General features: G+C 42.2%; 3 protein-coding genes and 1 long non-coding RNA gene across 5 annotated transcripts; 2 read left to right on the top strand and 2 right to left on the bottom strand.

Moving 5' to 3' along the window:
• Positions 1-33,883: 33,883 nt before the first annotated feature.
• Positions 33,884-67,460, bottom strand: KLF3 (Kruppel like factor 3). 2 transcript variants are annotated; one of them, XM_027598209.2, is made up of 6 exons: positions 66,913-67,460; positions 51,704-51,799; positions 43,751-44,237; positions 43,298-43,448; positions 38,221-38,381; positions 33,884-36,137 (listed from the first exon to the last, which is right to left on the bottom strand). In XM_027598209.2, the coding sequence occupies exons 2-6, from the start codon at positions 51,758-51,760 to the stop codon at positions 35,956-35,958; spliced, it is 1,038 nt and encodes a 345-aa protein (XP_027454010.1). In that variant the 5' UTR covers positions 51,761-51,799; positions 66,913-67,460; the 3' UTR covers positions 33,884-35,955. The 2 variants fall into 2 exon arrangements, with proteins under 2 accessions (XP_027454010.1, XP_027454011.1); XM_027598210.2 differs by lacking the exon at positions 66,913-67,460 and adding an exon at positions 57,137-57,252.
• LOC113925602 (atherin-like) lies at positions 65,752-66,918 on the bottom strand. Its single transcript, XM_035726072.1, has one exon. The coding sequence runs from the start codon at positions 66,809-66,811 to the stop codon at positions 66,080-66,082; it is 732 nt and encodes a 243-aa protein (XP_035581965.1). The 5' UTR covers positions 66,812-66,918; the 3' UTR covers positions 65,752-66,079.
• Positions 67,461-84,217: 16,757 nt separating the features above from the next.
• LOC113924066 (cytochrome c oxidase subunit 8A, mitochondrial-like) lies at positions 84,218-84,388 on the top strand. The gene has a single exon (XM_035726438.1). It carries the CDS (start codon positions 84,218-84,220, stop codon positions 84,386-84,388), a length of 171 nt encoding a protein of 56 aa, XP_035582331.1.
• A 21,800-nt stretch (positions 84,389-106,188) lies between these two features.
• On the top strand, positions 106,189-142,885 carry LOC113925292. The gene is made up of 4 exons (XR_003520972.1): positions 106,189-106,313; positions 107,282-107,364; positions 141,301-141,451; positions 142,234-142,885. It is a non-coding gene; the product is annotated as an uncharacterized LOC113925292 (long non-coding RNA).
• Positions 142,886-144,179: the final 1,294 nt, after the last annotated feature.

The raw sequence follows: 144,179 nt of genomic DNA, 5'->3' as shown, positions 1-144,179 counted from the left end.
AGTCTCTCTCTTCCTCTTCTTCTACCCCTCCCTCCATGCTCCCTCTCTCTAAAATAAAATGAATAAATTTTTTTTTAAAAATAAAATCTATTATACAGGGAACTCAATGAGTCCTCTCAATATGAAAACTCATGTACTTCATGTCTGAGAATTTTTTCTTAAATTACCTTTGAATATTTCAATCCCTCTATTTCCTCTGTTTTCTTGTTCTGCAACTTCTATTTTATTCAAACATTGTAAATTTTGGTCTGGTCTCCAAATTTTCTTCATTTTTTCCTCTTATATTTCCATCTCTGATATTTTTCTGCTTTCTGGCATATTTCTCAAAATTTATCTTCCAACCTTTCTATTGTATTTTGCATGTCTGCTGTCATAGTTAATTTCCAAGAGCTTTTATATAACCTTCTCATTTCCTTCTTTTTTTTCCCCCTGAGCATATTAATGACAGTATCCTGAGGTTTTCTTCTGCCCTTTGCATTATTTCTATTTCTACTGAGCTCTTCAAAAAAAAAAAAAAAATATTGTTTTGATCTCAGTTTTCCTATTAGAAAGTTTTCTCAGATGTTTGGTCATCCTTAGCTCCCATTTCATCTTTAAGAGTAAGGCACCAAAAAATGGATGGGAAGCTATGTGGGGGTGTGTGTGAGTGAGTGAGTGTGTGTGTGTGTGTGTGTGTGTGTGTGTGTGCGTGTCCATGTACATACATGTGGTGTTGGGAGCTATAGGGAGCTTGCCAATGGGCAGAATTTTCTTTAGGGTGATCTTGCTGGGCTGTCAGCAATCCAAGACTGGAGTGGTGGAAAGGCGGTAAGGGCCCACAGTTTAGGAAGTAAAATTCTACTTCATCCTCAATTTCTGTTTGGTGCCCTGCCCTGACGTCACTGAACCTGAGTCTCTCTGGCCTCCCTTCTTTAGAGAGTCAGGCTCTGGATTTCTGAGGGGGATGGTAAAGGGTTGACAGACCTCAGTGGGAGTGTCTGTGTACCTCTTCTACGAACTTGTACCTTCTGTTCTCAGCCTCACTTTCAGCCCAGAGCCACCAACTCCAGAGGCTTACCAAGGTTCTGTGACAAATCAGCTGCCTCCAGGCTGCCCCAATGTTAGCAGTTCAGCCTCCTTTGGTCAGCTGAGTCTGAAGCACAAGTTCATAAGCTTCCCAGCTTCCAAAATATTTATTTCCTTTTCCACTTTATTTTTCTTTTGTTCTTGTGAATATATATATATATGTATATATATATACATATATATATACATTCACTGTCATTTAGTGGAACTGGTGGTGGTGGGGCAGGTTTGGGGAGACACAAACCTGTAAATGATATTTTCAACTTGCCACAATTAGGATTTTTGAGTGATAGAATTCAGTATAATGGCAAAATATAAACTGAGCTGCATTAATTTATTAATGCATTAATTTATCAATTGATTCCTATTGGATTCAGTGTTTACTTTTAAAATTTCCTGGGAGTGGGAGAGCTGGTTGTTTTTATAGGGTTTTATAGTTCCATAGGACAGTGTCCTATTTGTGTTGCATGTTTAGATCAGGGGGAAAAAGCACTGGAAATCAATAAATCATCTCAAGCATTAGAAAAAGAATAGCAAATTATACTCAAAGAAGCAGATGGAAGGAAATCGCAAAGATAAAATCAAAATGGGGATGCCTAGGAGGCTCAGTTGTTTATGTATCTGACTCTTAGTTTCAGCTCAGGCCTTGATCTCAGGGTCATGAGTTCAAGCCCTGTGTTGGGCTCCACACTGGGTGTGGAGCCTACTTAAAAAAAAAAAAAATCAAAATGAACTGGGAAACAATGCACAATAGAGAAATTCAGCAAAGTCAGAAGTAAATCCTGGTGATACTGATCATAAACAAAAAAAGAGAAGACCTAAATTACCAATATTAGAAGTGAAAAAAAAAAGGACTTCACCTTAGAGACTAACAACATCATATCATGAACCATTACATATTCAAGAGTTTTATATAAATTTGACAAATTCTTAGAAAAATAACCTGCAAAATAGACTTTAGGTATCTGAATAGCTCTTTAAATTTTTTTAAAAAAATTGAATCTGTAATTTAATCATTCTCATAAAAAACAAACAAAACAAAACCCTCCAGGCTAAAATTTGGCCAGAGCTTTAAGAAATAAGACCAGTTTGACAAAAAGTCTGCTAGAGGACAGAAAAAGTGGAACAATTTGCAAGCTGTTTTAAGAGGCGAGCACACCCTTGGCACCGAAATCTGACAAGGACATTATAAGAAAAGAAAACTAGAGGCCAATTCCACACATACATGAAAAAAATCCAGAATAGAGTATTAGTAACCTGTACCCAGGCCAACTTCCTGCTGATAACATTTCAGCTGTTCAGAATGCCAGGTTCCGTTTGTTCCAGAGTTGAAGGTGGTGGCCATGTCTGACACACTGACCCAAAGAGGGGAGCATGGGAAGAATATACAGGAAAGCATGGAGAGCTGACCAGTCTTTCCTCCCCTCAGTCACACCTGTCATTTCAGAGAGATCAACCTCTTGTGATATGACCAGCTACCCATGATTATTTCTGAGACTCTTGGGTTATCCTTTTATTGTTTCACCTACTCATTGTTTTTCTTCTTCTTCTTTTTTTAACCATCCGAGGTCTTAACTCTCTTCTAGTGGTTAAGAGCACTGCTTCTGGAAACCGTTTTGGGTTCAGTACTAGCGATGAAACGAATTTGCGTCCATTTAATCAAGCACAACTCTTGGTTCCTTCTATTGTTGCAGCAGGTTTGAAGTAAGTGAGCAGGAGTGACTCCCTCCCTCACTACCTCGCTGACAGGTTATCATTCTGCCACATAGATATTTATTAAGCAAGTGTTTATTAACAAGCAGGTATTGAGCCATCTCTGTAAACTGTTCGTTAGGCTGAAGGAAGGCCCAGCTTTCTGTCCCTTCAGGTGCTTCGTCAACTGCCTGGCGTGATAAGGTCTTTCAAAACAAACTCACCAAATACACAGACACAGGGCTCTTTGCTTTAGAGCTGGCGTTGGCTGGAGAGTGAGCCAGTATCTTCCGATCCATGGCTGTATGCAGAACCAGCTGGGGGCTTAGCCTCGAGGTTTACCCTTGAGGGTGAAAACCGAAAGAATCAAGGGTCCACGTATTTCACCTGCGCAGTTGTGGGGAGTGCCTCTAAAATAGCTTAGCCGAGCCACATATGTTCAATACCTTTAATTGCACCACACAAACCCAGTTCTAAAATCCATCATGCTATTTAACCATCCACGATGATCACAAATGAAAACCCATTTCTGACATTCACCATACTGATTGGCAACGCATTAGGTGGGGACCAAGACACACACAAACTGAGCGTGCGCCGTAGCTGCCTCTCAAGCCCAGGCCCTGATTAGAATGTTCACTGACTACTGTTCATTAGAATAGACCACCCGAGCTGTTGCTCAGCCAAAGGAATACATATATCACACCGCATATATACAAGTATTTAAAAGTAAGCCACAGACATTGAAACAACATCCCTGCCACATCCTAATTAATGACCTGGACAAAGCATTCAACATTCCCATGCCTCAGTTGCCTCATTTGTCTGCACGCATGGACTGTTGGGTCAACAGAATGAAATAATATTTGCAAAGGACTTAACATTGTGCCTGGCATACAAAAAGCAACTAATAAATGTAAGCTACTATTATAAGCTGTCTGGTGTATGCCACTGTACATCTTCCATTTACTTCTCAGAAAGCCCTGGCTGCCAGTCCACACCGTGGTACAAATGGGAAAAATGAAACTGGGGTCCACTTACATATGCTGGATGTGACTACATCCCAGGGACTGGACTACCCTGTCCTCAGTTTACAAACCAGGAAATGATTTTTCCTCGGTATTTCCAGAGATGACTCATGATAACCAAGGTCATTAGAGATCGATGTATACATCAAAGTTTCAAGTTATAAATCATAATGAGAAATATAGAGACCAAGTACATTGGTTCTTTGAGTTCCTGGGAGTACGTGGTTGATATCTTTAGTGTGGGTTCATTTTATGCCATGGATGAATTACTGAAGACTTTGCATTATTCAAAACTCATGTAATTCAAAGCAAATGTTCCCATATTAATAAATTTAAAGTATGAAGGAGTATGTTCCCAGAGCACATAAATCTATACCCATTGGCGTGTAACTTCCTTTTAATGGTGCCTTTCATTTCTTCAGCATGATCTCTGGTATTTTGCAGAAATGAATCTGCTATATTGTAAGCATATCATATCATAATGGCTGTTAGGTCTTCTTCAGAGCCTTTTTATGATATCTAAAGTCTGTAATAAATGCATTGCTTTCAGTGCTTTTCTGTCCCACCACATTATAAGTGCTCTGATGACATGGTCATAGGATACAAAAAAGCATTTTAAATTATAATAACCTCACAACTGTCACTAAAATCACTTCAAGTTCTAAGCCATGTGAATAGCAGCATAGTTTAAAAGATACTAACGAAAGAGAGGATTTCTGTTTTAGAACCAAAGTGTTACAGTTTGCAATTCACTTGTCCTAGCAGGTTTGAAATTGAGCAATTCTTTGTTTCTTTTTTAATTTGGGGGGTTTGCATGATTTCTCATTTTGAGCACAAAATAAAACCTTGTGAATGTTTTGTATCATGCAGTTACATGTAACTCAAATTCACTTAAAATGTAACTGTGGTACTGACAAATTCTTGCTTTTGGGGTCTTTTCCCTTTCAAGGAGTGTATAGCAGAAAGACCTTGGCTTTGAAGCCACCAGGCAGATCTAGGTCTAATTTAGTTTTTTTGACTTATTAGCTGTGTGGGACTCAGTTTCCTTATGTATAAAATGGGAATTACAAATGCCTGTCATATAGGGTGATTCTGGAGATGAATATTAATACTTACCACTTATTAGAGGACTTACTATAGACCAATCGATTTATATATATTATTGGATTAATCTTACAGAAATTCCATGATGTAGAAATTACTATTCCATTGAGAAAAAAGGCTTGTGGAAGTTAACTAACATGACCAAGGCCACTTAATTAATAAGCAGCAGAACTGGAATTCAAACTCAGGTTTGAACTGACTTCACATCAAGAGATGCTACTCTTCCTTCCCAGAACTAAATGAGATAATATCTTTAAAATTACCAAGAACAGTATCTGACACAAAGCAGATGATTAATAAATGGCAATTATTATTATGATTTTTGTGGGGAACTCCTCCCTCATGTCTAACACACACACTCTCTCTCTCTCTCACACACACACACACAGACAATTACAAAGAATCTGTATACATTGCCTTAACCTTGTTCCTTACTGATTTTATCTCTCATGGTATATAAATAAATACTATGAAAGGAGAAATGGAACTCCTTAAGGTCTTTTCAGAGAGCTTACAATAACAGAAAAATATCCATTGCTTTTCTTCCTAGAAATAGATAACTCTGGCAAAGTCACCAAGTTATCTGCCAATAAACTGAGTGTGTGTATTTGTTTCCGAGGGCTGCTGGAACAAAGAGACACTGACTAGGTGACACAAACGACAGACGTTTCTTGCTTTGCAGTCTGCAAGTTTCCTTCTGTTGGCTGTGAGGGAGAATCTGTACTCTGCCTCTCTCTTCACTTCTGGTAGTTTGCTGTCGATCTTTGGTATTCTTTGGCCTCATGAGTATCACCCTGATCTCTGCCTTCTTCACATGGTGTCTTCCCTGTCTCTGTCTCTTCACAGTCTTCCCTTGTGCGTGTACGTCTTGGTGTCCAAACTTCCCCCTTTTAGGAGGAGACCGGTCATCACGGATTAGGGCCTACCCTAATGACTTCATTTTAACTTGATTACCTCTGTTAAAGACCCTCTTTCCAAATAAGGTCACACATTCTGAGCCACTGGCGGTTAGGACTTCAATTTTTCTCTTGGGGGAGGGTTACAGTTCAACCAATAACGGTGTGTAGCAGTGTGCGTGCGTGTAAGAGAATACGTGTGAGCAAGGCTAGCACTGGACAAAAAAGTGCGGGGAGAGGTAAGAATTGTTGAAGACCATCTACCGGCACATTGGATGTGTTAAGTCGTGACTCTTTGGGTTGCAAGTGACAGAGACTCAACTTGAAGTAGGTAAGCAAAGAGAGAATGTATTGGTTTATATAATCAAACTACAGAAATGGCAGGAAGGGAAGAGGCTTGAGGATCGAGAGACGTGAAAGCTGTCAAATCTCTTTCTCACCCTCTGCTCTTCTCGGGCATGCCGCCTTCCTTCTTCCAGCCATCCCACGAGGCGGCAGGCATGATGCTCGACCACTCCACACTTCCATCCATACCGCCTCATAACCAGAGAATTAAGAACTTTCTTAGTTGGTGAGGGAAGGATGCCAATAGGCTCTCCTTGGATCACCTGACCTTCCTGAAACCACCCCCTGATCCTGAGGGGACCAGGAAATATGATTGGGTCCACCCGGAGCACGTGCCCATCTCCAGTCATGGGTCCGGGGCGACTAGGAGTGGCAAGGTTGAAATTGGAGAGGAGTAGTTGCCCAGAGAGGAGGACCGAACAGTCAAGGTTCATCACAGAAGGGCTCTGGCACATTTGCAGCTTGAGGTGCAGCTAGAAGTTTGGCTCCCTGCAAGCTTGCCTGGGGGCTAATGTCCCCAGGGATGATCTGACCCATGCTTTTGCTCTGTCCCGGGATCTCACATTCCTGGTTGTTGGGCAAGGCTGTGGTGGGGGCTGCCTGGCTCTACAAAACTCATTTCCTTCTTTTTCTGGACACAGAGCTACACTCCATTTCCCAGCTGCTTTGCAGTTTCACTATTGCAAAGCACTGACCAAGTCACTGAGTTCTAGCCCAAGGCATGAGGCTGAAAGTGATGTGTGGTTCTCCCAAGTCTGACCCCTAAAACCTCCCCTTCTCCACGCTCCTTCCCCTGATGCCAGTTTGAAGCAGATGGGTACGGCAGCTTGAAGGCAGACTGAAGTCACATCTTGAAGTTGGTGGAACTGCCACAGGGAAGGAGCCGAGGCTCCTGAATCCCTGCTTGGAGGAGAGGAGCCCCATTTTAGACTGATTCGAGTGAGAAGCAAACTTCCATTATTGGAGCAATTACACATTTCAGAGCTTTGTACAGCCTCGAGTGCTGCCCTACCAACAAACTTTCTTCCCTCTCTTCACCTTTGGCTTCCTCATCCCTGGTTTCCCCAATAGCTGGAGGAGAATCCTGGAACCACAGAGTTACGCTGGAATCCCGACTCTGCTGCTTAGCAGTGGTGTGACGTCAGGCAGGTCACCCATCTTCTTGCGGTGTGGTTTTTTCTTCTCTTCTCTCTCTTTTTTTTTTTTTTTAAGATTTTATTTATTTATTTATTTATTTGATAGAGAGGGAGAGAGCACAAGCGGGTGGAGTGGCACGCAGGGGGAGAGAGAGAAGCAGGTTCCCTGCAGAGCAGGGGGATCCTGATGTGGGACTCGATCCCAGGACCCCAGGATCATGACCTGAGCCGAAGGCAGAGGTCTTAACCGACTGAGCCACCCAGGCGCGCGAGGTGTGGTTTTCTGATCTGTAGGAAAATCATGACTACTTCACAAGATTGAACCAGAAAGAGTATATGAAAATAGTCTAGTTGTGGATTCTAGGTGTTGACAGTGTGTCTGTGTGTGTGTATAGATATATATATATATTTAATGATTTATTTTATTTATTTGTGAGAGAGAGAGAGTGGAGGGGCAGAGGGAAAGAATTTTCAAGCAGACTCCCTGCTGAGTGTGGAGCTGATGTGGGGCTCGATCTCATGACCCTGAAATCATGACCTGAACCAGAACCAAGAGTCAGATGCTCAACCACCTGAGCCACCCAGGCACCCCTAGTATATATATATTTTTTAACTGCCACAGGGTGACTTCATCCCAAATGACTTCCCACCTGGTTCCGGCTGTGTTGGGTACTATATTGTCAGTAAGGAGATTCCTCAGTCTCAGAAAAAAGCCTTCTGACTTAGAAGACTAAATTATGTCCCTGGGCTATGGTAAACTGCTATTGTCACTGGTCCTCTTCCTACCAGGAGGCAGACTCCAGCACATATTAAATCCCAAGCTCTTGTCCTACGTCTCTGGAATGCATCACATAGGAGTACTTCTCAGTTCCAGGCTCGCAGCCCTCGGCTTCTCTTATTCATTCTTTCATTCGTTCGTTCATTCATTCATTCATACATGTGTCCATCTGTCTGCTTATTCATTCAAACCCGGAACAAAGATTTATTGCCTGCCAACTCTGTGCTGGAGATCCAGAAGTGAAAAGGAAAGGCATATCTTCACCCCCATGAAGCTCCCATTCAAATGAGAAGTCAGAGAAGAGAATGGTAAGTGCCTCGGCTGGTACAGGGTGCTGCAGAGGCCCAGAGGAGGCCCACGGTCCAGGCGCTGGGGTCAGGAAAGTCAGGAAAATCCACAAGTAGCGATGCCTAGCACAAGCTTTTCCAAGCAAAGGGATGGCAAAGCTCTTTCTACCACAATTACTAGCTACCCTTGAAATCAAGCTACTGGGGGATCTTCCACTTGTCAGCTGTATCATTTAGATACACCATCACCATCACTCACCACCACCTCCCTCTCCAAGCCCTGCCCTGCCCAACTTCCAAACTTTTTAAGAATACAGTGCCCTGGGGGCGCCTGGGTGGCTCAGTTGGTTGAACATCCAACTCTTGGTTTTGGCTCAGGTCATGATCTCAGGGTTGTGAGACTGAGCCCAGCATCAGCTCTGCTCTTGGCACAGAGTCTGCTTGGGATTCTCTCTCCCTCTCCCTCTACCCCTCCTGCTCATGCTCTCTCTCTAAAATAAAGAAACAAATCTTAAAAAAAAAAAAATAAAGAATACAGTGCCCTGTGTAGTCTTGTAGCTATCAAAAATTCTTTTATGCCTCATTCCCTCCCCATAACCACCAACATCCCACTCAAAGGGGCATAAATATCTTTAAGGCATTCTGTATATATTGTATGTATGTATATGTACATATGTACAGTCTTCAAAATGTTGGTTACATATGCAAATGCTTTAAAATGTAAAATATAAGTATACATGTTTGCATACATATACGTACACACAATGTATATTTATGTATATGCACCAATATACATATGTATAATCTCCAAATCTCTAAGGACACTAATTGTTCAGTTGGGGTTACTGTTGCTACCTCAGACACCAAACTTTATTAAATTTCTCCAGAAGCAATAATAAAAGGTGGCCTGGGCGCCTGGGTGGATCAGGTGGTTGAGCGACTGCCTTCGGCTCAGGTCATGATCCTGGAGTCCCGGGATCGAGTCCCACATTGGGCTCCCTGCTCAATGGGGAGTCTGCTTCTCCCTCTCCCGCTCCCCCCTCTTGTGCTCTCTCTCTCTCTCTCATTCTCTCTCTCAAATAAATAAATAAAATCTAAAATAAATAAATAAATAAATTTGTCTTAAAAATAATAATAAAAGGTGGCCTACAGCTTATTTTTCTAGCAATAAAAGCCAACAAACCCAACAAACTTGGCTGGCTGGCTGGAAGTGCTTGGCTGATATAAATTATTTTACCTTTTTCCTTTGAGAAAGCTTTATTGTTGGAATGGTGTTAATGATTTCTTCCCCTCCTTTGGTGTCTAGAGTAATGCGTGCTATGATGCATGCCAAGGTTTGGATGACTACCAGCTGCCGGGAATTGCATATTTACTGAGGGGTGGGACTGGAGATGTATTTTTTATATATATCATTATTATCTCTGCCATATTCCCTCTCTGAGCTGTCTCCCCATTATGGGACTCCCAGATTGTTGGAATTTTTGATGGCCATGACAGTGATCCTTAGGGTACAGAGAGGAAAGAAGCTTTCTATTAGGTTTTATTAATAATACTAATGAGAATAACGATGATAGCATTTATAATAGCAACAATCAATACATATATAATTAAGAATTGTGCTCATTTACACATATTCCCTCATTTATGTCTCAATTTCACATATGACTTCATTCATGTCTCATAACTGCTCTGTGAGGTGAGTTCTAGTATTAGAATCCTGATTATACAGATGAGGAAGATAAGGCACAGAGAGGTTTAGTGATCTGCCCAAAGTCACACAGCAGTGGCAGAGATAGGATTGGAACCCAGGCAGTCTAGCTCTAGGGTCCACCCTCCTTACCCCTAAGCCATGTTGCCTTTTCACTACTTGTATGCACTTTAGTCCTGGAAGGACAAGAAGGAGAAGAGCCAGGTATCTGAGGGGGAGCAGGAGGTACTTCAAATACCTCATAAGACCGCGGGCTCTGAACTCAGGGCCCCGAACTTCTGGGTCCCCCCCCTGTCCAGCAGGGGGCGCCCACAGTCCACATTTTCTGGGGTGTCCCCTTAAGGACAGAAGCCTCAGCTGTTGAGAACCAGAACTCCTGACCCTTATCAGGAAGAGCCCCCATTTTAAAACATTGTCTATCATTCTTGAAGTATTTATAGTCCACTAATCAAAGGAATGCTCCAGTGTGTGGAAAGAATCAAGGAAATAATACCCTACATTTCTTGGAGGACCTGCAATGGGCATGGATAACCACAAGCCCAATAAACCTGCATAATCTCCAAACTTACAGCAGCACTTCCTGGCTCCAGATAAACCACAAAGACATGAGAGGCAGGGATTTTTCTTGCCACGCTCAGAAAGCATGTGATTCACACGAACCCCTGCTTTCGGGGTGGCCACGAACATAACAGTCCTCCTCCCACCTGGTCTGTAAGGTCGGGGAGCCCGCGCCGGACGCGCTGCGCTGCCCTTTGGAACTTACGTTGAGGTGTCCTCTCTAGTGACCTTTGTTAGGTGCTTTGTAGAAACTAGATCAGAGGAGCAGTGGAGAAGGCCAGACTTAACCTGCGCATGAGAGAGAGGACGTGGACACAATTTGTAGTTTTCACAATAGCGGGAGGAAGGTGGCTCGGGGAGGGGTCTGCACCCCTTCTCGGGCACCGCCTCCACCCTGGGAATACTCTGCAATGAAGAGTGGGCGGAGCGGGGCTAACTTTTAGTGGGGGCCTCTCTGACCGGGAGCAGGAACCGAATGGATTGCCCTGAGGATCCCTAGCAGCCTGCAGGGCACCCTCCCCAGACCCTCCCAGTGACCCTTTCTCTGAATATCTTCTGGTGTAAGAAATCTGATTCAAATTAAATGAGAGGAAAAACACAGAGAGAAAGAAACTGATGCCGGCCTCCAGGGAGGGGCTAGAGATCTCCGGGGTTCAGATTCCGGTCCGGCCTCCTGTGGGCTGGGCAGCCCCCCGAAAGCTGATTTACCCTTTCCGCACCATGGCTTGGTCCCTTGAACGAGGAAGATGAGAAAATGCATCTCATAGGAGCACGTCCAGCGAATTAAGGCATGTTAAGAGGAAGCCCTGTGTTTGGCCTGTGGGAAGCGCCCGGTCAATATCAGCTGTCGTGAGCAAACCTATTCGCGCAGGCCAGCACTCCCCAGAGAAGGAACCTTGCTTTCTGCCACCACCGCGATCCACCAGGGTAGTTCTCTCTGTTCCGGGCCCCACTGGCACACTTCCTTTCTCCCCCTGCCCAGGAACATACCGCCCTCCTCACCACCTCTGATCTGCGACCTCCCTCCTTCAAGGTCATTGACTAGATGCCATGCCGGAAGTTTTCTCTCCTGGAATCGGGTCCCGGGCATTTACCCTCCTGACTAACTGGCTCGGGGTTGGGGTCAGTTGAAGTTCAAGAGGGCCAACATTCTGACTTCTACTGTTATTGATTTGTGGCGTTTCTAAGCCAAAGTGCACGGCCTCCAGGGCCAAGATTGCCGGCCCAACAATGCGTCCCTTCTCCCGTGGCCCTGTTTACCTTCTGGGAGCGGGCAGGGTGTGGCCAGAACTTGTGGGGTGGCAAGAGCACCAGGGTGTGGCGAGAACTCTGGGTGGGGCTGCCCAGGACAGGCCTTGGAGAAGGGAGCCCAGCCACCAGCCACAGGGGCCCGGGTCTAAAGGCTGAGGAGCCTCGGGCTCTCTGCTCCTCACACAACAACAACAACAACAGCAACACGAATAGCATTGCCTTTCCTGAGTCCTTATGAGCCACGTGTGGCCCTCCAAGCGCTCCCTTCATCGTTAGCACCAGGGGCTACATGTGGGTCCCAGAACCACCACTCATGAACTGCGTGACTTTGGGGACTTGACTTAGCCTCTCGATTCCTCGACATCTTCCTCTGTAAGAAGTGGGGTGGTTAAAGCACCTTTGCGGATGGCAGGGCTGGAGGCGCCCACCGGACCCCACGGCCACCATGCTGGAGCCCCGGAAGGGCAAGGCAGAATTAGACCAGGTGATGTCGGGGTGGGGGAATTTATCTTGGTGACTTTTGGATGCCGGGTGCATGTAGGTGTAAGTAGGCAAAGCTAAGAATCCAGAAAAGAATTGCCAGAGAAGGAATTAACCATCAGATTTTATATGAAAATACCCACCTTGATCCTGAGAGATAATAGACCACCCAGCAAGAGTAGCAATTGAACGGAGTCTTGAGCACAGAAAACCAAAATAGAACTCACTGAAGTCAGCGTGAACAAAACTGAGGTCAATTACTTAAAACATTTTATGTACCATAAGAAGGCTTTCAATCAAGGAAGTAAAGTGTGTGTAAGTTGTAAAAGAAGGAGAAGGGGAAGAGGAAGAAGAAAAAGCACCTTCCTTCTTGGGCTGTCGGAGGATGACGTGAGAAAGTCCTAGGATAGTTTCTGGCCCAAGGCAACGTTGGGTAAGTATTAGCAGTTGCTAATGTAAATTTCACATGCATGACTTCATGCCCGACTCACAACAATCCTGACACAAGTCCTCTACAGAGCAGAAGCTTAGGGCGCACTGAAAGAAGCAAGCAAAGCTGGGATTTGCTCCCAGGATTATCTGATTCTGAATCTCAAACTCTGGAACCAGAATCACTGTGTCTTACTGCCTTTCATTGACCAGCCTCAACCCAAGAAACCTTGATTGAGTGCCTTGCTATGAACCAAGCTGCTGTGACTTTATCTAGTTGAAACATTCCAATGTTCTCAGTTTTCATAAACACTTACAGAGTTCTTTTCACTGGGCACCGAGCTGGGTCCTGGATCCACCTCCACGAGGGAGTTGTTGGTCTTGCCCACAAGGAGCCCACCGGCCAATCTGCAAACAGAAAAACCCCTGTGTTGTGATCAAACCACTTGACAGGTCTAAAGATTGTCTCCCCTTGCAATTCCATTTGGACAGCTACTTGAACTTCCTTACCACCCCGACATCACCTGGTCTAATTCTGCCTTGCCCTTCCTGGGCTCCAGCATGGTGGCCGTGGGGTCTGGTGGGCGCCTCCAGCCCTGCCATCCACAAAGGTGCTTTAACCACCTTAACTAAAAACACCTATCCTGTTTTGCTTGAAATTCCCACCTCTAGATGGAGGTTTAAAGTAGACTGTTACATGGGGCACCTGGGTGGCTCAGTTGGTTTTAAGCGTCCAGTTCTTGATTTCAGCTCTGGTCATGATCTCAGGGTCATGGGATCAAGCCCCACGTTGGGTTCTGCGCTGGGCATGGAGCCTGCTTAAGATTCTCCCTCTCCCTCTGCACCCTGCCCCCCTACCCCCCCACCCCCATGCTTTCTCTCTCTCTCTCAAATAAATGAATAAATCTTTCAATGAAAAAAACTTTCTCTAAAAAAAAAAAAAGTACACTGTTACATAAGGTGAAAGAAAGGAATAAACTGGGGGAGACATTGACCATCCATTTATCAGTTATTGATTAATCCTTGAAAGACTAGAAAGATTTGGTAAGGGTTGGAGGAAAAGAAAGACACTCCCACTGGGCACAGGCCTCCTCTAAGTAGAGGATTTGAAAATTGCAACCAGATTCTGGAAGAGAGGTCGGGTAAACGTTACCACGGAGAAACTAGGGAGAAAGTAGTAGATGAGATTTGCTATCTGCAGGTGTAATTCACCCTCAAGGTGTGCTGTAGATGGCTGCCTAGGGAGACTCGAAACACCAAAATCAAATCCATGCATTTATGAAACAGACATGGGCGGAATACTCCATGGGCACTATGCACAACCGTGGGGATTTCACATGAAACTCACCCCAGTCCCTGCTGCCAGGTGCCTTAGAGTATAATCTTCGACTAAATGTCAACAAAGAAAAGTGTAATCCAATCAATTGAATTAATCTGAGTGTTTACAACCTTAAGTGTGTGGCCAGCATTGAGCGCTAGAAAGGGGGCCTTGGAGCCCACTCTCTTCATGTTTATCCAGCCGCCGGGAGGGCCCAAGTTACAATCAGGAGAGGTGTGAGCTAGTTGCCAGGGCCAGAGAAAGCCTTCTCAGGCTCTCCATCATGGGTAAATTTGTCACATTGGTACTTATGGAGGCTTCCACTGGGCCCAGGGCTGTTCTAAACACTTGACACCTGATGGTCCATTTAATCCTCACAATAAACCTATGGGGTACATGTACTGCGCCCCTCCAAAATGTGAGGGCTGGATCCAGAGGTGGAGTGATTTACTCCAGGTGTCTCATGCAGCTAGGTAGAGAGCAGGGAACGACAATCGGGCGCCGGGGCTAGAAGCAATTCTTCTGCAGGTACCAAATAGCCTCATCAGGTGGGGCTTGGGGTCCTTGGTCATTTGATTGTGCGTGGCTAGGACACAATACAGACATGCCTCTCATGGCAATTTCATTATAGGGCATCCGGCTTGTACCCCAGTCTCCTATAAATGTGGGCCCCGTGCCTCAGTTTCCCTGAGCCTGACTGCCTTAGGGTGCTCAGAAGAAAATCAAACCCCCCACTAGGAATGTGAAAGGATCGAACCCCAAAGCGAATGTATCAGAGCTCCACCAGAACACAGATGGCACAAGATCTTACAGCAGGAGCATTGGGACCAGAAGCCCGGGTTTGTTGGTTTTTTGTTTTTTTGGTTTTTGGCTTCCGTCATGGTACTTTATACTTGGAAAGAGAAAGGAAGGACTGAATACAGGAATGAAGTTCTGAGGACATGGAGCCCCACTTACAAACACATATGTAAGAAGTTATCCCACAGTTGAGGAGCTCAATGGGTACCATGGAGTGTGCTTTCTATCAACCGGCTTCACTCATAGAGCAGGGGCTCCCTCAAAGTGGGAACTTTGGGGAACCCCGGGAGATGGGGCCCAGAACTGGAGGGGGGGCAAGCCCAGTTTCAGAATCTCGAGGTAAGCGTTTGAGAGCAGGTAGACTTGAACCCACAGGGTTTGGGAGAGGTTGTGAAATGCGCTGAGTTAAACCGAAACTGGAGGCTCGCTAGGCTCTGAGAGTGGAAGTTCTGAAACTTGTTCTGTTAGAGCCTCAGGACTTTCGGTGGTTAGGAGAAGGCGGGCCCAGGGGTGTGGCCCAGGAGGATGGTGGGGGGATGGTAAGGCTCCCAACCCCTAGATGCTTTAGAGCAGGACCCAGGGGATGCAGTGCTGGTCAGAAAGGGCTTGGGTTTGACCTCACTGACAGAGTTTGCTCAGAGGAGGGCCTCCAGTGGAAAAAGGTGCCTGTGGAACCCAGGAAATCCACACTCGATCTTAGCCGAGAGGTCGAGAAGTGATGGAACTTGGGAAATCCAAAGGAGCCATAAAACTGGGGCGCCTGGGTGGCTTCTGCCTCCGGCTCAGATCATGATCCCAGGGTCTTGGGATCGAGCCCCGCATCAGGCTCCCTGCCCAGCGGGAAGTCTGCTTCTCCCTCTCCAACCCTCCCCCCCCCCCCCAGCCGCTTGTGTTCCCTCTCTCGCTCTCTCTGTCAAATAGATAACTAAAGGAAACATAAAGCTTTTACTGTTTCAGTTCACTCCAACTCAACTGAATTCAACGAATTCAGCTATTTACCGTGTACTGGCTGGAAGCTAGGAATACAACAGTGAACAAGATAGACAAACTCTTCCCCTGCCTGCAAGAAGTTTAGAGTCTGAAGGTTGACGCAGGTCAAAGCACAATGAAATCCACATTGGATTACAAATTGCAATGCAAGCCATGAGACCTAGCCGCCCAGCTGCTTTAGATAGAGAGGGTCCTCCAAGGAAGTGACTTTTCCTTCGCAGCTAGCAGGGTGAGGAGCCCCCCAGGGGAAGAGTGGCTGCCAGTCAGCAGCTTGCCTGCCTCCCCCCACTTCTCCCTCCTCCAGAATCAGCACTGCCTAATCCCCATGGCTTCAGCCAGCCCTCTGATGCTTCTGAAAGATTTTCTTCCTGCTGCATCTAGATTTTCCAGTTTTTTCTGGCAGAAGCTTTGGTGTGCTGTAGGCTACTTTATCCCCCATAGAAGTGGAATTCACAGCACTTATTTTCACACATTTCTTTCTTTTTCAACTACACACATAGTACACAAATGCAATATCCTTATACACATCAACTTAAAGTAATGAACAATACGACAGTAAATCATTGATGGTCCTCTTTGCTCCTCTCCGAGGCTTTCTGCCCATAGGTAACGGAGAAGGATGAAGACTTCTTACCCTCCTTGGTGTCTCCCCTCCGTGTGATGTTGTGACGCTCCTGTCCACTCTTCCTCTCGCTTTCTGGCATGCCTAGGGGAGGAAGAAGGTGGCGGCACTTAGTTGGTGAGTTTGGGAACCATACCAGAGGGGCTTAGCTCCGGTTTTGCCTCTCTTCCTCCTGGGAGTGAGCTGTCCGTAAGAAAGGCAAATTCTCCTCTGTCCTGAGTGTTACTGGTCATCACCGCCACGTCCCCTCCCCTGGGGCGGGAAGGCCACCAGTCCAGTCCTACACAGGCAGGTATGTTGGCCCTGTCCTAGGCTTCGATTAACAGACCATCTGGATCTCACATAAAGCATGCCCTCCAGCTTAGCCGTTTTCTGCAAAAAAAAGGGAGTATTTTGAACCACATCTGACATGCCTTTGGTGGGACCTAATTTTCATCCCCAATCTCAGCTTCAAGGCAGTTCAGGAAATGGCATGTTTAGTTTTCCAGGCTCTGCAGTCCCAGAAGGCGTGTTAGGAAAAGGTTGCATGAATGCAGAGGGCCAATGCACTGCATCCGTCCTGAGTGTGAGCGGTGTGCGTCACAGTGTATCTTGCATCTGTACCAGGGTGGCTTGTTAGTCCTGGAAGCGTCCTAATCTGACACCCGAGGGTCAGGTATGTGGTTCAGTATTAAGGTTGTATCATCTGCCTCTACTCACTGGAGTCAACTGATTTTACCAAGAGCACACCTGACGGATGTTCCCTAGTCATATTAGTATAGATCAGTTTGCAATGCATTCCTAGAAAATACTAAATTTTGATAAACACTATCAAGTTACTTTCTAAAGAAATCTGTAATCAATCCTCCCATTACCAGCAGTTGAGAATGTCCTTTTCCCATCATCTTAGAAGCTCTGGGGTCTCTTTCCCCTTTTTCTTGGCATGGCCTCCTTATTCATTCCGAGAGCACTAAATAGTAATGTAGTGAGGACAATAACTATGGTTTATGGAGCAAAACTCTACATTGCATGAAGTAAGGACTTCACAGACACGGTTTCATTCCATTCTGACAACCCCATCACATCGATATGAGCTGCCCCTGTGTTACAGACCAGGCAAGTGAAGTCCTGAGAGGTTAGAGAGATTGCTGGGCCTTCAGAATGGCCACGGACACCGCCGACACGTGAACAAAGGCGATCCCCTCTGAAGCCTGTGTGCTTAGGAGCAGAAGCATCAAAAAAAAAAAAAAAAAAAGACAGACTTAATGGCAAGGTTCTTACCATTTTCATAATAGTATTTGGTTGGTATTTGATTATTCAAATGATCTCTCAAGGTCAGAGTTGTGTCTACCTCCAGCAGTGCAGAAATAAAATCTTTTTTTGAAGAAGGAAGATCACCCTTAGGATGTAAGCAGCTTTCTATGAACTCTGGGGGGGTTCGTGTTGATTCCATTGCTCACCTGGGCTGTCTGTGCGGGAGATGAGCGCAAGTACGATGACCTCCATTTTAGAATACAGAAAGGAGACCAAAGCTTTCCGGTTTGCAAGTGGCCAGTCCAAGATTCCAATCGATAGATTCAGCCCCTGACTTCATGTTTGCCCTGTGTGTGTGCGCGCGTGCATGTGCGTGCATGTGCGTGCGTGCCTTATTTAAAAAGGGTCAGAATGGAAGTGCACGGGGAGAGGGAGGTTGTGTGTGTTTGTGGTGGAAGGGCAGTGCTAGCAATTTGGAGAAGCTGACTTTAGCCATCCCTTGGAATACCCGGAGACTTAAGCTGACGCGGAGGTCATAGGTTGGCAGGATGAGCCCAGGAGATAAAGATTTCTTCATTTATTTAAGATAAGATAAGGAGGTCTCCATAGGTCCCCTCTGTCCTCTACACCCTCCCACCTCCACACCCACCTTGCCCCACACCACTCAGCTCCAAAGCACCGCTTTAGGGAGTCCGAGTCTCCAGAGGGGGAGACCTTAGAGTGTGCATTCTCTGACAGGGTCGGCAGATGAGTTTATCTGCTGGGTTTGCAGCCCAATAGTGTCAGGTGTGGACTGACTCTGAAGCTAGTAAAGCTTCAAGGGATTCACGTGCATAATTCCTTCTAAATTCTGGGATGGTACCAGTGTCATGCTCTCTTGCCATTTGCTTTTATGAAATTTGCAAGAGTACAATATTTTAACTGCATCTGGCCAAGATTCCTGTTTGACTTCTGTTCGTGTCAATGGGACTGAAGCAGCTCCAGGAAAAGGGTATTATCTCAGGAATTTCATTTTGTTTGGAGTTCTTAGAAGGTATGCATGTGTTCATATTACTTCCATGCTGAGTTACTGTCAGCTCATTCCAGGGTGGGAAGGAATAATATCCAGGAATACTTTTATCACCCACGGGGCTAGCATGGACACCTGAAGCCGCAGGGTCCGAGGTCATATTGGAATAGGAATGTGTCCTGTGACATCTGGCCCAGATGTGCCAGTGGAAGAACAGGGTCAGAAGCGAATCCATAGAAAATTCTTCCAGTCATCAAGGTGCGTAAAATCATAAGCAGGGGACTCGTTCTCATCAATACCTGCTCCAAACAGAAGTTCTTTCCTATCAAGAATCTACTCTCTTTTTCTTTGTTTATTCATTTGTTTTGTTTCTTAAATTCCACATATAAGGGGTGCCTGGGTGGCTGTCAGTTAAGCGTCTGCCTTAGGCTCAGGTCATGATCCCAGGCTCCTGGGATCGAGTCCTGTGTCGGGCTCCTGGCTCAGCATGGAGTCTGTTCCTCCCTCCCCTCCCTGCCGCTCCCCCTGTTCATGCTTGCTGTCTCTCTCTCTCTCTCAAATAGATACATAAAATATTTAAAAATTTTTCACGTATAAGAGAAATCATATGGTATCGACAAACAAAACCAGACTGTTTAATACAGAGAACTGGAGGTTGCCAGAGGGGAGGTGGGTGGGGGGGAAATGGATGAAACAGGTGAAGGGGTTTAGGAGCACACTTATGATGAGCACTGAGTCATGTACAGAATTGTTGGATCATTAAATTGTACCTGAAACTAATAGAGTACTGTATGTTATTTATACTTCAATTAAAAAAAGGCATCTACTCAATAATGCTGCGAATTATAAATGAAGCGTATATATATATGTCTTTCCCTTTTGAAGGAATCACATGAAATAGATTTTTTTTTCAGAATTTCTGTATTTATAGGACACAAGCCTATAGCAATTCTACAAAGGTGAGTACATTGGTGTGTGAAGTCACATGTTTTATGCATCCAGTTATTAAGAGCAAATTTTAATCAACCTCAGGAGAGGAAAGATTGGCTTGTCTTTTTATTCTCTCAATAAAAAAAATTATGAAATTGTTGCCATAGAAAGAGGCTATTAAAGACTATGCATCTAAAAAGTGCAGAAAGTAAGTATTGTAAAGATGGCCAGGCAGTTTGCTAAGAGGTACTAAGATATTTTTATAGATTTTGTAATGTTTAACATATCTTTTGGCTTTTAAATTTTATAGTTTATTTGGATTTCTTTTCTCATTTGAAATAAATATTCACATATTCACATAATCATGGCTGATTTTGTATTTGTATTTGTTATATTCTTTTTTTATGAGTCCCGCCCCTTTCCAAATAGGTAAGCTTTGGGTCTCACAAAACCTGGATTTACTCCTGACCGAATTATACTGGTTTTTTTTGGGTTTTTTTTTTTTGATAGAGAGAGAGAGAGCGAGAGAGCGAGAGAGAGCACCAGCAGGTGGCCGGGGGGAGGAGGGGTTGGGCAGAGGGAGTGAGGAGAGAGAGAATCTTGAGCAGGTTTCATACCCAGCGTGGAGCCCACCACAGGGCTCGATCTCACAGCCCTGAGATCATGACCAGAGCCGAAATCGAGAATCAAAGGCTTAACCAACGGAGCCACCCAAGAGCCCCTACACTGCATTTCTGAGACTCACGTCCCACATGGCTGCCTGCCCATCCTTCTTGTCCTGCCCCGCCTTCCAATAAGATTGTATTTCTCCCTGATTTCTTTTGTCATTCTCACTTACCAAGACAATCTCCGATTTAATCGCAGCCAACTTGCCAGCCCATGTATTAAATTCTTGTAAAATCAGCAGCAGAGCTTTTTGCAATGTCTGGCAGGCAAAATACTTGTAGGCATATTAAATTTGGTCTAATTAAAAGCTCAAATGAAACCAATTGTTTCACTCCATTCTTTATGAGGGAAGAGAGGCCTTTAAATGAAATTAGCCAGATGACTCTTTTCATTTCAAACATTCAGGTCAGCCATTTTCTCACATTCTACTTTTAGTAAAAAGAAAGTTCTGATTAGTAAGGTTGAAAGCTTCTGTTTATTAAAAAAAGAAATAAGGTTGGGTTGCACAGTCTTACATGAGTTTTTAAGGCAGTCGTGGACTGACAAGTATACAGCTAGTATACAAGGGACTAGACTAATCTTCTTGGTTTCTGCATACTACTCATGCATAGACTCATGATGCCCTTAGGCTCTGAGCTGACATCTTTCTTTCTTCCTCTCTTTCTTTTCCCTTCTTCCTTAGTTCCTTCCTTATTTTCCTATCTCCATTGAAACACACATTAAGTTGTGACTTTAAATATGCAGGTATTCTTTTTTTTAAAAAGATTTTATTTATTTATATGTTTAGAGAGGGGAGGGGCAAAGGGAGAGGGAGAGAGAATCTCAAGCAGACTCCGCGCCAAATGCAGAGCCCAGGTGGCCTCAATCTCAGACCCTGAGATCCCGACCTGAGCCGAAATCAAGAGCGGATGCTTAACCGACTGAGCCACCCAGGCGCCCCAAATGTGCATGTACTCTTATAAAACATGTAGTTTATTTTGTGTATATATGTGTACCCAGTTTATATGAATGGGTGTGTGATATTGTTTCCTACTTTTCTCACTCTGCACTATTTTTTTTTTGAAAGATTTTATTTATTTATTTGACAGAAAGAGACACAGTGAGAGAGGGAACACAAAGCAGGGGGAGTGGGAGAGGGAGAAGCAGGCTTCTTGCCGAGCAGGGAGCCCGAAGCGGGGCTCGATCTCAGGAACCTGGGATCATGACCTGAGCTGAAGGCAGATGCTCAACGACTGAGCCACCCAGGCACCCCACTCCATACTATTTTTGAGAGACAGCAATATTGATTTACATGTGTTCTTTGTATGGTCCTTGTAAAGATTTTGAAAATACCTTCTTCCATTCTGCTAACTACTGCTGACTTCACTGAAAAAAATTTTTTTTTGGTACAATCCAATCCATCAAAACCTTGCCAGGGGGTTTATATATTTTCAGTCTTGTTGAAGAAATCTCTCCCTACTGGGAGCTCATAGTGATGGTCTCCTGCATTTCCTTCAGTTAGCTTTTAGTTTTTTTCTTTATACCAGGTATCTGTCTTTGTAAATGATATAAGGTAGTGATTCAGTTCTTCTCAAGCCATTTCCTAAGTGACTTTTCATTCATTAATGTGTGGTACCACCGTTCTTACATAACACAAGCCCATATGTGCCAGGATGCATTTCCAGCTTGTCTCTTCAGTTTCATTGGTCTGTTTTCTCCTTCTTTCTCAGGTGTATTGCTAAAACAAAATCACAGATACCTAGAAACTGAATAAAACACTACTACATAACTTTTCAGTTAAAACAAATAAGAATGATATGAATTTCCAGGGTGTGCAGGTGTGTGGGCCCAATGGCAAACTTTCACAGGAACCCAAAGCAGCCTTCATTAAAGAGGACTCCAGGAATCCTTCAGTAGTATTTGCTTTGTCTTCTCTTTAAAGAAGATTTTCCACCATGGAAAACGTAAGCCCGTGCCAAGAATTGTAAACGTAGATCTCCCGATTCTTTGTGTTTACACCTACTAGTCCCCAAGTGACCTTCCAGATTTTCTACAGGTTTCAAAGGAAGATATAATCATCAGTAACACTTCTTCCACTTTTGAAAATTAAAATTACTTGAGAGGAAGAATGTAGAAAAAAAAGGTAGGACTTTGGAATACGTGTGGCTTTATTTATATATATATAACAAAGATTGAGTTTTTAGGGACTGATAATCCTATATGTTTAGTTCTTCCTTAGTTCATTCATATGATGTTATTCATTGAGCCCTTCCCAAAAAGATCACTAGTGAATTTCAACTAATTTTCTTGGAAGCATTTTTGGGATCCTCCACTTTTTCCATAAATAATTGTAAATCCTTGCCCTTTTCAATTCTTCCTCATAAATAATTTATTAATAAATGAAAAAGTGACATTCAGAAAAAAAAAAGAAGACAAATAACAAAACCCTTGGGGATGAGCAAGCAACAGCCCCATCTCAGGATTCCCACCACCCTATGTGGCATCTCTGTTTGAATTAGAAAGAGGCATGTGTTTTGGGTGATCCCAACCCTGAGGGGGCTATGAGAAGTGAGCTAAAGGTCCCTTTGGGCAAAGAAACAACATTCCTTCCTTTCTGCCGGGACTCCACTCACCCCTTCCAGGCCTGATGGTGCACTGAGCAGAAGACATTACATACACTACGGGGCAACTCTGCCTGGATGCCAAAATTCAGGGGACCCGATTAAAGCAGAACTTAGAAAGAGATTTGTAACTTTAAACACAAGCAAACAAGGGAGATTGAAAAGAATTAGGCAATTTTCTCAAGCAGTTAAAAAATAGCAACAATGCAAACCCAGCACAAAGGGAGGAAATAATAAAGATAAAAGAATTAATGCAATCAGATACTAACAAAACTAACACAATGCACTCCAGAAGATTAATTAGCAAAACATATTTAGCAGTTTGAAAAAATTGGGATGATAGACTTCTGGCAAGACTGATCAAGAAAAGGAAAGAGAAGACAGAAATATGTAAAAGGTAGAATAAAAAGGAAAATAGCTTTTAGACATGGAGATTAAAAGAATTTTGAAATGCCATTATGACTAACAGTTTTCAAATATTGACTTAGAGAAACCAGATACATTTCTGGAAAAATGTGGAAGGTAAAAACTGGTGGAAGAAAGAAATAGAAAATTTAAATAGAGTAATGATTATTTAAAAACCTGATTATTTAATAGTTATTAAAAACAAAGACCTCCACTGTCCAAGATTTGGCCCAAGCTGTTATTCAGAGGAATTTTACCAAACTTTCAAGAATTTCTATCTTCTATAAGTTATTCCAGAAAATTGAAAAAGAAGGAAAGGGTGTTCAACTCCACTGAGAGACTGAATATACAAACAGATAATGGCCAGATCATTGGTAAAAATGGTACTCTGGCCCATAATATGCAATGAGCTGCCCAGGAAACTAATCCATCATTTATTGTACCAAGCCCATGAAGCCAAGGTGCTAGCTGCAAGTCAGATTTGTAGGGAGTCAGACCACTATCTCTAGTAAACAGTCAGGAAGCCAAACAATAATTCCTATCATGATTGGCCCCAAATAGCCAGGATTTGATTAATAATTGACAGCTTCCCCAATTTTTGCCACCATGTTCAACTTAGGGCCAACCAGAGAAAGCCAAATGTGTAGCCCTAACCAATCACACAGATACCCTGCTTATACTTGGCCCTCCTAATAGCTTCCCTGTGTCAACAACCTCCAATCAAGGCATACTTGAAGCCATTTTTCTTTTTTAATCCACCATAAAGTTTTCCCACTTTTCTGCCTGCTTTTGAGTCTCCGCCAAAACCCAAGTGATGTGGCTGACTCTCTTGCTATATTAAGCTCTAAATAGTAGGCTTTGCTTGTTCTCATCTAGTTGATCTTCATTTATTTCCACATAGTTTAGGAACCTAGTGAAACTATGATCAGGCAACTGTAAGTTTGTTTCACTTATTGTCGTAGATACAGAATCCTAAATAAAACATGAGCTACACAAGTTTTAAATTTTAATAAAATATGCATATTTATATATGCCATGTACAAGCAGGCTTTATATAAGAAATGCAAGATTGGTTTCACAATCTATCACTATAACTTACTATAACTTACCATATTAATGATCTAAGGAGAAAAACCACAGAGTATAAATAGATGAAGAACACTTGTTAAACTTTGTGACCAGATAAAAAATCCTATAACAGAAATCATGCTTATTGGAGACATTTTTGGATGCATTTCCATAAAGATTACAAGACAAGGATGCTACTAATGCTCAACACAGTGTTGCAGAAATAATCCAACACCATTAGACAGGAGCTATGAGGATTGAAGGGGAAAAGTGAATAGTTACTATTGCAGGTATTTTAATTATCCTCATAAAAAAAAAAATGACTCGATAAGCATCAGCAGGCTAAGTAATAGAGCTAGTAAGATAGTTCAGCCTGTTTGCCAGATACAAGATCATCTTCTAAAACCAGTAGTGTTCCTTTATAACAGAAACTAGAAAATATAACAGAAATAAAGAGGGATGAGCAGGCTCACTCCAAACATTTGTGGTACCTGGGGCAGGAATGCAAATGAAGACCACAACATGTATTTAATATCAAAAATTTAAAAATCAAAGCTATTTTAAATTAAGCTATAATATGGGAGTACATTTAACAATATCTATCAGCAAGCTCACCTTTTGCTTATCTCACCACACTACCATGTGAAAGAGGAGACAGAAGGCCAATATTTCTTTTTGCCACTAGGCCAGTTGGCACATGGCCAGGCCAGAATCCCCGGAAATACACTCCCAGACAGAGATTTGCATGCAGGTGGTTTAATGAGGAACGACGCCTATGATATAGAGTGTGCCTTGCATGAGCCTGAGGGAAACAGGATGAAGCAGGAGAAGCTGAGAAATTTTATTTTATTTTTGGAAAAGCTCATGAAATATTATAAATGTCTTTATAAAAATAAGACCATTAGAATGCTAGTGTTTCATATCCATCCAGTTGCCGCTGTGAAAATTCAATATCATGCTTCACGCATGTTATGTCTAATCCTACACTGTTTTGCTTTGTCTTTCATCTTCAGCAGTTTGATTATGATGGGCCTGGGGGATTTCTTTGTGTTTATCCCAAGACGTTGTTTTGGCATTGAGTCAGCTACTTGAATCTGATGGGTTTTTGCTGTGGTGGTTATTGTTTGTTTGTTTGTTTTGTCTTTCAAAAAACTGGGGGGGGTGGGGTTCAGACACTATTTTTTCAAATAGTTCTTCAGCCCTGCACTTTCTTCTCTCTAGTGGCACTCCAGGGATATGAATGTTAAATCTTTTGTAATTCTTGCGGGTCCCCAAGGTTGTGCTCATTTTTTTTTTCAATTTATTTTCTCTATGTTGTTCAGATAATTTGTATTGACAGGTCTTGAAGTCTACTGACTCTCTCTTCTGTGTTCTTTGCTATTGAGCTCATCTAATGCAAAATAATTTTTTTTTAAGTAGGCTCCATGCTGCGCATGGAGCCCAATGCGGGAATCGAACTCAAGACCCCAAGATCAACACCAGGGCTGAGATTAAGAGTCAGACGTTTAACTGACTTAGCCACCCAGGTACCACACCCAGTGAATATTTTTATTTTGGATGTTGTATTTTTCATTTTTAAATTTTCATTTGATTCTCTTTTTTAAATATCTTCTGTTTCTTTGCTGAGATTTTCTAGTTTTCCATTTGTTTCAAGAGTATTCATAATTGCTTTTGGAGAATTTTTATGATCGTTTAAAATCTTTGTGAGATAATCCCAACACTCTTTGGGCTTAAGTATCTGTTGATTTTTTTTTTTTCTCATGAAAGATGAGATTTTTCCTGATTCTTGCTATGCCAAGTAATGTTGGATTGTATCTTAGAAATTCTGTGTCTTATGTTTTGAGACTCTGGTTCCTCTTTAAGTCCTCTATTTTAGCAGGCAGTCAACACATTTAGATTTAGGACACACATCCTGGCCCACTTTTGTGGGCTGTGGTTTAAATGTGAATTTGCCCTTTGAACCTTTCCAATGCTATTCTGGTCTGCCCCACTGTGTACTGCCAAGAGGCCAGTCTGCAGGCTCGGGGGTATTCCACGTGGTAGTTAATTCTCAAAGCTTTTGCTGTGTTGATTATGGTCAGTGTAATGCTAGACTCATGCAGAGATAAGTCTCTTTTTTCTGCTCCCTTCTCTCCATAATCGTCTCCCAACTCTCTGGTTGGAAAGGGGAGGGGATGCTGCCTCTTTGCTGCCTAGTGCTGGGTGAGCACTGTGGACAGGGCTCCTCCCCACTATCTCTGCTGCCACTACACCAGTACCTGGGGGAAAGGGGAGCCACTTAGTGCAGAGTAAAGGATGGTGATTGGGCTCCGTCCCATAGACTCTGCAGCATGGGGGCGCAGTGGGGGAGTGTTGTGTCTTTTATGGTGTTTGCTTGCACTGGAACAGTTATGGTCATAAATGTTCCACCCTGTAGAGCCATCCTCTCCCTGGTTCTTTGTTGAAACAGAGTAGGTTTTCCTTGGGTCTTTCTTTTTTTTTTTCCTGTCTCTACCTGGTAGTGGTTCCAGGTTGTGGGCTGTTCTAGGTCCCAGACCAGTCTCTATGGCAGGAGAACAAACAGAAAACTACCTCGAGGAATTTGCTGCTGGGTTGTCCCTCAAGTCCTAAGTTCTCTAGCTAGTCTACCATCTTCTCTTCATCCTTCAGAGTCTACCAAGAGTTGCTTTACAATATCTTGTTTTAGAGTCTTCTGCTGTAATTAGCAGGAGGAATAGAGTGGAATGCACTTATTCATCCCTTAATTGGAACCAGAGATCCTTTTCTTAGGGGCGGATTAATTGTATTATGTCTTTGAATGTACTGACAATTCCACCACGTGAATCTCTTGTGTTGTGCCATTTGTAGGGACGGCTGACTCCTGCATCCGGTATATGTTTCCTCGTGTGTTTCGTTAGTTTGGTTTTGTAAATCAAAGTAAGGCTTTCTCTGTGTCATGGGTTAAAAGTATGTTCTTCCAAAAGTGTTTGGTATTTGCTCATATCCAGGGATTTATATAGGAAGTCTCAGTTTCAGCTACTGTAATCTAAATCATGTGGTTTTGGTGAAAGGATGGACATGTAGAATAGTGAAACACAAAGTCCAGAAACTGACCTATATGTATACGGTTAGATGATTTTTTGACAAAACTACAAAGTCAATTTGAAGAAAGAGTCGTCTTTTCAAAAGTGGTGCTGGATGGGGCACCTGGGTAAGCTCAGTCTGTTAAGTGCTCGACTCTTGATTTAGGCTCAGGTCATGATCTTGGGATCTCGAGATCAAGCCCTGAGATGGGCTCCTTGCTCAGTGGGGAGTCTGCTTGAGATTCTTTCTCTTTCCCTCTCCCTCTGCCCCTCCCCCTGCTCATGCATCCACTGTCTCTCTCTCTCTCAAATAAATAAATCTTTAAAAATAAAGTGGTGCTGGAGGGGAGCCTGGGTGGCTCAGTCTGTTAAGCCTCTGACTCTTGATTTTGGCTCAGGTCATGATCTCAGGGTTGTGGGATTGAGCCCCATGTCAGGCTCCGTGCTGGATGTGGAACCTGCTTAAGATTCTCTCTCACTCTCCCTCTGCCCCTCCACCCCACACCTTCTCGGGGGGGTGGGGGGAAAGTGGTGCGGGAACAATTGGACATTCATATTTAAAACAGTGGACCTTGACTCATACATTATATTAACCCCCAGTGGGTCAAAATGTAAAACCTAAAGCAACAAAAGCTCTAGAAGAAATAATAGAACATTTTTGTGACTTGGGGTTGGCAAAAGTTTCTTAGTTAGAACATAAAATATATGATCCATAAAAGAAAAAAAATGATAAATTAAACTTCATCAAAATTAAAAACATCTGCTTTTTAAAGATACTACTGAGAGAATGAAAAGACAAGTCACAGACTGGGAGAAAATACTAGCAAAATAGCACTTTCATAGAGACTTCTCAAAATTCAGTAATAAGAAAACAAGCAACCCAATAAAAAATGAGCAAAAGGGTCCTGGGATCGAGTACCGCATCGGGCTCCTTGCTCAGCCGGGAGCCTGCTTCTCCCTCTGCCTGCCACTCCCCCTGCTTGAGCTCGCTCTCTCTCTCTCTCTATCTCTGACAAATAAATAAATACAATCTTTTTTAAAAAAAATGAGCAAAAGAATAGACTCTCCACTAGTGAAGATACAGGTTTGTCAAAAAAGCAAGCACATGAAAAGATGCTCATGGTAAGTCAGGAGGGAAATACAAATTAAAAGAACAATGAGATACCATTCCACCATTAGGATGGAGAAAACAAAACAAAACATTTGACCGTACCAGGTGCTGGTGAGGTTGTGGAGTACATGTTGCTGGTTGAAATGTAAAGTGGTACAGTGACTCTGGAAAAGAGCTGAACAGTTTGTTAGAGAACTGAACGTTACTGGGGCACCTGGGTGGCTCAGTTGGTTAAGCATCAGACTCTTGATTTTGGCTCAGGTCGTGATCTCAGGATCCTGAGATTGAGCCCTAAGTTGGGTTCTGTGCTCAGTGGGGAGTCTACTTCTCTCCCTCTTTCTCTCTTTCTGCCCCTCCCGCTGCTTGTGCTCTCTCTCTAAAAGAAATAAATCTTTTTTTTTTTTAAAAAGAACTAAACATTAGCTACCACCCATTATAGCCATCCCACTCTTAAGCATTTGCCCAAGAGAAGTGAAAACTTATGTTAACACAAAAATCTTTACGCGAACATTTGTAGCAGTTTTATTTATAATTGCCTCAAACTGGAAATAATCCAAATATCCTTCAACTGGAGAATGTATAAGCATATTGTGGTACATCCATATTAAATAATGAAAAGGAGCAAACTACTGATACATGTAACAACATGGATGAATCTCACATACATGCTGCCAAGCAATGGAAGTCAAACTCAAAAGGCTGCAATCTATTATGAAAAAGGCGAAAGTACAGGGAAGCAAGATAGTCCTGGAGGTAAGGATTGACTGCAAAAGGGTATGGGAGACTATTAGGGAGGATGGAATTGTTTTTTTTTTTTTTTTTTTTAGTTAATTTAAGAGGCTCCTTGGTGGCTCAGTCTGTTGAGTGTCCAACTCTTGATCTCAGCTCAGGTCTAGATCCCAGGGTTGTGGGTTCAAGCCCTGTGTTGGGTTCCAGGCTGGGCGTGGAGTCTTCTTTAAAAAATTAATCTCAGTATAGCTGACCCACAGTGTTACATAAGTTTCATGAAAGAGAGGCTTGAGGATGATGTGGGAGAAGCTGGTTTGAATGTGTGGTGGGCTTTTATTTTATTATTTTTTTTTAAAGATTTTTATTTATTTATTGAGAGAGAGAGAGAGAATGGTAGAGAGAGAGCATGAGAGGGAGGAAGGTCAGAGGGAGAAGCAGACTCCCTGCTGAGCAGGGAGCTCAATGCAGGACTCGATCCAGGGACTCCAGGATCATCACCTGAGCCGAAGGCAGTCGCTTAACCAACTGAGCCACCCAGGCACCCGTGTGGTGGGATTTTGGTTTGTTGAGGGACTGTATGAGCACAGCCACAGAGACATGTCACTGACAGGGGAGCAGTTGGACTTTGCTGCGGGAGATGCAATCTGGAGTAGATGGGCAAGCCTTGAAGATCCTCAAAGGCCTTCTCTTTGAGTTCTTTAGAGAGGCTGAGTTCTGAGCCTGATGGATTTCCTGAGAGTAATGGTTCCTTGTATGTCAACTTGACTGGGCTGCAGAGTGCCCAGACTAAACATGATTTCTGGGTGTGTCTAGGAGAGTGTTTCTGGATGAGATTAACATTTTTGAACCTATGGACTCAGTCAAGTAGACTGACTCCCCGCATGTGGGTGGGCATCATCCAATCCACTGAGGGCCTGAATAGAACAAAAAGTTGGAGGAAGAATTTGCTCCTTTTGCTTTCTGCCTGCGTGCTTAAGCTGGGACACTGATCTTCTGCCCTTGGACTGGGGTTTATACCATTGGCTCCCCTGGTTTTCAAGCCTTTGGATTAGAATTACACCACTGGTTTTTCCACGTCTCCGGCTTGCAAATGGCAGATTATGGGACTTCCCAGCCTCCACAGTCATGTGAGCCATTTCCTCATAATAAATCTCTTCCTGTGTATATAATATTCTACCGGTTCCCTTTCTCTCTGGGGAACCCTGACTGATACACTGGGTCAAGAAGTGTGAGAGATATGGTCTAGGAACCTAAAGATCCAGCTTCTGTCTTCTATCCTTATCCCAGACCACTCAGGATGCCCATAGGGAATGCAAAACGAGGGACATAATGAGAAAAGCACTCAAAGCAATAAACATGTCTAGATTTAGTGAGAACTGCCACCTGCCGAAGTCATACATTTAATAAGAATTCTAATTTGTAGCATGCATCACTCTAATTTAGGGGTCACTGTGTATATACAGAACCATTACCAACCACGATTATGATTGGGTCAGAAATAGGAAAAGGTAACAGGTTCAGTTTACACATCTCAAAATGAATGTACCCTTGAAGAACAATTCATTGTTTTGTGCACACACAGGTCACTCTGGTCTCTTAACGTTTAACTTCTACATCTCTATGTGTTTTTACTACCATCTCAACTTGTTCTTCCCTGAACAGAGCCACTTCTTTCCTTTTAGGCACACTGGAATTGGTAACTTGCCCCCACTAAGGCTCCTAATCTCTTCTTCACCCTGACAGCACAACGAATGGATTTGTGCATGCATGTGTGTGCTGAACATCCTTCCTTCCCATTCCTCTAAGAATTTGGTTTCTCATAAAATTTGCATTTGTTACCATTCTGATCACTCACCCAGGCAGAATCCAGCTCTCATATACAAAATATAGTTGGAAGATTACAGCCAATCACCTAGACTAATCCAAGCCAGCATCCCACTGGGATTAACAGTCATCTGTATCTTTTGAGTTTACAGTCAACTATCTCAGTGTAAAAGCAGCGAAGGTTCCTGGAGAAACCTGGAGAATGCTTCAAAATTTGAGTTCAGCCTTCTCCCCAACCTCCTTCCCCTCTCCAAGCTGTGGAGGTATCATGTAGTAAGGGCCAGCCAGCATTTCATGTTATGCTAAGATGAAGTCCAGGCTCAAGGTAGCCGCTGTGAGATCTAACAAGTTAGTATCTTAGTTTCAATTACATTTAGGGGGAGGGTAGAGAGATGTTACATTTTGCTTTAAACAAGAACTCTTTAAGTCCCCATCAGAAACTATTTGTTGTTCCTAGGATACTGAGGACATAGCAGTGTCCATGGACATGGTTTACTGCAGGCTTCAAAGTTTATCCAGAATTATTTAATGCGGTTGCTGTCCTGTTTCTGATTCCCCACTCCCCAAGCTATGAATCCTAATCTCTTATTTAAAAACTTATATATTTATTAGACATTGTATCTTTTTATACAAGGCACTGAAAATCCTTTTTGGACAGAAGGTCTGTGTCCTAAAAAATATCCCAGGAACCCACTTAGGTTAAGTGTGTGGATTCAGGGTGGGTTGTCTACAAGTCTATGGTTTGTGGCTTAGAAGACTTGCGGCTGCTGTTGTCCAAAACCCAGGGACATAACTTCAAGGCTAAGTTAACTCATTTCCTGCATCTGCCAGTTTATTTTTCTTTCCTCCATCAACAAATGCCTATCAAACAGTGATTCACTTTGCAATTTCTAAGTACCGTCTCTTACATGTTACATTGCTAAGTTTTGCTTCTAGTGATCACTGCATATATAGTAATCACATGATCACACTTAATATTCTGATGGTTTTATTAACAAGTATATAATACATATATTGCATACTGTATATAGTATATGAGGACTGTACAGTACAAATTTATGTTCACAGTTTGACATGACAAAATGTCATTACTGAATTCCCATTGGACTACAGAGTAGAAACAGAGAAGGTACATTAAACATTCACATCTTTAGTAAGAAAGATTACCAAAATGTTTCATTATTTGCAAGTATACTAATGCATGCTAAAAACCTTTACCCATTCAGTCTTATTAGCTTATAAAATATATTACACTTTATTAAAAATTCTGCATAGTTTATACAAGTATTAAAGTACTGTAAATTGTAATAATCCTGCTATACTTGCAGGTATGGTTTAAGAGATGCTAAGCAGAAAGATTATTTTGACCCTCTAACACTAAGTACATAACAGCAAAAAAAAAAAAAGTGCTAGTATTTGTAAAACGTAATATTGTTGTAGCCCTCGTTTAATGCATGTAAAATGGCTTTGTAAATGTATTAAGTGAATTTGCGATCATTTAGAAATTGTTAACTTCGACCGAGAAGAGAATAAAGACAACTCTGAGCAACTTCATGTATAACAGCAATTCCTTCAAGATGACTGTATATTTTCAAACCAAATTATTTTAAAACCTTAGATCTTTGAGATTGTCTTTAAAACAATCTAATCAGGAATGACGTGCAGATATACAGTATCAGCAGTAAAGTCTTTCAAATTCCACATTAGTGCAACACTGATAGTGCAGATGGGTGTTTAATAAAATATACATCTATAGTTCCCCTATAAATCTGTTCCAAGGCTCTTCAAACTTCTGTGTAGTTAGCATTTCCTTGGTTGAACATAGCTATGCTGCTAACACGTTCTCTATACCAGATGATTTAGAGTGTTAATGCCCATTTATGATGTAGATTCACATTTTAGAACTCTAAAATATGATGCATTCAGCCTTAATTTTTGACTTCCCCAAGATGACACTTGGACAAAAATCAAAAGAAACTCTATAACAGAATTTATACAACACTAACTTCATGTTTACAAATCATTCCCATCAATGTAAAATATGACAATTTAAAACCACCATTGATAGTAACATGGCACATCATTAAAACCACATGTTCAAGGGCATCTATCTTGTATTTGAGGTCTTCCACAATAACAGCTAAAAATGTCTAAGAGACTAAATTTCTCAACTATCATAGTAAAATACAAATATATATAAAAAAGGAAAATTTGGTCAAAAGCCAATCGGTTAACTGAAGTATATAGGCCAGCAATGGGAACGGAGAAAGGCCTCTCTGGGTTGCCCTTCTTTCAGAGTTAAAATGGATCTTTGTTAATGAACGGTTAACATAACCTAGGCAAGCTGAATAGTAATGGAATACTCTTTGCAGGGTCTTGCTTGCTCTTTTGAACAAAATTTAAATATGCCGTAACAAACACATCAAATTTCATGAGAACCTACGAAGCTTTCTATCAACTGGACTCACACTCAAAGCTAATTATTCAAAGATGATCAATTCTACCCTTTCTTGCCTTTTTTCCCTACCTTCTCTATGGGTTGGAACACACACATACTGGTCATCTCCATTGAAACAAAAAAGTTCCTTGCATCCCAACTTGATTCTTCAGTGTGTTGCAAAAGAACCACTTCTAGAAATAAACACTTTGGCATGAATGTGACTAAGCATTTACAGTACAGACAATACCTACTTTCCCAAGAGCCATTTTTATCCCTCAATTCATGTCATAGTTGCAAAAACACAAACAAACAAAAAAAAAGCCCAATTAGGAGGTTTTAATATTCTAAACAAATTTCGCAGTGCTTACAAAAAAAAAGAAAGAAAGAAAATAAAAACCAAGTGCCAAGAAGGTAACAAATGACTTTGCATTTCTCAACTACATTTCCTTTCAGCTGGTTCAGAGGGCTGATGAGTGGGATATCTTAGGTGCACAGTCCCTACAACTAACTTTTATTAACATAGCGCCATCAAAGTAAGCTCCCCACACGATTTGCAGACCTCCACAATCACTCATTCACTGATGTTTTAAAAAACAATTGAACAGTGTATTCCTCCCAGTTTAGGTTGTGTTGGATCCTGAGTTGCGGCTGGGATGAATCTTCAGGATTCCATTCTTCTCTCTTCTCTTCCGTCCTTTATCGAGGGATGAAGGCGCATTTGGTTATATGCACCCACATTTGACCACCGTCACCCACTTTCTTCAAATTTAGAACCAATGACATTTCTACGCATGAATTATTTTTATTGGCATTTAGACTATGGTGCTCAAAAGCCAGCTTTTGAAAAACAAAAACAAAAACTAAACACAAAACTTCCCCCGAATAATGGCGCTATTTATCTTTAACATAAACACGAGTCATTTTCAGCTTCTTCTGAGGGGATACTTGATAGTGATCGATTTCCAGCTCTTTAGAACAGTAAATGTTGGGGAATTCTGGAGCTCTAAAGATATGAATCCCTGAACTGTGGTTTTCTGTTTTTTCGTTTTTGTTTTGTTTTGTTTTTCAGAAATCTGTCCCCCGAATGTATATGTGCTTCACAACTAGTTATATTTACAAATCTTGTTACTCAGGTCTTACATTGAATGCATCCACTAAAGCATTAGCAGATACTTACGGTATGCATCACAAACACAAATGACAGTCCACTTGGCACCCTATGGTTCACACAGAAGAGTTTCTGTATAAAAGCTGTATGAGTAATTTGATATGGGAATACAATTACCCCTCAACGTTTCCCTGTTTGCCAAAAAAAAAAAGCTGTAAGTAGGTTGGGTAAAAGGCCATCCATATTCTTACCCAAAAGATTTTTTTTTTTTTTTTTTTTTTACCATTACTGGGCAAAATATTTTTGTGGTGTCCCGACAATCAATGCTCGATGATCCATGTTAAGGACATCAGAGGAATGGTGACAGGGGCAGGGATAACTCTCTCCATTTTCGGCTTTGCTGTATGCTTCTGCACAGTTGAGCATAGAGACTGAAGCTCTGGGGATGCCTTGCGCAGTGAACCCTATGATGAAACCTCACCAGAGAGCCCTCGCCTAGAAGGAAGGCTTCCTCCCTCGCCCCCACCACTTCTCCCCTGCACCATGCCCCTTTGTTCTGACTCTCTGCTGGGCAAGGAGAGCATTCAGCCCTTCACTGACAGACATCACCCGCCTAAATCAGCAGCTCTGGCTCAGCTCCAGGGGTGGCAAAGACCTCCTTGTTAGCTGCAGGCACAAAGGAGTATCAAGGACTTAATTTAGAGGACATGATAAATCCAAGTTGACAAGCAGGATTCGTGAAGGGCAATGGAAGGGAAGAAGAGTGGATGGATGGTCCTACCTGAAATCTCGCTGCATGTCTACCTAGCCTGGGAGAGGGTCCACCCTTCTTGCTGGCGAGCACAAAATACGATCACAGGGCACAGAGGTATGAACGTCCCTGGCAAGGATTTGCAGGCTGGATACTGTATTTCTAATACATTTACTTTGACATTCTTTTGAGAAATACATGGAGAAACCGACAATTGGTTATTTTAAGTTTACATGTTCCCTTGTTCTCATTACATTAAACGTATCTGTAAGAAGGGTTTGCTTAGCATCCCCGGAAAAAAAAAAAAAAAAAAAAAAGTGTTCACATTCTTTAGGTCTGACCCGTGGTAAGGAGAGGAGAATTAGAGAACATCTACTACTGACCATATGGAAGTTTGAATGATATAAATTCAGAGATTCAGACCAGCTGAATCCAAATTAAAATGTACATGTAAAAAATGAGTTAGATCATGGGAAGGAGGACAGAGAGAGCCGGGAGAGTGGGGAGCCACGCTGAGGCGGGGGACGGAGCCATTCAAACTAGCATGTGGCGTTTCCTATGGAGGGCAAGGTGGTCAGAGCGGGAGAAGCTGCGGTCACAGTCTGGACACTGGAAAGGTTTAATTCCAGTATGTTTTCGGAAATGTCTTGTCAGTTCATCAGACCGAGCAAACTTCCATGTGCATCCTTCCCATGTACATTTGTAGGGTTTTTCTCCTGCAAAAAGGAAAAATGGAAGAGCTTATATTTTTCCTGAGAGCAAAAGGCTATTCATTAGTAAAAATAGTGCAGTTAAGATTTTTGAGTTACAACTCTGGGCAAATATTATTTCCAAGGTATGTTTATTAGTTTGTTCCCCCCAAAACCAAGAGTGCCATAGAAACCACGGAATGACAAAAAAGAGAACAAGTGGCTTAATTCTCTTAATATTTAACTGGCACTCTGCCACTCCGCCCCCCACCAACAGATTTTAAGAGTTCTTAAAGCATAAAGCCACTGAAATCCATTCTGAGGAGCTAGCAAATAATTTTGGTTTTGCCCTCAATAGTAGGGATGAATCACTTAAGAAACTTGTGATCTGTATTTATCTCCAAGTCTTTGAGCTACTTAGTTATATGCAGTGCTTTTCACTTAAAGAGGAGTCCAAATTGAAAAGTTTGCGGGATTTCCTTATTATTTTAACGGTTTCCTAAAAATAAGAAGTGTGACAGACACTGGCAGGGATTTCAGCATCTTATCTTTTGTTTTAGTCAACAGCAATTATGCCTAAGTATAATGCTCTAATTGAGACATACTAAAAATACAGTAATTCCTCCCCAGCCTGTCAGAAGCCAGGTCTCCTCAACCCCCTGCTGTGGGATAATGGTAGCTGGCAGGTGGGGAATAGGAGACCCTTGGGGGGAAATCATAGGGAGAGCCAGCATGAAGGCCCTTACAAATAAAAAGGCTGTTAGTGGTAATCTTACATGTTTATATGAGTCATTGTGGGCAAATGGGCCTCACAAATCAATTCCCACTTACTATCCCTTGTTCTCTAGAAATTTTAAGGATTGACATTTCGAGGAGCTCTTCAGAACTGTCTTATCTGCTCTGCTTCAGAGAATATAAATGCTGAGGTATTTTTCCTACATCCAAATTGTTATTCAAATAGTCAATGTCCTTGTAATCTTGGGCTGGAAGTTGGTAACATCACCTCTCAGGTCGCATTAATGCCCTGGGGATGCTTTTACTGGTTTCCTTGGCATCTCAGACTGGACATTCCTCTAAACACAAGGTGCTTCTCCTCAGTCCTTGGTCAAGAACACTGTGACCAAGCCCAAGAACTCAGCTGTCCGCAAGCTGACTTTCCCTCTCCCTAAGTCACTGAGAAACTTGACACTCCACACCATCACTTTCCTTCCCTTTTCTCTTCCAAATCCCAGATTTTCCTTGTTGTAAACATTCCTGTTACGAATGACTCATAAGGCTCAAAAACAAACAAACAAACAAACGACATTCTGACTGAAGGAAGATGGGCCCAGGGAACGACTGCTGTTATACTAGAATTTCACATCGAAGGGTTTGAGGTTAGGTCAGATGAGGCCTGCTGTCAACAAGGATCACCCACGCTGACTGATGAATCAGGCTGTGGACAACATTTCTATACAGGGTCCTGAAGCTATCTTGCTCATGAAATGTTCGAAGGCCAATGGAACCCAGTTTTATGTTTTCTTCACCCATATCATCATTTTTGGAAGATCTGGCTGCATGTTCTGTATTCAATCCCGGGCAGAATAAATAATACCCCAGAACAAACAGGACAGGCAAGAGCAGAGAAGTTTCCTCCATTTTAGAACACACGAATCACCCAAAAATCTTTACTTTTCTGTATTTGTTCTGCGTGAAGAGCTGTGGGTTTTTTTTTTTTTTTTGCCATTGTGAATTTGATAATGTACCACATTTACTAAATGACGGTCCACACGAAGGCCGCCTCCCTGATGAGACGGGCCCATGGCTAAGAGCACTTTTCCAACGTTCCAGCAGCCTTTCCAACCCTGCCTCTCCCCCGCCTCGCAACACAGAGTACAGAATTCCACGTAACTGGTGGGGGGGACCTTGAATCCATTCTCACTCATTACAAAAATAAATCTTGACCCAAAAAAGGGCATTTTTCACAACTGGCAGACAGATCTGTAGACAGCTCTGCTCCCTTTCAAGGCGCCTGGACCGCGTCCTTATAATCACCTTTGAGAGCTCGACTGTTTGTCCCTAACATTCCATCTCCCCCGTTTCTTACGAGAAGACTGTGCGCGCCTGATACCTGTGTGTGTCCTTCTGTGCGCTTTCAAGTGAGAGCTCTTCGTGTACACCTTGTTGCATCCGTCATAGTCACATCTGTGGATCCTGCGCTTCCTTTGGGTGTCCGGAGATTCCACAGGTAAAGGTCTCTTTCCTGGTTGCACTATGACCGACGGGTGATTCCTAGGAAAGCCAACGCAAAATGTAAAATATTGGGGGAGAGGCTCTTTCCTTTCCTTCAGTCTACCAAAGGCATTAACAACACTAGGCAAAACCAAACAAAACCAAAAAAACCCAACAAAATAAACAAAAAGAAATTAGCTGATCAACCCAAGAAGCACTGCTATATTCATTCAACAAACATGGAGCGAGCACCTACCATGAGCCAGGCACTGTGCTTGGCACCGGGACACAAAGATGAATAAAAACAGGGTTCCTGCCCTCGAGGAGCTCACACTCTAGGGGGAGACAGACATGTAGATAAGTAATGACAGTAAGAAGGGTTAGGTGCTATGCTAGAGGGAGATGCAGGTGCTAGGAGAGGCTCTTGCCCTCGGTTAAAATTTGCCTACTTATAAAATCTCGTGGGTGGTACGAGAGCGATGCTCAATATGGTTACAATGTCTTCCCACAGCTTGCCCTGATGATCATTTATTGCTCTGTAGGGAAGAACGCAAAAGGTCAAATTCCTAAAGCTCAGGCAACCCCACTCGTTATCTACATTTTATCCTTTACATAACTGGCAATGAGCTTCTCTTAAGCTCACCAATTCACATTTGAGCTTCAAATTCTGGCTCTTCCAAAATAAATACATAAACAAACAAATAATGGCACTGCTGTTTTCAAACCTCAAACCTTTGCGGTTGCTGTTATTCCTGTGTGAGGGAGAATTCTGGTGCAGTGCCGGCTCTCGGGGGCACCTGGCGTCTCCCTGCCTTCCTGCCCGCTCACCCAGACCCGTTCCTGCGTCGGCACACCTTTCCAGGGTGGCTCTGAAATCCAATCATGTCAAACACCGTTGCTCTAAACTTTCTCATTTTCAGGAGAGAAGAGGCAGGTGGGGGAAGAGTTGGGGAAAGTCTGTAAAGCTTTCTCGGGCTTCCTCCGCTGATTAATGTCAGTAATTAAAAAACTCTGATCTGTTCATTTGCTTTCCTAACGACTAATTACTTGATACATCACAAGCTTATGGAACTGGCCTCTGACGGTAATGAAAGACTTCTTTGTCTTTTAAATTGGAATCTAAAGTTCTTACAATGTTCGAAATAATATACGAATTTTTCTGTACAAGTATGGATGAGGAGAAAGGGAATCTGATGAAGGCAAACATTCAAGCTTAGGAGATTAAAAAAGGATAATAAAATTTCACCATAAAAATCAAAAGGGGGCCCCTGAAATGAAACTTGTTTTGATCTTGGTAAAAATCTCAATACATGTCCCCCATCAGGAACTCTTCCAGGCACGCTAACTAACTAGGAAAAGAATAAAAGGTGCATTGATTTTAAGTGACTGTACTTATTTCTCACTTCTATTATCAGCAAAGGAAAATGGCAGTTTTGAGTCTCACTTTACCTTCTTACTTTAATGTTGAGTGGGGGCAATACAGAAGAAAAAAGTAGCCAAGTTTAGATGGAAAAGTGAACACGGAAGGGTGGGAACAAGGACTTCAATTATATATATGTACAAACGGAGAGAAAATAGAAAAGTGACAATCGGTGGACACATACAGTTTTTAGAGAGCTCAATTATTAATTTAAAAGTCCTTCCACAGAAAGGAAAGAGTTCTCAGTTTATTTTTAACTTTCAACCTTAATGCCATTGATTGAAATGTTTCATCCTTATTAAGAGAACTTCAGGAAATAAAATGCTGAGGGGAAAAAAACCGAATGGTTTAAATACATCTCCTCTGCCTCTGGGATACTGGGGGAGTATCCCAGGTGATTTTAGGAATCTCTCCCAATTATTAGACTTCATGGGTTGGGAATCTAATAAGTTTCCATGCAGTAGTTATGACTGCTTTTCCCACCCCTTTTGCATATAAAGGTACGTTAAAAGGCTCTGTGCTCCAAAGTCAAATCCCAGCTCTGTCACTCGCAGTCCCTGGGACCCTGGGCAAGGGATTTATCCTCTCTGTGCCTCCATTTCCTCTGTACAATGGGGATGATGGTAATAATATGACCTCAGGAGGTTGTGAGTAATGTACACAGAGCACTGCAGTATAACATCTGTTTCAGATGTCAATCTACTAAATGGTAGCTGTCAGTATTTTGAGGTTCAGAAGCCCATTTGCAAACTTTGCCCCTACAGCTGTTTAATTTCATGAGCAGCTTTTTGGGGGGTGTCCCAACACCAGGAAAAGAAATCACTGCTCAAGCCAATGTCTACCTTGAAAGGTAGCATCATTCTGAGAGTGGTTGGCGGCCCCATCTCTAAAGAGCCAGATGCTGGCACAGGCAGCAGCTGGATGGCGGGGTCCCAAGATCTCCCCCTTTCTGGACTCTCCACTGCTCATTTTCAGAGAGGCTGTTTGGGATCATTACAAGCAAGAAGTTAGAACAGCTATTAAATATCAGATACCTGGTCATTGTTTTGAGTTAAGCCAGCCCCTCGTTAAGTTTACTATAATTCACAGACACAATTAAATGGGGAGAGCTGATTCTCAAGCTTTTTGCTCTAAATACATTTCACATGTGTAAATACAAAAAAAAGGAGGAGGAATCTGATAGACATCTGAGTGCCTTTAAAAATAATCCTAAAGCTGTAACTCTTATGTTCAAGCAAATGGATTTCAAAGCTGTATTTTAAAGTCCGCCTTTGGAAAGGAAGGGTTTCCGGAAGGCGAATATCAGGACTGCCTCACTGCAATGGTACTAGGTGCTTGGTTTCAATCGAAATTTTCTTTCCTGGCTAGCTGGTTTCCTATGTGGGCTGCTACTGGGCACATTCCAAGACATTACTTAATCACATCTGGGAGAGAATTACTTAAGAGAGTACATGTCCCAGTTGTGGCTAATCTGTTGAATTTTTTGAGAAGCAAAATGCACTCCTAGGTCAGCATTAAAATAAGCCTATTATTCATTAATCATTAAAAGCCACTGAGCTTGAGATTACCAAAAGAACATCACTTAAGGTAAGCAAAAAGCATTTTCTTTTCGGCAGCATTTAGGACACAGCATATTGTTTTCAAATATCCTTCTTCTATCGTGGTTTACATTGTAATTCATAATAACCTCGACTTTGGAATAACCCTTTTTCAGTCCAGGGATCATCCCTCTCTCTGCGGGCACTTGGCTTTATTTAGCTGCACAGCATCTCATCCATCAGCTGAGCAGGAACAATGACAAGTGCAAGTCATGTTGCCAGTCACCTTGCCAGAGACACCCGGCATCATAAAAAAAAAAAAAAAAAAGGGGAACTCAGCCTACAAGATGTGTCTATTTTGGCTGGTCTTTCTGCATCTCCTTTCACCCGAGAGAGGAGTGGGAGGCACTGGTCAGACAGGGATGTGGCAGGAAGAGCCCTCATCGGGTGGCAGGGGATCAAGCCTGCACCCCGCTGCTAGGCGAGTTATCTAATGTCTTGGCTCACCCGCCTCCATTTGCTCCGACTCCCACATGCTTGTTGTGGGGGAATGAAATAATTCCTTTGAAAACATGTGAGAAAGTCTCATTGGGGGTTGGGGGGGCACATTATGCAACTGTGAAAGGTAATAATGTATGAGTTCATCTGACACTCTCTCCCTGCTGATGTGGCTGCTCGTAGGATTCTTTCTCTTCTTCACCTCTCAGGGAGCAAAGACAACTCCTCCTCCCAAACACCTGACTTGGACTTGATGCAATGGGCACTTAACATGACCTACTATGAAGGCACCCACTTGGGTTGAATGGGGATAGAACTAGAATGTATTTTAAGTTCCAGAAAATAGTGGTTCGAAAGCCAGAGAATGCACACTCTGTTGCAGAATGACTTGGGTAAGGGAGGGGGGAAAAGATGAAGCAGAAAAGTGGGCAGAACTCTGTTTCAAGTTGGAAGAAAGTGCTATGGGAGAAAGATGATGGAAGAGACCTGGAGGGGACAGTAACTATTACCTTATACCAGGAAGCTGGCCAACGCAGCCAACCTTGAAAGTGCCACAACACAAGACCATTACAAGAAAAATAATGACAACCGATAATGAAAATAAAGAGGACACAGAGGCAGCAAGATTGACTAGACCAAGGTCATACTTAGGGTGGAGAGCAGAGCTGGGATCCAAGATGTCTGACCCAAAGGTCACCTTCTGAGCTCCTCCAAACACAGCCTCCAGCAGAAAGCAAGGCTATCTATTGTAGCAAATCCCATCAGTGATGCTATTTAACTTGTGTATGACACCTGTCACATTATGGCAAGTCAGACCTAAAACAAACCACTGTCCAGTGTTTGGATGTAGATCAATACAGAAACCTTCCTCCTGGATGGCAGTTCTAAAGGGAACTGAATATTCTAAGGGCAGATGTAATGAAAGAGACCAGAGAATAATGGGTTATTCCAACACTGAACTTCTCTGAGCTACATGGACCACTTTCTGTTGCCCACCACTATTTTCAGGTCTTTCCTGGACTGACTTCCTTGGGCTTGTGGTTGGCCTGAAAATTCTGATTCAAGACATTCCCCATCACAGAAACAGTATTAGAGGTGACAACTGGAAGGACAAGGCGTGTCTTACAAAGTTTTAAGGAACCAAGCTTACGCAGAATATCTAGAATACCAAATTCAATCCATATTGGGATTAAGATTATGGGAAAACTATGTATAGTCTGGAAGGATAAAACAAACAAGAACACCCAAAAAAAACACTGAGATAAAAACAATTTATGTGATAAGTGGCAAATCCCGAGTGATCAATTTGCTGCCAACTTGACAGAGATGTCATAATGCAGTTGATACAGCAGAACACATTGCCTTTGGAGAGATTTCCCCATCTTTCCCAGGGGCTGCCACCTACTGCAAGGTGTTCCTGGCAATCCACACCACACCATGAGTTGGAAGTGTGTGCTTCCAATCCAGGTCCCAAGATCCACGCTGCTACGCAAATGTCAGATAGATCTGAACATACTTACTCTTGCAACAGTGCTTGCGGGGGGGACACTGAGTTCATTAAAGGGGGTGACATTTCTTCAGGATAATAATCTGTCCTCTGTGGTTCAATCCCAGGTTCTATTTTAATTTTTTTCTGTAATATAGGCTTCTCATATGATTCAATTACAGGTACTAAAAAAATAAAAATAGAAAAGTCACTCCATGTACAATTTACCAATTTCAGCTTTTACAAAAGTTTATGGCACAGCTTCTATCTACAACACTGATGTGTGGAGTATTTGTTTGCCTTTGGCAAAATTATAGCAGAAAGCAAATCTGGGGGGAGGAGGGGGCGCTCTCGTTTCCCCCGACCACTACTCTGCCAGAAAGCAGCATGCATACGAAGCTGGCCCGGAGCGCTAAGCACCGCCCGCTGGTGCAGACCCCAAGCGCCGCCGCACCCCAACAGCCGCGCTGTCGGCCGTGGCGTTTACCTTGCATGCTGCTATTTGAGTTCTCAATCTCCTCCGACAAGGAGACCATGAGCGGCTGCTGGAGGTGGCTGGTGTACATGAAGGGGACCGGCTGCACCACGACGGGCTGGATGACGGGCAGTATCCCGGGGCTGCGGATGCCGTGGCGGGACAGGGCGGCGGCCATCACCGGGGGCATGGACAGCGGCACGCCGAAGGGCTGCACGCCCGGGGGAGGCGGCGAGTACTTCTTCATGGGCGGGCTGGAAGAGGGCATGCTCAGGCCGGGCGAGGCTCTCCGGTGCGAGGGCTGGAACTTCAGCGAGGAAGGAGAACTGCCCGCAGAGGGCGGGGAACTGCGCTTGTTCACGGTCAGGTCCACCGGCTCCATCTGCATCCCGTGCGACAGGCCCTCCGGGGTCTGGAAGAACTTATCCGGTAACGGTGTGGAGTAGATGACGCCGTACTTGTTGGACTTCATTGACTCCATGTAATTGGATGGGTATGACTATCGGGAAGGAAAAATAGAAAGGTCCAAGCCGTGATACAGGTGCATTCCCTTGGGAAACGTGAATGAAAATGAAAATGTACTACAAGGCCCTCTCAATTAGGTGGGCTCAATAAGTGGCTTACATTTAGATGTCTACTGACCCTAAAAAAAATGCTACGAGGGGGCTGGTCTAATAAACGTTAGGGTTAATGGGATAACTGTGTCCCATGAAAAATCTCAAATTGAATTCTAAGATGATTCCTATGTCAAACGTTAAGGTTGACGTTGATACCGGGCAAAAATTCTAAATAAAACAGGTCATAAACAGAAGACTTAGTATGGGCCTTGATTGGTAGGAGTCAGTGTCGCGGTTCACCAACAGCCAGCCAAGCCAATGAACCCTGATGCTTTGTGGATGGGGCTTCTCATCCAGCAGGAAATCTTTCCCCTCAGCAGCAGGATGTGTGCAGTTCTCACCATACGCTTGTGTAGAATATGGAGAAATGGAGCTGCGCAGCAGTACACTGCGGGGGGGGGGGGGGGGGGGGGGGGGCGGCGGCTTCAGCTGCTGACCAATCCGTGCCTAGGGTGACCTGACCACCAGTCCTGGTTTGCCCCAGACGGCCTGGTTTTAGTACTAAAAGCCTCACATCCCAGGATGCCTCAGTCTTAAGACAACCAGGACGGTCAGTCATCCTGCTCACCTATACACAGAAGGCCACCCACTATAGCACAATTATGTCCCTGACCCCAGCTTGTTCAATGGTCTTGGTCACAGTTTGAATGAAACTGTAGGTGGTGACTTGATGTCCAAATTTGTGCATGACACAGAACTGTAAGAGACAGCGAAGAGGACTTAAATAAGGACACAGGGTGCTTGAAGCGACTTGCACACAAACTGGGGCCCGGTGTTTCCTCCAAACCTAAGATCTGACAATTGACCTAATTTCTTTAAATACGTTCCTCCTGGGAGCCTGGGTGGCTCAGTTCGTCAAGCGACTGCCTTCGGCTCAGGTCATGATCCTGGAGTCCCGGGATCGAGTCCTGCATCGGGCTCCCTGCTCAGCGGGGAGTCTGCTCCTCCCTCTGACTCCCCCCTCTAGTGCTCTCTCTATCTCATTCTCTCTCTCAAATAAATAAAATCTTTTAAAAAAATACTTTCCTCTTTTGTAGTATCAGAATAATGGACTACTACCAGCTTTAAATACAAAAGTCATAATCACTGCACACTATGGGTGCGGGTCTTGGCTATGGAACTCACTAGAATGACTTCTATTCCTTAACTAAAATTGGAAAAAAAAAAAACTTTGTTGTAGGATGCTTTTTAAAAAAATAAACCCAACATAAGCTATTTTCTTTACTCGTAGGTATTTTAGGGAAACAACTTTTAGTGGTAACATGTCAAGTCCATCTGCAGAATACTACTTGTATTTGAATACCTTATATTGAAAGTGATAAGCAACATACTATGCCTCTCTTCCAGCACTCAAATCCGACGCAGTTCTCATTCTGAGGCAATACTAGCTCATGATACAACCAAGAAAACCCACCAATGGGGCCTTATCATTAAAGAGCTTAAATGCATGATAAATTTCTGAGCCGCCCCAGTCCCCCAAGTGGCCACTAATGTGAGTTATAAATGCCTGTGGGACAACGGTAGTTTTTACTGGGATTACTATGGAGATCATACCCTTCCTTCTCTGGGCCTCCACTAGGTGAAATCTCCACCTGGCTATGCATCTCCTGTGTTGTTTTGAAAACTCCCTTCTCTGGGCATACCAGGCATAAGTATCAGGGAATATGGGGGGTATGGGACCAGGCAGTATTTATCTTTATCTGCTTTTGAAGTCCGTTTCTCATCGTTAAGATTGTGTGTTTTGTTCTTTTCTCCTTTCTTTATCCCTGTCAACGCAATCTCTATAATCTCCTAGAATAGTGACTCCTGCAGTAGGGGGCACCGAAGATACTTCTAGATAGTACACAAAGAATACACAGTGCTTTAAAATAGTTATGTGTTTATTTAAATGCGTAAAACTTTTTTTAACAGTAGTGATACAAATGTCCTTTTCAAAATAAATTTATTATGTTAATAAAAGCAATTCTACAAAAGAGGGCAGGAAAAATTATTCACTAAGTATTAGAAGTGCAGGTGTCAAGAAGATAGGGCAAAATTTGTCAAGGTGATATTGAAAACCCACATTCGAGGAGGCTGTGAAGTTAAAATAAAATTGAATTCAGTAAGATAAGCTATGTAATGAGCTTAACATACACTGTGGTGCTAGAAGTCCCTTCTTTTTCTAGACAAGTAGCAGCACTGTAATGGGTTTGATCCAATCAGGGCTTCTCAAACTTCACTGTGCACGAATGCACCTGACCCATCTTGTCAAAATGCAGATTCTGAGTTTCTGGGGAACAGCCCTACGTGCACAGACCCCTTTTGAACAGCACGGCTCTAAATGACAAAGAGATATAGAATAGGATAAAAATACTAATTTTTAAGTATTAAAATTTGGTAAACCATTCAAAAACAATTTAAAGGTGGGGGAAGAAGTTTTCACTAATAATACTGCTTAAAAACAAGGACGTGAAGGATATAAAATCAGGAAATGCAAAATTATATAAATTGTGGTTTGTAAAAGATTTATTTAAAGAGAGAGAGCCCATGTGTGCACATGAGCGGGGCTGGAGTGGGAGAAGGGGAGGGAGAGGGAGACAATCCCTAGGAGACTCCATGCTGAGCGTGGAGCCTGACGTGGGGCTCGATCCTGTGACCCTGAGATCATGACCTGGGCCAAAACCAAGAGTCGGATGCTTAACCGAGTAAGCCACTCAGGCGCCCCTATAAATTGTTTCTGAAAACAGCTTTGAGTTTTGTATAAAGAATCAAAGGAGGAAAAGATTAATATTACCTTTCTTTAGAACCAGGAACATATAAGTATACCACAGGGTGAGAGGCCCAAAACATATAGCCATATTAATATTAAATATATTTACATTTAAAAATTAAAATAGGTAATGTTAAGAGGCAGTGGATTTGCTAATCAAAAAAAAAAATTCTAATATATACAACAAAAGGAGTCATTAAATACAGGGGGAGAAAGATTACTCCTAGTTCTAAAGGTTAACTCACTTTTATACGATTCTCAAAAGGGCAAAAGTTCTGGTACTAGAAACAAAAAGGAAATGGGAGGCAGCATTAATTGTTTCTACTCATCAAAATGTAGCTTCTCCCTTATTTTCAGCCCTATTCTTCAAAGACCTCCCTATGACCTAGATTTTAATGCCAAGTTATTGGCAGCTAAATAGAAAGCAAAACGAGGACACAATTTTATTGCCGTCATTGCTGGATTTTTCTAACTGTGGGGTGAGTTTAAGGAAAGTAGGAATTTAGAACCTGGGAGATTTGCAAGTTTAATAATATTCTTAGGTTTCTCAAGCCATCAAGGAAGAGAAAGCCACACATCAGGCCAAGTTTTATAAACATCATGCACATTCCTGCTGACTCTGCTCCCCAGTGGATGCCCCCCATCCCCCCTGCACCGATGTGCAGTGTTTGTAAGGCTACGGGGCTAAAAGTCGGGAGACGCATTTGGATACACAACAGAGTACACAATTAACTATTTCCAGTCTGACTGCCTTGTGTAAAATGGTGAAGAAATGTGGTTCCTCACGCCATCTCACTAGAAAATTCCATAGCAATGTTTACCAGGCCCTTCTGTAAGATGTGTTTGCTTTCATTATTTGGGTGGAGCACCCAAGCTACTACAAGCAGCTTCCAACAATCCGGTTGTCCACAGCCTAAGGACAGATAAAGGATTCCTCTGGGTATGTGCCTTAGCTGAGTATACCCTGGTAATAACTGCCGGCTCCCTGTTCAACCTTTCCTATCTTCTAGCAAAGCAGTGCAAAAAAGTGCTGTAGTAGCCCCAAATCCAAATCAGAGGCAAGTGTTGAGGAGGCAGCCAAAGGTCCTCTAGCCACGGATAACTATCCACTCCCCCTGTGCACATCGCTTACCCAGGGAGGCCTTATATCCTGGAACAGAGCAGCCTGAAGACAAGACTCCAGCAAGGGTCCCTCCGATCTTCCGGCCCTCAGTAGGGGTGGTAAAGGGCTCTAACTTTTCAAAAAGTTCTCTCCTGTTGTGCCACACATTCATGTGTTCACCCTGTGTAATTTATTTGCTGACTGCTTCCTCTTACTAGAATGGGAAATGTGGGTCTGGCATTCATCGACAAACACGTGATGAATGAATGAAGTGAATCAATGTACACTCTGTGCAGGTTTTTACTACTGTCAAGACTAAGGATAGTACCAATTCTTTTGATCCTCGAAAACAAGGATTTCAATTGTGACAGGGAAGAAGGTACGGGGCTTTGGATGATTTTCCAAAGCTACCACTTTGTACTGAAGTGAGCATTTCAATCATTTCTTGTTTTATTGGGAATAGTTTGAGTTTTCCATCCCAAGACAGTTGAACCGGATGGAGTGACTGCACGAAACATGGGTAGTAGAGTCTCTGTTTCACTGCTCTTTAATATGAAAACAGAGTGAACATCCATGACAGGGCAAAGGCAAGTCAAAGGAAGCTTCATACCAAGGGTGGGGTTCCCAGTGCAGGAAGGCATGGTGCGTTTATAAACACACACTCTGGAAACAGCAAATGTCATACCCTTCTGAGCAAACAAAAGTAGAAAGCTCTCCTTCTACCAGGCTCAGAAAAGTCATGGAAGTTTCTGTGAGAACAGAACAGAGGTACTACTGATTTTAAGTACTTCTCAACCTGTAAGGAGTCTGTTAGGATAATTTTCATTACAAGAAAGGAAGGGGGAAAAATACACTTTTTTCAAAAGTAATCTTCCTCTAGGAATAAAATAAGAAAGAATACTTTTCAAAACTTTGTTTTATTTCTCACTTCCTGAATTAAATTCTTTAATTTCCAACTGTCTTTGACAATATATTGGTAAAAGCAACTCTTTTACATGTGCATTTTGTATTCACATGCTGTCTCACATTGTACATATTATCTCTAATTTTACAGAAAGAAAAAAAGAGGCTCAGGGAGCCGCTGGGGGTTTGCCAGCATCACACTGATAGGAAGGAGAGACCTACAGTGCAGGAAGGGGATGGTCTCTGCTCCACATTCTTGCAAATGTTCATAGGACAAGCCAAAGCCTTCCTGTTTGCCTCAAAGCACAAGGTTTAGCAGAGGAGGGTACTGAGGCTTACATTTCACTAAGAAAGAAATGACACTTCCTTATTTTCTCTAAACTGTAGCAAAATACCAAACAGGTAATCAACCTTCAGGTCAAGGGTGGAATTAAAAAAAAAAAAAAGGTGGCATAAAGGAAAAATAAATTAGACTTAGCACACTCCACTTACAGAGGCAGGAAAGAAAATTTGAAGGTTCAAGAGCGGAAACAAAACTTTTTGAGTTTTGTTAAGTAAAATAATCACAACACCCCACACTCCCCAGATGTTTCAGTTAACTGAGGTTTTGCTGAATTGAGAAAAAGAAATTTCATTGTAAGGACTGATACTAACTTTTGGTGAAATGATCTAATTAAATTCTCTGTTAGCTGGAAGTTGAAAACTAGAGTGGGAAGGAGAAAAAGACCATTAATTGCAAAAATACTTCTATATATTTTAACTTCATGCATTTATATAAGTTACAGCATTGTAAGTATGTTACTTCAAATTCCTTTTACTTCAATTTTTTTTTCAGTCAAGTGCATTCGCTTGCACTTAATTATATCATACTAACTTAGCAATGAGGATCTTCATTTGAGCTTTAAATTGGCTCTTCAGCCATATTTTCATGCTTGATTAAAAGCACTGGAAGTATGCTGAATATTAAAATGCATCAAGGATGGTTCTGCATCATTTATAAAATTAATCATATTCTCTAGTACTAAAAACCTATTCATATTTCAAGGATATAATTAATAGGGAAATTTTATACCTCAATTTTCCTCAGTGCTCATGTAACAGTTTGGGGTAAGGGGCTGATGAATATGGTGACAGCACCGAATAACATTAGAAGTCGATTTAGTTTTTTGATTAATGAAGTTCTTATTGCTCAGTTATTACTGTATTCAGACACTTGGTTATCCAGTTATCACGCTGGAATGTAAATGTTATTTCCTTAAAGCCACTTGGACCTCACTTTTCATTGTACACAGCAGTAAACACTTCATTGGCTCAGTCATACCCATGGCAACTCAGCTCCAAGGGCCTCTGAGTGACCCCTGTGTCTTGTATAAACATTTTTGGCAGGAGCCTCAGCGGCCGATGCATAAGGATGATCTAATTTTGCAAGCGTGTCATTACCAACCTTCAGATACACAACTCCCGGCCAAGTTTTTCCCCTTGTGACTATTTTCCAAGCCCGTGGAAGAAAAGAGCAAGAGAGTGGGAGCCTTGCCTTGTTATTTCCTATTGGCCCAACCAGATGGCCATGAGTCCAAACCACTCCCTGCCTGGAAGTCCCTGGACCCTTTCTGTTACCACCCCGTCCCACTTCCACAGCACCAATGCTGGACCTTGATAAGCCCCTGGACTCACTCCTAGCCGCCTGGGGCCCAGAAGCATCCCGAGGGGCCGGGCTCACGGAGGGGCTGGCTTCGCACAAAGGTTTTGAAGACGACAAGGTTCCCTTCCAGCCACAGACTCCTCCAAGTGGAAAGGAATCCCAACCTCACGGCCACGTTCTCTTTCGCTAGCTTCTCCTCAACCATCTCACCCAGGCACAGCTCAGTGTAGCTGCTGTCAGTGGGTTTTAAGCAAATCATTTTATTCTGAATGCGTTTTTAGATGCAGGACTGAGGGGTTTTGTTTTGTTTTGTTTTGTTTTTTTTTAAATCAGCTCCATGAAGGACATGCTGAACACTACAGGAGACAAAACGAGATATTTTTTCTTCCAGTATTAAAAAGAAAAAGACAGTCACAACATTTTTAAGAAACTCTTCTATATGATCGTGGTGGTGATCTTGAGTAAAAAACACGTCACAGGATCATACTCCTGGATGCAGATTTCTTGTGAAAGTACATCTGAAAATTGCTTCCTAACCATGATAAACATTGAGTACAGGACTTTTTTTTTTTTAATGTCCCCAGATGCACACATTAATTTTTAAGTCAGCCTGGCCAGACTTTTTTTTGGCCAAAACCAATAATCCTGAGAGCCCAAACTAAAATGCTGGTCACTGAGTTTTTGCAAAGCCTCCTTCTGTCATGACTAGATTCACCTGTGACCCAAGTTCTGTGCTGATCACATCTTGGGGGGCATGGGGCCTGAGGAAACGTGGACCCCATTTTTAAAGGATGCAGGTGCTAGAAGGGTGTTTACCCCACTTACTGACCGACTCTGTGAGAAAAGTCTGTTTGCCAAATGCCTGTCAAGTGATGAGTAACTTTAAGGAGCAACACAACACACAGTCATGTTACTGGCACTGGGAAGAGGTGCTCCATTTTGGAAAACTTACCACTGACACGGGGTCCATGGCCTCTTGCTTGACAGGGACTGGATCAAACATGAGCATTCTTTTAGTTCGGCTTTCTAGGGTGCTCTGGTGTTTGGCCTAGAAAACAAAACAGGGGGTCCAAATGAATCCCAAGGTTACTTTAAATATAAACTAGTAAAAAATAAAACATAATATTCCTCAAATCCCTCCCCTGCTCCTTCCTCTCCCCTGGCCCCGGAATGGCTGGAATTTATTTTCCTTACCTATGAAAGATGCCATTTGATAGAATTAAAACCAGATGCCATGGTCCTAAGTCGATGAGAGCCAACTGGCATTTCTAACTCAAATACATAAACCCCTGACATTTCTGGAACAATACGTACGGTCCCTTCTGAGCAGCCAAGCTTGCTTAAGAGTGCTGTGCAATTCACCAAAAGTTCACATGATATATGAGCGTTAAACATTTTTCCTTATGTTCATTACAGAAAAAAATCAAGGAAAAAACAAGACAGGCAAAAAGAAAAACTAGAACCAACCACCATTCACATCTTTGTTTTTATCCTTCCAAACTCTGTTTTAAAATGGATTATAGCACACATACTATTTAGTACCCATAATTTCACTTGACAATTGACTGTGAAAATGTTTCTTTTTTCAGCAAGTATGGTTCCATACCATCGAATTCAGTGTGCCACTGTGTGGAACGGATCAGTTTATTTAAAGTATCGCTTTTTACTGGGCACTGAGGTTGCTTCTAAATTTTCACCATTATGGATGGCAGTGAGCATCTTTGGACTTAGGTCCTCCTGCACATCCTTAATTCATTTTTAGGGTCAATCTTACATAGGGGAATCCGTGGGTGAGAAGCATGTATGTTTTCCAAAGCAGCTGATGGATCATCCAGCAAAAATGCTCTATTTTTAGAGCATTCTATTATTTCCATGAATAAAATAAGAACCCATTTCTCAACACGTCCACCTGCAATGTGTATTACCACTTAAAAAAAAAAAACTGCTAGTTTCAAAATGGCGAACTATTTTTATTCTAAATTGATTTAATTATTAAAGTCAATTTTTTTCCATCTTTATTTACCATTTGCATGTCTCCTCTAGAGAAATGCCTATATTAGGGCCTTGCAACCCCTCCCCAGAGGCTGCCCATTGTTTTCTAAGCACTTTTTATACATGAAGACTATTAGTTTGTATTCACTTCAATTCTTCATTAGGAAATAAGCAAATCTGCAGCCTAAGGTAAAGGAAATGTCCATCTCAATCCTGTTTGGCCTCTCTCTTCTGTTGTGACACTAGTGTTACCCTTCCCTTTCCTTCAGTGCTCTGGACTAGTTCACGTCCGGCACTTGACATCAAGCCAACTGCTTCCCCACAAGACAAAATATTCAGTCTGCTCAACATTCAGCTGCATTTCATAGGCTTTGGAATCACTGCCCAGCTAGTACCCAGATCTTCAACAACCTGCTTCAGGCACCTACTATCCAAATTTGGCTTAAGGGTTCACAGAGCTTTGGTTGGAGGCAAGGTCTTTTCTGGACCACTCTGTTTTGGGTGGGAAAGTGAACAAGTTCCAGACTGCATTCTACCCAAAAAAGCTGAAGTCTCTGGTTCCAGGTTCCCTCCTGTGTTTCAGTATGACAACTCCCCAGCCCCAGCCCCAGCTCCACCACCACAGTCCTGCAGTTTGCCGTACCCATGCTCTGTGGGTTATACTAGGAAAGCTTCCCATACAATTATAAAAACAATACTGTGTCGTTCTTGTGCCCCCTTGCTCCGTTGAAGAAAGACTGTTCTGGGTCTCGTGACAACACGTGAGTATCGTCATTAACCCAACATAAGGCTCTGACTTCAAATTTTATTTTTCCTACATCACAGTATGTATTATAATCTGTGAACACAATTTAATACCAGGCTGCTCAAATCAATGGTGCTAATACCCTCTTATGCATGCCAGCAAAAACAAACCCCAACAGCCAGTGAAAAATGGATGATTTCATAATGAAGGATGAAAACCCCTTTTGTGTCTTAGGATCTATTATTAACCAGTTCCCAGCCTAGCAGCTGCAGAGATGGATATGGTTCTTAAGAATTGCTGCCCGCTGCCTCCTAGCCGACTGTAAACAAGATGTGAGGCCTCCTGCTTACATCAATGAGCTCAGGTAATTCAGTAGCCCTCACCCTTGGCTGGCCACCCCTCCCCCAAGCCTTTTAAATTGAATTTAATGGCCACCCTCCCCCAAGCCTTTTAAATTGAATTTACTCTTACAGATTCATCCACTCTACTGGAGTGTATCTTGATGCAAATTCTCCTAAATGAAAGCAGTCCTATTATCAGGTGCATAATGAAAGGGTCCAGGTCTGGAGACTCAAGCAGGAGATCTGCATCCTCGCTATGAAATTTAAAGCAAAGCAACACTCTTTGCCACAAATACGTATACAATTTTTGGATATTCATACTGTATTCACATAACTTTGTTGGTTCCAACTTCTGGAGCAACGTCAAGTATTTGCCTCTTTGCTAGGATACCTAGCCTTAGAGGTCAGTCCCCTCTGCCCTTTTAAAAAACTCAGACCCGGGGCGTCTGGGTGGCTCAGCTGGTTAAGCGTCTGCCTTTGGCTCAGGTCATGATCCCAGGGTGCTGGGATCGAGCCCCGCATTGGGCTCCCTGCTCAGCAGGGAGCTTGCTTCTCCCTCTGCCTGCCGCTCCCCCTGCTTGTGCTCTCTCTCTGACAAATAAATAAAATCTTAAAAAAAAAACCCAAAAAACCCTCAGACCGAATTGTTTAAAAGTGACTAGCAGCCTACATCCTGCCTGAGACCTCACCTAGAGCCTCGTCACTTCCCAACTGCACCACTGCACTAGCTTCCCAGCATGTGTATGCCTCACTGTACCTCACACCCCTCACTACCAGTAAGAGTGCACAGTGGAATTAGGATGGGCTCTGGTTCAAACTCTAACTCCACCATTTAGCTCATAAAGCCTTTAATGACTTTTCCTAATACCCACAGCAGTGACTACTAAATGCATTTAGAAATGAATGACACGTTAACCTACTACATCTCTTCTCATTTTAAGACATTATTTAAATCTCTTGCATTCTTTAATGTTTATGTTTTATCTAAATTTAAGGAACTTAATGCTTCATAAGACTTGAAATCGTAAGAGAAAAAAGGAAAGTCTAATATGGAGCATCTGCCCTAATAAAACTTGATTTATTTGTATTAAAAAAATAATTGTAAAGGTTATGTTTATGTGTTCAGAATGGTACCTCAAGAGTAAACCAATCACTGGTGAAGGGGTATTTCTCATCATAGAAGGATTTCAGCTAGTGAGTGAAAAAGGAGTGGTAGAATTAGACTATCTCATTTCAAAACTCCTAAACAAGGCATCACTGGACAATCAAAGACTGCGCAAAAGTCGAATATCACTACGAACAGAACCAAACTCACTCACTGTCCATTCGCATGTCAAACAGTACTCTGTTCCCAATTTGGTCGCTTCTAAAATGACTGATCATACTTTCAGTGTCATCACGGATATGGAACAAGAGAAGGTGAAGGACATGCAAAGAAAACTGTACGCTCTCAGCTGTTAATAAGATGAGGTGGGTCAGCTTTACACACATCTGTGTGCCAATTTTTAAAAGTTATTAACTATAATTGTAACGTTCAATAACAAGGGAGAGAAGCTAAGCTAGAAAGAAACCAAATTTAGGAGGAGAATAGAACACATTAACACAGATCAGGCATTTGTTTGTTTATTTGCAGAAAAAATCTATACTCTGTAACTACTGTGCCTCTCTCTGAAGAGACCACTTGCGCTACTGGTATTGACTTTGTCTTTAGGTTTTGGTCTAGAGTCCTAACAGTGACTGCAAATCTCCAAGGTGCCTTCCGTAAAACTTATGTACTGAAAGAATGAGAACTTAGTGGCTTTTGTTACACATGGGCCACTCATGCTCTGGGGATACTGCCATCCTTTGAAAAGAATGCTCAATAAAATACGAAGGCTGAGGAAATCTAGTACACAACACTGACCGCAGTCTTAAGTAGAACCAGTAGGTGGCGCACTACAACAGGTATTAGAGGCTAAGGACAGAGGCAGTAAATTGAGTTTGCCAACCTCAGGGTCTTCAAACCTAGTGGGTTTTAAGCAGGCCCAGGAATTCTGTTAACCATTTTGTGTGGGTATCACAGAGATGAGGAGGCCCCAAATGTGGGTCTGTTTTTTCCAAACAACTATTTTCCAATCATTAATACATTTACATCTTAGTTGTACTGAACTTGCCAGAATTATTTTCCATAACCGGAACAAATGTCATCTTCTCTGTGTTATTTTGCTGGGAAGGGTGAGACGACTGAATTCTTCCTCCAAAGGGAAGAAACGTATTTCCTTCACTCTCTCTACTTACCCTTCTGACTTTTCAGAAGTCAAAGTACGGGTCAGATTTTTTTTTTTACCAAAATGCAAAAAAAGTGTGATTTATGTATTTAAAGCTTTGGTGAATCATTTACATAAAGTTTAAGAAGCAATATAGTTGCATCTCACAATCATATCCAGTCCACCCTGAGACCTACTCAACAGTCACTTTATGAGGGTACAAATGAGCCGCAGAGCTCAGAAATAAACACAGCCCTTAATGTAAGAGGCTATGATGTCACCAAACCTCCTTTGAAAGTAGCTTGACTTGAAGCGACAGCAAGTTTTATTATAGAAACAATCTTATAAATGATTGTCCCTTCCTCAGAAACATGACAGGCACACACAGAGAATGTGTGTGTCTGAAGCAACGTTTCTTGTGATACAGCAGGATTTGCTTCTGAGGTTCTCCCTTCTTGGGCACTTTCCATCCCTTTCTCTCCTCAGATCCTCAAAGGGTCCCTGCATTATCCCCCCCAACCCAGCCTGAGCCTCCAAACTGCCTGCCACCCTCGGAGCAATCTTTGTCTCCCAGCTGACCTCTGCAAGGTGTAAGGAGAAAAACAGTATGACCAAAGCAAGACACCATCTGCAAGTGCCCTTAATTTTCCCAAGGGTTTGGATGTTAAAAGAGGAAGTGCACTGCCTTCCCCACCCCCAGAAAACAAGAAAAAAAAATTTAAAAATTGTGTGTGTGTGTGTGTGTGTGTGTGTGTGTGTGTGTGTTATGTGTGAAATTCTTGTGTCAGGGGAAGGACCCGGACAGGCAAGCAGGCCACATCCCTGCAGCTAAACTTTCTTTCAAAAGAAACACTTCTTCACTTCTGTACCCAAACTCTTCAAGAGCTCCCGATGAGTCAAATATTTCATGGCAGCTGGCCTGGCCAGAAATACAGGGGGGCCAGGCAACAGATGTGGGAAAAGGAATGTTTAGGTTGGGGGCTCCTTTCAGAAGAGCCAGATGCTGGCCCCTACCTGGAAATGTGCCCCAGTTTTCCCATCACAGGATGATTTTCACCTACCTTTGTCTCCTAGTGTTGGTTTGAGAGGAAAACACTCCACGGAGTAGTTCTAAATCTTTGCCCCTCACAAATTAGATTAGCCATTTTGCATCAAAATGTTTTGTAAATGGGAAAGAAGTTAATTATTTAGTTTTAGATTAAATATAATGATCCGACGAGCAAACAATCCGCCCTCTCTCCTCTCTCTGCTAACAAGCCACCCAATTTTACTTTCTGCCTCCACCCATCGGCTCCACCCTGTGGAGAGTTGCCAAGGCGAGTCCAACTTGTCCAAACAGGACATGGCTTCAGATAAGATTCTGCCCACACCCTGTACTTCGGAAAAGACCAAGTGAAGCAATTGATTTTGCATGTAAATAGGGACAGGTGCAAAGGTAACAACCGAGCAAAATCCCTACACAGTTGCAGACCGAGAGGGGCCCCGCTCAGCAGGGGTGGGGGTGGGGAAACCTGAACCCATACCCTTCAGGTAAACTCTCAAGTTCAATGCCACCTGGCTAGTAGCATTCCACACCTTTCTTAAAGAAATTTTTCGCAAATGCAAATCACTTCGCCTCCTAAGGTTACACACTTGTTTTCCTTCTTCATGCTGACAATTTGTGGTGTTTTAGTTTTAAGGGCCAGCAACCCAAGATCAACTGAAAAAAAAAAAACAAACAAAAAAAACACCGCCATACTGTGTAATAATCCTGCTGTGTACATATCCTACAAGGCCGGTCACAGCCTCACAATTCTCTTCTGCGAAGCGTTATATAATCAAATCCAGAAGGGCTGCGTGAGGCCACAGTGCCTCGCCTCTGCCTCAGTGCTGGTGCCCTATCACTGGAGACCCACCCCGCTCTACCCCAAGGGGCCTCCACCCATGGGGCCCCACCCTGGAGGGAGTGGGAGGCGGGGAGGGACCGACCAACTGGCTCCGGTCAGCAGCCAGTTCCTGGAAATTCCGGCCTGAGCAGGGATGGCTGGAACCTTAAAAATAACCAGAAAGAGGGGCGCCTGGGTGGCTCAGATGGTTAAGCGTCTGCCTTCGGCTCAGGTCATGATCCCAGGGTCCTGGGCTCGGGGCCCCACATTGGGCTCCTGGCTCAGCGGGGAGTCTGCTTCTCCCTCTCCCTGTCTCTCCCCCTGCTCATGCTCTCTCTCTGTATCTCTGTCTCAAATGAATAAAATAACCAGAAAGAATCGTTAGGGTGGTAGTAATGCCCTTGGCTCCCGAGGGTTCTCCATGAAAAGTTTACCTCACAGAGCCACCGGACCTCTGGATATGAAACCATGAGCTAATACTGCCCCCTCCTTCAAAAGTACACAAAAGGGAAAAGAGGAGAGCATTTTGAGCCCCTGCTACGTGAGAGAATTAATTCAACATGTCCCCAACCCAACTCCTCCTTCTCCTTGCTCCTGCCTCAAAAAGCCCGCCTGCCTGCCGGCCCCCACCTCCCCATTTGCCTTATTTTCTGGTCGTTCACCATGGAAACCTAGAGGTCAACTTGCAAGTCTTCATCAGCGACTTTTCTCTCCATTCCCGCTGTGTGACTGGGTTTCTCCCTCTGCTGGTCTCCCACCATGTCCCTTGGTCCCGCCAATTCGTCCTGACCCCCTGGCCACCAACATTTCTCAAAGCCCTCTTCTTAGTGTTGCCCAAGCTCACACCTTCCTCCGGAGGGATCCCCAGGGCTTGCAGGGTGGGTTCAAGCGCCCATGCTCCGCACCCCAGTTTCTAACCGGCTGCCCCCTGCTCCAAGGGCCCTTCAGGCTGGCTGCCCTGTTCCCCCCACCCCCATGCCTTTGTTCATTTTTGGCCCTGATGCTGGGCAACCAGCGTGGAATGCCCCATCCCCTTCCGGCTTATCTAAATCCTCCTAATTCTTCAAAGACCAGCTCAAGGCCCTCTCCACCCTGTGCAGCCAGCTGATCGCGCCCCAGTTGATCTGAGGCCACCCCTTCTTACCTAGATGGGTGGGGCCTTTTAGATGGTTTGTCTCAGACCACCACCTGGGCTGGGAGCACCTGAAGGACAGGGGCACCTTACACTACCTTAGGGGAGCAGAGAGGGCCCCCTCCCGACTCCCCAAAGGTCAGCCTCGCTCACTAGATGCCGTTTTCCAGCAGACAGGAGGAGGGGCTCGAAGAGCACTCAGCCCACCCTAGGACTTCCACAGCCTCTCATTTTCCTTTGGCCTTTGAAGACACCTGAAATCTCCCCTAAATAAGTAATAGGGGTGAGGGGGCCTAACCTTAAAGGAAACTTTTTAAACCAAACTTCCTTAAAAAGTTATTGCTCCTAACCTTAACCTTCTTGCCTGTTATGGGTCCTCCAGAGACCTTATTAGCATCATCCTCCAAGAATTTTTTTTTAGCTCCCCAGAGAGATCTTCTAAACAAATCTAGTGTCAAGGTCTCTTACCCTCTGCTTTAAAACCTGCAATAGAAGGGGGGGAAAAAAGGAGGAGGGGAAAAAAAAAAAAGCGAGAGAAGAGGCAATTTTGCATGAGGAGAGAGAGTGTGTGTGTTTGCAGGTATTCTTTTTTTTTTAAAGATTTTATTTATTTGAGAGAGATAGAATGAGAGTTAGAGAGCACAAGAGGGAAGAGGGTCAGAGGGAGAAGCAGACTCCCCGCCGAGCAGGGAGCCCGATGTGGGACTCGATCCCGGGACTCCAGGATCATGACCTGAGCCGAAGGCAGTTGCCTAACCAACTGAGCCACCCAGGCGCCCTGTTTGCAGGTATTCTTTAAGGATACTTCTATGGACCAAGGAAAGCAAGGGGCTAGGTGATGTCACAGGTTTCCTGCTAATCATGACACCTTCATGACCAAGGTGCTGTTCTTCACATGGACTGCGTCACTGAATCGGGTGGGTGGGTACTACTTTCCTATTACTTTGAGAACGATGGCACAGAGAGGTAAAGCAATCTGCCCAAGATCACACAGCTGCTAAGTTGTAAAGCTGGGTTTTTGAACCCAAAGTAGTTGGACTTTGAAACTAGTGGACCTGGCACCCTCCTCTGCTCCCTTCCCAGGCAGAGAACAACATGACACCACCAACGGCGATAGGGGGCTAGCGCTTCTGCAGACGCAATCTGTCCACAGGGGACGTGGAAGGCAGGCACAGAGTATTTACAATTTCACCTCCTCCCAACTGGCTCCTGCCGCCTGCCCGGTCTCAGAGTGTGCGTGCTGGACGCAAGATCAGAAAGACACACTCTGAAGGCCCCAAATTAGGCTATTATTCTTCCTAGCCAGTGCACCTGCAATTGGTCCATAAAACTGCTCAGAAAAAAAAAAAAACAAAAAACTGGCAGCTCTACCCGAGTAAATACGGAAATCCTCATAATACTGTACAAAGGTGGAAGGGTCAGGTCCTCATCCCCATTTTAGAAGTGAGGAAATGGAGGACCAGAGGTGAAATGACTCGCCCAAATTCAGAGAGCGGGCTGGAGCCACGGTCAAGAACAGAAGTCTGCCGGCAGATCTGTTCTGCTTCGGAGTCTGTGCCGTGGCCAAGTCCTCTCAAACTGGGACCACTCCCCGGGTACAAAAGGGATGGGACGTGCACGGTACCAGGCGGCCCGTATGAGGCAGTGCCCTGGGGAGGTTCCAGAAGGTAATTAAGATTTCAGGTGAGATCACTCGGGCCCTACTCCATCCTGTGGCATAACTAATAATAAGGACTGCACATAATTTGAGATTAGCTCTAATGAGTAAGTGCTCAATAAATACTTGGGAGATGAATAAATGAATGGATGTCAAACTACCCTTCTTAACACGTGAGGATACAAAGAAGGGCAAGGGCCTCACAATGATTGTGCAGCAGGCGTCACTCAAGGATACCTTGCCCAGGGGCCAGTGAAGCTAGCCTGAGAATCATCTAAAATCTAAAACACAAAGTAAACACAAATACTTTGGGAGGCTCGGAAGAGAAAAACTCCCTTGTTTGGAGAATGGGAGCGGAATGGAGCGGAACAGGAACTTGAACTTGCTAAGGAAAGTAGTTTTGGGGTGCAAAGCTTTGGAAGGTATCAGGGTATAAAAGTGCAAGAACAGACAGAGGAGTGGATTTCAGTGATTGGACTCAAGCACAGTAGTTAGTAGACAGAAGGTGTACGGGCCAGAGGAGAAAAAACTCCGCAGTTCATTCACAGGTCGCTCTCCAGGGTAGAATGCGCTGACCTCAATGTCCACTTGGTCTCTTATGTCTAGATTTGGCGAAACTCCACTGATCCGGATTGAGACTAGCCCCAGGTCATCCCTGGAGATCCCCAGGCCTGCCAGAGATTGGTAACCACCTTAAGCAGGTCCCAGGCTAAGCTGGGCTCTCTTCAGTGTCCTCTGGTCAGGGGGTTGCCTCAGGAAGCACCCCCTTCCTAAAAGTCAGGGTAGGGGCTAGACCCAGGTTTGTTCAGAATGCATGGGATGAAGGGCCACTTAACTTGCTACATTTTGTCTCCAGCTCCCCTTAATAATTGGATGGAGGAAATGATAATGTATTCAGCCTGCCAACACAATAGAGTGAGTTTCAAAAAGCTCCAGGAACCTGTTTTGCTAGAAAATGAACTTGACTACTAAAAACCCTGACAAGGGATACAAAATATACTGATTTTAATTTTTTTTTTAATGTTTCATTGAACTATGGTGACATTCCAGAAAAAGCACAGATCTAATTAAAAGGGTATTTTTGCTTTGGGAGAAAACAGTTCTCGTTCTGGTGAACTGTGTCTATAGCACTGTCTCTTTTTCATTACGACCAAATTTCAAGGAAGGAGAGTTGAGGGGGAGAAAAAGCAGGGTTACCTCCTTTAGACAATACTCTCCCTTATCAGGGCAGACTGCTGTCTGGCTTCCTGTCTCAAGCTCTGGCATTACTGCTTCAGATGAGAACCAGGGTCTAAGAAAGGGACAGATCAGGCTTAAAAACGAGAATACTATAAAAACCACCACAATCCTCTTGCAACTCACTCCTAGATGAATTTTGACTAGAACATTACACATTAGCAAACCAGGTATCAATTGCTTTATGAATCTAGGGATTTTTTTTAAAGCTAGAACCAATGAATATGAAGCGTTTCAGAGAGAAACCCAAATTCCAGAATAATGCAATTCCTAGTCTTTAAAGGATGAGGTTGCTTGTTGTTGTTTTTTTCTTTAAAACACAACTGGTGTGAAAAAACAGAGTAAGAAATACCACCTAAGAAAGCTGTTCATTATAGCAAGAATGTTGACTTGGAAATATTAAGACAAGTATGTAAACGGGGGGGGGGGGGGGTAGAAATAAAATGGGATTAAATTAGGAATAATGACTTGCATGGTCAAGAGATAAACTATTATTCCCATTTTTTTTCCTTTTTGTAATTTTAGTAACTATCAGACTGGTATAATTTTCCCAAATTGTTCAGCTTAGCTTTTAAAGGTTTGAAAAGCTTTTTTTCCTGATAAAATACATTAGACCTTAATCATGTCTATTAGCCAACCACATCCCTCTCCCCCAAAATGGGGAAGAAAGAATAACTTGGAGTAAGCTAAACAAAGATCTGTCTACAAAATCTAGTTGGACTGTTAACAGCTTTGGAACTAAAACTGAAAAAGTTGCTTGATTTGGGTTACTTACGAATTTTAGTTTGAAGGTCCCTTGCGCTCTGAATCAGCTTAGTATTTCAAGTTTTCTTCTCCCAAAGTTTTCTTATTGAAAGCTTGCAAAGCATCCATCTTTTTTCAAGGAAGGTTATCAGTAACCTATTTGATTCTAGTAGTTTTCTTAATATCATACCATATATTTCCCTTTATCCATAAAGAAAGAATGTGGTAGAATGTGAAGTTAAAAACCAAAGTACTAGTATCATCAATTTTGGGGAGGATAGGATCTGATTTGCTGCCTCGGCAACTCTGAATCAATTCCATTAGAGAACACTGTAGATATTTCCTTTGGATTTTAAAGAAAATCCAAAAATAAGTTTAAAAAGAAACTTGCCAGGAGTTTTCTTATCCAACTTATATCTTTAAAACTTAGTTTCTGAAGAACCAAGAGAAAAAGTTAGTAGGTTTTAAATAGTTAACCTAGAAATGTTAGCCCACAACTGACAGAATATACCAACAAAAAAAAAAAAGAGGGGGATTATGAAAAAGTTGGTGTTGTAAGACAATAAAAACAAGAGAAGTCTCCTTCTGTTTTCAAAATATAAGATTAAAATTTTCCAGACTGTCAGGAATATGAATTTCTCATTTCCAGTTCTCCTTTTCTCGGAGCTTTTTATTCTTAAAACAGGTCGGAAATCAAATGTAGAATACATCTTGGTCCTTGGGAAAATTATCCTAGCACTTACATCTTTCTTTGTCTTTTTAAAAGAGATGACCCTGGGATTGATTCCCTCAATATATCTTACGTTTTGGCTTCAATACTTTTCCTAAAGATTTCATCCTTAAAACCTAAGCAAGATTCTTCCAATCAGCCCCGTCCGCCAGGGGGGCCTCCTGCTTGGAGGGCCAATGCTACCTGGGAACAAGGGTGGGCCACAGCCTGCAGATAATGCTAGGTCTTCTAAAACTGTAAGGTGGCAATCCCCCTTCCAACATTGACAGCTTCAGGGCCAAAGGCCTATCTCTAAGCAAACACCCTGCCCACCTCAAAACAAGCCTGGAAAACAGACAAATTCAACTCCTTTAGACGTCTAGCCAACCTGCACACACATTTCTGAGAGTCACCCTTTGGCAATGGTGAATTTAAAAAGACACAGTATTTATTCCCTCACAGAAAACACACCGGAGCAAAGGGTGTATGTAAAAAAGGTTAACCGACTCCTCGTTATGACCTAACACTGGCCTCTTAGGCAATTGCCAAGTGTGTAGAGACATGATAACTCCCTGGGTGGGGATCGGGAGTTTAGGGGCAGGGACCACGGCCTGGTCTGGGCTACTGATCTACCAGAAAACAGCCCGAAACAGGAAAGAGCACACATATGCCACTTGGAATGTATGACGCAAACCCCAGCCTTGAAACAAAGAACAGGAAACAGCTCTGCTGGCCGTGCTGGAGAGCGAGCTCAGAGAAACATTTAGCCGGCCCTCCCTGACCCTATATTCATGAGCAGCTGGAGTTTTTTCAGACAACAACAGGGGGGTGGAGGTGTTTGTTCTATGGGTGTGAATAATAACACCAGCTTTATACAGGGGACCTGCCCTATTTACAAATAGGAGCTTCCACATACAGTAAACATCATAAGGGAACATGTGATTTTATCATATGCGGGCAGCAGAGATCTTCCTAATTAACACCAGCCTCCTTTCCAATTTCTTTTGTCTCTTTCTCCCCCATCCCAGTGACTGGTTTCTAGCCATGATCAAATTCGGGGTTAGGGCAATGACTATTGTTCAGCCTCAGCATCATGAGGAAAATGCAAAGAAAGCACTGGTAACAATTCAGAGGACAACTGGACCAGTTCTAAGTGTCCCTCAGCTATACAGAACTACGTTCCTAGACACTGATGTGGGCTACCTAGAGTCACCCCCTCCCCAAATTTCACCATCTTTTTCAACTGCATAGTCAGAAACCTATCCACATACAGCTGCACATCTGTTCTCCATGTACACACATCTAAAGAAATTCACTCCTTTTGAGAATGAGATTCTGTTCCTGACATTTCATTTAACCCAAAAGTGTTATAGCCTGGAGACCAGAGTATCAATTTTTATAAGATATCCGAAAATGTCTATTTTCCCTTAGGTATATTTAAGGTAGTAAAACCCATTCAGTCTTCCCCCCCCCCACCCCCCGGGGTTATGTCTCTTTATTTTGTTAGCCAGGACTGTTCAACTCAGGTTTCCATGATCAGAGATTGAATAATCTGTGTGTAGACAAAACTACAGGTAAAAAAAAAAAAAAAAAAAAAGGCATCACTGTGCCCATAGCAACCAGAAGATTGGGTTTTAATTTAGAAACTTTGCAGTGAAAAAACAATAGCATGTTTTATATCTGACAAGATTTTGTGGTCTTAGCAACTACTTTTCTTTGTTATTCTCACACTAAGATTTTTAGACTTGCATTCTCTTTCATGAAAGCCAAATGTTCCTTAAAGTGTATCTTTACGGCACTTAACAGTGCATTAGGCTTTTTTCTTCTAATATTTCTCCTGCAAACCCCACTGACTGTGGAACTGGGGACAGTTTCTCTAGAGTTGAAATTCATCAAAACATCTCATTTCAGGTTTCTGGTAAGAGGCTAAGGTCAACATACTCCATGCTTTGAGCCGCAAGAAACTCATTTGTCCATTCTTTCCTTAAAAAAAAAAACAAAAAAAAAAACCTAACTCCTGAAATTTTGGAGATGTTATCAGAATGCCTTTTCCCGAAAACCAAGTCTTTCCTCCGGTTAGGCAGATCATCATCCAGATGGATTTCTTATAAAAATGCTGCTCAAATTCACACAGAAAGCACTTAAAAAAAAAAAAAGTACAAAACTGCTCACTGGACAAATCTATAATGAACAACTGCCCTAGTCTCCTACTCGATTTTGCTAATAATTAAATACTAAATGTAAATGAAGTCAGAATACCACTACATACTTCTCCCCAAATCCCAGACTCTTGTGAGAATACAACCAAAATATTTTAAGTATCTTGGGTGATATTAGTGGAAAAATACATTCTGAGCTAGTAAAAAATTCAGTGCAAAATGTTTATTTTAGTGCAATACAAGAAGGTGAGCAATTTCCAGTTTCCGTTTAACCTGACTTATTAAAAATAAGTCCAGTTCACACAGGTTCTCCATCTATTATTATTGTATATTGCTGTAAAATGTAAAGCAGAAGATTCTCCCTGATATCTGCCAAAGAAGTGGATATGACAATTCCAAGTATTATCTGCCATCTCCAAGAACGGCACTCTGAAATGTTAGGTAAGTCCCAAGGGTCCAGGTCCAGGGGATCAGTCCCTCAGTCCCCACACGGCTCGAGTCCCTAACGCCGCAGGCAGTTGCCTAAGGCGCTCTCCGCCTCCAGCCTCGCTGCAATCCTTGCTCCAGGCACTGCGGCAGGTTCTCTCTGTGCCCCCGAGGAGGACTCTCCAAACCCGGCCAGCTCTTTTCTCCTGCCCCCGAGGATCCAGACGCCCTGGCAGCTCCTGGGCTCCAGGACTGGGAATGGGATGCTGCCTTCAGTCCCAACGGCCCCAAGTTTCTTCCCAGAGGGCCCCGGAGGCTGCTCCAAGTTTGCTCCGGCGGGCGAGCGGTCGCGCGCCCGGTCCGAAGAGGGGGGCGGCGGGGGGCGGGGAGGGGAGGGCGCGGGAGCGGGGGGTGGGGGACCCGGAGGGGGAGGAGCAGGAGCAGGAGTGCGCGGCCTCCTCACTACCTTTCTCCAAACAACGTTGCCACACGCGGAGAGCACCGAGATTTCTGGGGCTTTGGAGGGAATCGCGAGCGAGGGAGCGAGCGGGCGGGCGGGCGGCAGCCGGGGGACCACACAGGTGAGCCCCCGCCCGCGCCCTCGCTGGGACCGCGGCGGGCGCCGCCGGTATCGGTCCCCCACACCGCGGGATCCGCACGGTGGCTCCCCCGAATCCCACACTTTCAACCGCTGAACCCGGGGTTCCCCCCTCCCCCCCCTTCCGCCCCCACCCCCGGCTTCCAGGAGCTGTTGCACTTTCCCAAGCCCACAGGCACCCCCACCCCCGCGCTGCACCCCCCAGCCCATTCACTGCGCGCCCCCCAGGGGAAAAAAAAATGAGACCGGACGAGCCAGAAAGGGCGACAGCAGGAGTCGGGCCGAGGGAAGGTGAGGGAGAGGGGACTTACTTTTCGAGGCGCGGTTCTGAGCGCTGCAGACGAGAAATAAAGGCCCAGATCCGAGCCGCCTTGAACCCCGCGAATGCAGTAATGTCAGCGCGCCAGCCCGGGTGGCGGTGGCGGCCGCAGGGCACGGGGACAGGAACGGGGACGGGCGCGCGTGCGGCGGGCGCTCGCGCTGCGCTCCGGCTCGGGCCCCGGCTCCGCGCGGCTCCGCTCCTGGCTCCCCTCTGGCTCCTGGCACCAACTCCGGGCAGTCACATGACGCCGGCGCCGCTCGCTCTGCGAGCCTCCCGGGGCTGGCGGGGTAAGTAGAGGCTGGGACCCAGGGTGGGAGGGTCAGGGAGGGGAGAGGGAGCCGCCGCGGCCGCCCGGGCTGGGCGGGTCCCCACCCACTTGGGTGGAGGCAGCCGCCGGAGGGGTCGGCCGAGTCACTCGCGCAAACACGCACCCCGCCCTGCGCCCTTCCCCCGCCACCCCCGCCTCCCGCGCCGCCTCCGCCCCGCCCCGCCCAGTCACCCGGGGACGGCCTGACAGACACTCATTATTCCCCGGAGCCGGGCGCCGCCCCGCCGGCCCAACCTGTCCGGCGAGGCGCGGCGCGGCCGAGGGGCTGGGCGTGCGAGGCGCGGCCCCCGCCCTTGAGCCTCCGCCCTCCGCCCTCCGCCCTCCGCCCCCCCCGGCCCGGCCCGGCCCGGCCCGGCCCGGCCCCGCGCCCCTGCCCCCGCCCCGGAGTCCCCGCCCGCGCCCCCTCCCTGCGCCCTCCGCCTCCCGTCCCCCGCCCGCTCGGGACCCGCCGCCGCGCCGCCGCCCCAGCCCGGGGGGAAGGAAGGGCGGCGCTGCCCGCTCCGGGCGTCACAGGGCTGCAGCCCGCTGCGCCGCTTCCAAAACACACAGCCGGGCGCGCGGGCCAGCCGAGGCGGGGGACCCGGGCGGCCCGGCCATCAATCAGCCGGCTCCGGCGGGAAGGGCGGCCCCGGGCGCGGCGGGAAGGGCTGGGCCCCGCGGCCAGCGCGGCTCCTCCTGGGCCGAGTGCGTGCAACTCTCTTAAAGAAAAAGCAGAAAAAGGCAGGGGTGCTGAAGGAGCGGGAGGAGCGGGGCAGATTAGGGGGCAGAGGAGCGGCGGGAAAGGGGAGGGCAGTGGGGATTGACTTAAACCCTAAAATGGTCCCGAGTTTCCAAGGTCATTCGACACACTGTTAGAGCGCTCTTTGTGCCCGGGGCGCCGGGTCCCCTCGTCGCCCGCCCCGCGGAGGGGCGGCCCGGGGGTGGGTGGGGGCGCGTTCCCGCCCCCACCCCAGGGCTTCTTTGAAGGTCCGGGGACCCCCGGAGGCAAACTTCCCACGGGCCGGGCCTGCCACTGGAGCGAAAAGGCAACCGGTAGCAGCGGCATTTGCTCAGCCGGGCCTGCCCGAAAACTTGGCAAACTTCGGTCGGGTTCCTCCTGCCCGGAGGGAGAACTCCGGGCCAGCAGAGGGCTCGGCCCGGCGACCTTTCATTTTTTTTGTCGCTTCCCTGGGACCGAGCGCGAGCGTGCTCGGTGCGGGGCGGCGGAAACGCGCTTGCTGTCCCAGCCAGGCCCCCCGGGAGGACTTGGTATAGCTTAGCCCCCGAGTTTAATGCTTTTTAAATTTCTTTTAAACAGTATTAATGTAATAAAGAATGCAATAAAAAGAACAAAGGACAAATTGGTTCAATTGTTTTAGTCCTGTGTAATGTTTAAAAAAAACGCCCTGCTTCAGTGTATGGCTTGTTATTGCTTCAAGATGTTTTAAAGGCCCTTTAAGTTCGCCATTCTCACTTTGATGCTTCGTCCAGGCATGGTACTGCTTAAAACGTAGAGATACAGTATATGCCGAGCCCCATCATGTAGCTACGCAGTAGCTACTAAAATTAGTACCGGGTAACCTCAAGTAGTGAAATTGCACGTTATAAAAAAATGCACATAACATAAAAGACCACATGGAGAACACCCAGATCTGACACTGGTTCCTGTCCCATAAGATTAATCTTTAAAAGGGATGAGGAGTTTCTTTTAACGAGTAAAGGACAGATGCAGGAAAATAAGTTGGATTCGTGTCATTTACTAATTGTGGTTCATTGATCACTGACATCAAGCGTCTGATTGGATGGCTTAGATTTGTATTAGCTGGAAGACCCTATTAGTGATGACTGATGAAATCGTTTTGCACTTCCGTGTCTGGCTCCGTAGTAGGGGCCCCAAAACTATAGGCTTTGCTCAGAGGACACTAGAGGTGAAAACCTAAAGCACATAAACCGTGTTCTTTACATTGCTCATGTGGGTGTGGACCCAAAGGAGAAATGTGAAATAGGTCTGAGAAAAGTGTGATCCAAGATAAGTAGGGAGTGGCTTCGATATGGAAGGTGGGGGAAGGAGGAGAAAAGTCATAAAAAAGTTTAATTAATGAACACACTGTGTTCAGTGCCCTGTGGGAGAGAGCTGAAACACAACTTGTACAATGATGAAGGGTCCATTGAAGGAGACCACCATCTGTCCAGGTACCCAAACCAGAAATGTCTGAAGTCATCCTTGACTCCTCCCTTCCCCTAGCTGGTCAGAGCCCTGTCATTCACTGAATCTTGGACCTCCTCAATCCCTACCCATTCCTTGACCACTCTCCTGGTCCAGCCCATTGCCACAGTGTCTTGTTGGTCATCCTGTTTGGAGTGGGAGCTGAAGTGTGGGAAAGGGATTGGAGCAAAGGAATAATAAGAATACTTTTTCTAAAATGGAAACCTAAACGTGTCAATGTCTTTGTTACATTCCCATCGGGTAAAGTCCAAGAGTTTACTACCTGTGCTGACCTGGCCTCCATCTATCTTTATAGACTCATCTCTTCCTATTATGCCCCACCCTATTCTTCCCTCCAGCAACACTCAACTTCCCCCCCCCCATCCCCCCAACTCACTCTCCCCACCTCTGGCCCTTTGCACATGCTAATTTTTCTAGGTGGATTAGCCTCCTTGCCTTCTCTCCCAACTCCTGACCTCTACTCTCATTTCTGTATGTTCCAACCATCCTATAATTATTGACTTAAATGACATTTTCAACAAAATGTATCTTGTCTTACCACCATCCCTCACCCCACCTTTGGATGAGTGGAGGTGCTCCTTCTTGGTGCTCTGATAGCACTCATGCTTCGCCTCTTGTAACTCTTTCTTATAATTGGTTATTTAACTCTCTTAATGTGGCACTGAAATAAGAAACTCTGTGAGGGCACGGACATTGTCTTTTTAGCAAAATTGTATCCTCATGGCCCAGATGTTCAATGAATATTTGTAAAATGAATAAATGTCAGCTATGAATTGGGAAGAAGTCATTCAGAGCTAAAGAGATGAGAGAATAATTGGCGAGCTTCAAGGTGGCAGTGGCCATGAACTGTATATACCTTTGAGATAGTGAAAAGGAGGGAGGAGGGAGTTCTCTCTCCCTGACTGTCTTTGAGCAGTAAAGTGATATGGTCAAAGTGGTGCCTAGGTCTTCTTTTTATCCTTAACATTAGCACAGTGCCCGCACATGCTCAGTTGTTCAAGACATCTCGTATAAACAAAATAACTCAAGCTTGGTCCTTGTGGTAGCTGCTTTACTCTTGTTCTTTGAGGACAGTAGGCCAGTCTGGTTTAGGTTTGGGGCAGCACATACTGGGGGAAGGATACTCCTCCCTTGCCCCAGCCTTGTTGCTCCCAACCAGTCATGGCAGCCCTGGTCTCTTTTGCCAGTGACTGGCTGGAGAGTAGATATATGACCGAGTTCTGGCCAGTAGGACATGAGGGGAAGTGTGCCGGGGCTTGTTTTTCATCCTAAGTAAAGGAAACTCTTGCAAGGATAAACCCCCAGACCTGCTTTGGAAGTTATGTGAGGATGTGATTCTTGACGCTGTGGCAGCCATCTTGTAATCATGAGAAGAAAGCAAGGTTTCAGATTTCCATACGGATAAATAGCTCTTTTTTCATCATTAGTTGTCAGCTCAAATATGACATCTTCAGAGATGACTCCTCTGACCACATAATCTAAAATATCCCTTCCCTAGTCTCTGTCTAGTTGTTCTTGTTCATTTTTTAGATACCTTTCTCCCCACTGGAACCTGGGCCCTGTGAGAGCAGGGACATTCTATTCTTCACTCCTATTTCCCAAGCTCCTACAACAGGGTCTGGTAAATAGAAAGTGTTCCAAAAATAATTGTTGATTAATGGCTGACAACTAATAGTAACTGTGTTGAAACTGATTCAGAGATGCACGGACACAAGCCACCGCACACCTCCATTTTCTTTTCCGTGGCTTGTATCGTAGTTAGCTCCATTTCAGCAGGTCTCTTTCTGCTACACAAAGACATATTCTTGAGATTCCTTCTTCTTCTCCCACTCTCTTTCAGAGCTTTTCCATTCCTTGCCATAGGAAAGTTTCTCCTTTTCATTTGACGATGCACAACGTTATGAAGGTAGAAAAGTGTCATGTGCTTAAGAAATTATGAGCAACACAGATAACATCTACCTTAAAGGATAACAAAGCCATATGTTTTTTTTCTTTTTTTTTTCCTGCTAGCTTTATTGAGGTATTATTGGCCTATAACATATGTAAGTTTAAGGTGTACGACATGATGGTTAGAGACACCTATAGATTGCAAATGATTGCCATAATAAGGTTAGGTAACATTTCCATCCCCTCACATAATTAGTATTTTTTGTGTATGTATGTATGTGTGTGTGGTGATAACATATAAAAGTACCCTGTTAACAACTTTCAAGTATATAATACAATATTGTTAATTATATTCACTATGCTGTACATTAGATCCCTAGACCTTATTCATTTTGTAGCTGCAAGTTTGTGCCCTTTGACTGACATCTCCCCATTTCCCCACTAGGCACTGGAAACCACCATTCTACTGCCTGTTTCATGAGGTTTTGGCTTTTTTAGATTCCACGTATAAGTGAGATCACACAGTATTTGTCTTTCTCTGTCTGACTTATTTCACTTAGCATGATGTCCTCAAGGTCCATCTATGTTGTTGCAAAAGGTAGGATTTCCTTCTTTTTTAATGTGTGTGTGTGTGTGTGTGTGTGTGTGTGTGTGTGTGTGTGTGAATGGCAAGAGAGTGAGAATGAGAGAGAGAGACATTTTCTTATCCGTTCATCCATCAGTACTTGTTGTTTCAATATATTGGCTATTGTAAATTATGCTGCAATGAACATGGGAATGCAGAGATCTCTTTGAGATAGTGTTTCATTTCCTTCGGATATATACCTAGAAGTGGAATTGCTGGATCATATGTATCCAATATATATATATATATATATATGGTAGTCCTACTGTAAACTTTTTGAGGAACTGCCATACTGTTTTCCACAGTGGTTATACCAATGTACCTTACAATTTACATTCCCATCAACAATGCGGAAGGGTTCCCTTTTCTTCACACCCTCACCAATACTTGTCTCTCATCTTTTTTATAATAGCCATTCTAACAGGTGTGGGTGATAACTTATTGTGGTTTTTATTTGCATTTCCCTGATGATGCGTGCTGTTGAGTACCTTTTCACATACCTCTTGGCCATTTGGATGTCTTCTTTGGAAAAATGTTTATTCAAGTCAAGTCTTTTGTTCATTTTTTAATCAGATGGTTTGTTTGTTTTGTTATTGAGTTATATGAGTTCCTAATACATTTTGGATATCAAGCTCTCATTAGTAGGTAGTTTGCAAATATTTTCTCCCATCGTGTAGATTGCCCTTTCATTTTGCTGATTGTTTCTTTTGCTGTGAAGAAACTTTCTAGTTTGCTGTAGTCCCATTTGTTGATTTTTGCTTTAGTTGCTTGTGCTTTTGGTGTCATATCCAAAAAACTGTTGCCAAGACCAAGGTCAAGGAGCTTTTCTCACATGTTTTCTTCTAGTCATTTAATAGTTTCTGGTCTTACATTTAAGTTTTTAATCCATTTTGAGTTAATTTTTGTGAGTGGTGTTAAGATATGGGGTCCAATTTCATTCTTTTGCATGTGAATATCCAGTTTTCCTAATATTGTTTTTATTAAAGAGGCTATCCTTTCCCCACTGAGTATTCTTGGCTCTTTTGTCAAATATTAGTTGACTGTATGTGTGTGGGTTTATTTCTGGGCTTTCAATTCTGTTCTATTGCTCTATGTGTCTGTTTTTATGCCAGAACCGTACTGTTTTGATTGCCATAACTTTGTAATATAGTTTGAAATCAGGAATTCTGATGCCTCCAACTTTGTTCTTTCTCAGAATTGCAAAACCATATGTTTTGAAATAAAATTAGAAATGCTAGACTAGAGGTCATCTGTCTCAAAAGCATTACAAAGGGCCCAGAGATTCTCTTTGGTTTCTCTGCAAATTCCACCAATATTATCCATCGATCCATCAATCCATCCATTCATTCAATTTCGGTTTGTCAGGAAGTATTGAGGTAGAGTAAGGTGACCAAGAGTTATAATAAATATGAAACTGGATGTATGATCTCCCCGCTTCCCTCACCCCCGACCCCTCCAGGAGCTCTCAACATTTCTAGTACAGGTGGCACTCAACATTTCTAGTACAACTGGAACTGTCCTGGATTATGTTTAGCAAGACAATGCAACTGAAGGACAATGGTACAAAATAGTTGAAATGTTGGATCTTGGAATCTAAGTTGAAGAGCTAGAACAGAAGGGGACTCCAGAGAGATAGCCAAAGGATCAGTGAACTGGACATTTCAAATACACTGAAGAGAGGGCATATTGGGAATAATGTAGTGAATGACCTGAAAGGTTAGGAGGTGAGCAGTTGGAGAGTGGGGACATGTGGCCTTAACATCTAAAGGTGGCACAGTACCAGAGATGACAAGGCTCAGGGTGTACCTGTGGCTGTGGGAGACTAGAAGAGGTGGTAAGACCAAGGGAAAGAATGACTGGGATACTGAGCAGGTTCATGGCGCCTAAAATTACCCAGAACTGTGGTCGGACTTAGGGTCAAGAGCAAGACCTAGGCTCTCAGGCCACATCTTCCGTTCATGAGAAAAAGACTTCAAGGAACTGGTGAACAACAGCAACCAGGAGAGAACAGGTAGACACAGCCTCCTTTTTCTATGGTTAAATGTGCTTTCCCTACGTCATGATTATTTGAGTCAAAAATAATCATTCATATGGGGTAATAACCAATAAAGGTTATTTTACTAATAAAATATGTCAATAGTTTTATTTTCTACTTTTTATTGCAAATGTACTATTTCTGCTTCATTGAGAGTTCAAATCCCCCTTTGGAAGGGAGGGGGACTTGTCAGGGACCTTAATTATTATTTATTATATCATTTCAAAGGGAATATATTATTATATTATTTGAAAGGGAAATGAATTGTAATTTCCAAATCAATGACCTATGCATATAAAGATGTAGAATGTAACTTATTTCTAATTTGAGGACTACCTAGATTTCTCCTGTGCTGGGAGGCAGAGTGAGTAAAGAATGGGGGACCCACAAAATTAGATAAACTACTTGTCATTTTTCAGCTGGTTTTGGAATGGGCCTATGTTTCCAACCCTCCCCTCTCATGAAAAATTATCGGCACTGAAGTCCTGGATTTAAGTTAGTTGAGCAAGTTCTGGTTGAACATTTACGGTAGGTCTGCGGTGGGTACAGGAATAACTAAGAGAGCAAAGAGAGGGTGTGTGAATTATGTTCTAGGAAGTGGCCTTGCCACCTTCCTTTTTCTGCTCATTCCAAGTGTGCTGCAGGCCTAAACCCCAAACCCGAAGACCGAAGCACTTCCCTCCGTGTCAAAGCCTGGTTACACAGGTTTCACTGGTACTGGCCCTGGAAGAAGACTTTAGCCTTTCGTTCCTTAGTCTCTCAAGCCAGCCAGCCAATAAGGCCACATCTCACATGTTTTTAGAAGTTTTGCTGATATGTTCTGGGAAACAGTCAGCAGATGGTGGGATCATATGAACGGGAGAGAGTTCTTTATCACCCTTGTCATTCAAAAAGATTTGCTACTTGAAGACAATATTAAAATCATAATAATGGTCGTATTGAAGTGATAGGAGTAGGGTGGTATTTTTTTCTTTGCCTTTGAATACTTTTCTGTTTTTTTTTTCTTTAATGAGCAAATACTACTTTTGTGATTAAAAAAAAAAAAGAAGTGTGCTTTTACAAAATAGCCGAGAAAAAATGTGCACGTCGTGTCTGATTAAATGTGGGCCCTCAAAGCACAATTTTGCGGGAGGGGTCCTTGAAAGCGCCCTGGGCCCAAAGGTGTGGTTGTGTGCTTGTGAATTCTGAAGCAGGGTGGGGTGAGGAGGGGAGGGCTTCGGGAGAGGGTGAACATCTCCTTTTATTGACTCTTAACTTGTTAACCGCTGCTTGAATTGCTGGACCTAGGCAGGTTCTTGAAACTGGAATTCTTCCTCAAAATAATACATATTTACTTTAAAAACCACTCCAAAGAGTAAACGTTGAAAACAAAAACAAAAATAGAAAGCCCAGCACACTGGAGTGAGTAGAGCCCAAGTTCCTATTTCTCAAAAGATAGAAACATACTTCCTGGAGCACAAGGTCCACTCACCCTCTCCCCAAGCGCTCTGGCCAGGATCTGTTGATTCAGCGGGAAACAGAAGAGTCAGCAGTTGCGCTGGATGTGAATTTGTGCGGGGCTACCTTCGGCTTCCCAAAGCACCATTAATTAAGGGGGGATGGCATCGCCTCAGCTATTGGGGTTCTAGCTTCTCTTGGATTTCTTTCTAAGCTACATTTGTTTGTCTGTTATTTTGTTCTTAAAGTTTTCTGGGTAACTATAAGCAACAGACCTTGTTAGTTCCTCTTGAGATTGCCCACTACTCCCCACCCTTACTTCTCACCTCCCAGCATCCTGTTTGTCTCCCTGACTCTGTCCCCCGCCCCATCCCCACCCCCACTCAGCTTTTAGCCATGTTTTTCTTCCCTCAGTTAATTTTAAATTTCTATTTTTATCAGTGTTCTCAATACCAAAGGAGGCCTGCCATAGATTCATTTTTTGTTCATTGATTTATGATTCCTTCTCTTGTGAATACCTTTAAAATGTGTGTCATGTACGTTCCAATGTGTGTCTCCCCCTACCTTGTCTTGAAGACACGGTATTTCCAGAAAATTTGGAAGAGTAGAGAGCATAAAAGAAAATATGAGAAATTTTGAATTTATGTACAGGACCTTTTTTTGTGAGTTTTGCCTATTTAAAATTACTCTGTTATGATAGGAACAAAAAATCTACAGTGTATACTGTGTTTCTACTCACATCGGTATAATCTTTAGCTTATTAAAATTTAAAGAACATTTTGGCCTGTCCATAATTTTATATGAACTATTTAGACTTATATTTCAATTTTGCTCATTATTGCTGTAAATGTCTCTATTAGCTATTAAATGCTATAGAATCCAGCATCTCTGAAATCTTGCAGGTTTAGAGAAACACTAAAAAATTTTTTTTTAGAATACCACCATGAAAAAGTCATCAGTACCACTGAATATATGGTTCTGCCTATCAGTAGTATCTTCACAGGAGAGAAAATTCATTTTCTAAAAAAAGGAGGAAAACACTTTCAAACTCATTGAATACAACTTTTGCTACACAGTAATTTATCTAATCAGTTTCCTTTTCTGTACTGAAGATAAGAAAAATAGAGACTCAAAAGAAGCAGAAATTGACCATGACGTATTCCTAAACTCCTTTCTCCAAATACTACGGAGATGTCTGAAAAATTAAGATTCACCCCAGATTCACACAAATTTCTCTCCTTTCCATGATTGTTTGTTTGGCAAATTTCTCAAATACAATTCGCTTGCTTTCACTTAGTGCTGAGAAGACAAGAGCGTCTTAAAGAAGATCCCAAGAAGATTCAGGAGGAGACAGGAAAGGTCTCCATGAGGATTTATTACCATGTCCCAGGAGAGATGATTTTGGTAGAATCTTAGTTTGCTTCCCCTGCGCCCCCCAAAATATCTCAAGGTGTTCCCTGTTCTGTTGCCTTTGAAAGTACTTTGCCAAAAGTCCAGTCCTCAGGACTTGGCGGTTTTGATTAGATGGTGGTGCTAGCAAATGAGCAGTGCCATTTGGATGACAACATTTGTCACATTTCCTCATGTAGTTCCCTTTCCTTTCTTCTCTACTTCAAGCAAAAGTACACGTAGAGACTTAAAAAAAAAAAAAAAAAGCCCAGCTAATTTAATCTAAACCATTTGGTACAGATGACCTGACGAAGATGCATTGTCTAATTCAGACACAGTGATTGCTATGTCTGATGCCCTCCCTAATAACATTGTTGATCATGTTATATCAAGTCTGGATAACAGTCCTTCTATTCCATAGTCTTTAAAAACTAGGAAAGGGAAGCAAAGTTTGTTTAGCTTATTTTAAAGAAAATGTTTCTTGTATTATTGCTCTTTTTTAATGAGTATAATTCAGATTTTCCTTTTGAATCTAAGAAAGAAATATTCCAAAAAAGTTTAAAAAATTGTTTTTATACTCTAGAATTACCCCCCTTCAGCTTCTCTGTGTAATTTATGTTTCTAGTTAGCTTGACCTCCAGTAAGCTGTTTGTAAGCTAATTAGGGTACGGGCTTTATCTTTTTACAGCTCCTGTTACAACTCTTTATATTTAACAGACAGTTCTATATTATCCCAACAACTAATTGCCTTGACAATAGAAATAACATGTTTTCTCATTACAACTTACTTACCTATATAAGAATACCTATACTCTGATTTATATAGTATCAATTTGCATTTTTATGTTTTATACCTTATTACATATTACTTGCTTTAGTATCTCTGAGTTATATTCCTGAAAATATAAGCTTTATTCAAGATAGTGTTTGTTATTAGAGCCCAACTTTTCAGGGGAAATATTATAATTAAATATTATATTTAAAATATTGTACTTAAAAGGTCCACTCAGAATGTCCTCTTTGTATCACAGAAAAATGGGGAGAAAATTAGACTGGGGATTAAACAAGGAATGGCCACGGAAATAATCAAAGAAGGTGACATCCATGCTTATGTGTGAGGTTAGGGCTCTCCTTCTCCAATTATCTTTATCATTATTGCTTAGATCCAATTAAATGAAAAGAAACATAACAGGATTTTCAAAGGTCATATGAAAATGAGATCAAGTGGTCAGAAAGCAACTTGAGGAATATCACACTCATTTTTCCTAAAGGTTTTGCCTTAAATCAAGAGAAAAGACTTCCTTATACTGGCTCATGTTTCCTATCAAGGGAATCAGAAAAAATCACTGACTGTGAAAAACAACAACACAAAAAGTAATTATTTCTGTACAGTATTTCTTTTACCTGTGATTGCACAAACACACCCTAGCTGTTTGCCAAAGCCCACAGAGGCAGAGATCGAATGAATTTCCGCATCCTGCTGTTGATTTGGTTATCTGAGATAAGTGGCTATTTGATCAAAAAAACACCCAGAGGAAAAAAGAGTAAGAATCCTTAGAAAGGAAACTCCCAACATAAATTAAATAGGCATTATTCAAAACTAAGGCATGGTGGATGTTTATTAGACTGATGGGCAATGGTCATGCTATACTCTTTGGGGGCCGTAGCACCATACCAAGGACATCATTACTATTCTCCACTTCCCACTTGTGGGAGGATTTGTGCCCAAGTTGGTAAAAGAGATTTGGATTTGCCAGGGCCTTCTCTGGCTCTTTATACCTGTCAGGGCAGTGGCTGGGTACGAATGCTGATAGTTTTTTTCCAGTGATTTAATTCAAAATCTATTTATAAAATTTGCTGGACCCCTATTTGTTAGGGGTAGAATTAAGTATTTTTCAAGGTTTCTGTCCTCAGAGACCTTAGTCCAAAATGGAAACCAGACACATATCTTCACACAGAGATAAGTAATGGTATGAGGAGGTAAGTGATATATTTTTTGGATGGTAGTCCAAAATGAATGTGGTATCACTTTGGCTTCAGAGGGTCAGGAAAAGCTTCCTGGGAAGCTGAGCCTAGAAGGATGCTGTAGCCAGAAGATGCACAGGCCACTGTGGTTCTAGTGAGGGGGTCCTGTGGACTTGGGGAACAGGTTTGAAAGACCAGTGAGAGTTAGACGGGACAGTGCTTACATTTAGGCCAAGGAGTAGAGACGTCAAACAACTGACGATTTACTCTGTCAAAGTTGGATTTTCCAAGAGCAGCTTGAATACCATGATGTTTTGCCCTTTTCAATTAAGGTATCTGCTAAGGGCGATTGAATATTTAACGTTTTACAACGCTTACGTAAATACATTTACATAACTTTGTTTTTCTCGGATTATATCCTGATTTGGTATTTGGAAAATAAAATAATTTATTCGGTCTTAAAATATTTGCTCACTCTCTTGTGCCAAGTACAGGACTGAACATTTATGTGATAGTTCAACAATTACTTATTAGGGGCACTCGGGGCTCAACATAGAACAAAAAGAAAAATCTCTGTCCTCATGTCCTCATGGAGCTTGCATTCTGGCGGTATCTTAGTTTGCTGGGTCTGCCACAGCCTGTCTTAAATAACAGAAGTTTATTTTCTCACAGATAGGGAGACTAGAAATCTGAGATCACAGGGTCAGCCAAACTGGTTCCTTGTTAGGACCGTGAGGGAAGGACCTGTTCTAGGCCCTCTCCTTGGCTTGTGGATGGCCAACTCTCCTTGTGTCTTCACATTGTCTTCTCTCTATACTTATCTGTATCCAAATTTCCCCTTCTTATAATGACACCAGTCACACTGCATTAGGGCCCACCCTCATTTTAACCTACTTACTTTGTAAAGACCCTATTAGCAAATATGGTCACATCCTGAGGTACCAGGGGTTAGGACTTGAACGTATGCATTTTGGGAAGGACACCGTTCAACCCATAACAAGTGGGCAGTGATGACAGAGCAGTGAATAAATTCTAGAACGTGGGTGGTCCTGGTTGCTGTGTGCCAGGCACTGTACCAGGCATGCTCATGTGCATCATTGCATTTAATGCTGTAACCAGCCCTGGAGGTAAGTATCGTTACCCAAACTTCACAATGAGGAAACTGAGGGTGGACCACATTAGTTCATAGGGGTGTTTGCTTTAGAGGCCCTGTGCTTAATGTTTTCAGTGGTCAAAGCTTTGGAAATGAAAATTGAGCCATGGCTGAATGTGTAGGGTATATATATTTGTGGCTGATTCAGATTCAGAAGCAATTTCTGAATGTTAATGTAGAGAGGGAAGTCTTTTTTTTTTTTTTACACATTAGGTTCTAAGGAAAAAAAACAAAGATAAAAGTAATATTTCATAAGTATATTTTCCCTCTATAAATAATCCAATATATTATTTTATGAATGAACACTATTATATATAATAACACATTATTACAAATAACCATAGTTATTTATAGTATATATAAAACTATCTATTAAATAAATCCTACATTTTTTTATAGCAATGATCACTTCCTTTGGATTAGCTAGATTTAAATAAAGTTCCAGGTCACTTCTGACTTGTACCTCTTGATTCATCTCCAGACTAGGAAGCTTGCCACGGCACTACTCCTATGGAAGGAATCCTCATAGTACCTGTTTTGCCTGTTTTAATTATGATGCTCCTCTGGTGGACAGATTCAGATTCAGCAAACATTTATGGAGGAAATACTGTCATATGGCAGGACATTTCACAGAAATCCATGTGTTTCATAAACATGGAAAACCAAAGGATAATATACGTTTTTTATGAACATCAATTTTATTCAATTATTTTATGGGGAAAAAAGTACTTAACTTTTTTTTCTTACTTAAGGTAACCAGTGGATAATTTAAAACGTAATTTAAATATTGAAACCATATTAGGTATATATTATAGTGTGAAATGCAACATTTTCATGAACTTTCAAGATGAAACTCATTTCAAAGGAGTTGCTTTTGTTTTGAGTTGTGCCTTTAGTTCTATAGAGATGGGAACCTGCCCTTCTCCTTCCGAGGGCTGGGGTTGGGCTGGGGGGCATCTTGGAAGATAGCCTTTGAAAAGTTCTGAAATTTTCTTCATCTTCATAACAACCATGTGTGGTATATTATCCTCATTTAAGAGATCGGAAAACACAAATTTGGGTAAATCATCTTGCCCTAGTTAACAGAGTGAGTAAATAGCAGAGTCAGGGGTTAAAATTCAGACTTCCTGACTCCAATTCTGGGGCATTTTATATTGCACTACATTCACTTCTTGGATGAATGAGGCTTCAGCCCTCCCAAGGCTGTATAGACCTCACAGTTCTGCATGTCCACATGGTCCAACCTTATTGACTCATGGATTCATGCACTTATTTGTGCATTTAATCAATAAATATTGAGAGCTTACTATGTGCCAGGCTTCATGCTGGGTCTGGAGGGCACAGTGGTTAGCAACAAAAGCAGAACATGGTTCTCTCCCTCATGGAGCCTGCAGTCTAGTGGAAGATCAGACGTTAAACAAATACCACAAAACACTTGTTTATAAACGATCAGTATTATGAAGTGAAAGCATAGGGTGCCATGAGAGGAAACAACAGGTGAGTTAATTTAGATTAGTGATCAGAGAAGTCCTCGTTAAGGAAGTGACTTTGATCTGAGGTTTTGAGCACGAGTTAGCTAGAAGAAAACTTATTTGCCCTTGAAGTAGTTACAAATTGCCATCCTACGAAACCTATCACTACAATTCCCTCTATCTTCATTAGATTCCTTCTTTCTCCACAGTGAGATCAAATCCCTACCCTCAGCCATCACATTTATTCTTTTCTATTATATCTATCCATCCATCGGTTCATTTACCTATCCATTCATCATTGAGCATCAGCTGTAAGCCTGGCACTGTTGTGCCCTGGATCCTTTTCTTTTTCATCTTCACTCTCTTCTTTGATTCTCCCTTGACTGCTTTAACCTTCTGATTCTTTTTTTAAAGCTTTATTTATTTATTTGGGTGGGGGAGGGGTAGACGGAGAGGGAGACAGAATCTCAAGCAGACTCCTTGCTGAGTGCCAGCCTGACTCGGGGCTTGATCTCATAACCCTGAGATCATGACCTGAGCCTAAATCAAGAGTCTGATGCTTAACTGACTGAAGCACCCAGGCGCCCCTAAACTTCTGATTCTTGAATTTATTTTTGACTCATATATTCAGTCTTATGCCTTTCCCAGACCAGTCACTTCCCTTTCCTTGGGCTAAACTATCATTTCTCAACCTGTTTTCAACAAATGCATTCTTTCCTCACATTTTTCTGAAATTTTTATTATCAGGTGCAAGAAAATTAATGGTTTTGTTTGTCTGTTTTGTCAGTTACTTGGCATTTCTATCCCTTAACACAGAAATACCACTAATATAAAAAACAAACATTTTTGGAATCTCTTTCTTTCTCTCTCTACCTACCTATATCTATCACCTGTTTATATTTGGGATCATTTCTTTCTTTTAACTATAAACTCCTGGAGATGGACAGATCTATCTGTGTAAGTTAATAAAGCATCTGGAGCTGATAGTAATCACTTCTTAAACTTTTCATATGCTTTTAAAAGAGGCAAGGCACATCCTTTTGGGCTTGCTAATATGTTTGATGTACCTCTGATATAAAAGCACAAATGAATTCAGAAATGCACAGGCCAAGATTAACCTGCTTTCACCTTCTCCTATAAAGTCATTTCTGTCCTTTCTGTCATAACCTGGACATAAAAAACCCAAGTCAGCAATAATATAGTGTACCATCAACTATTTAGGCAAACATGCACTTACTTACCTCTCTATCTCCACACACAAGTCAGTCAAATCCAACAAACCTTCTTTGGAAAGTCTGAAGACTCGGACTGCCCTATCTAGAAAGTTCCACCTATCAAAAAATAAGTAGAGGGGATTTCTCTTTGTAGGCATGATGGAGTAACAAGGACCAGACTTAAATGCCTGCTGTAAATAATTAGAAAGCTGGATAAAACATGAAACGATGGCTTTCAGACATTGGACAATAGTCTGCATAGGATTATGATTACTGAAAGAAAGAAGAAGAAACAAGTGAACTCAGTAATTCCCGTGGCTTTCTGCCTGGAAGCAATTTCTAGACTGTTGAGTCAGGAGAGGGGACCCAAACAGATTCTGGTAGCCTTGCTGAGTTGATAAGATGGAGGCCAGAGTTTGAGGAGGCTGAGATGGCTAGAGGTATTGGGGCAGAGTTCTGGGAAGGAGGGGGCTATGCAGAAAAATTGCTCCAGAAATATGTATAGGAATCTTTTGAGTCTTTGCTGAGTACCAGGACACAAGTGTATAGAATGACACTCCACAAGGTTGGATGGAAAAGACTGGTGAGTTGTAAGCTGAATAAATCTCAGGGCACACATGAACTGGGAGAAAGTTTGGTTAGCCAAAGTGGAGAGTCCTTGTTCATCTTTGGAACATTCAGTGGATACCTTCAAGGAATCATATGTTAGTAATAGGTCTGAACTATCCTTTGAGTGAGATATTCTACACCAGGGGTTGGAAACTTTTCTTAAATTTACAGATCACAATCATTTTTGGGTTGTGGATCATATGGGCTTCATCACAAATACTCAAATCTGCCATTGTAGTGTGAAAGCAGCCATAGAAAATACATAAGTGAATGGGTGTGGCTGTGTTAACAAACTTTATTAGCGTTATTAACAAAAAACGAGTGGCCAACCTGTGAGCTGTAGTTTGCTAACCTCTGCTCTAGATCAGCACTGTCCAATAGAAATATAATGCAAGCCACATATGTAATTTTAAATGTCTGGTAACCACAGTACAAAGGAAAAAGAAGGAGATAAAATTAATAATATCTTTTACTTAACCCTATACATCCAAACTATTATCAATTCGACATGTAACCAATATAAAAATTATTAATGAGGAAGTTTGTGTTCTTTTTCTCATACTAAGTCTTCAAAATCTGTTGTGTATTTTATAACTATAGCACATCTTAATTCAGATTAGTCACACTTTAATAGCCATATACAGCTAGTGACTACCATAATGGATAGCACAGCTCTCATCTCTCTCCAGTAAAGCTTAAAGACAGGTCTCAAAGGAATCAAACTGATGGAACAGTTAACGTCACTGCCTGTCCAAACAAAGCCCAATGCTCTTTAAAGGAAGACAACACAATACAGACACTTAATAATGTAACAATAACAATGTCAGCATCAAATAAAAAAATCACTGGACATGCTTAAAAGCAAGAAAAAAAATACAAGAAGAAGAAGAATCAGTTAAGAGAAACAGACCTAGAGGCCATTTTGACTTCCCGACCTTGGGCAGTAGCTGGCAACTGTCAGCATTCAAGCGGTCATGTCTTTGTTGACGGCACAGCTACTCAGGAGCCTGATGGGGCTCACCCGGAGGCTCCCGGTGCAGCATGCCCAGATCCATTCCAAGCCTCCGCGGGAGGAGTGCGGGACCATGGATGTTGCTGTTGGGCTCACCTCCTGCTTCCTGTGTATCCTCCTGCCATCGGGCTGAGTCCTGTCACATCTGGAGAGCTACAAGAATCGGGAGTGAAGGGGGCTGTCCTGCCCCTCACCATGTGACCTGACCACCCCTGGCCTCTTCTGATCATGTCTGCTGCATCCCTGGCCGGTCTTCCCGGGATCATGTCCTTTAATTACAATGACCTCTTCTGCAGTCATGACCTCTCCATTTCTCCATGGTGACATCCTGGGACCACATATACTGGTTTATAAGGCCCTACTCGGTAGGGCCCTCCTTGTAACAATAAAGTCTATTTAAACCTTGAAGAAAAAAAAAAGAGAAACAGACCTAGAAATGACAAAATAATGGAATTAGCACACACGATGTTAAGACAAATTTTATTATTATGTATAAGTATTTAAAGGAAAACAAAAAAATAATCAGAAGAAAAATGAAGGATATAAAAAACCAACTGTGACTTCTAGAGATTAAAAAAATGCAATTATCTGGACTGAAGCTTTTGGTGGATAAGATTAACATCGGATTAGGCACTGCAGAAGAAAAGATTAGTCAATGTATAAACATAGCAATTAAATTGATCCAAGATGAACCACAGAGAGAAAAAAGACTGAAAAAAAAAATAGATGAAAGGAGGCTTACTGATTGGTGAGATAATATCAAATGATCTACCATAATTGGGAAAGGAAGGAAGAGAGGACAGAAAAATATTTGAAGAAATAATGGCCAAAACACTTCAAAATTCACTGAAAACTATACTTCATAAATCTGAGAAACTTAAAAACTCATGAAAAAAACCAAGCCACATAATAATCAAATATCTGAAAATGAGTGTTGAAGAGAAAAATCTTAAAGGCAGTCAGAGAAAAACACACATTAAGTACAGAGAAATAGACATAAAAATGATTACAGACTTCACCTCAGAAATTTAGCAAGCCGGAAGACAATTAAATAACACCTTTAGAGTGCTGAAAGAGAAGAGTCAACTTGGAATCCAATATCCAATGGAAATAGTTTTCAAAAACAAAAGTGAACTAAGGGTGACTGGGTGGCTCATCGGTTGAGTGTCTGAAGCTTGGTTTCAGCTCAGGTCATGACCTCAGGGTCATGAGATCAAGCCACACGTCCAGCTCTGCACTCAGCAGGGAGTCTGCTTGAGATTCTCTCTCTTTCTCTCCCTCTGCCCTACCCCCTGTTCATATACACACATACACACTCTCTCTCAAATAAATAAATCTTAAAAACAAAAAAGCCAAAAAACAAAAACCAAAGGTGAAATAAAAACATTATCAGACAAACAAAACTTGGGGAACTTTGTTGCCAGCATATATATACTAAAAGAAATGTTAAAATTATTCAGGCAAAAGCAAAATGACAACAGATGGAAACTTGGAATACCAGAAATGGTAAATACGTGGACAAATAGAAAAGATTTGTTTCCTCATTTTTAAATTTCTTTAAAAGTTAGTCAACAATATAAAGCAAAAATAATAACAATGTATTTTTGAGATTTATCAAATGCATAAAAGCAATATGTATGACAATAGCTTGAAGGACAGAATGAGAGCAGAGGAAGTCTAGAGTGCTAAAGACTTTATGTTATACATGAAGTCGTATAATACTATTTGAATGTAAATTATGAGTTAAGATGCATATTGCAAAGTGTAGAGCAATCACTAAAATAATAAAATATATCTCACCAACAGTGGAGATAAAATGGAATATTAAGCAGTACCAATTAACTTAAAAGAAGCAGGAAAAGAAGATAAAAGTAACAAGAAAAGATGAGACAAAATGAAAACTAATAGTAAATGGTAGACTTAAACTCAACCATATTGATAATTATATTAAATGTAAATGGTCTAAAGACTCCAATTAAAAGTCAGAGATTGCCAGACAAGATAAAAAATTAAGATTCTATTATATGCTGTGTAGGAACAAACCACTTCAAATATATAGACAGGATAGGTTAAAACTAAAAGGAGGGAAAAAGATATACTATGCAAACATAAATTGTAAGAAAGCTGGAGTGGCTATATTAGTATCAGATAAAGCATGCAATAATAAAAAGGAATAAACTAGGAATAATGATAAAATATTCAATTTATTGGGGAAATATGACAATCCTAAATGTAACAGAGCTTCAAAATACACGAAGCAAAACCTGACGAAATGAGTCAGGGTTTTGGGAATCACTTAAATTCTCTGAAGTGAATCAGTTGTGTGGCACTGGGAAAATCATTTAATCTGTGAGTGAAAGTTTACTCCCTTGTACAATAAAAATAATCACACATATTTCATGGGTATTTTGTGAGGATTAGGTAAACGTATATGTGAAATTAAAAAAAAACAAAACAACAAAAACCCAACCTGAATTGAAAGGAAATTTAAAAATCTGCAGTGACAGTTGGAGTATTCAACACTTTTCACTTATAATCAATAAAGAAAGAAGGCAAAATCAACAAGAATATTGAAGACTTGAATGATACTATCAATCAACTGTACCTAATTGGCATTCATAGAATACTCTACCCAACAACAGCAAAATTACACATTTTTTTAAAAGTTCACCTGGAATGTTAATCAAGAGAGACCATATGTTAGTCATAAAACAAGTTCTAACAAATTTAAAAGTATTGAAATCACAGGGTTTGTCCTCTGACCATAGTGAAATTAAATTAGAAATCAGCAACAGCTATTTGGGAAAACTCCAAGTATTTAGGAGTCAATAGCACACTTCTAAATAGCACATGGGCCAGAGAAGAAATCATAAGGGAACTTAAAAAGTATTTTGAACTGAATGAAAATGAAAACATATCAAAATTTATGAGGTGCAGTTAAAACAGTGTCTCAAAGGAAATGTATAGCATTAAATGTAATATTAGGAAACAAGAAAGGTCTAAAATCAATAATTTCAGATTCTATCCTAAAAAGCAAGAAAAGAATATATATTGGCTAATTGAATTTAAATTTAAAAATTTTTTTTTAAAAAAGGCAAGAAAAGAAGAACAAATTAAACCTAAAAAAATGGAAGGGAGAAAAGAACAAAGATAAAAGCAGAAATCAATGACATATAAAACAAAAATAATGGAGAAAATAATTGAAACCAAAAGCTAGTTGGAGAATTTCAACAAAATTTATAAACCCCTAGCTAGATGCATTAAGGAAAAAAAGGGAGAAGACACAAATGATCAATATCAGTTACACATGACCGATGCTACCAACATTACAAGGATAATAAATGAATATTATGAGTATTTTGTTGTCAATAAATGCAACAACTTAGGTGAATGGGCAAATTCCTTAGAAGATACAATTTGCCAAATATGACTGAAGAAGTAGAAAACCTGAATAAGCCCTGTATCTCATAAAGAAATTAAATATGTAAATTTAAAAATCTCCCACAAAGAAAACTTTAGGCCCAGAAGGTTTCACTTTGAATTCTATCAAATGTTTAAGAAACACACCAACATTTCACAAACTCTTTCAGAAAATGGGAGAATGGAATACTTTCCAACTCATTTCATGAGGCCAGCATCACTTTAATACGAAAATCTGAGAGTGAGTTACAAGAGAGAAAAAAAGAAACAACAACATGAGACCAATATGACCCATGAAGATAGACATGGAAATCCTTAGCAAAATACTAGCAAATCGAGTCCAGCTATCTCTAAAAGAAACAATACATCATGGTGGGAGGTTATTTCAGAAATGTCAGAAAATCTAGAAGAAGACATTTGAAGGTGGGGGTGTATGCCAATGGAAAGTAAAAAGTAAAAAGCGAGTATCATTAGCTTCAATAGTCTTTATTTTCATCCTTTTAACAGCTGACATTTCTGAACATTTACCACACTCCAGGAAGCATGTTCAGAGCTATATGTGATTTCTCTTGTTTAATCTTTACAAGAACCCTATGAGGTAGGTGCTACTGTTGTAGGCATTTTATAAATGAGTAAACTAAAACAGAGAGAAACTTAAAAACCTGTCCACAGTCCCATAGCTCTTAGGATTTGGACCTATCCTGTCTGTCTCTAGATCCTGCACTCTTGCTAATAATGCACCACTCTACAAAGAATTGCTCATTTTCTGTGCTTTTGCCTATCAGGCCTTATTTCATTACTCCGGAACATTTATCCACTTTTTCAGTCCATAATTAAGAACTTCCATCTGAGTAAAAATATTAAGTAGTTCCAAATGCAAAATACTTCTAAAATAAAAGTATGTGTATTAAATTATAAAACTTATAATACTAGCATGGAAGATGTACTCCATTATCACCTCCTAAATTTTTATGTGGCTACAACTGTGGTCTCCAAGAAGTGGGAAAAATACAAAAACAACCCCCCCCAACTTTCCCTTTCCTATGTGTAGAACAAAATGCTTTTTTTACCCTCCCCCCCCAACCATGTGTTGACCTAGAATTCAACGCTGGCTTGATGGCACATGAACATGGGCAAGGTGTTTGAGCCCTGGGAGCTTTAGTTCTCAGTTTTGTAAAATGGAATGGTTCTGCCTCTTGAGCATGGTAGTGTGAGGATGAGGAAGGTACCCAGGGGAGCTTCAGTATTCTTTTCTTCCCTCTGCTTCTCCCTAACCTCCTCTCCTTCGTGATGCTTCTTTAGAGTTTCAGAAGTTTAAACCTCTCCAGAAAAGCCTTTTTGAAGCTTTTTTTGATCCGTGTTCACAGTGATCATAAACCAGTAGAACCGTTATATACATACATATATATATATATATATAATGAAGGTGACCACTTAATTTATTCTACAAATTAGGAAAATTATTGCTTTTGAAAGTAATAACTGTGCTGATCCAATAGGAATAAACTGGGGCTATTCTGGGAAAACTGAGCCACATGTCACAAAACCACTTAACCTTATTTATTTTGGTGCATTCTGTTATTTTATCTTTTCTATTATTTATTTATTTATTATATTTATTTTATTTCTATTTTTATTTTTAAGGTTTGTTATTTTTTCATGCATTCTAGTTAATTATAAAGATGCTTTTTAGGATCTATTAAATCGATTTTGAAACCCACTAATGAATTCCTACCCAAATATTTTGATTCCTTCTAAAGAATGTCTTGTCCGGCCATTAAAATATTCCTGGGATCCAGAAATGCTGAAGATAAGCATGCACAAATATGGAGAAGTTCTGGAGAACTGAAGGGGTTCCAGTTCCCATAGGTAGAGTCTGTTTCTCTTCATTCATTCCTCATCCATTCTTTCATCCACTCATTCATCAAATACTTTGAACACTTCCTATATTACCTGGGGCTGGACACGATCAGATCCCGGATGCCAGGGCCGGGTCCCTGCTCTTGAGAAATTCCTGTGTTCTGGTGGGCAGAGGCACCTGAAGATAGATCGTTTCAGGACAGGGAGATAAGTGATACAGTACAGAGATGATCAAAAGGTCATAGGGACCTGGAAGAAGTATCCACCAACTTTGCCAAGGAGGAAGGGAGGGTTCTGGGGGGTAGACTAACACTGAAAGGTAGGAAGTTCTTGAGGAAGACATGGAGGCATCAGGGCTCCAGAGGAGCTACTGCAAGCCAGCCTCCAGGCTGCTCCATGTGGCTCTCTCACAAGGCAGGCGCCGTCAGCCCTATCTGTTTCTTTGGTGTTTCTCAATTTTATTTTAAACTTCATGAGAGTACTCACACCCCCTCTTGTTTTGGTCTCCCAGACCTAACTGTCCTATCCAACTTACCCTGCTTCAGTTTTCTCACAGCACTTTAAATGGTCTAAATATGCTATTTACTTATCTGAAGGTTTACTACCTGTTTGGTCCTTCTATAAGGTAAGCTGAAGGGGAGGATTAGTTTATTTCGTTCACTATGGTGTCCCCCCAGCTCCTGGAAAAGTCCATTCACAATAGGTGCCTGAAAAATAATGGGAATGACCTGAAAGAGCGAATTTCTGTATCCAGGACATAATTCGTATGTGCTCATATCTTAAGGGAAGTGTGGAGGAAAATAAAGCCCTGCAAGGGGCCTTTTCTTTTCTTTTTAAAAGATTTTATTTATTTATTTGAGAGAGAGAGAGAATGAGAGATAGAAAGCACGAGAAGGAAGAGGGTCAGAGGGAGAAGCAGACTCCCCGCTGAGCAGGGAGCCCGACGCGGGACTCGATCCCGGTACTCCAGGATCATGACCTGAGCCGAAGGCAGTCGCTTAACCAACTGAGCCACCCAGGCACCCTAAGGGACTGTTTCTAATAGCATCCTTTTCCTCCCTCCCTTCAACAGCTTTATTGATCACCTGCTCTCCATCAGCCCTGTTTTGAGCACTTGGATTTCAGAGAACAGAACAGATCCTCTTTTTTCTCTTCGTGGTGCTCACCTGCCAGAGTGGAAGAGACATGAATGAGCTATGTAACTGCAAATCTGGGATAACTGCTAAGGAAAAAAAAAAGTACAGGATGCTCTGAAACCCTGAAACCGTAGCACATGACTTGGGCTGGGAGGTCAGGGAAGTGATTTTTAAGCTGCGTAGAAGTGAACTCAGTCAAAGAGAGGGGTGGGAGAGAGAGAGTTCACACAGAAGAAACAGAATTACATAGGTCGCTGAGGGGGAGAGAAAATACCTGAGTGTCAGGTGTGGCCTAGCCAGTGGGGAGGAGGGGCTTAGCCCAACAGAAGAGGTGGGCGGGGCAGACCAGACAGCTCCAGGTGGGCGCAGGCGTCAAGGAGGGTTGGCCCTTTACCCAGGAGCAAAGGGTTCCCTTGAGAAGGGTGTCAGCTGGGGGATGTTGAAATGAAAAGATTCCCGGCTGAAGTGCAGACATGGGATTAAGGGAGTATCACAGGGCTAGGGGGTGTCAGATAGAAGGGTGGTGTGGAGCTCCACGTGAGATGTGACAGTCCCAGTGATGAAAAGCCGTGAGTAGGTTAGAGAAATAATTAGGACATAAAATTGAAGTTAATGGCTTTTCTGTTCTTTCAAATAAAATCGGTGACAAATTCACAGACAAAAATAAATATATTTAGCCAATAAATATATGAAAAATGGTCAAACTCACTAACAATCAATTGAGCCAACGACAAGATAGCATCTTTTTTTTCTTCTTTTTTTTTAAGTAGGCTTGGTGCCCAGCGTGGAGCCAATGTGGGGCTTGAACTCATGACACTGAGATCAACACCCGGGCTGAGATCAAGAGTCTGACACTTAACCGACAGCCACCCAGGCACCCCACGAGATAACATCTTTTATTGATCAGATTGGTAATGATTCAAAAGCTTGATAATACCCAGCTTGGCCATTGTGGGAGGAAAAGAGCACTCTTGTATACTCAGGATGAGCGCAAAATGGAACAGCTTTTGAGAGAACAATTAGGCAGTACCTTTCAAAATTTTAAATGCCTAGATCCTTCAACCTAGCAATTCCATCCTAAGAAATTATCCTTTAGGAAAACGCACATACATATGCACATAGTCAAGGATGTTCACTGCAGCAATGACTAGAAAATTGGGAACTACCTAAAAGATCACCAACAGGGAAATTGTTAAATACCTCTGGGACATAACCAGGCCATACAGTGGAATACTATACAGTCCAAAAGGATGCACTTGATCTGTACTGACAATATATTAAGCGAGAAAGGCATATCGCAGACCAATATATGTAGCCCAATGCATTCTCTATTAGAGAGCTCACAAAAATATCTCTTACATATAAATGCTTTTGTATATATTCAGAAAATAAATACATGGATGCACATGAAACTCAAAATAGTGATTAACCCTAGGGAGTAGGATTTGGTTGAAAGGATGAGGGAGGGAAGTCTTGAAATTTTCCTCTTTTGTTTTGTGCACTTCTATACTGTTTGAATTTGTTTTAACAAGCCTATACTACCTATACTTAAGAATGATCTTCATTCTTAAAAAAAAAAAAAATAAAGGTAGCATGAGAATTCTTCCCCTTGAGGTTCTTTTCAACTGTACAGCTCTAACTTCAAAATTTGAGTTGGGAGAAGAAGTAGTTAAGACGTGCCCCAGTGACCTCCTTGGATTAAAATATTTCGGTGATGTCCCATGTGTTGCAGATCAAGTCTAAACTCCTTGGGGTGCCTGGGTGGCTCAGTCGGTTAAACGTCTGACTTCAGCTCAGATCTTGATCTCAGGGTCCTGGGATGGAGCCCCATGTTGGGCTCTGTGCTCAGTGGGGAGTCAGCTTGTCCCTCTCCCTCTGCCCCTTTCCTGCTCATGCTTGCATTCTCTCTCTCAAATAAGTGAATAAAAAATCTTAAAAAAAAAAAATTCAACTCCTGAGTATAGCACTGCACGTTCTCCTAAATTTGGCCATCTGCCTCCCCGTCCCGTGTCTTCAGCAATCCAACTCACAGACTCTGCCCTCATCGGAACGTGCTAGGATGTGGATTCCGAGGATTCTCCGTGATTCCTGTTACATCTTAGCTGCACCCAGGTTGCTCAGTTGCCTCTAAAGACATCCTCAGCTACCTAACATTTGTTCTGTTCTTTGAGACTCAGTTTAAATGTCACCTCCTCCAGAAGATCCAGCCCACTAGCCAGCTGCACTCCAGTCTGGGCAGGGCGTTGCTCCTAAAGGCTCCCTGTCCCCAGGCATACCCCCTGTATTACATTACTACCCTACTGCTCTTGTTTTCGTATTCTGTTTCCCTCTAGGTGAGAACCTACTGAAGGCAGAAGCTGTGTTTTGTGTCTCTATACGAGCCTTGCCTATCCCAATGCCTGGCTATTGGAGGCCCTTAGCAAGTGGCTGTTGGATCGTACAATGCTCACATCCCCTTTCTGGAATCCACTCATTGGCAGCCTCAAAGAAATATGGGAGACCAGATTTTAAAATTCCTCACTATTACTTCTTTCCATAGAGCCTAACTTAAAGTTTAGATCCACAAAACCACAGCGCTTTAGAACTGGAAAGGACTTAAGAGTTATCTAGAGGAGTTGTTTTTAATCAAGAGTCTGTGAACTAGAGGCACCTGGGTGGCACAGTCGGTTAAGCCTCTGACTTTTGGTTTTGGCTCAGGTCCTGACCCCAGAGCCCTGAGATCCAGCCCTGCGAGGCGCTCTGCGCTTAGGGCAGAGTCTGCTTGAGATTCTCTCCCCGCTCCCTGCCCCTCCCATTTGTGCTCTCTCTGTCTCTCTAAAAAAAAAAAAAAGTCTGTGAACTAGTGCAAGTCTTCATACTCCAAGGCAAAATGAGAAAAATATGAACAATAGAGCAGATTAAAAAAAAATCAGCTTAGATGCATTTGGTTTAAATGATGCTTTCTTATTCAGAGATTATGTCTCCCTCCTGTTTTAAGGTTATTTATGAATTATGTGCTTGTAGGGTTTTTTTTTAGTTTAATTGGTCTATTAAATAAAAAAATCTGGAAACCCTGGCTCTTGTGTCTTTCATCTCAGAACTAAGACCCAGAGAGATTATCACTTTGCCCATAGTCAACAAAGAAAAAACTGTTTCAGTCCAGGATCCTTCTGCTGTGATGTGTAATGCAATTGCATATGTATACAAATATTATATATGTTTGGTGTGATTGGTTTTCTGTTCAGTATTTTAAATCCAGAAATGCAACAGTCAGTTAACATATTTGTTGTATTACAATGGAAAACAGGCTTGCTGTTTGACAAGTGTCTATAACCATATGGTACTGCTGTCTGTTAGTATTTGGTGAGGTTTTAAGAAATGTCAGAGTCTTGAAATTATATATACGCAATATTATTATTGACTTTGATATGGAAATAAAGACTGTTAATATCAAATTTTTGATGTTTTCTAAGTTTGAAAGTGTTGTAAGCATCTTAAAAAAAGAATTTAAAGTGACTTTGAATTTGGCTATTGCTTCAATTCTGATCTTAAACATCTGAATGCTGTCCAACCAAGAAATTCCACTTCTGAGAGTTTATCAGGAGAAAATAATGAGAGATGTGTGCACAGATATACATATAATGGTGTTCATTAAAGCATTTGTGTTAAAGATTAGGAAAAAAACGCAAATGCCCAGTAATAGAGAATTGGTTAAATACATTTTGATGTAGTCCTATATGGCTGTATTTTTACCTTCTTTTGTATCCTTGTTTGTGTTTTCTAATTTTTATCTACCACACATGATACTTATATAAGTAAAAAGTTTAAAAATCTGCCTTAACATTTTGTCCAAAATAATGTTTCTTACCTGTTTTTCTTATGCTTTTTTTCCAATTTGACATTATTGATTAATATAATTTGATAGCCCATCAAAGTTCAGTATATATTGACTCTAAATTTTATTTTTTCAAATTTAGCTTTTACATCTTCTATTTTTATGCAGTTTAGCTTGGCTTCATATCTGACACTGAGCTGCTATCGGTCAGCCCACAATCCAATGGAAAGTTGTCATTCTCATTTTGAACACTATACTCTCTGGCAAGTTCATGTTCTAGGCTGGTACATTCTAATTAGCTATCAGTGAGGGCAAGCACAGCCATAAACTCAAAGATCTAAGGACATTTGAAGGTGTAATCGGTCTAAGTATTTATTTTTCCTCTAGATCTGGCTGCATCTTAGTTCAGAGTAGGAAGGTTGGCCGTGGGATTTACTAGGGTTGCAGCCTGTTGGCCTAAAAACCAGAAGGAATAGCATCTCAGCATTTCCAGCCCCCAAGAAAGCCTCTTTGAGAGAGGAAGACAAGAGATGCTTTATCACATCCTAGCTATGTATGCCTGTGTGTGCGTACCTGTGTATCAGTGTGTGCACCAGTGTGTGTGTGTGTGTGTGTGTGTGTGTGTGTGTGTGTGTGGCTGAGAGATGAGGGGGAGGGGGGAGGGAGGGAGAGAGAGAAAAGGTGAGTGGGATCTTGTAAAAGTGTTTCTGGAATCTCTGGCACGAGATTAGTTCTTATTTGCTGTTACAGCTTCCAATAGTTCTTCCTAGTAGTTTTTCTACTTTTAATTAATTAATTAGCTGTTCACTGTCGGACTTTTTCTAGAATGTAAGACACCTGAAGACTAGAACCATGTTCCCGCCCCCCCACTCCCAGTATCTAGCACAGTGCTTTTTACATATGTAGTGAGGATTTAATAAATATTGGTTAAATAAATGCCTGTATGGGTTTCAAAAACCCTTATTTACTTCTGTTGGTACCTTGTCTAACAATTTCTACAACTGCTGTAGCTTTTCTTCTTCTTTCTAGAAGAGGACCATTTCGTCAAACTGAAGGAGGGGCTTGTTGACTATTTCTGCAGCCGGAAGGGAGGCCCGCCCCTCCATCTATTGTAAACTTCAGAAAGTGGGACCCAGGCTTCAGCCCTGTTCTTGTCAGGCTCCTCCCTTTCCTAGCTGCTCCTACGCTCCAGATAGTTTTGTGACAAAAGCCAAGCATCTGTTTCAAGGTTCTCGGTAACACAGGGCGGCAGCCTTTTGAGGATGACTGATGTGGATTACCATGTGGCTGTGGGAACTCCAGCTGCCTCCTGAACAGTGTGTGCCTCCGTCTTTAATTTGTGCAACATACTGCTTGCCTCCAGAGAGCAGGGTGAAGGCACTGATTTTTGCCTGATTTGTTGGGTGCTCTGTCTCCAACTCTAAGGACGTGCATAAATGCCTGCTCTGTGGGCATTCAGTAACTATTTGCCGAATGAGTGAACAAATGATGGAATGTCTTCGTGGCCTTGGAAGAGCTTCTTGTGTTTGATGCACTCACTTGGCTATCGTTTGCCCAGTTAAAAACTTGAAATGTGTGCTGTTGATGAAGAGGGCCGCCCTTTACGGATGCTCTTCCCCAAATTACGGTTCCAGTCCTCTGCTACATAATCCTTCTAAACTGGATTCCAGTTCTCTCATTTCCCCTTACAGAACATGCCAGACTATTAAATATTGGGGATCACATGCTAGTCTGTAGGTTATAAATTTCCAAATTTTCTGATCAACCACAGATTTTATAAATATAACACATCTGCCCTTTTGGGTAAAATGCTATACTTTCAAATCAATTTTTCCATAAGAATACCAATTTTTGCTATGTGATTCAGAAATTAGACAAGTGGAGATAATATACACTAAACTTAAAATTCGTCTGCCTTCTTTTATAAACAACAAAAACCTTGTCACTCCCAATTTGTCTTGTCTTGCAGGAAGCTCAGAGCGAAGATTTGTGCCCCCTTGTGCCATCTATTTTTACCGTCAACTTCCTTAAAACAGTGATTTCACCTATTTCCCTTCATTACCTTGTTCTTTTAATCTTTTTAAAAAATATATGGCATTGTGCTTTGTTGAAAGCGGCCTCAAATTCTTTTTCAGTAGATGGGAAATTATAATTAATGAGAAGAAAAATATTTCCCTAACCAACCATTGACAGGTGCTTTTCAAAGCCCACATTCCAAGATGCTATCAATGCCTCCTTCTAACTCACTGGCTATCAGCCTTCTTACTGAGCCTGATTTCTCCAGCATTACAAGTGCGGGAAAACATGGGCGTTATGCTAGAACATCAGACTGCGGCAGAAACAGTCCCGGGTTCGTAGACAGCAGAACTGGGCTCTTGTTTCTCTGAGCCTCAATTTCTCTTCTGTACATTGGGTATAAGAATCACGTGCTGTACCTACTGCATTGGGTTTTTGTGATGTAAATAATATAACACATGTCTAGATGTTTTGTAAACATTACGGTTGTCTGCATTTCTCTGTCCCCCACAAATCTGTATGTTCTTCAAGATCAGGGACTACACCTGGTTCATATTTGTATTTCCAGGGCTTGGTTTGTGACCCAAAGATGCACTTTAAGAGAGGGCATTAGATGTGGGTGACACGAAGTTACCCATTCTTTTATTTCAGGAATGCTGCACTGGTGTCTTGTTATTAACAAAACTTCACTGATCAGCTGGACTTAACTGAATACCTTCTGCATGCTTTCTACTGCCTCTAGGATATTGAATTGAGGAAGATGTATAGAAAATAAACTGAAAAATGGAAGGGCATGAACACACTACACTCACACACCATTATAGATTCATAAATGTCAGGGGTCACAAAATGGTGATGTGAGGGCTAAATCTGCCTCCAGACAGGCTTTCTTTGGCTCAAACATTAAGTTTTAAAGTGTATCCCAATAAGGGGCGGGCACCTGGCTGGCTCAGTCAGTGGAGTACGAGACTCTCGAGCTCGGTCAGAGTTGTGAATTTGAGCCCCACGTTGTGTGTAGAGATTACTTAAAAATAAAAATCTTAAAAAGAAATGTCCCCCAATAATTTGAAATCCAAAAATGTGGATTTCCTCTTTCCCTGAAATTGTGAACAGATGGTCACATGAGGCCAGGTCCCTCCAAGGGGGACTGATGCAGCTGTGGCCATTTCAGGCACGTCCTTGACAGTTCATCACGGAGGCAGCCCCGTCACTTCCCGTTGTGTCATGAACACAGAGGCAGAAAGGAGCTGTGGCCCGTTATCACATTTATTGTGCTTAAAGAGCATTTACTGCACACCAGGCACTACTGTAAGCTCTTTGGTTCCCTATCTACCTACCTGTCACAGGTTAAGAACCTGAGGCATAGTCAGTGCGCGATGGATTCAGAATTCCAACCCTGGTCATCTGACTTCCAAGTTCTCACTATTAATCACTCAGCTGTGTCACATCTCGGCAGGGAGAGGATTATATCAAAAATCATACCTAACTACAGTGCAAAGTTGTGCCAGAGCTTCTGGTCCAGAGCACTGTATTCTGTCTAATTAGAGAAGGATTCACAAAGGCAGTGTGCAGAGTTGTAGAGTTTTAAAGATAAAAAGAATCATTAGTCCAGGCATGTTAACTGTACTGTGCATAGGCTTGTTCCAGACCTGAGAGCCGGGCATACGGAGGGCAAGCCAGGCTAATGCAGCTGAGTGAGGTGAGGACAGAAGACAGACCCGGGGGTGAGGTGTGGCCGCCGAGCCCCACCACCTGGTGCTGAGATCTGATACCAGAGGAGAGTAGTCTGACCTGGGCAGGTGAGGGAGGGAGGGGATAAGGCCGAAGTCCTGTTTGACCAATGTGATGTGGGATGAATCGGCATTCTTAAGGAGTCCTGCTGAACTTCATTCATTGCTTTCACAATATCAGAAAGTCGGTTTTGTAACGCAGGTGTCCCTATAATACTGGCCTGACTGTTTACTTCTGCTTCAGTCCCTGAGCTTATGAGCAAATACTTTAGGCACTATAACGAGCAGAAACTTGAGACAGAGCTTATCTTGTAATGCTGGGTTTTGCATCATATCCAGGGTGTGGTGTTACTTTAGAAGGCAAGTTCAATAATTACGTGTTTACAGATTGAGCAAACAGTGCATGTGCCCTGAGATGGCTCAGAATTTATACTTTGAGAGCCCAGGGAACTGACTGACTTACCTGGACAGCAGGCTCAGTACCCAAATGTGTCAAGTGGTCACAGTGTATTCAATATATATATATATATATGTATGTACATATACACGTATGAAATAGATATATGCATGCACATATTCAATATATGTGTGTGTATATACATATAGATTTATACACATACGTACTTTCATTTTTGAACATTTATGTAGCACCTTGTCTTTAATCATACTTATTTACAAAATAGCCCAGAAAGCTTGAAGATGTTAAGTGAATCAATTAAAGCTAATTCAGGCAAGGCCAAGTCATTGACCTACCCAGTGTCCCTCTCTTTTTTATGTATGATCTATTAACTGTAGTACTCTGTGTTTTGGTGTTCCCTAATAACATAATGAAGTGACCAAAATTAAGGTTAAAAGCATTAGGGTCATTTAAACTGCCTCTTTTAGAAAATAAAAATGCTGATTAACCAGTTATATTCCTTTTCTCTTGCTCTATTATTATTTCTCTCTCCTGGAGAGAGATTGGAACCATGTTGACTTCGCTGCTCTTAATAGTGCTTGTCAAGTACTGTCATACAGTAAATGTTTATAAGCATCCATGCTGATGATTTGTGGCTCACACCTCCACCTAGTCTTGGTTTTCCTAGCTTATTTCCTTGAGATAATTTCTTCCTTTTCTATTTTTGCGTTTTCAAGGACAAGGCAAGGCATAATAGTTATCCAATCCAGGGCTTTCTAAACACATTTGAAAAATGGCAATCCCTTCCTAGTCTAGCTTGATAATAAAGCTAAAGGCAAGCTTTCAAGCACTGACTTGTCCTTTCCCTCCTCATTTCAGCTACTACTCACTTAAAGTGCAGGGCTTTGAAATTCTCTGCTTAATTGGGCTACATGTCACTGCTGTCTGTGAAAGTGGCTTTAAGATGCAGGTGTTGGCTTTTTGGGCCTCCCTTGCTGTGATTTTACATGTCGTGTTTGCATTGCTACACTAGCTCCCAGGACCAGGCAACATCTTTAGCTTCCCCTGGGGCGGGTAGGAAGGGGCACACCCTAGATTGTTCTACTCCCTTTGAAGTAAATGACATCGGAGTTTGTCCCTTCCTTACTCTGGTTATTCAGACGTTCTGGACTTAAGTTTCTGTTCCTTTTGGAATTGTCGTCAGATGTCCACATGGAGACTTTTGGTCTACTTAGAGCTATGCTAGGAGAAGCATGGAATTACTTCCCGAAGGGTGTGGTCCTACCCCCTCAGAACCGGAAAAGGGGCGGCCATGTTTGGAACAGGAACCCCGTCCTGTGGAGTGTCAGTTTCCTTATTTGTAAAGTGTAAGCATCAGACAAGATTGCCTCTAACATCTTCTTCTTCATCTTCTTCTTCTTCTTTTTTTTTTTTAATGTTATTTGTTTAAGTCATCTCTATACCCAACGTGGGGCTTGAGCTCATGACCCTGAGATCAAGCATTGCATGCTCTTCCGACTGAGCCAGCCGGGGGCCCCCAAGACTGCCTTTTCTAATCAAATATTCTATGAGCCACAGAAGGCTAAGAATACATATAAACTGAGAATTCTGAAATTTTAAGAATCATTTGAAAAAAATGAGACTCTGGCACCAACCAACAGGACTGAGAGCTTGCAGACAAAGAGAATTAAGGTTGAACCCGGTTCTGCGCATTCCTTGCTCTGTGGCCCTTAGTGTATTTCTTCTCTCTAGGCCATAGATGTCTCCCCCTTAAAATGGAAATGCTGCTATCTACATAGTGGAGTTGTTTTAAAGATTTAATAAATGTACATAGTACATTTTAAGTACTACATGCGTTGCAGCCACTCTGTAAATGGTGACAGTCATCTTCTGAGTGTATGGTTTGGGGAACAGCGGAGGGTTTGGAATAGATCTGATCTAAGGAAGACGGCTTATGAAGTCTTTGAAGTTGAGGAAGGACTAAGATTGATGTTGAGGATAGAGTAGCTACTGAAGGAAATGATGCAAAGGATGTGATAAGAAACTGAGGTGAAGGGTACTGATGGACGAGACCTTCTATTCACTTACTTCTAGCCCTTGTTACAGGTGTAGATATTTCTGATGAGAAAATTTTGTGTCTTGTCCAGCATTTTCTAGACACAGAGTCAATCTTTGTATTCAAAGACGATGGTATACTGATGACACGTTGTTACTCTTGTTATCCATAATAGATAAGGCGGTGTCTGAAAAAGAGCCATTCCAGATCAGCATTTCTTTCTCCGATATCCCGCCATGGAGATTGGCTGAATTTTGCTACTATCAATGCTTAGTGTGCCCATCACTTCCAGTGTTTCCACATACAGCTTGATCCTTCACAATCTTGCCTCTAGATCTTAACCTGAAATTCTTCGCAGAATTGCATGTATATGAGCATATGTGCATTTGGGGGGGGGGAGGGGAGGGCACGTGGGACCCTGGCAAGAGCTAAAGGATCAGATCTAAAGAAGCCAAACACTGTTGCTGATGGTGTCTTATAATAGAAAGAATGTGGAGAGCCTGGGTGGCTCAGCCCCTTGTGACCGACTCTGGGTTTCGGCTCAGGTCATGATCTCATGGGTTGTGGGATGGAGCCTGGTGTCGGGCTCCACGCTCAGGGGGGAGTCTGCTTGAGATTCTCGCTCTCCCTCTCCCTCTGCCTCTCCCCCCTCTCGCACGTGTGTTCTCAATCTCTCTCAAATGAATAAATAGATCTTTAAAAACATAGGAAAGAACAAAAGTGACTTCATGAGATGAAAAAATGGTAAAACACAGACAAGGAAAGGTCCCCCAATACCTATTTGCTTTAATACCCCCACTCCTATTCCTTTCCTCTCACAAACAACATAACGATGGCGTCTCTTTGGCAAGATGCATCACGGTTTTAGGCCAGCTCTCCGCGACATAATTCAGGGTCTCGCTGAATAGTCTGGAGGATCTCTGGTGAGTGGAAATGGAGACTTTGCACTTTCTTCATTATCCCTAGAAAGGGCTTAATTTTTTTTTTTTAAGGGAAACTAAAGTGTCTGAGAAAGTTCCCAGGGAAAGAAATGAAAACTGATTTTGACACCAGCCACCAAAAGTGTAAAGTAAAAGGGACAGGATGAGATTTTTAAAAGAAAAGAAGGAAAAGTGCTTGTTTTCCAGATTTTATTGCAAAGACAATCAGTCCTTTGTGCGGGCTTTGCCTCCAGGCCAGCCATGGCCACAGGGCCACACCCCAAGGCAGCTTTGGCTCCTTTTGCTCTCTTCCTCCACCTCCCCTTCCTCCTCCTCCCCTACCTCCACCTCCCCTACCTCCTCCTCCCCACCTCCTCCTCCCCTACCTCCTCCTCCCCTTCCTCCACCTCCCCTACCTCCACCTCCCCTTCCTCCTCCTCCCCTACATCCGCCTCCCCTACCTCCCCTCCCCTACCTCCGCCTCCCCTACTTCCCCTCCCCCTCCTCCCTCTCCTTTTTCTTTCTCTCTGTCTCTGGGTCTCTCTATCTCTCTCTTTCTGTGTCTTTCAGTCCCTGTTTCCCTCTCTGTTCTCTCCCTTACACACACACACACACACACACACACACACACACACACCTTTAAAAGGTACAGTCTTCATTATATCACCAGGGTCAGGATTTGGAACATCTTAAGGAGATGCTGACGACTATAAGCCTCGCTTGGGAAAGGAACTGAATTTTCTTTGAATCTGATTTGAAAATAAAAAACTTCTCTTTTAGGAAAGGGGAGGAAATCAATTAATAGATAGAATTTGTTGAGCCTCTGTGAGTCCAATGTTTCTGTTAAGCTTTCTGAGGGAGTCAAAAGCTCACAGCTCATCATTCACCAAATATGACAGAATGCATATTATACCTGGGTGGAGAGGTTGCTCTCCAGAAGTTTGTCTATAATGTGAGAGACAGGTCTCACGTCCCTGAGTCAACGAAGGAAAATAAAATATACTCAGACTTCCAAGAAGGTAAAGATTATGTGGGCTGAAAGAACACATCAAATCATTAAGAGACAAATACTGAATGACCTTCAGTAGGGGAATGGGGTTAAATAAAAGTGGTGGTTCCAAATGATGGAGTACTATTCAGCAGCCAAAAGTATGGAAATAAATCTAAATGTAGCTGCATGGGTAAGCCTCAAAATGGTATCGAATGAATGAAGCAATTTTGGGGCTACGAGTAGCATTATACCAAATATGCAAAAAAACCCCCACATAAAATAACATCATTTATTCTGTGTGTGTGTGTATATCTTTTTAAACATCTGGAAGGAGACACATCAAACGCAGAATCACGGTTACTTTTTGAGGATGGCGTGGTCAGGATAAGGGTACCAGTCAAAGATATCTTTAGTTTCATCTGTTTTGTGCTGGTTGTATTTGGTGACTGCGAGTCTCGAGGCCCCGCCCTCTTCTGCAGAAAGCAGTCAAAGGTTTTGTAAATACCTGGTCTTCTCCAGATGTCCCACGTGACTTCCTGAGAGCCAGGGCCTTTCCGAGGTCCCACGAGCAGGGTGTCTTCCATTTTCCTTTGTGTCTCCAGCACAGTACTACATGAAGACCTGCCAAAAGAAGGTTACAACCAGCACGGCGCATTTAAATGTTTGTGTTTAGCCATTCGGGTTAAGTGATGAATTCTTTCCCTGCAGTCTCCTCGATGTAGCTCTGTGATACGATCTGCATTTGAAGTCTTGAGCCAACGGTCGTTCTCCTGCGCACTCCTCCAAGTGGCCCCAGGGAACCGGAAAAAGGCCCGGCGTGAAACAGGATGATGCACAGATGATGGGAGGGCCGGCGAAGGCCGGGTCTGGTGCCTTCCGCCCTTCCCCAGGCCAGGCGTTTGGATCCAGAGCTTCTCTCCTACAAAGGGGTTCGGTTTCAGCACTATGCAGTTGTCCTAGAACATCAGATAGAGAAAATTTTACCTTTCCAACCATCCTCCTTTTTCCCCATTCAGGACATTTAAGGCCAAACAGGCTTTCAGGACACACCCTGTACCAGCCCAACCCAAACCTGCCTCTCCCCCATCCCCAGGCTCAAGGAGACAACGGGCCAAATGCATCACAACGGGTTCACAGATTTGTAAAAGGGCCAGCCATTTTATTTTTTAAGTGGAAAATGTTCACCCTAGGAAAAAGTTGCAAAGGGGCATACAATATTAAAATGTGCTTCTCTTTCACTTTATAAAAGGGAAATGGATTTCGTTTTAAAGTCTTTACTTTTTGCCTTTGGTGAACTACTTGCATAAATATCTGGAGAAGTTAATAGCCTTAGCCAATTATGAACACACTCTTAAAATGTTTTGAAGAGCTTTGTTCCTCCAGCCTCTCTCCTTTTAATATTATATTGAGAGTTTATGGATAATCTAAAGTGTTCTCATTATGACGGCACTACTAGTCATTTGAAGAATACATTCATCTAAATAAACACACTCCAAAGTGAACCAAATGCTAATGCACATTTTATTGGATGAAAAGACAAACAATATAATTATCCCTGAATTTCAGAAAATCAAAGGTAGTAAAACAAGTTGATACCAGAGGCCAGGGCAGGGTTTATAAGTTAGCCATATACAGGTTGTCTCCAAGCCACGCAAGCTCGGAAAGTTTGCTAAAATGAGCTGAGGGTTACTTCGGCAGACTAACAAAAAGGAAAATGTCTATCAGTTTTTCTTTTGTTCTTTCCAGATCCTGTTCAAGGGTACATGAGCCAGCAGGTTCACCAGAAAGCTATTGAGCACTGGCTGGAACACATTATGCAGGGTGAATTTCTTCTGGAATGTTGCCAAGGGTTTTTTATGCTTCTGTGGTAGGCATTTCTTGAACATTGTCATTTAGCCAAGCACAGAGCATTTGCTTAAAGGATAGAAAATGTTTAAAAATTCTTGTTTGTTTAAAAGCAGGTTAAATAGCAATATGATTTTAGGGTAGGGTAGAGAAAAAATACTTATTTCTCTAAGTGATCTGATCATAAAAGTTTTTTGCTTTAACCAGATTCTAGTTTTTCCTAAAATAGTTATACATATATTAATACTGTCTTCTAGAAAGTATCTTCCAGTGCCTGCTTTTTCTTTAATGTGATTAGCTGTTTTTCAAAAGTAAGTTTTCACTTCAGAGAGTTCACACATGTTTGTGTATATAGGAGCTACTAGTAATAGCTAAGGGAATTTGGAAGTGCAGAGAACATGCTAAAATAGAATTTCTTTTTTCACTTTCAATTCTAGAACTATGCCATAAAAAATGAAAAAGGAAAGCATGAAAATGTCTTTAAATTAGAGCAGATAATATTTTAAAAGTACTGCAAATTGGACTATCAATTCCAAGTTCAGGTTTTTGACACGTAAAAAATACAATGCATAAGCATCCCCCCAGAAATTATTCTCTAATGAATAGTGAAATCTGATCCTCAACCACCTCACTTTAACAAAGCTGTAATTTGTGCCAAAGTTCTCATCGTATTCCCCGTGATATCCAGTAATATACAAGGGCTCTCTCTAAATTTGTCAAGGAGAAATCCTAAATATACGAATTTGAATACCGTCTCTGCCATTCACTAGCTGTATGACCTTGGTTAAGTAACTTGGCTTCTATGAGCTTCAGTGTCCTCATCTGTAAACTAGGAATGATAATACCTATCATGGAGCTGCCGTGAAGATTGAGATGGCTATTAAGGAGTCTCAAGTGTTTTATAAAGGCTTAAAAAACTATTAGTTTCTTTCTTGTCTTTCCCGATCCATTCCAGGACTACAAATCAATCTGGAGAGATTTAAATAGGCAAAACTGTGATCTAAGTTGGGATTGTGTTGTTTTCGTGTTAGGATATTTCTAGCTGCTGCATTTTGTACTTGGATGTGAAATATACAAGTTTCTGTAAACATTCTTTAGCCAAATTAATCTGTTTTTGTTTTGATGAAGATAGGACTGCTTCTGATAGGGGAGAGCTAAAATGATCATGCAAAAGAACTCCGTTTCTAAAGAGCTGACTCCATCATGAAAATGCACTCAGTGAAAAGTAAATATGATACCACCTCTTCCTGCTCAGTATTTAAATGAACTCATAAGGAAAAACATGGCAATTCTCCTTTTATACCTAAATCCTATGGAATTTGCTGCCTCCTGTATTCAAGTTGGGGCTATGATCCTAAACTTGGCTCCCTTCAATTGAGGTTTGTTACGTACTTGGCATGTTCCCACAACCAAACCTCCCATCTGTGACCTGCACCTGCAGCTCGCAGTATTCAGCCCAGATAGCTCTGTACTTCCGGGCCACTCAGGTCCCTGGAAGCGCTGGCCGTAGCCTTTCATACCCTGTTTCTCAGCTAGTTTAGACGCTTACAAACATTTGGGTGTTCTAGTTTCTGTAACTTTGTTTTGGTTCTTTAAAAACAGCTCTTCCCCCACCCCTGGCACATCACCATTTCTCCAAGGCACTCATTGTGAGATGCGAAGGCTGGTGCCTGTCGTTTGCATTCCAGATTGAAACGAACAGAATCTAGACTTTTTTCTTTCTTCCCTCTCTCCTTCTCCCCCCCCACCCCCGCCCCCGTATCATGACAAACAAAAGAGGATATGAGATGTATTTATTCTTTTGTAAGACGCAGAAGTATCAATTCCAGGAGATGTTGAGTTTTCCTCATTTACTTTGGAGTTTATGTAAACTGTAAGTCCTACTTTCAATAGATATGAAGGAAGTAGGAATTTGGGGGGGGTTGGGAGGGGAGGTGGTGATGTGGAAAAGCGACTTCTTTCTCATTTGCCCAGAGACGTTTAATTTCTGGAAAGAGCATATATAATGGCAAGTGAAATGTCCTGGTCTCTGGGGCCAAGAACGTGTGTTGTGGGTGCTTGTGGCATGTCTTGCAGCCTCTAGGTACAGGCTGACACTTACAGGGCTCCCCCCACTCACCCTCGCGTCGGCTTCGGGGCCGTTTCCCCTGCACAGGGCGCTCTCCCAAGGCAAAGGGGCTTGCTGATGGCCCGGGGTCTTTGGGTAGAGAGGAATAAACCTGATAAATAAATTCATAGCGGTCGATTTAATTGCTTTAAGAAAACATTCAAAAAGAGAATGTCAGGAAAGGGTGTGAGCAAAATAGCACCCTCCCTCAGATTCTGGCTTGGGGGTGCAGTCGGAGGCAGAACTGATGTAAAATAATGTAAATAGGGTTTCTTAAATATTTAAAAATATTTCTTGAGAGGATGGTACTAGAATCTATGGGTCATTACAATGCTTTTAAATATACGTTTTTTAAAAAGGTTTTATTTCATTTTATTTATTTTTTAAAGATTTGTTTATTTATTTGAGAGAGAGAGAGAGAGAGAGAGTGGGGGGGGAGGGGCAGAGGGAAATGATCTCAAGCAGACTCCCCGCTGAGCGCGGAGCCCCAGGTGGGGCTTGATCTCACCACCCTGACACATTGACCTGAGCCAAAACCCAGAGTCGGGATGCTTAACTGCCTGAGCACCCCAAGGATTTCTTTTTAAGCAATTTCTGCCCCTGTAAGTTTGGGTCAAGGTTAAGCATGAAGGTTGGGAGAGTTTACAGCTCAGACATCAGCATTTCTTCCCCTTCTCCCTCTTCTCCCCACTGACTTTTTCCTCTCCTCCCCTCTCTTCTTTTGCAATGGGCAGGAGACTTGTCTTCTTCAAGATGCTCGTGACATAGTAAAGAAGGCCTCCAGGCAAACGAATGCAGATAGCCCAGCCTGGAAAGAGTATGTACTCTCATAAAGGGAATTCAGAAGCAATCAGTCCCGAAAGGCTTCATGGAGGAGGTGTCTTGCAGATGACAAGACAGGAAGTGAGGAGGCAGTGGTGGTGATGAGATCCTGTGAAACCAGTTCAGGCAAAGGAAAAAGCATATGAACACTACTACAGCTAAGAAAGCCCAGTAGTTGTTGAGAGCTTATTACCTGCTGCCACCTGCTAACTATTTCACATGGGTTGTCTCATTTAATTGTCACATGAAACCTTTGGGGCAGATTTTCTCCCTATTTTAATCAAGGGAAAAATTGAGGCAGGGTAAGGATATGCTCTCTGCCCACAGTTGCACAGCTAGTGAGTGGTAGGCCAGGATTGGAATTCAGAGTCCGGCCTCTTTCTTTGTAGAAAGGATCTGGTTTCTGTGCAGGAAGAGGGAAGGGTGGGATTTCAGTGTTTTTGTTTTTTAAAGATTTTACTTATTTATTTGAGAGAGAGAGCTCGCTAGAGACAGAGCACGAGAGAGGAGGGGGAGGGGTAAAGGGAGAGGGAGAAGAAGACTCCCCACTGAGCAGGGAGCTCGATGCAGGGGCTCCATCCCAGGACCCCGGGATCATGACCTGAGCCAAAGGCACTTAACTGACTGAGCCACCCAGGTGCCCCATTGTTGTTGTTTTTTAAAAAAATTCCTTTTCTCCCATATTGGTGTGGAAGGAAAATTTTTCTTCTAGGGGTGTGTGTGTGTGTGTGTGTGTGTGTGTGTGTGTGTGTGTGTGTGTGAAAGGTAATTTGTAGATGGTTTGGACAACTCAGAGGAATATGCTCAGAGGTAGAAGAACAGTTAAGAGACATACCGCCATCCCAGGTAAAAGATATGGGTGAAGATGATAGTTATTATTTTACTGAGCACTTACTATGTGCTGCCATATCTTTACTTAATCGTCACAATGGCCCCATGAGATAGTTATCCTTCAATTTACAAATGAAAAGAGTGAGGCTCTCAGAGGCTAAGTAACTTGTTCAAGGTCACACTGCTGGTAAGAGGCAGAGCCAGGATAGGGGTACAGGTGTGTCTGATTTTAGGCTCTTAACCCATAAGCTTGGACAGCATGAGGAATAATAAGTGACACAGACATACTCGGTGGGGGGGGCGGTGTGAGGCTCCCGAGGTGTCATCCAAGTGTGGAGATATCTAGGAAAAAATAGAAATATATATCTTTGGAAACAGAAGTTGACAGATGAATGAAACCAAGGGAATAAATGTGTGGAGGAAAAAGCTGGGTGGGAATGGTGTCCTGGGGACCAATCCACAGAGAGAGACAAGGCTGAGAATGAAAGACCCTTAGAAGGTGCGGAATGAAGACCCTGCCCCTCGGCTCTGTAGCGTGTCTACTGGGTAGTGGTAGACAAGTCCCTTACCTGGCATTTCATCCTCTGCCCCTGTAGAAGTGAAGAAAAGAAACTACATTCCTTTTTTTTTCCTAAGAATTTTTACTTTTTAAAGTAATCTCTACACCCAATGTGGGGCTCGAACCCACAACCGCAAGATCAAGAGTCACACGCTCTACTGACTGAGCCAGCCAGGCGCCCCAGAACCCACATTCTTCAATGGCTTCAGAAGACTTTTTGTGATCATCAGTGAGGTCCTGGACATAAACATGCTTTAAGAACTCCAAAGTTCTTTACAATCTAATGTGTGTGGAGACAAGAAGGGAGCAGTGGAGGGGTCTGAACCCAATAAGTGGGCTGAAGAAGCTGGGGGGACAGAGCTGTGAGCTTTTGAAATGTAACAAGAAGGAAGTTACCTAGATATGCTTGGGGGCTGGGTCCCCGTGGAACCCCCCGAAGAAATACCACTCTAAGAAAGACTTAAAAGTAGGCTAAAAGAGAGAGAGGGACAGGAAGAAAAAAACTGAAGAATGTAAGTGAAGAGGTTGGTGCCACAGGAGAAGCCCCAGCGTGGGTCTGTGTGTCAGGGACTCCTGCCTCACCTTGGACCCTACCAAGTTCTTTGACTGTGAGTACATGGCTTGCTTCCACTTTCTGGGCCTGGGGGTTCATCTCTGTGAAAATGGTAAGAGTTGGCATGGATGATGAACCCAACAGCTCAAACTGGGAATGACAAGTATTCCTTCACCTCCTGCCAGGTCCACGGCTGTGTGGAACATTGTGTTGAGGAGGGTAGTGAGGCCAGGGAAACAGATATCAAGGTGGATGAGTGAAATCTGCAGGTGGTGTGTGGTGGGGGAGATGCTTCATTCAGGCCTGCCCTATGGTCCCCTCCAGCCCTGGCCCCCCAAAACAGGAGACTCCGAATCCAGGAAACTGAAGGGTCGGAGGAAAGTCCTTTCTGGAATTCTGGAGACAAGGTAATCGCTCATGAGATGTCAGCCTTGTGGCCTTACCTCTGGGGGGCCGACCTGGGCCCTTGGGAAAAGTCTCTGCTTCGTGAGGAGGTGAAGAAAAGAGAGCACACTGGGAGTGGCCAGATTCTTCTGATAGGTGACACTGGGGTCTGGGCCAAGAAAGGGTTTTGGACAGGAAGGGGATTCACAACAGGGCATGCTTGAGAGGAATTGTTTAAGTCTTTAAACCCTTGCCAAGGCAGAGAACATGAGATTGGACCTGTAAGTTACTTTCGCTATATATAGTTTGTAACCTGAAAATGCCTCCCTGGGCAGCATTTGTGTTTTTGACTCACAGTGTGTGCCTCAAGTGGAGGCTGGAGTGGGGGAAGGGATTCTGTTGGGGACAGACAAAAGTGGGGAGGCACTGGCTTTGAAGACCACATTTCCTCCCTTTTTATGCCTGGGGTGTAACCAGAGACCAGAGTCAACAAGGAATCTGGCTCAGGACTGCTTTTGTTTGCAGCTCTCCATGGGGTGTGACTTGCTTTTTTCAGAGGTCAGTGAATTGTAAATTGTGTAATTTTGGGTTCTGCTGAACCACCGTGGGGGAGACCTTTGAGGGGGTTGGTAAGAGAGGGGTAGATGGTATCACTCAGGCATCTAGGAAACTCTTGCTGTCTCTAAGACCAGACCTGGCTACATGGAATTCTTCCATTCATAGGCAAGCAGAAAATACATATGGACTTGGGTATTAACATCTGAATTTGCTTTAGCAAATGGATCTATGTCAAATATCCTAAATAAGGTAATATCCTAAGTTCAGAAGGAGCAGGAACAGTAAACCCAATTATTTTCTATGATTGACTACACTTTTCTGGTTACAAATATTTGTTGTGGTCTATGAAGATCTATACATAAACCCTGTGCTATGGAGAAGGGTACCATGCTGGGAACTGCTAAAGGTCTCAATTTATTTTTGATCTACATTTTCCTCCCCGCCCCCCACATGCTTAGCACAGGACCTGATATTTATTCATGCACTCAACAAAAATCTGTCGAGCATTTATCTTATTCCAGCCGCTGTTCTAAGTGCTGGGGATACAGAAATCAAGCAAGCTCTTGCTCTCTTAGAACTTAAAATCAACTGGGTTGGGGCAGACCATAAAATCAATATATTGTATACTATATCAAGTAGCAAGACATGCTATGAGGAAACATAAAGAGAGGTACAGAAGATAGAGAGGGGCGGTGTCTCTGGGGAAATGGAGTTGGTGAAGAGTGAGGAGGTGAGCCCTGAGGCTGACTGAAGGTAGCATGTCCAAGACAGAGGGGGGTGTTCCAGGGAGGGTGCAGGGGAAGTGGTGGGAGGTGAGGTTAGAGGGGAATCAGAGGCAAAGGCAGACCTTGAGGGCCACTGCAAGAACTTTGAATTTTATGCTGAAGAAGACGGGAAACTTATGGAGGATTTTCAGCAGAAGCCAGACAAGATCATTCTGGCTACAAATTTTAAAATAAATCGAAGAGGGGCAAAGACAGAAGCGAGGGAACAGGATACAATAATCTAAGCAAGAGACGATCGTGGCTTGGACTGAGGATTTTCCAGATTCTAAATATTTTGAAGGAATAGTTGGCAAGATCTTGTGATGAGTGGAATGTGAACTTAGAAGGAGAGAAGTAACGATGAGCCCAAGACTTGGGTCTGAGCAGCTGGAGGAATAGAGCTGTTACTTACTAAGATAGGGAAGGCTGGTGGAGGAAGAGGTTTGGGAATAAGGGATCCAGAGTTTGGTTTTAGAATTGTTAAGTTTAAGATGCCTGTTAAACAACTAATAGAGAGGTCCAACAAGTTGTTGGATACATGAGTCTGGAGTTCATGGGACAGGATGGGGCTATAGGTATAAATTTGGGAGTGGAAAGCACATGAAAAATTAAAGCTACAGGTGGGAGGAGGCCACCTAAGAAGAGGGGCTGTAGGCAGAGAGGAAGAGCAATCTAGGCGTGAATCTGAGGGATTCCACCATTAGTGGTTAGGGATATGAGAAGAACCAGCCAAGGTGATGAGGAGGAACCAGTGAGACAGGAAGAGAGAGTGACGTCCCAGGAAGCAAGGCGAGAAGCTGTTTCAAGATGGGCGTGTCCAACTGGGTCAGATGCTACTGACAGATCAAGTATGAAGAGGACTAAAATTAGTCATTGGATTTGGAACATGGAAGTCATTGGTAAGTTTCACAAAAGCAGTTTTAGTGGAACCATGAGGGTGAAAGCCTGATTTGGAGTAGTTTCAAAACAGTATGGGAAATGAATAAGTGGAGATAGTGAATATGAAGACCATTCTTTCAAGAAATTTTATTGTAATGAGAAGCCAACAAGAACAACAACAACAACAAAAATTGAGGCAGTTGCCGGAGGGAGAAATGTCAGTCTCTAATATGGCTCAATAGCATGCCAGGGACTACTTTTAAAACGGTGGGTTGTTCTTTTCTGAAGAAGGCAGTTCCAGAAGAACCCTAGAAATCCATCTTGTGACTCTCCTATTGGGGCTTGCTAAGGACTCTACACAGTGCTCCTATCTGTTACAGGGACCTCTAGCATCATTGGGTCCACCAGATCATAGGAACCAAGGGCATCTTGCACAGCAGCCTGGATCTGCTGTGGAGCTATCTCTTGCCCTGGGCCCCACTCCAAACTACAAACATCTTGGATCACCCAATACATATGTTGGGGCAGTTGATTCCCTGTTGTAGGTTATGTTTCTCCAAAACCCAACGGGGCTCACCAAGCATTAGATTCTCTAGCAGTAGTAAGACCAAGGTGTAATAACTTGTTCTTTACCTTTCAGGAGATGTCCTGACATGCCCTAGATCATCGAAGTCCTAAAAACTTTGCTAGAATGGGAAGCATTGCAGGATCCTTTCTCAAGGGGACCCAGGCTTTGGGTCTGAAAACTGCCTCAGCTCTGGAAATTGTGGGCCCATCAGCCTTCTCCTTAATAGCTCTTGATTTTTATTTTTTGGCCAGTTCTACAAGGCATGCAACACTCTATTGGCTGCTCATAACTACCTCGCTCCTAAGAACACCATGGTCTCTATTAACCATCATCAAAACCTCTGTGGGTGGAGGCCCACTGGTCGCCCCTCTGGCCCTGCTGCCTGTTACGGTTTATGTCCGTTTTGGCTCTGATAGTTAAGCACTGGCATCTGGCCTTTGTTATTCTGGGATCTCATCATTCCCCTTGACACGAGGGAGCCCATCTAGAAGGTTGAGTCACCTATTCTCAGTCTGGCCCACAGCAGAAGTTCATCAGTAGGCCTCTCAGAGATGCTGCTGCTCACTGAGATATTCTTTATTGCCTAGTGAACATAACGTTCTTTGAACCCTTCCAAGAAGCATAAGTCTCACACAATAGACTTGTTCTAACATTCCTGTCTCCCTGAGCATTGTGAGCCCTTCTTCAGTTTCCTGCCATGGCACTCCAGACTCTGTCTATAATTTGCTGTCAGGCATCATCATGTCCAAGCCTCAGGAGCCATTCAGGAACACACTACTACAAACTGTAAGGCGGTTCCAAGTCAAGAACCTCTCCCTTGCTTTCATATTCCGCTCCCCTCGTTGTTCTCCTGTTTATCATCCTCAAAATCACTCCCCCACATGTCCCCCTAGTTCACACTGATGCATCTCAGCCAAGTCCTGCAGCTCTTTCTGAGGATAAGATGTTTTCTGCTGGATTTGGCACTCTGTTTCTCCACTCGGGCTGCCTCGAGACTAGTGATTGGTCCAGGAGCATTGAATGGAGGTAGAGGCAGATCTTCAGGAGAACAACACAATTTTGTGAGAGTCACTGTCAAGAATCTAGTCTCACCCAGATCTGGAGAAGAAAACAGAAGCAACATTCAGGTTAGTATCAGTCAACTGACGGGATATTTTGGATGACTAAGAGAAGCCAAGGAATGTCCCCTCAGGTTCCAGGCTTCTCCCTGAACGACTGGGAGGAAGTTGGTGGTGGCAAAATATATGTGAGGCCAGAGAGCACTGTGGGAAGTGGGGTCAGTGCACTCTGTTTGGTGAGTTATCATAGGTGGCTGTACAGTTCCAGAACTCTCATTCCAGCAAGCAAAACTACATCAATCATTCATTCATTCATCTATGCATTAACTTAACATTTATTGAAAGCCTCTTCTGCTAGGCATTTGGGTTCAAAGATGAATAAAACCCTATCTTCATTTTCCAGAAATTCAGAGTGTAGTGGGAAGTGGACAGAAATGTCCTTTACTATTTACTATTACATGTGATAGAATAAATTGATGTACAGGGTGTTGTGGGAGGGGAGACAGAATAAGAAAAACACTTGCCTGGTGTGTATGCACACGAAGGAGAAGTTATATAATGCCTTGGTTGATTTCTTGTCCTGGCACACTTCGATTCCTCATTTCTAGAGCCACTTGACCACAATCACTGGTCATGGATAGCGTAAAGAATCTCAATTTGGTAGCTGAGAGGACTGTAAAGTCAACCCTCCTTTTTGTTCTCCACATCTATGCCTAGTTTCTTAATCTGTTTTTGCTACCCATCTCCTCTTGTCTCCCAGTTTCATTGTCCTAAATCTCTTTTCTACTTTTTTACCTGATGTACTTTCACCGATCCCTTGAATCCCTCTTGCCCGAAGCCCAGACTTTTGGGCAAATCCTTACTCCCTTTCCTCTGTACCTGTCTTGGGAGAAGGGAAAATGTCTTAACATGTGCACCATGTAGGCATGTTGATTATCTCATTTCAGCCTTCCATTGTTCCCATTCTATAAATGAGGCCCAGGGAAGTTAAGGAATTCGCACAAATTCACACAGCTAGACAAGAAAAAAGCAGGATTTTCAATATAGATCCAATGTTCAGAATACTGACCCATACCTTAAGCTCTCCCAGATGATTAAGTACCTGGAAAACATTCCATCACAAAACCTTTCTGTTCGAAGTCTCCCAGGAGAAGAGAAGAAGAACTAAAAGACTGCTTTGTAATTTTATAATCTCTTCATGTTTCCTATCAAAGATTTGGTCCCCTCCTTGCACCCACAGGCTCACAAGGCACTTCCATCTCTCCTCTAGGTTGTATAAGAATATGAATTTCTCATGACTATAAATGTACAATTGGAATTCCTGGACATTTATATGTACTTATTGAGTGACTATCACTGAATAGTTTTTCCAAAGTGATTGTACCAACTTACATTTCCACCAACAGTATATGTGCTGATTGTTCTCATCAGCATTTGGTATTGTCAGTCATTTGAATTTGAGCCATTCTGGTGAGTTTGTAGTAGAATCTCACTGAAGTATTAATGGCATGTACCTGATTATTGATGAGGTTGAGCACATGATTTAATAAGTATAATATTTGAAATAGATTTTTTTGAAGATACTTCCAGATTAAGAAAGTCCAAAGCTATACAGTTTCCTTTTAGCACAGCTTGAGCTGTATGAAAAAAATTTGATTTGTCATATTTTCATAATGACTCTGCTCAGAATATTTTCTAGCTTCCATTGTGATTTCTTCTTTGAACCTGTAGGTTTATTTAGAAGTGTATTTTAAAATTTCCAAACATGATTTTCTGAATATTGTTTTGTTATTGATTTCTAGCTCAAGTCTGTGGTAAGGTAACATACTCTGCATTTCAGTCCTCTGATGTTAGTTGGGGCTTGCTTTAAGGCCCAGAATTTTGTAATTTTGGTGCATAAAATAAATGAGTATTCTTCAGATGGTGGGTGTGGTGTTCTTACAGGCCCAGTAAGTCAGTTTGATAAATGTGTATACACTTCTGTGAATATGAACTAACTTCTGTCTGACCTATCAGATCTCAGAGAGTTTAGTAAAATTTGAGGCTATGCATTTTAGTTACATAGAAATTTAGAACCCTTATACCTTCTTGATGAGCTTAATTGTTATCACTATGAAGTCACTCTCTCTTTAGTAATGCTTTTAGCCTTAATATATATAGTTTGTCTAATATTGATGTCATTATATTCTTGAGAAATCTTATGCTTTAGACTTATCTTTTGTAAATAGCATGTGCAATTCAATGTAAATCTGTAATACAATCTTTGGCTGTTAAACAGGAAATTTAAACATTTACGTGTAATCTAATTTCTGATTTTTAAAATTTAAATTTACCATCTTGCTCAGCTCCTCAATTTCTACTACTTGTTCTCTATTCCATTTTTTTCAGTTCTTGATTTCATTGCATTGATTGAGGACTTTAAAATGTTATTCCAATCCTATAAAATCTTGTAGTGATTGCACTAGCTATTGCAATAGGCACACTTCACTTTTACAAATTCAGTATTAAATGGTTCTTTTCCCTCTTCTTGGACAATGCATGGACCTTAACACACCATCACCCTATTATTTCACTCCTGACTTAATTCTCTTGCAATGTATTATATTCTCTATATAATTCTCCACAAGATGTTATTTTTTATTGTTTTATATTTATCTTTCCTTTTTGCATTTCTGACCTTTTATTTGGAATTATTTCCTTTTTCCTGAAGGCTATATATATATAAATATATATATATATATATTTATATATATATTAGTTCAGATCTTTGGGGATGAATTCTCCCAGTTTTGGTATGTTAGAACAGTTCTCTTTTCGATATATATATATCTAAATATATCTATATCTATATCATCTATCTCTATATATATTCTGGGAATAGAATTCAAAGTTGGCAGTTAATTTCTTTTGTTATTCTTATTATTATCTTATTATTTTGAAGCTATTATCTCATTGTCTTTTGGCTTCTAGTGTTGCTGTTGAGAAATTAGCTGTCAGTCTAATTACCTTTAATGGCAATCTGTCTTTTTTCTCTGGCTGCTCTTAAAATATTTTCTTTGTTTATGATCTTTAACAGTTTTACTATAAAGTACCAAGGTTTTCCTTTGTTTAACCCATTTGGGGTTTCTTGGATCTGTTAATTGATGTATTTAATTAGGTTTGGAAAATTCTCAATTAACTCTTCAAGTTTATTTCTGTGCCATAATCTCCGTCCTCACCCTCCAGGACTTCAGGTAAATAGACATTAAGACTTTTCATGGATCTTTTATGTCAGTGCCCTAGCCTGAGAAAAGGTAAGTACAGAATGTACTTACAAAATGTAAGTACAGAGTGTACTCTGTACACGCTCTTCAAATTTTTCCTTTATTTTTTCTCTCTATGCTTCATTCTGGATATTTTCTTCCATATTACAAATTCTCTCTTTATCTGTGTGTAATTGACTATTAAATCTATTCATATGTAGATTTATGTTCCATATGCATCTAAATTGTTTATTACTATTTAGTTCTAGCATTTTCAGTGGCTCTTTTTAAAAAATAGTTTTCAGTTCTCTGCTAAAAATTTCAAGGTTGAATTTCCTCTCTTTCAACAAATTAAGTATAGTTGTTTTTTAAGTATATAAAAATTCTAATATCTGAGTCTCTATACTCTATGGCTGTATTTTCTTGTTTTTCATTCATGTGGTTTTTTCTCCTTGCTTTTTTGTTTTTGTTTTGCTTTGTTTTTTTGTTTTTGTTTTGTTTTGTTTTGTTTTGCTGTGTGTGTATGTGTGTTCGGATATTTTCAGTGTGAAGGAAAGGGGTTTTCACTCTTCCCTGCTCCTTGTGGGATATCTACCTCATTGGTTGCCTCATAAGAAGAAAATGTGTAAGGTAATAAATACTTGCTGTTTGTTTGTTTGTTTTAAATGCTTGCTATTTAAGCTGCTTAGTTTGGAGTAATTTGTTGTTCAGTAATAGATAGGTAACAATATACTTGGGTTTGAATACCAGCATTACCCTTTACTAGCCTTGTATCCTTGGACACAGGACTTCACTTTTTGAAGACTGTTTACTTTTTCCCTTTTTAAAAAATGGTAATAGTATCTACTTACAGTGCTACTGAAGCCCAGTCTGTTATATAGTAAATTCTTAATAAATAACTATTTTTATTTTTATTACATTTATTATTAAGTAAAGTGAATGCTTAAGAACAAAGAGAAGAGAGCTATAGAGCCACTATAAAAAGCAAGCACAAAATTTGCAAAGAATAGCCACCTTGGGCCATTAAGTGTAGTGCAAAGAAGCTTTATCTGCTTTCCTAGATCCTAAGAACATAACTGTGTCAGAGTCCACATAATGAGGATCATGAATTGCCCATAAAAGGTCAGAACAGAATCTATGTATTGTCATTTCCTCTTTTTTTTTTTAAGACAGGAAACACACTAAGATATATAATATACATCTACTTGTCTTCTTTAACAATGTGTTTATACTTAAGGAAGTTACAGCAATCTAGAAAGTTCTTTTCTCTGGAGCAGTGGTTCTCAAACTATCATGCATCAGAATCACCTAGAGGGCTTACTGAACATAAAATGCTGGACTCCCCTCCCAGAGATTTTGACTCAGCAGGTTTGTATTGGGGCCTAAGACTCTGAATTTATAACAGATTCCTGAGGTGATGCCAATATTGTTGGCTTGTGGCCACATTTTGTGGACCTCTGCTTTGGAACATCTTTGCCTCTGATAAATGAAGCCTTATAAATGTGTTAAAGAACACACAGTAATATTTAGGCAAAATGTGGTGTAAAAGAAAATCCAATTGCTTTACAAGGAAGGATATACAAGGCCTTGTATGATATAACCCATCTATTTCACCTATTTTATCTTGCGTTGTGTTTCTTATTCCCACATGGCTTTCGTTCTGTTCTTCGAAGACACCAAGCCCATTTCTGTCTCAAGGCTGCACTTGCTGTTCCTTCTGCCTGAGGCTCTTCTCTCCCAGATTATGGCCTCTCTCTGTGTCATCACTGAAGGCCCAGCCCCAAATGTCACCTTTCCAGAGAGGCATTCTCTACCTAAAGGAACCATTCTCTATCACACTTCCCACTCTACTAATTTATTCCTTTCATGCCACTTATTGTGATCTGAAATCGCATTTTATTTGCTTATTAGAAAATTCCAATATAGTGGATACCTTGTCTCTTAAGTTCTTTACTACCTCCAGCCTAGAATGGGCCCTGGTATGTTGCAGGTGCCCACAAGATATCTGTTGGCTGGAAGCATCAATGTTTGGCATGGGTCTCTTATTTACAACCTAGTTTCTGAGAGGAAGTGAAGAATACTGGTAACCTGGGGAATATGGAATATGCTCCCTCCCTCCCCTGCTTTCCTACATGCTACAGTTGCCAGGATTCTCCCCAGTTTGTAATGTGAAGGAAAGGGTTTGTACTTTTCCCTCCCCTGTGCTGTCTTCTACACTCTTGTCTTCATAAGAAGACAAGATGGTGACCTGGGCGACACTTGTCACAGTCAGGGACTCGAGAGAGCTGCTAAATTGGTCACTTTTTCATCCATCCAGAACACTCCTAACTTGTATAAGTGATTCTCTTCAGGATGGCTGGTATCTGCCAAGTTGTCCCCAGTTATAATGAGGGAAGGAGAACTGCTTTCCTACTCTTGTTCGGTGCCATGTTGGCTCAGCCTATAGTTGCTCCCCTCAGGTAGCTCCAGCTGTTTGGGTCCCAGGTTAGAAATGGACCTGGTCCATCCCATTGGCAAGGACATGGGCCACTAAGATGAACAAAGAAGCAATCCTGCTTACTCAGATATTTTTAAGTTGTATTTATTTTCCTCCCAATGGTTTGCTCATTAAAAACTGAGTGCTTGTGCCAATTCTGGCTGTAGACAAGGCCTGGACATTTTCTCTACAGACAATTGTTGGTTGAGCTGACTCACTCCCATACCCTCTCCTCCCCATGTCTCTGCCCCTGGCACCTGGTCTTGCAGTAATCTCAGGCTGCTGCCATGAGCCAGGGGAAAAACAACAGAGTTTTCTCTAGGGAATTGAGGAGAGAATCTCGTGATCTAGGCACTGACTTTTACTGTTATTTTCATGGGGTTTGGGGAGAGGGTTTTTCCTAAATAAAAAGAATTGAGAGCTCTCTCGTTGGGGATGCTTCAGCTCCCCAGAGCACTTGAGTTAGAAATGTTTATACAGATACATTTCATATTTTATCTCTCCTTTAGATAGGCATATAGAACATTCCAATTATACTAACTTCTTTCACTTCTGTTCTTTATCCATGCTAAGGTCAGTTAGAGACACTGATTAGTGTCACTTTATTAGTGACTTTGGCATTGCTTGCACACCTTGTTGTGCCAAGAATGAACTGAAATGGATTTGACAAGAAGCAAAGGCTGTGGGTGGGAGGCTTTGGCAGCTCCTATGTAACCTGCCTTGAGGGTTTTGTTAGGCCAACTCATCCTCCTCTAGAGTTTTCCTGTGTTTGTGTGGGAGTTCAGTGCAACAACAACTTGTTAAGTGCCTACTCTATACAGAGCACTCTTCCCAAGTAGGTGTTGGGGAATACCAAGACTGATAGAATTCTCTCTCTGCCTTCAAGGAGCTCAGAATCTTATTGGGAGAGGGACCTATGGTGGTGATTTCAAGATGGCTATAAAGTCTTTTTATTCCTTGCCCTGAATTTGAGCTTGTCCTGTCACTAGCTTTGACCTGTAGAATGTGGTGGAAGCAATATTGTTTAACTTCAAAGTTGGGCCTTAAAAGATCTACAGCTTCACTTTTGCCACTCTTAGAATGCCTCTTCTTTGAAGCTGGCCACCATGTAAGGAGTTTGTCTACCTAAGATGACCACACTGTGAGGAAGCCCAAACTGGTCACATGGAGCAAGAGTGTGAGGGGAGCACTAAGGCACTACCCATGTGACTAAAACCTTCATGGGTTTTCTGTTTAGCTCAGCGGCTAGCTGATTACAGCCAAGTGAATGACCTCAGCAAATGCCACATGGAGCAGAAGAACCACCCAACCAAGCTTTGCCTAAATTCTTGATCCATAGAATTGTGAGCAAATGAAATGGCTATTCTTTTAATCCATATAGTTTTAGAGTAGGTTGTTACTCAGCTATAGATACACACAAATATTTTTAATGATGGAGGGATGCATAGGATGTTACAGGAGCACAGAAGAAAGTACCTGAGCCAGCTTGAGGTGATGAGACAATGGTCCTGGAATGCTTTCCAGTGGAGGTTTGCTTGAGTAGAATCTTCTCTAGTGACCTAGATGTGACCCAGGTTTGTGGGAGGGTAAAATCTGTCTAGATAACAGGAGAATAGAACAAAATAGCATGGAGGTGATTAAAAACTTGGTACATATGTACCAGGGGATCTTCAAGCAAGTGTAAGGCAGAGAGTATTGGGTAAGGTTGCAGAGGTGTTTGTAACAATAATAAGAGTAGTAATAGATAATCTTTATTGAACACTTACTATGTGCCAGATACTGACCTAGGGTTTTATACATATTAACTCATTTAGTTTTCACAACAACCTTATATTATTGTTCCCCTTTTACATTAGAAGAAAATGAGGCACAAAGAAATAAGTAACTTGCTCAAAAGCACAAGTTGGCAAAGTGCAGCCTCGGGATTTCAACCTAAGCAAGGTCTTGGAGGATTTTTGTGTGCCTCTTTAAAGAGCTTGGGATATGTTCTGTAGGTGATGTGAAGTGATTCAAAGGTTCACAGGGAGGGAGTAACATGGCCAGATCAAAAGATTCTGTCATCTTTATAATTTGTTCTACATTGGTCATTTTCTTTGCCTGTTGTCTATTTCTCTATAGTGACTAGCAGTGAACTCTTTATAACAAGCAGGGCCTGTGGGCTTATCTTTGAAGGATATAAGGAAAAAGGAAGGTATGGGGGACATGTGTTACTCCACAGCTGGTCATGGGGGTGGAGGGGAGGACAGAATGCCCAGGGAGAGAATGGGTGTGGCAGCCACCAAGAGAGGAAAGTGGGCTGCATCATTTATCCCACGGAAAGATGAGAACTGCAGCATATGGGAGCCAGCCTGTTCTGAGAAGATCTTTTAGGGTGAGGCACACGTAGCTTCATGGGCTTTGCAGACTATCTGCCTCTCTCTCTTTCCTCCTCCCCATGGCCTTTCAGGTGATTGGCATCAAAATATTAAAAGTAGCTGTTGGGTTTTCAACAGCAATTCACAAAGAAGAGGGCATTTCACATAAATTCAGAAATGCTCATCTGGCTGTGGGCATTGCTTTCTGAAGGTGTCCTTATTGGTAAGCCATCATATAGCTTCTCCTGCATGCACCACACCCACTTCCTCTCTGTCCCCTGTACTGTCAACCAAGGGCAGTAGAGCAGACTTCGTAGAGTCTTAATCTCCGTGTGGAGGTGTCCTATCTTTACTTTGACAGAGTTTGTGCAAGGAAGGAAGAGACAAAAATATGAGTGTACAAGAAGTGTATAAGAAGAAAGAGGTCTGGCTTAGGTTCTAGTAGAAGCTAGGAAATCTGTCCCTCAGACTTAGGTTAACCAACTCTTCCTTTGTATGATATGGACAAATGTCTATAATTCCTCCTCTGTAATGAGGGTGAAGATTGATTTCACCACAAATAATAAGAATAACCATTGTCAATGTTTCTGAGCATGTACTAAAAGCCTGACCCAGTGCTAAGCATTTTGTACACCTTATTTATTTAATCCTCACAATAACCAGAGCTCAGTGGAGTTCACTGAAACCATTCCTCACCATTCTATCTAAAGCTCCTATACTCGTTATCTGTTGCTGCGTAACAACTTACTTCAACTTGTAGTCACTTCAAACCACAATAAAAATTTAGTCTCATAGTTTTTGTGGGTCAGAATTCCAGAGCAGCTTGACTGACTGATTATGACTTGGTGTCTTTTATGAGTTTGCTGGGTCTGCAGTCATCACCTTCAACATAGCAGGTAGGCACTGGCCAATGGCACCTCCTTGCAAAGGGACTGTCCATGAAACTATTTGTATGTTCTCACAACATGGCAGCTGGCTTCCCCCTAGGGTGAGTGATCCAAGAGAGAGCAATGTGGAAGCTGCAGTGTCTTTTATGACCTACTCTTGGAAGCCACATACCATCATTTCCATAGCATCCTATTGGTTACGTTGGTCAACTGTATTTACTGTGGCAAGGACTACACAGGGCAGGAATACCAGGAAGTGAGGATCATCAATAACCATATTTGAGGCAGGCTATCACCTCCCTCTTAAATTTCTGTCACACTACTGTGTTTTACCTTTAATAGCACTTACCTGACATTATCTTATTTGTTTGCTTGCCATCCATTTCCTCCCCACTAGAATGTAAGCCTCCTGAGAGCAGGGATTTCATCTTTTTTATTGCGGTATCCTCAGCACTGGAACAATGTCAGGTGCAAAGTTGATGGTCAATATTGAGCATGAGCTAGGTACTATTATACCATTTCAGATGCAGAAACAGAGGCTCAGAGAAATCAACTAATTTGACAGACGTCACATAGATAGTAAGTGTTGGAGCTGGGATACCAACTTATGCATGGAGACTGATACCAACTGTCTACATGGGTAGCGTTCGATGCTTCCAGGGGTGCCACTATACAAATGGAACCACATGGGGAAGTGGAGAACAGGACAGCATGTGGGAGAAGGACTGGGAGAAGTCAATGGGTAAATGGGAAATACTAGGAGGAAGTGTGTAAGTCAGTGTCTATATAAATGGAGGGGTGTGGGTATGGTTGAGATGGTTGGGAGGGAGATTGAGAGAGAGATGGGAGACAGAGGGAGAATGTGTGGGTATGGTAGCTGGGTCATTACAGGGGAAATAATGTACCCTGAACAGCTGTAATGACATAGATCTAGAGATAATACTTTGACCTTAGTCTTATTTGCCTCAAAATTCTTCAAAAAATTGGTCTCCAAGGAACATCCTTATTAAAATGACTAAGTAAATTTTCCTTTAAAAATCCCATAAGCAATTTAAATGATTATTTGATTAACAAGCATATTGCCAAATTACACATGAATTGCTAACTTAATTATGTTTGTGGGAATTATCCATTTTCTGGACTATTTGCCAGAAAAAGAGAAGTACTGTCTGTTTGGCCACCCACTCTCCATTTTCCTTCCCAGCCTCCTGAGGGAGGGGCCCTGGTATTCATCAAACATACAATGGGGTCCTCTTAGAACAATGCCTCCCCCACCCTCTCTCTTGGCCTGGGAGATGGAAACTTGGGGGAGGAGTGGAGGGAAATGATAATGGAAGTCCCTCACTTATTCTCCCTCCTCTGAAGCATTCTGGGTGCTGAGTTAAGGGACTAGGGGTCTTGTCTTATCTGTGCGGAGGAGCCTTTGGTCTTTGAGTGAGACCAGGGTGAGATCCAGGGCTACAGAAGTTGGCTGCTGAGGTGCCTCAAATCTAGCCTTGAAGCAAAGATGGTGATGGTTCCTGAGTTTCTTCAGGGCCCAGCCTTGTTCACCAGAGTAGGAAAACAGAGAGGGATTCTGTGTAGGAGGCCTACTCAAGAAAAATGAAAGAGTTTGCCTTTAGCTTGAAAGTATCCTCAGGAACCTGTGGGTAGTTATGGTTAATTGGACCAAAACCAGACCTGGCTGAAAGATTAAAATAACTTCTCCCTCAAATTAGTGAGTTTGTCCTCACTAACAGCATCTAGACAGAGATGGAATAGCCACGTGTCAAGGAGAATGGCATTCTCCCTGTGTTTACCACTCAGGCTTATCTCTCAGTTTATTCAAGGCAGACTCTGGGAGGGCCCCAGCTTGCCTTTTCCATGACGCCCTTATGAGGGGGCCATAGCACAGTGGTTAGACCAAAGACCTTAGAGTTTGCTTCATTTTGTACCCTTGACTCTGGCACTTACTATGTGACCAAAGGCAAGTTACTTAGCTTCTTTGTGCCTCCATTCTATCAAATGTAAAATGGGAATAATTGTTCTTATTTTATAGAGTAGCTGTGAAGACAAAATCAGGATAATACATGTAGAGCTCTTAGAATAGTACGTTGCATTCAAGAATTCATTTAACAAACATACGCGATGCAATACATGTTGCTATGTGTCAGGTATTGGAGAAGGACGAAGGAGATCTGGCTCTGGCCCCAATGAAACTCACATTCTAGTGTGTTTGTGGGGGGTGGTAGGCAGAATAATGCCCCCCCAAGATGTTCATGTTCTAATCCCTGGAACAGGTGAACATATTAGGTTACATGGCCGCGGGAATTAAGGTTGCAGATAAAAATTAAGGTTGCCAGTAAACTGGCTTTTAAATAGCAAGATTATTCTGGATTAATAGGCCCCCAGGTGGGCCTATTGTAATCACAAGGGGCCTTAAAACATGGAAGAGGAGGCCAAAGAGTGAACATCAGAGTGATGCGTGTGAGAAAGACTTGACCTGCTGTTCCTGGCTTTGAAGACGGAAAGGGGACAAATGCCAAGGAGAGCAGGTGACCCCTACAGGATGGAAAAAAGCAAGGAAATGAGTTCTCCGAAAGGAATACAGCCTTATGATACCTTGATTTTAGCCCAGTGAGACCCATTTCAGACTTCTGACCTCTGGAACTCTAAGATAATAGATTCGTGTTATTCAAACCACCAAGTTCGTGGTAATTTATTACAACAGTGATTGGAAACCGATACTAATACAGATGAGAAATAAGTCAACACATGAATATATCCTATAATTTCAGGCAATAAGTATAAGAATAAAATGAAGCAGGTTAAAGGGATAGAGAATTAGTGGGGGTGGGGACTCCTTTTTAGGTAGTCAGAGAAGGCATCTCTGGTGACATGACATTTGAGGAGAGGCTTGAATGAAATGAGAGGACCAACAATGGATCTGCATTCCAGGCAGAGGGAATAGAGCTGACAAAGCCCTTACGGAGGGAAAGATTTTCAGTAGTGGAAGAAGGGTCTGTGTAGCCGAGGCATGGTAAGCAAGTGGGAAAGTGGCAAGAGATGAGATCAGAGGTCAGATTCTACAAGCCTTTGGAGTTTGGTTTTTATGGCAAGAAGTTTGGATTTTTTTCCTAGTGTGATAGGAAATCACTGGAGGGGAACCACTAAGAAGGTGGTATGAATGGATTTACTATTTCCAAAGCTCACTTAGGTTGCTGTGCAGGGAATAAACTGGAAGGAGTTGAAGAGTGGAGGAAACAAGCCAAATTAGGAGAATACAATGCAAAAAGATGGACCAGACTTAGCTGGTGGTGATCGAGGTGGTGAGAAAGTCAGATTCTGGACATATCTTGGTGGTTGGAGCTGACTGGATTTGATTCTGGTTTGGAGATGGGGTGTGAGGGAAGAAAACAAATCAAGAATACCTCCTAGGTTTGGGCTGGAGCAGCTGGGTGAATTGACATGCCATTTAATTAAAAGTTGGTCATCTCCTCCACTCAGGAAGTTTCTAAGTTGTTTAGTTCTGCACTTGATTAGGGAATGAATGCATGGACAATGCAATCTACTTTCAATCCCAGGCCAAGGAACACTTTAATTAGGAAGGAAATATTGGGATTGTAGATGCATACAAATATGGTTTTCTGATGCCAAAAAATAAATAGTTTCAGATTGTATGTGGTTTTATACCACCCATCCTTTCTTTCTACTCACTCTCATCTCCAATTAATAGGGACAAACTCATAACAGATCAAAAATAGGAAATGATGGTAGAATGCCAGTATTGTCTTTAATTATTCCATTTCCACAACTGCAAAAATCTCATTTGTACTATTTAATGACTTAATTTTGGCAGCACTTATGTGTATCCATTTCCAATGCCAAGACTGATATACAGTTGACCTTTGACCAACAAGGGTTTGAGTTGCACAGGTTCACTTATATATGGATTTATTTTTTTCGATAAAAACAGTCCAGTACTGCAGGTATTTTCTCTTACTTGTGATTTTCTTAATAACATTTTCTTTTCTCTAGCTTACTTTATTGTAAGAATACAGTATATAATGTATATAACATACAAAATTGGTGTTAATCAACTGTTTATGTTATAAGTAAGACTTGTGGTCAGCAGTAGGCTATTAATAGTTAATTTTGGGGGGGAGTCAAAAGTTATACATAGATTCTCGACTGCATAGGGAGTCAGCACCTCTCACTCTTCACAGTGTTCAAGGGTCAACTGTATATTTAAAGATTGCTTATTGAAACATGTAGTTAGGAGAAGTTGTTCTTAGCAACAATCTATATTTTAAAACTTTTAATCCATATATCAGTTAGTTTTGGCTATGTGACAAACGATCCCACACATAAGGTCTTATTATTTTGATCCCACACATAAGGTCTTATTAAAATAATAATTAGTCATTTAATTCTTAATTCTGTAGTTTGGCAATTTTGGCTGGGAAGCCGGGAGGGTCTGGTATGGGCAGGCTTGGCTGATCTTGGTTGAGCTCATTTATGTATCTGTGATCAACTGGTGGGTTAGTTGGGGCTGGATGGTTCGATGGCTCAGTAGAGGTGGCTGGGAATAATGAGTCACTCCCTATAGGCTTTCTCCTCTTCCATAGGCTAGCCTGGGATTCTTTATATATGATGGCAGCAGGATTCCACAATTGGGAAAAAAATATGCAAAGCCCCTTGAAGCCCAGGGTCTGAACTTTTCAACATTGCTTCTGCCACAATCTATTGCCCAAAGCAAGTCACAAGCCCAGTTCAGACTTAAAAGGTAAAGAAATTGCCTCCTTCCATCAGGATTGCATTATATAGGCTGTAGATATGGGGAGGGGTTGAAGAATTATGGCCAGTTTTGTAACCTGTCACAATCATTTAGAGTGCTTTTGGTTTAAATAAAAGAAAATCCAGCTCTAAGTTACTTAAGTAATAAAGACACATTTATCTCACAAAATATGAAGTTTGGAGGAAAAGTGATTACAGGGTTATTTTAATGGCTTAGCAATGCCATCATGGTCCTAGATTTTCTTTTACCCAAATTTCCACTCTGTCATTCTCAGCGTCTTTGTTTCTGTCCACATTTTAACAAGATGTCTATAACGGTTTCAGTCTTTACTTATAAATGATAAAGGTCTAGAAGAGAAAAATGGAATATCTCTGTCTCGTGTTTCCTTTTAGAAATGAGGAAAATCTACCCAGAAGCCCTTTGCAGTCTTCCTCTTGGGTCCCATTATATCATATGACTGTAACTTAGGTTAAATAGATTGAGAAGCTCGGCTTGTCAACTTCCTATTGGTAGCTTTTGAGGTAGGAAGATGGGAATTAAAGGTGGTGAGCTATGCATACATTTCCCTCAAGAAATATAGCAGCTTAAGAATGGTGAATGTAGGGCAAGTAGTTCCATGCAGAAAGTAGCTTTGGGCTTATCCTTCTGGATATCCCTACCATTTGCAATGAATTCTTTAATAGTAATGATAACAACAACAATAGATGGTAAAATGAACTCAACTGGTAGGAGGTGATGTCTTGGGCTCAAGGGATTTCAAGTAAGTTAGGACAGGTAACTTAAAAAAAATCTCATTACATGATTCTTATTTTGACTACTTATATCTGCTTCTTGAGCCATGTGAGAAAGTATATTTCTTTAAATCTTCCAGGCCACTAATGAGGTCTGAGTTTCACAGTCTTGAACAGAGAAATAAAGAGTGAAGGGGTGACAACATAACCACCAGCTAGGAAACTTTAAAACTTTTGTTTATGGACTACATTTGTCCTTAATTTAATTAAGCCTCACAACATCTATTAGTTCTCCTGTCTTTAAAATTTGACCTGGAGTGACATATATGGCAAATGCAAGTATCATTTTCTAGGAAGTCTCAAGTAAAATGTGCCTCTCCTTTAGTCTCTATAAATAAAATGTCTTGTAAAAAGACCATCACCTTAGCAACTGTCAACTGAATCAACTTTATGAAGGTAAAGTAAAACTGCAAGTTAACCTGCAGAGAGGGTTTGGGTAATTTTTTTACCATTAAAGAAAGTGAAATTAAAAAAAGAAAGTGACTGTGACCAGCTTTGAGAAAGATTAAACTATGTAAATTTAAAGTAAACACAGTTTCATTTTAAGAAGTTACCCTGAGAGGAAAAATTGAAAATCACAGTGTTCTACAGTTTCCTTCCATTTATGATTTGTTTGAATATTTTTTCTCTTCATTAAACTGCTTACACTTCAAAAAGCTTTTCCTCTTTCTATAAGCATCACCATTAAAGTAAAAGCAGCCAGTGCATTTAGTGAATTCCACACTGTGGGGTTTGGGGTTTTGTTTTGTTTTTTTTTTTTTTGGTAGTATTTTGATCCTTTGATAGGATTTTGTCATTAGCATGCTTGTGGGTATGGGGGGTTTGGGATGGCCAATCCTCTTACCTACAACAACTTAAATATCTATGATAGGACTTTCAGAGGCAAACCACAATGATTTTAGAAAAGAGTTAACAAGGTGGGTCATTGGTCAATGATCAGATGTTGGTAATTAAAATATAAGCCTAACATATGATTGACTTTAAATATACCATTTTTTTGAATCACATATTACAGGGGTGATAGAGTTCAGATATCAGGGTATGATGCTGGTTAGCAGAAAATATGGAGTAAATTTCATCTTTGAATATTGGATATTTTCTAAGAACAAAAAACTGCAGTGAGAAACGTAAAATCATTTTTTGCACCCACCCTCAAGGTACGTACCCATGGAAGAAAATGTGAAGGAACTGCTTCCAAACTGTGTTAACTGTGATCATCTCTGAGTTCCAATTTGGGGGCAATTCTCCATTGTGTTTAGCTTTGGTAGAGTCCTTTGCCCTAGTTGCCTGTGGAAGCTGCAACGGGAGCCCCTTTCTTGCTCACTGAGTAGCAACCAGGGAGTGGTCATATGAACTAGGCTTGGACACTGAAGGCTTCCAGGCTTCCACCTGGAACTTCAAAACTTGGATGTGTGATGCAGAACCTGGAGCAAGGTAAGTGAGGGAGGCATCTAGGGTGCTAGGGTGTAAAATTTAAGGAGGCATTCATTCTCAGGTGCCAATCTGCATTTGTATGACCCTAAGAGTAGGTATCCACTTAAGTTTTGTGCTCTAGCCTCCTGACTTGCCTTCTCGAGTCCCAGCTATGGTCTGACACTTGGACAGTCAGAAAGAAGATCATTACAGTGGGGGTGGAGGTGAAGACAGTGGAAGGATGATAGTGGTGGCAGAAAATGTGATGTTGGTGGCAGTGGCTATTGGTGCTGTTGATGCCAATGGTGGCATCATATAGATTGGGATGGTCCTGGCTCCAGATCCCCTGGGAAAGACTCCTGGTTCTCCTGACTTTGGCTTTGTCAGTCCCTTAACAATCCCTCCAATACATTCTTTTTCTGCTTAAGTGAACCAGAGTTGGTTTCTATTGCTTGCAACCAAGAACCCTGAGCAATACAGTGAAATTGTGAGCAATTTATTCTTTGTTCCTTTTTCTCCTTTTCTCTGTTTTCAGTTTTCACATATTTATAACCAGATTACATTTTCACAGAAGGCCAAATATTTTTATAAACTTGTTCTGTCATCAAGTAGACCAATGTGTATAAAGCGGGTTCCAGACTCAGTTAATTCAGCAATTCAGTGATGGATTCTTTCCATCTCTCCACTGTTCCATGGTTAATGTTGGCTTTATCCTCATGTTAGCGGCAGCCTGGCTGTAGCAATTCCAAGAATTATATGCAGAAATGACAATGTCTAGAGGAAGAAGAGAAAGGATTTCTTCCTATGATACATTTTAAGAATGAGGAACAATTCTTCAGGAACCCCACTACTGATTTCATTCTCATTTTGTTGGCCAAAATCGAGTCACATGCCTAAGCACAGCCTAAGTTCTGACAAGGGCAATATTTTTCTTAAACCAATCAGACCCATTCCTAGAGCTGGGGTTGGTTTCTACTGAGGCACGTGCCACTGTAAGGAAAAAGAGAGTAACTGAATAAAATTGGAAATCTCTTAGGAAAGATTGAAAGGTTGAATGGAGCCTGCATAGTCGACCTGCAGTACCCACAACTTATTTTGGTTACTTGTTGAATGCTTTGTGCACTTTGGGGTGTGTGGCTACAGGATGAATATTAATGTATATACATTTTCTCAAGCAACAGTTAATCCTATCTTCTGCTGCCAGTTTTTAAATACTGACTAGAGCATAGTAAAACTGTGCAGCCACTGTGGACAATAATATGGTGGTTTCTCAAAAAAATAAATAGAATTATCATATGATCAAGTAATTCCTCCTCTGGGTATTCAAAAGAATTGAATGCAGGATCTCAGAAAGATATTTGCACACTCATGTTCATAGCATCATTATTCACAATCCTCAAGAGGTAGAAGCAACACAGGTGGCCATTGACAGATGAATGGAGAAAAAAATGTGGTTTATACATAACAAGGAATGTTATTCAGCCTTAATGAAGAAGAACATTCTGATACAAGCTAAAACATGGGTGAAACTTGAAGGCACCTAAGTGAAAGGAGCTAATGACAAAAGGAAAAATTCTGTATGATTCCACTCCTATGTGGTACTTAGAGTAGTCAAATTCATAGTGACACAGAATAGAAGGGAGGCTGCCAATGGCTGGAGAGAAGAGAAAATGGGGAATTACTGTTTAATGGGTCCAGAGTTTCAGTTTGGCAAGATGAAAAAAGTTCTGCACAACAATGGGATTGTACTTAACTCACTGAACTTGTACACTTAAAAATGGTTAAACTGGGAAATTTTATGTCATGTATATTTTACCACAGCTAAAAAAAACCACATAAATTAAAACAAAATAAAATCCCATCGTGAGGGTTCATTTTATGTATCAATTTGGCAAAGCTATGTATGGTACCTGCTGTATGGTCAAACACAAATCTAGATGTTGCTGTGAAGGTATTTCTAGATCGGATTAACATTTAAATCAGTAACTTTTGGTTTTGTTTCTCTGGGGAACCCTGACTAATATAGCTATGTTTTTTTTCATAAACATTATATAATATTTACAGAAATTTCCTATCTTTATGACTAGAAGACATGAGAAACCCGAAGACCCAAAGTTGTAAATCACAGTAGCCCTGGACCAAATGTCCGTGGGATGGATGAAGTTGTGCAGGAATAGATGAGGAAGTGTGTCGGTGGGGAAAACCCCACAGAGCTTCCCCCCTGGCCTGGAATTCCCTTTCCTTACATAGTCCCCTATTGTATTCTTTCTGAAACCACTCAAAACAAGAGCTGGTATGACTAGCACTCAAAAAATGTTAAAGGCGTTTATTATTATTTTAGGGGAAGATAGGTCTTCCCCATTCACAATATTTTCCTTTTATGTGGAGGCAACTCTACTAGGGGAATCATCTGGACTCTCTCTCCTCTTTCTACTCCAGATGGCTGAGTTTAGAAGAAGAAACACAGTGTATTAGTTAGTCTCTTGGGCTGCAGTAACAAATCGGCACAAATTGAATGGCTTAAAACAATAGAAATGTATTCTTTTGCAGTTCTGAAGGCCAGAAGTCTAAAATCAAGGTGTGGACAGGATTGGTTCCTTTCTGAGGCTTTGAGGAAATGTCTGTCCCATGCCTCTTTCCCAGCTTCTGGTGGTTGCCTGTAATCTTTGGTGTTCCTTGGCTTGTAGATGCATCAGTCCCAGCTCTGCCTCCATCTTCACATGGCCTTCTCTCTGTCTTCTGTCCTTCTCTTCGAAGGACACCTGCCTTTGATTTAGGTCCCATCCAAACCCAGGATGATCTCATCCCAAGATCCTTTAACTTAGTTACATCCACAAAGAAGCTTTTTTTTTTTTTTTTTTTTTTTTTTTTTTACAAATGATGTCACAGTCACAGATTCTGGGTGGGCATATCTTCTAGGGGGCCATCATTCAACCCACTACATCAAACCCATGTGTTCCAGCCTCTTCCTCCCTTTTTCTTCTTGGGGTGGGCCTGACTGCTGAAGACACAGGTTCTGCACTGATTCTCCTGTTGTAAGTTTTAGAGGAGTCTTGTCCTCCATCAGGAAGTCTGTCTCTGCCATGCAATCCTGTGACCGCATGGATAAATCTGGGTAATTCTGGGTTCAGAACTGGAAACCCACTTCTCTGCAGCCATAAAGCCTTATTCTTCAATATCAACTATATCAAATAAAGGTGATAGTTTGGTTTCCCATCTGCCTAATCCCTCTGTATTATTTCTCAATTAGTTTAGAATTCAGGAAGGGAAGAAAGGTGCCTCCTTTCTGGATCCCTTGAAAATTCAATTACTATTTCTTAAGGCTCAGCTCAAATGTCACTCACTTTCTAAATTCTTCCCTCACTCTCACAGGCAGAATTAGCCATCTCTTCTGGGCCTCCATGCTCCCTTGTATTATCTTTTTTTTTAGGACTTTATTTATTTATTTGAGAGAGAATGAGAGAGAGAGAGCATGAGAAGGGGGAGGGTTAGAGGGAGAAGCAGACTCCCTGCTGAGCGGGGAGCTTGATGTGGGACTCGATCCTGCGACCCCAGGATCATGACCTGAGCCCAAGGCAGTTGCTTAACCAACTGAGCCACCAAGGAACCCTCCCTCGTATTATCTTATTAGTACTTTTTTCCATTGGATTTCAGTTGTTCACAGTCTGGCTCCCGTTTTGCACCTTCTGAACCCCATTCCATTGTGATTCGTGATCGGGATGAGCAAGGACTATATTTTGACAATCCATACATCCCTCTAAAAATACAACACACAAGGCACATGATTAGCCATCATGCATCCTGTTATTCTGTTGTACTTTTGATTTCATTGTCATCTTTGTTTCTGTGCCGTTAGGCATTCAGGAACAAGAAAGAAAACCTCACTTTCTTTACCGAAATTGGGATCCAAAGTACCTTGTATTTTTTGTCAAACCAATTTATGGGTTTTGCCTCCTAAGAAAGCGTGGTCATTTATACTGCTTTATATATCTTAAAATGGAGAATTTTACTTTTACCTTTGAAAGGTTGAGAAAAAAAAAAAAGCATAAAAAAACCCCATAAGACGTACACAGCATTTCATCATCCCAAGTCCCCGTCACCTTGTCTTTCCAGTTTATTCTCTCTCAATTCCATAGGTGAGTGTATAATTAACTCATTACTAACACTATATAACTCGTATGTACTGATTTTTATTTACCATTATATCAATAAGTATTTTCTCTTGTCATAATATATCTTCCAAATTATGATTCTTTTGGAAGGCTATTTAATTTTCCTTCTCATAAATATAATTTATTCAGCTATTTTATTCTTATGGGATATTTAAGTTGTTTTTAATTTTTAGCTATTTAAAATAACTTTAAAAAGTCTATTTCAGGGGCACCTGGATGGCTCAGTCTGTTGAGCCTCTGACTCTTGGTTTCCACTCAGGCCATAATATCAGGATCTGAGATGGAGCCCCAAGTTGGCTCCCTGCTTCTTAAGATTCTCTCTCTCTCTCTCTGGGCGCCTGGGTGGCTCAGTCCTTAAGCATCTGCCTTCGGCTCAGGTCATGGTCCCAGGGTCCTGGGACTGAACCCCACATCCGGCTCCCTGCTTCCGCTGGAAGGCTGCTTCTCCCTCCCACACACTGCCCCTGCTTGTGTTCCCTCTCTCATTGTGTCTCTGTCAAACAAACAAATAAAAGATAAAAATCTTAAAAAAAAAAGATCCTCTCTCCTTTAGCCCCTCCCCACCCCACTCATCTCTCTCTTTCAAATAAATGAATCTTTAAAAAAGTCTATTTCAAAAATCGATTGAAACTCTGACATTATACCTAGCAAAGTCCAACAGTGGACAGAAACTGGAGATGGCAAACAATACAGTGGTACATTGTACTGAAGAAAAGTCAATTGCTAAGACTGCCAGCCCCAACTACAACCCTCCTGTGACGCAGGTAACCCTGAGCCCGGCTTTCCCGGCTGCAGCCGATTGAACTGAGACCTGAGGTCTGACCCAAAGGCCGCCATACACGGAGTGTCCAGTAGCCAATGAAATGGGCTGATGCAAGAGCTCCGCCCCATGTGGTCACTGTTTCCTAGATGATGACTGGCCAATCACGCAAAGCCTCTTTCAAATTCCACTTGAATTTGAAACCTATTGGGTGTGGAGGAGGAGGAGAGCTAAACCAAAAGGTTGGCTAGAAGTGGGCAGACGCCCTGAGTGCAGTCAGAAGGCCCTGTCCCCATGGCGGTGGGGGCCATGACAAAATGGAACAATGGCGTAGAGGAAAAGAAGTGCCGAGGGGATTTGGCAGCACGGGCAGAGAAAAGCAGAGGCAGAGTGTAGCTGAGTCACCACAGTGGCAGAGAATTAGCGAAGGAGCAACAGATGCCTGCTGCTGAAGCAATGTCAAGAAAAACAGGTGGCTGGAGGTACACTATGACCTGAATGACATTCCCAGTTCCGCCAGGCAGCTGCTAAAACTGCTTCCTGCTCTTCCCCACTTCCTCCGGTATCCTCACAACGAACCACATTAACCCGAGTCACCAGAGCATGCCTGTCTTCCTGGCAACCTGAAAAAGCCTGATCGATGCCATATAATATTCATATCTCTATTATGGCACGTATCAGGTGGCTCTATGATGATTTGTTATGCTTCTCCCTGACTACGCTCCTTAGGGTCAAGAACTATGTTCAATGCCTTCTTAAAACATCCTCAGCAACCAGAACAGTACATGAACACATAGTAGGTACTCACTACTTGTTTGATGAATGAATGACTGGTGAAAAGTGTGAGCGTGTGTGTGGCCAAAAGAGCCCTCGAAACACAGAGCTCAGTCAGATGGCATTTCTCTGAGGGAGGTCAGTTTTTGGGTTTTGATTTTGTCTGCCCTTAATTTGAAGTACAATACTGTTTCATCTCAGGAATTTTATTTGACACAATGGCTAGACAAAACTTCTCCTTCAACTTTGTTGTAAATAAGCCACATTAATTATTTTTATGCATTTATTTACCAAGCATTTATTGAGTCCTGCCTCCTATCAGACGTCACGCTAAGCTTTTAGTATACATTATACTGTCCTGTATGAAGAGGAAGCATGTGATGAGGGAGTCCCAGCCTCATGGAGCTTTTCAGTCTAGGAAAGAAAGCATGCCATTCACACCAAGAAAAATAAAATAGTGTAGAATGGCTACAGTGGTGCAAAGTAGTGGGGAACGTTGTTGCTGAAATGTGATTTTAGAACAGACCCTGGAAAGTTTCACAGAAAGGCTTGCTGTTAAAGAGGTAGCCGCGTCTTTTAAAAGTGTGGTTAATAATGCTCACTATATTGTCAGTTTAATAAGACATGATCATCAAACCAGGATTTTCAAAGTTATTTGGAATGTACAAGGTTGTGAGCTCCTGAATTTACTTTTTTCTGGTAATATTTATCTACTGTCTCAAAAGAAGGTATTCTTATTACTGTTTCATTTGAGATGAGAAATCACTATTTTCTCCATAAAGGAAACTTTGCAAAATAGGACTCTGCTATAAGAGTTACATCACTGGCTGATGTTTTTTAATATGATTTAGCAGTGTGGGGTTACAATGTCACCATGCTTACTTGCTGGTAACATGTCAGCACTTCAGCTGAAACTTCAAATTGTGACTCTAATAGCAAAACAACATTTATTTCACTGTATTCGGACTCGGAACCATAGTCACTGCGGTATCAGAGTTTTAAAAAAAAATGATATTGTTGAATTTATCATCATCTGTTACAGACGTATTTGAGAAGCATCTTCCGGGTGAACACTGAAATCAACAAAGGAGCCTCATCATGGTTTCTGTAATTAAACTTTGACATAGAATTTCCTGTTACTCAACTTTTGGTCTCCTTTCAAACTTAGGCACACATTTAATTGAAGAACATCCTGGGGATTCCACATATGCTGTTTAAAAAACTGTTACTGTTGGGGGCACCTGGGTGGCTCAGTTGGTCGAGGGTTCGACTCTTGATTTTGGCTCAGGTCATGATCTCAGGGTCGCGAGGTCGAGCCCCGCAATGGGCTCATGCTCAGTGGGGAGTTTGCCTGAGATTCTCTCTCTCCCTCTGCCCTTCCCCCCACTCACATATGCACACTCTCTATAAAGACATACATACATACATAATATATTTAAAAAAAAAACAGTTACTATTTGTAACCACTCCCTATGTTCATTGGGGTTTTCTCAATACTGTGCAACTAAAATAAAATACAGAAGCAGACTGGGTGTTGAGACTGATAAAAGCCTGTAATTGTCATTCCTTATCCCTAATTTAAAATGTTCACATTATATTTGTACAACTGTGTTGTTTTTACCTGCCCAGCATCCTCCTTCTTCTGGCAGAAGCACCTCAGTTTCCCTCTGAGACACCATCTGCCTCCACGCTCAGTCCATGGAGACTCTGGGTGTCTGGCAGGCCCCCGGTGGTCACTCAGTAGGCACCATTGTCAGGCCAGTGACAGGGTTAGGGATAGGCACGTGAGCCTGGCCCAGCCACTGAGGCTTAGTTCTGGGACTGTGTTGGGCTCTCTTGGGAAGGAGATAACAACTGATAAAGCTGGTTACAGGCTCTGAGCCTGGGGCCACCACTGGGAGGAAGCCCTTCTAGAGAGTGGAGCAGCCGGCAGAGAGGGATGTGGAGCTGCGTTAAAATGGGCGAAAAGCTTTGATCGTACTCCTTTAGCTTCTCCTGAATCCCAGAACCATTTCTGGATTTACAGAAGTAAATAAATCCTTCTTTGTCCCCCACTTTATGTTTCTTCCCTGAGTTAGTTTAGACTGGGTTTTCTGTCACTCACGCTTGGAAAAAAATATTGACTAACGTGCGAACGATTATAATTTTTCCCACTGGTTAATTTAAGAAGACGCAAATGTAATAAAGCTGAGAGGATAAAAGTCAGTTTGTACTGATAAAGCATCACTTCTTTTGGTTATATATACATTCAGGTTTCATGTAGGGATCACTTGACAAAAGTTCTGTTGAAATACGAAAATTTAAAAACCAATATAAAGTACAAAAATGCAAAATGCCTACAACCCCTGACCTACAAAAATAAGGTCAAGTGCAGTCACAGCAATTCTATGCTGGGGCTTGGAGAAGCTTCTACTCTGCTTTGCTGTGCTGGGTGCTACCGGCCCTTCTCCTGTAGGGTGCCGAGGGACCTGTATATACACAGCAGCATTACCGTCAGCATCTGCACTCACCAAACACCACAGATAACCTGTGTTCCCCCCCAGTCACATAGTCCCAATGCAAGGATGACTTTTATTAGCCCTATTTATTGGCCCAAACATAAATGGCTTGATTTTAATGGGGCCTTGAGCCAAATATAGTAATGCACAGATCAAAGAGCCTCCAAGGCTATTCTGTATTGTGGATGCCACCATTCTCCATCAATTTGTCTTCAGCTTGGTGGTCTGGTACTTTTTCCTTGGGAGTCTCTATTTATCATAAGATTGAGAGCTACTTATCCAAGGAGTTTACAAGTATTTCACAACACATTCAGCTATCAGGAGGCTTGCTTCATACCCAGCCATGCTGGGTGTGGCACAATCTTTGGGTAGCACTCATGCCTCATCTCACCTTCATTGGGCTGCTTAATTGACTTGTGTGCTTTGGGTCATCTGAGCTGATAGTGACTTCCCATGCTGCGCTCCTGAATAACTAATGATAGGCATTATACCTGCAAGTATTAACCACTCCCGACTTAAGTTGGACTTGTTGGACAACATTAAATGTTCTGAAACTGTCCTTCTCTTTTTCCTGTTGGACTTTCTTGGGAATGAAGCACCCCGCCCCACTACCTGTTGAGGAAGAACATGATGGTGGACATTTTACCCTGTATCATGGTCAAGCCATCCTCACACTTGGAAGGGAATGCTTGTCTAGCAGAACTCATTCTTTTAAGCCGTGAGTTTAGCTGTGATGACCCAGGTCCTACTGAATGATTAAGAATGTCCTCTTTGTGAAAACAGCCATGCTGAGAGATGTGACAATAGAAATGCTAGGGTTGTTGGGATGGCCCAGGGCCAGTCCAGATCTATCAAGATGAAACTCCTACCTTTGGGGCTGAATACTGCCAGATTGCCAGTGGGAGTAGGGAGGAGGCAAGGGAGATGACAAGGGCCTATTCCCTTGGGCATTCCTACTTAGTTGGATAGTGGAAGCAAATTGTAGGCTGGAGAACACTATTTGGGACATGTGCTGACATGTTAAAAGGAGATGGCTACCCTGATTTTCCAGCAGTCAATCCATCTCAAATCATTTTATTTTCAAATTGATCTTTTCTGTTGATTTGGCTATCTGTTGATAACCCTCTCTGAGTTTACCCAATTACCACTTCCTAGCAGTGGGGGCCAGGGAAACATTACAGGAGTTATAAAACCAAAGAAGGGAAGGAGTGCTTAGAGTGGATGTGTTGCTTTTTGTAACTAAAACCTAAAAAATTCAGAAAGAAATTTTCCTTCCCATTCTCTTTAGATCTTTTGATGTTGTTTTCCTGAAAATGCACAATTACACATATTTTAGAACATGGAATGAAATAATTAAGAAAATATGATCATAAATGGCTACTTTGTGATCTTGGGAATCCATTCAGGTCAGTCTGTTGTTAAGAAAATGGCAGGAGTTGGGGGCACCTGGCTGGCTCAGTCCACAGAGTGTGCAACTCTTGATCTTGGGGTTGTGAGTTCAAGCTCCACATTGGGTGTAGAGCTTACTTTAAAAAAAAGAAAAGAAAGAAGAAAGGGGTGCCTGGCTGGCTCAGTCAGTTAAGCGTCTAACTCTTGATTTCAGTTCAGGTCATGATCTCAGGGTTGTAGGATCCAGCCCTATGTTGTGAGATTGAGCCAAGTGTCGGGCTCCAGGCTGAGATTTTCCAGGCTTGAGATTCTCTCTTCCTCTCCCTCTGTCCCTTCCCCCTGCTCCTGCTCTCTCTTTTGAAAGGAAGGAAGAAAGGAAGAAAGAAAGAAGAAAGAAAGAAAGATGAAAGGAAGGAAGGAAAGAAAGGAAAGGGCTGGAGTGTTGGTGTCTGCAGGACACAGGTCCAAATCCTATCACAGTGAAGTTCAGAGAGAGAACAGGTATCAAAGTACTCAGTTCCTAATAGTGTTGTTTATTGTACTATAAGAACATTTTAAAAAGTGGAACTAAGTAGAGAATATTATTCTTGAACCCTTGCTAAGTATATGCATTATGCAAGAGTAAACCACTTACTCTCCCCAGAGATTCTACCATTTTTGTAAGAGAAGGCAGTGGTGGGCAGCCCCTCCTTTCTTTGCACACTTCCCCTTGTTGCATTTTGATCTTGAGATTGGTGGATGTCTTCCTGTATCCTCAAAGGACTTATGGTTTAGTGGACACTGAGAGTAGCATCCACTTGTTCCTGCAGAGATTTGAAACAAGGGGCTTATTGGCCATCTCACTCAAAAGGCCCTAGACAGAGGGAAGGAGAAGGAGGAAGTCAAGAGATTTGGGAGTTGGAAGGAGATGAGTACTCTCTGTATCTGCCTGGCAGAGGAAAAGCTCCTAAGTGCCGAAAACATAATGACTGCCTTTGTTTGCTGGAAGGTTGCTGGTGTCTTTGGTTTTCAAGTTTTTGCCTGCTCCGTAGAAGCAGGCAGAAAGCAAGAGATGCTGGATTCCCTGGAGTCCAGCAATTTGTAATGCCATCATATTAAAAAATTATTTTCATTTGTTGGAATGTAAATTCAAGAGGAAAATGTGGGATTGTTGTGTAAATGTGTGATATTTTAAAGCCTAATAAGTCAAAAGCATCGGAGCTTTGTAAGAAAGCCACACAATGTGAAATATTTTGGTGCTGTTAACCTAGCAAAGTCATCTGAATCATGTGATGTACACTTAAAATATTGCAGACATTTCTCTACCCCCTCCCCTTGCCATTGTAAGTGGGGGAGGGTAAGGAAAAGTTTTGCCCTCCTCTTTTGCGTTAAAACATTTTAGTAGCTACCTTTGTGTAATCGATTATCATATGGGAGTAAATGCATGGATTCTGCTTTGGTTGGGATAAAAAGCTCCACTTTTTATTAGTGAGCCTCTCCCCTGTGCAGGGTTGGGGTTTCTTATAAAATGGGATTCTCATGAAGACTGAGGGAGTGGATATGCTCAGTGCTTGGTGATGGGAGCATTCCGTGGCTGTAACCCCATCTTCTTACGTGCCATCGGTTTACCCTCACCAGCATTTTAGGAGAAAGATAGAGCAGGAGTCATTAACGTCCTTGCAGGGCATAGAAAGCTCACAATGACAGAGTCCCTGTCCCGGAATCACACATTTAGTAAGTGGGATTCAAATTTAAATGTCCTGGCTTTCCACTGCATCTCCTGTGATATCAAGAAATTTTACACTTTTTTTTTTTTTAATCTTCTCCTTAATACTTGGGGAGTGAATTAAGGTCACCTGTTGACTGAATAGGCTTCCTTCAAATATGTATTCACTGATTGGCTAGAACAACTAAGAAGCAAGTATTACCCATAGTAGTGTTTGGCCAATGTTCCCTGATAGGATATCACAAACATTCAGGCATTTTATAAGCATATTTTTCCCTTTGAGAGTAACCAAGTGTTTTATTATGGTTTTTTAAGGTTAGAGTAAACAAAGGCAATTGGTGTTTGAACCACTATTATTGCCAAATTCACCAACTAAGTGTAAACAGGCTCACATGCCCAATGATAGCATACAAAGCCACATTACAAATGATGCAGTCATTGAAAATGGAGCATTTGCACAATCTGAAAGTATGATTAATCTTACAAGAGATCGATTTCCATATCTTTTGTCCATAACATGGCTGTCCTTACTTTTCAAGACACTGAATCACCCTCCCGGGGCCTGAAAGATAGCATCCACAACAGGAAACAAAATCGAGAAAGATATCTCTTCATTTTGTGGAAGTGTCTGCTTGGAAGCCCCAGAGCTGAGAGGAGTAGGAGGTGATGGTGAGTCTGGAGGAGAGAGAGGTGAGTGGAGCTGGTTGCAGCCTGGAAAGGCAAAGCTGAGGGGCAAGAGCTGCTTTGGGCAAAGTGCTTGTCAGGAACTGATGAAGTTGTTGTAAAGACAGTTTGTTCTGTTTCTTTTAAGTTTGTTTGTTTGTTTATTAGTAGGCTCCATGCCCAACGTGGAGCCCAATGCAGGGCCTAAACTCATGCCCCTGAGATCAAGAGCTGAGCTGAGATCAAGAGCTGGCCGCTTAACCGACTGAGTCACCCAAACGTCCCTTTTTCTTTTAAGTTTTAAGAAAATATTTCTAAGTTGATTTCACAGAATTTTATCACTGGGAGAAAGCTTAGAACTTACTTGCCATTTTTTCCCCCACCTTTTTTGGTGGATGGGGACCCAGAAGGATCCACAGGTCCCCCAATGTCACAGTGCTAGTTCTACATAACCAAGTCAAGACTCGTCTTTTGACTCCCTTTTTGATTCAGCATTAGCTTACTGCTGAATCTTGCACCCGATACATTGTTGATATTCCACAAATATTGGAAGGAGGAAGGAAGGAAGGAAGGAAGGAAGGGAGGAAGGAAGGAAGGAAGAAAGGAAGGAAGAAAGGCTCTACCTCCCATACTTTTCGTTAGTGGACCCCATTTTTGTACTCCACAATAAGAAAAAAAAGGTGAAAGAGATGGTGGTGGGCTTTGTAGCTGGGCCCAAAGATTTAGAAAGCCAAGATTCTCCTTATGGTACAGATTGAGGAACATCAGAAAAATGACTCCACTTCTTTTTTATTTTTCTATTTCCCAAGGGGCAATCATTCAGCATCGATGTGTCTCATCGGAGGGTCAGGTTCTGAAGCCAGCCACAAGATGAAGACCACAGACAATCAAAACTGCCCTTGAACCTCTCTTAGGAGGGTGCCATGCCAGGGACTGGTGGACTGTTTCTCAGCCAGTACCTGCCCCGTGCCCCCCTACTCTGACCCTCTCTTTTTCACATAATCAAACTTACAAAAGTTAAATGCATGTAGAATTTGACTCCACTGTTCTACCTAGTCCACAGGGAAGACTGAACGAAGTACTAATAAAATATTCTAGAATCAAGGTCTACATGAAGGGTATTTCTTTAATTTGGTGGAGTTTCTTAGTTAAAGAAGAGATGGCTAAACTCCAGAATCAGTTTTTGTTTTGTTTTGCTATGGAGGCTTCAAAAAAGGGAAGCTTTTGTATGGATATCCCTGGGAAAAGGAGAATGAATTTTATGATTACTGAATTTAGAGAAATTTAAATGCAAAAGGAAATCTGTCTCTGCTGCCCTCGCCCTCCTCTTCCCATCCCTTAAAAAACAAAAACAAAATTCCTGGTTTTCTCGTATTTCCTCTTGAAGACTTGATTCAGGCATCAAAGCCTTCGATGGAGACCAGTTTCCTCAACATGTTGCTCTTTCTGCCTCCCTCTCCCTCTTCCTTCCTTTCCCTCCTACCCACCTCTACCCCCAAATCTCTATCCACTCTTGTTTATGGTGCAACCTCACAGTGGACACAGACCATGGTCTTATGGAGGCCTTGGTGAAAGTTTATTAAAAATCAATCAACTCTATAGATGTTATGGAGGCCTTTGGACAGAGACCTAGCTGATTTCCTGGAGCAATACCTGGGGAATAATTTTTTTGGCTCCAAAAGGATGATATTTTAAGTTGTTATATATTTGCTGATCTTGGGGAGATTGTTGGAACCATCCAGCATGCACAGGAAGCTTGGGCTCTTGGCCCAGTCAGCTCAGAGTCTAAATATTTGGAGGATGAATACTTGGAAGTGCATTTAAACATTTAAAGTATTTGTTTTTCCAGTAAGTCTCATTGTTAGTGTGATACAATTTTGCAGTAAGACTCTATCTGCTGAAGGCATAGGCCTCCTGGACAAGTCTAGGCTCAGATTCCACCTCAAGTCTTGGCTCAATGCCAGAGGTGTATGTCTAATGGCTAACATCCACAGCCCTGAAGTGGGTTATTATTACCATCATTCACCGTCGATGCCCATGTTCTAAAGTCATGCTAAGGGTCTGACCCAACTCTGCACCGAAACCAACAATGGAACTTGCACACAAATGCACGTGTGTGCTTGCTTGTGTGTGTGTTTGCTTGTGTGTGTGTGTGTGTGTGTGGGTGGGTGTGCACGTGCACACCCACACACCCACACACCATTTTCCAAACCAAATGCTGCAGTGATTCCTTCCTTTTGTCAGTACTGGATCTTTCCTATTGTTGCCAACTTTCAGCTCTACCCTGATGATCACCTGTGGTCAGTTTTCCTCGCCAGCTTACCAGGCAACATACCTTTGGGCTGGTATATGCTTAGAGAATACAAATTAATCTGAACACATTAGATTATGTAAAACATAATTAGGGAAGCAAATTTGCTATAAAAGCAGCCTATGTGTTTATAGAACTCTGAAGCAATTATAAGCTACTGGGAGATTTTCCCTTTTAGACCCACAGATATACTCTAGAACCTAAATTGTATGAATTGTTTGCCTATCCCAATCAAATGATCTAGATAATCGCTAAATATCTACTTTGCCATGCTGTCGAGTCACAGGTTCTTGTTGTCTCAATGGAATGGGAGTGAGCATAGAGTTCATTTCTGAAATTCAAAGTAGAAAGGGGTGGGGTGGGGTGAGTATGGGTGTGCACCTGGCCTGATAATTACCATGGTAAGGTGTCTTAGACAACATGATAATAACCTTCTTGATAGAA

Source organism: Zalophus californianus, chromosome 2, assembly GCF_009762305.2.
Source record: "Zalophus californianus isolate mZalCal1 chromosome 2, mZalCal1.pri.v2, whole genome shotgun sequence".
In the NCBI taxonomy this organism is placed as follows: Eukaryota; Metazoa; Chordata; class Mammalia; order Carnivora; family Otariidae; genus Zalophus; species Zalophus californianus.
The sequence above is the reverse complement of the archived record's forward strand: the minus strand, read 5'-3'. Positions and strand labels throughout refer to the sequence as shown.

Excerpts from the sequence above, each read along its gene's own strand:
- KLF3 (XM_027598209.2), bottom strand. The coding sequence starts at position 51,760 with ATGCTCATGTTTGATCCAGTCCCTGTCAAGCAAGAGGCCATGGACCCC. Across the intron at positions 44,238-51,703 it reads CCATGGACCCCGTGTCAGTG|TCATACCCATCCAATTACAT; the intron begins GTAAGTTTTCCA and ends CCTTCCCGATAG. Across the intron at positions 43,449-43,750 it reads CTCAAATAGCAGCATGCAAG|TACCTGTAATTGAATCATAT; the intron begins GTAAACGCCACG and ends TTATTTTTTTAG.
- LOC113925602 (XM_035726072.1), bottom strand. The coding sequence starts at position 66,811 with ATGGGCTGGGGGGTGCAGCGCGGGGGTGGGGGTGCCTGTGGGCTTGGG.
- LOC113924066 (XM_035726438.1), top strand. The coding sequence starts at position 84,218 with ATGTCTTTGTTGACGGCACAGCTACTCAGGAGCCTGATGGGGCTCACC.